We start from the raw sequence: 121,896 nt of genomic DNA, 5'->3' as shown, positions 1-121,896 counted from the left end.
TTCTCCAAGACAATAACTAGATTAAATGGAGAACAATCACTTCTGACAGCATCCTGCTTCTCAAACTCCATCTGAAAGGCTGAGCTGCTGTATAGTTTTATACTCTCACTACATGACAAACAATTGTCTCATTTGTGGCTAGTTTTAATGTTCCCTAATACATTTGAGGAAGTAGACACTTAACTGTCTTCAACAGTTAACACTTAACAGTTCAACAAGTCTCTCGAGTCTTGAAAAGGCAAACAAATTAAGAGATGAAATCATCTGGATTGTGCCAATAAGAATTATAGAGCATCAAGGGAGACCTTAGGAGAACACATCCATACACAAACAGAATAAATCAGCCAGGGATGTTCTCCATGTTGGAGCAGGTTTTTGTGCATCAAGCCGATCAGATGAACCCAGTGTGGGTTTTCCCCGGCTCAGCGTTGTGCTAGTCAAAGCCAGCTCTCCCTTATCTCTGCAGATTGGATGTTGTGAGCAATCACAGCTCGGACTCACTTCACAGAGTTCCATTACAGCTCCAGAATTGAATTACCAGCTGAAGTGACAGTGAGCGGAGGATGTTTCTGTGACAGGGCTTCTGAGAAAATGTTATTTTTCTTGCTCCAGTATCTCCAAGTCAGCCAGACGATTAACAGATTTATTGCAAGGAAATATGCTTCTGTTTTTCCACAGTTGCACGTACACTTGGCAGGTTTGGTTTGATTATAACAAACTCTGGTGTGATTGGTCTGTAAGTGTAGCTCATTTAAATAAGTGTGAACGCTGCTTCGAAACTGTAGTGTGCTCCAAAATAACAAAAAACAAAAAACAAAGACATCTCAGTCCACTTTCTTAACAAAACTGTGATACGAAGATCTGTAGCAACAGTGTGAAAGTGCATGGCACATAACATGCACAATACCAGTATAACACGGATATCTATTGGTATAATAGATTAATCATATAATCTATTGGTATATTCATTTTTTCAAAAGCCTCCATTTTCACAGTCCACACTACAACACGAAAACTGGGTTTCAAATGTATCCATTTTGGAGAGTGTTTTCAAAAAGCTCAGTTTTTCTTGACTAAAAACGCTATTTCAGTGTGGACGGAAGTCCAAAATGGAGAGAAAAAGATGCATTTTCAAACGAAAACGTATTAGTTTGGACAAGGCCTTAGACTGCGTGAGAAAATGGATGTGTGACATAAGAGCGTGAGAACATGATTCAATTGCGTGAGTTGGAAACATACAGCATTGCAAAATATTATAAAAACATTTAATGAACAGTTTTCCATTTCAATATTATGTAAAATCATTACTCTAGTTTTCAGTGTCACATTATCCTTGACAATTCACTCTAATATGCCGATTTCCTGCTTAAAAAATTACATGTAATTCTTTGATAAATATAAAGTTCAGAAAACTGTTCGGTAATTGAATAACAAAATTGTGCCTGCGTCCAAATATGTATGCACCTAACTGTGTATGGTCTTGGTGTGAATATGCCAATGCCCCCAACAATATATGCAAAATAGAGCATTAAGGTAAAAACAATGACAAATGACTCACACACTTATAGTGCACTCACATGGAGCAATAAAATAAATTATTGTCTTCAAATGTTCCATAACGATGTTTTGGTACAAGAACTTGGGAGGAAGTCCCCGTTTCCCTAATGAGGTTTAAATTGCAGGGTTGTGGTGTTTTCTTCAACAGTGTTGTTCAGTTTTACTGCCAGTGTATTTTACTGCTGTGAAATAATAACAGTAGATTTCGCAAACCAGAAGCAGGTTTTAATCTCTAAGGCACGTTTAACATGTGACAGCAGAGTCTAAACAACGCATATCACATGGATAACAGTGAAACAGGACAGCAAACGTACAAATGTGTCTCTTCAGAGAGAAACAAGACCAGACCATAGACAGATCAGCACAAAAATGTGTGTAGTTGTGTGTTTATCAGTCAAATAAAGATTTTCATGAAAATTCATTGAATGCATGATATGCTGATTAACGCTCAAAACATATTTAGGCCTGCAGTATGTATTTTGTGTGTTTGAATTGCATATAAAATTGCACACACACACACACACACACATACACACACACAAATTTGGATTACTTATATAAATTAACATTTCATGTTTGTAATTGTAAGAAAAAGGTAAGATTTCTGCATTCATGGTAAAGTATATTATTAACTATTTGATCTGATTTAAACAATCACATTTTCGCAGTAACTATTTCAACTATTTTTCACAATATACCAGCTACTTAGAATCATCATAAATGTTCATTGTGAAATCAATGAAAATTATTCAGCTAAAACCATTTGAACATGGTATGGATTTGCTTATGATAAATAACACATTAAAACACATTCAGTTTACTAGTAATATATAACAGTAAGTTTAGGTTTACAGTATGTTGAAAATTGGGTAATCATCCCACTAAATTAACAAATGAAATTGACAGCACTGTGATTATTTAATGTCTCCGCATTTGCTTCCTTTTATATTTAACTTCTAGAATAATGTTTAACCTTCTGATTTATTGCTGCCAACACTCATCAGATATTTTAATAATCAGATGCTATTTTAGATGTCATTTACAGCAGGTATACGAGGATGTCTGCGGTTATCATCATTTAACTATATCAGTCTCACCTTTGCATTTGATCGTTTATCGCCGGTTAACAGTTAACAGCACTGTGTTTTCGGGGCAATAAAAGACACTCCTGTGGCAACACAAAGCAACACGTATCAGAAAAACTGACTGTCAGCATGTTAAGAGCAATTTATGTCTTGTTTTGGCAGATAATATGGAAACCATTTAGCACATTCATGAAAAGTTATTACCCTATGCTGTTGGGCAGTAATGCACGTTCAGAAAAAAAAAAAAACGTTTTAGATTTTCATTTTCACTATGTTTTATGCTATATAAACCAGGCAAATGATAAACAAACAAACAAACCCCTCTGGAAAAAACCTTACGGAAAAATAAAACTGTAAAGTTTCGTTTTGCTTGGAATGCCTTGCCTTACTGTAAACGAGCGTACAAGCTGACAGAAAGCAGTGAGTGTGTATTAAAAAGGCTTAGATTTGTCGTGTGTAAAGTTTAACTTGCCAAGTATCCTTGGCACAAGATAATTCAAGCGGACTCTCTAAAGGACCACACTGTTTTCTCCATTTTTCACACCCTCAAAAATGCCTAATAGGAGGTCATGCAGTGCAGATTGTTTGGGAGCAGGCTCAGTCAGCGAAGAACTCTGGACATGGTCATGACACTGTAAGCTGCCCTAAGCCATCCTATCAAAAAAAAACACATCACATAAATTCCAGGAGGATGACATCGTTTGCTCAAGGATTAGGAAAGATTCTCCAGTACGCTCAGCTGGAGGTGTGATTACGCCCCTTTTCTATTCCCAACACAAGACTGTTCTCAAAGTCACATGCAGCAATAAACTGACAGAGACCCTCTGATTGAGCAATACAATCATTCCATCTTTCCTATGGTTTCTCTCTAAAGTTTTCTTCAATGCAATGCCAAGTTCAGAACAATATCGTTACAGTTAAACCTAAAATGCAACACTCTTATTTTCTATGCAATGGTATGCAATGCCACAACATCCATTCCAGTGATCAGAGACAGACCACTTGTAGATACAGTATGTAAAGAAAAACCACAATGCTCTTTATAGCGGGTGAACAGAGGTCAAGCCTTTCAAGTAAAAGTCAACTGTCTCATGCCATAGCTGCACGTGTGATATCTTTTTGCTGTGAAAGCTTTATTGATTTCCATGAAGTAAATTTCTAAACACAATTTTCACTCAGAAATTGCTGTTCGATTAAACAAATAATTACAAAGGATTGCCAAGAATCAAAATGAATTGAATGCATTTTTGACGTAGAAACATTTTCTTGTAAATCATACTTCAATAATCTTTTGTTTACAATTTGAAAAATCATTTTTGGCCACTAGGACGTCTGCTTTGCCTTATAGGGACTTTGCTGCAGTGGACCAAAGGAACAGGTTTCAGTTTGTATAAATATTAAAATACTTCGGCTCTTTTTAAAATGAAAATATTCAAAATATTTTATGTTCCAAAGAAGAAAGCATGGCATACAGGTTTGGAACGACATGGTAGTAAGTAAATGATGAGAGAAGTAGCATATTTTCTCTTTAATAAAAACAGACGAATGCTGTCATACAGTAAAAAGAGCTATAAAATGAATGATCATTTGTTCTAAAAAGAAATCTTTGAGTTCATATCCAGACTTCTGATTGAATGTCTTGGAAACCTTAAAACAGTTGCTGTTTCTGAGAAACGACTGAGATATTAAGAAATGATTTTTCATTCTTTAAAATCCAGGTATCCAGAAGTTGAGAGAGACTAAGAGGTAGAGGGAGATCCTGGTAGAGAGGAGGAAGGGGAAAGAAGGAGGGACAGAAAGAGAGAGAGTGACAGAGAGCAACTGTGTGTATCTTTCAAGAGAGAGGGTGGGTTGGGTTAAACTGGCACTTAAAAGAGCCGACTGTGTCTGCTCTGTGCCTGATTAACAGGGGAAAGGACACAGATCGGAAACGACCACAGGACAGGAGCATCCAGCGTTAAACGTGGCAAGACGCCTCCTCGAGGAACTTTAATTCCTGCACTCTTCCCGTTCCTCACATCGCAGCTGTGGTCCATTATGTACGGGGCAGTGGTGCTGCTGACTCTCATCAGCTGGAGCGCAGCTCTGAAACCCGAGTGGATCCCGGGGAATTATCCTTCGACAGAGGCCGGGGCTGAGGATTTCGTGAGAGACTACAACTCAACCGCAGAGGAGGTCTTTTACTTCAGCACAGAGGCCAGCTGGAACTACAACACCAACCTGACAGATCACAATTCGCAGCTGCAGGTACTATGAACAAACAGTTTTACAGACACCTAGTAACACTGCGTGTAGTCCAAAAAACTACCACTGCACAAAACTTAATCTAACACGAGCCACGATTGACTTGCATGTGGAACGGTTGAATTAAAGTGCTGTGGTTCTGCCATAAAGCCTTTTTTGCATAAAAGACCGATAATTCAGCCATATCAACGGCTCTTTGAACAGCCTGTAATAATTTGTCAGCGTATGACAAAACATCACAATTACATGTCTTCCACTTGGTTTTCTTGTGTGTATTAAGATTAACTGTAAATAGTTTGGCGACTGCTGTAAAGTTCCACTAAATTGAGTGAGCAAGAATAGTAAGATTATTGAGTAACACTTGAGTTAAAGGACATGACTAATCATTATAAGTCTATACTGCCGTGTGTCATCATGTCTTTCACAGCTTATGAGAAGTTGGGTAAAGTTAAGTAAAGGAGAGATAGAGAGAGAGAGAGAGAGAGAGAGAGAGAGAGAGAGAGAGAGAGAGAGAGAGAGAGAGAGATAGATATATGAAAATAAAAGAGGGTAATCCAAAATTTTCTAGTAATCCAAAAAGGTAAATGTAAATGCACACAGCTTTGTGTTTGTAATGAACAAACAGAGAGCTATTTATACACAGAATAAGTAGGAACTAAACGGGACATAAGTGACACACTAATCAGAAACCACAAAAACCACCAATTACAGACATACTGTAGAAACTAAGAAAACAAGAACCAAACCAGACCTGACGTAACACCAGTAATGAAGAAGTGGTCGGGAAAGATGATGATGATGATGATGCATGGAATCGTAAACCTGAAGCAGAGCTGCCAGTGGAGCCCAAGAAGACCAGGACCAGGGTGACGTCGGAGGACTGAGGTGAAGTGGGACAGAGGTCAATGGTGGAGCCAAGGGAATGGACGACCATGGTGACACCAAAGAGCAGCCTCACTAGCTGGACAGGCTTAGCTGAGGAGGAAGGTCTAGGGCCCCCTTCCTCAAATCCTGCCCTGGAGGTCCAATGCACTGCAGAGTTTAGCTCCAACCCTGATCAAAGGCACCTGCCTGTGATTTTCTAATGATCCCAAATACATTGATTGGCATTGATTAGCATGCTCAGGTGTGTTTGATTAGGGTTAGAGCTAAACTCTACAGGAAACTGGATCTCGAGGTCCAGATTTGAGGATCTCGGATCAAGGGTTTCGGACAGAACTGGGGAGTCTAACAAGCCAGACAAAACCGGTGGAAGAGGAAGGGCTTTAGAAGTGGGCATTTAGGTGGGACTTAAATTCATTACGGACAGGTCAATATCAATGCTGTCAAAAAGAAACCAGTGAGATGTTGAAATCCCATTTGGGACTTTCTTTCCTATGGGATGTGAAGTGTTGGGCATTTCATAGTGCAAAAGTCCCAATCAGACACAGGTTATGCAATCAGATTATATTTCCAATTTCCAATATTGATAAATACTGAATAAGATTAGTGTCACGCAATAATAATAAAAAAAAAAACCTCGCGATTAAAGTCATAAAATTTTGAGAAAGAAAAAAAACTTAACTTTTGAGAAAAAATTAGAAAATGTTTAGAATAAACTCAATAAGTCACTAGAAAAAAACTGTTAAATAAAAAAATACATTAAATTTTGAGAACAAATTAGAAATTATATGTTGTGAATTAGTTTAGTAATAAAATGTTGAGAAAAAACTTGTTAAATTACGAGAAAAAATTTGTTACATTTGTGAAAAAAGTTTAAATAAAATGTTAAGAATAAATTAGTTGAATTATGAGAAAAAAGTCATTAAATTTAAAGTAAAATCTCACTAAATTTTGAGAAAATAAGTTAAAATGCAGAGAATGAACACACTCAGGTTCATTTCATCTTACACAAAGTCTGTGGGCATCTGCAGTGGCGTAGGTGGGAGAGTGATGTGTTTGGGAGAAGCATATGATGCGATTGACAAGGGTTCAGGTCTGTCTTTTGCTGAACTTGCTTTTCATCCTTTCCTCATCACATATCACATCAGAAAAGTGGAAATCAACTGCCTTACAAATGTTCCAGAATAATGTATTAATTGGCTAGGTTTAGTGTTAATAAAATAAATTTATTGTAAATATTAATTTGTGGACTGGTTGAAAAGTATTTAAACTGGATTGTTGTTGCACAGTGTTTCTCGTGTTTTCTGCATCAGTGGTGTTGAGAATGGCAGCGCCGTTTCCTCTGCTTAGCCTAAATCATTGCTTAGTCTGTGGTTTGATTAGGGGTAGGGAGGCTATAGGGAGAGCTTTGTTGTCCCAATAAGGCATCTTCTAGGCTTATGAATCATTTTAATTAATAAAATCATTTACACTCTGTTATTATTGCATCCTGTTAATATACAGTACAACAATAATGAAGTGCAAATAGTATCGGTCACTATTTATAATTAAAATAGCATCTAATTAGCTACTATTTACACTTGAAAAGATCTACTACATTTACATAACGTACTGTAAATAGAATGGCTATATTCACTTATTGTAAAGCACCTATGGCAGGGCTGTCCAAAGTCTGGCTGTGGACCAAATATGGCCCACAACTTGTCTATTGAAATTTGCTCATATGCGCTGTCATTTCTATAGCGCACGAGAATTCATGAATGCACCACAAGCGGAAGAGTACTACTTACATGAAGTGCACTGCATGGTCAGTTATTCGCTCTGCATAAAGACCACGCAAAGAAAGCTATTTAATGGACAAGTTTATGGGTGGTAACCAATAAATGGTTTATTTGAAAACAAAAAAACAAAATGATTTCGGTTTTGTTCTCGTTTAACACTACAAGATTCTGCTTTAACCATATTTGTAATTCGTTTAGACAATCCAACAGAGGTCCTAAGAATTCTTTACCTTTATACTGCAAGGGAAAATACAGCTATATCATCTGCTTATAGGTGGAAGGACACTCCATATTTTTCAAACATAGCACCCATTGGTAAGCATAAATATACAAAATAAAATTGGGCCAAGAATTGAGCCCTGTGGCACCCCACAAGCAAGTAGGCATGAGGACGAACTCTGTTGGCCAGTGGAAACACTAAATCTTCTGTTTGTTAAAAAGACTGAAACCTTGGCCTGTAACTCAACACAGCTCTCCAACCTGGAAATCAAGGTATTGTGGTCAACCATATCAAATGCAGAGCTTAAGTCTAAAAGCATCAAAGCCACAGCATTCCCTTTATCTGTTTCTAGTAAAATATCATTTATAACTTTTAAAAGTGCAGTTTCAGTGCTGTGTTGAGATTTAAAACCCAACTGTAATTTTCAAAATATTATTTGACATCAAATGGGACTGCAATCTTAGAAAGAATAAAATGTCAAGTTTGATATAGGCCTACAGTTATCAAATTTCGATGAATCAAGATTAGACCTCTTTAATTATGGACTTACTATAATTATTTTTAGGCAGTCAGGGACAACCCCAGTAAATAAACTAGTATAAAAATAATTTTACTGGTAGAAAAAAAAGTTTTTAGCATTTCAGCATGATAAAACAAACTGCTTACTGGATCTGCTTCTCCATCCAATCTATGTTTAAATGATAAAGCACTTCAGTTCATTTCGACACAGAAAAACAGAAGTTGATATAGTTGATATAGAACTAAAAGTTTGATCGGATGCCAGTGTGATGAATGCACACACACACACACACACACACACACACACACGCATGCCTCTTTCAGACAGCTGTTTCAACACGGTTTCACAGCTGTCTCAACACTCACTTAGCTTTTCAAATGGGTGCTGGCACCGCTAACGGCTCAAATTCTCTGCTCAACATCTGAAGCAAACCTCAATACAAAAAGCTGTAAAAAGAGTTTATAGAGAGCTGGGCAGAACCTGAGCGATGCCTGGTGTGATGTCTATTATTTCAGACACATCAAACGAGGTGATCAAAGAGCATCTGGTTTTGGGCATCTCTATTGGAGGCGGTGGGCAAAAGGCCAGGTTGTTCCTGTGAGCGGGACACACTCTTACTGTGTATGAATATAAAGCAGCACTGTATCAAAGCAATACACCCGTCGCACTGATTCCACAGGGACCGCTGTCACAGGACGCCACTCATTGTTGCTGGAGTAGGTATTTTTGGTTTCATAGTCATCATGACCGTGGGCATCTTGGTGGTGTGCATTCAACAGATGGTTGACGGAGGTTATGCTAATGCAGCATATGCTGATTTGCCTTTCAGGCACTGTTGAGACTGCAACGATTTAGAATAACACAAGCGAGAAGCCGCTTATGTCTGCAAATCAAATTAGATGAGAAAGTAGAAAATTCCAACTTCCAAGCAGCTTGGAAAACTTGGATATTGTAATTAAAAACTTGTGTGGAAAGCCACGACTCCAAATGAACCGTGATGCGATGCATGATGCCATGTAAAGATGGTGCCACCCATGCACACAACGATTATGTTTTAAACAAATACAATGCATCAACGAGTCAAAATTACTGCATTACATTATTATGATAAAACAGTTTCGTAAATTTTTTAAATAAGCTTTTCTGTTGATCATTCACTAAATGTACAGCATAAACTGATATTGAGAATTGTTTATTACATTTATGTTACCTGAGGTGCACCTATAATCTTTCATGTATCAAAAATGGTCATCATTTAGATATAAATGGTGATATTCTAACCTAATTTCAGCGCTGCAAAAAAGAATTTTGTTTTTTGGATGAGATAAAAAAACAAACAAACAATCAGTAATTATTTTCAACATTTATTGTCATCATATAGTCAAAAAAAAAAAGGAATAATAAAAAACATAAAATATATATAAAAATTAAGAATATTGATATGGAATGGGCATTGATTGCAGTTCTTGAAGTTGTCTTCTCCATTCTCAGATATTTTGACTGAACAAAACATATCATTCATTAGTCACAAACTAATTTCTATACATAAAATTAGACAACAGATTTATAGAAAACTAACCGCTGGATTTCCAATTTAAGTCATATTTAGAGATTTTATTAAAGTAGCATAGTTATTTATTATTGTGATACTTACAAAGCCCCTGAATTATTATTTAAAGAGTGCAACAGTAGAACCACATTTGAAATTGGCCTAAATCAGATGCAAAAAATCTGCCAGATGTCTGTGAAAAAAATCTGAAATGTTTATGTAAATGAGTCCCTAGAGTCTGCATTATTCATGCAGTGAATTTCACAATCCGCTTTACTCTCATGCCACTCCCATACATTGGAAACACTTTTTCCCTCTCCACTCAGTTTCTGTGGCAGAGTGGCCATGTGTAGCCCATAATTTCATTTCTGCTTTGAGAGAGACAAAAGGAGGCTGGAATCAGTTAAGAGCTCTTTTAATTAGCCTCTAAAAATAAAGCTCTCAGAAAAGAGCCTTTTAAAAACAGTTTAGACACTCCAGAGACACAATGAGGTGGAAAACAAGTACAATCTGCTCGGAAAACTCACATTCCATACCCTTCATCAATATCTGCCGATTAGAGAGGGGGAAGTGTTTAGGGAGGATTGCAGGGATGTTTCATAGTCAAACTAAAGCACACTAGACTGAGCTCATCACCCTTTTTATGGTGTCAGTCACAAGCTGTTATGATGTTACTGTTTTATGTCAAGCCTTGAACCTTGCACCCTGTTCGGACTCATCATCACATTCTTGCATAAACATGACAGAACAAATGGGACCTTGGAAGAAGAGGTGAAAAAACAAGCTAGCCATCTTTATCTCGGAGGAAAACTGAGTGTGAACATGCAAGTGAAGGACGAGAGATAATAGAGATAAATGCACATGTCACCAGCTTGTTCATCAGTGATGGAAGCTCACCTCCACTCGGGTCAATAAAGTTGAACCCATCATGAACTGATGAGTGCAACCGCTGTGACAGGGTCATCATGCCCTGCGGTTATCATAACAGCAAAGGGATGCTGGGGTCAAACGTCCACAGCAGGAAGAGGTTAAACATCCAGAAAGAGTGACGCACCCAAGTCCAGGATAAACATTTAGGAAGAATGTACACTAGAAATGTAAGGAATTTAAATAGAAAAAGAATGTAAAAATGCTAGCTTAAACCCTGCTGTTGTTTTAACATATACAAAAAAAACAAAAACATGCATACATATAAATTTACTAATATAATTTTAAAAATAATTGTTTGTTTTATTTTGTCCTTAAAAATCTATTTTATATATGTATAAACCACCTTTAATTTACACCAAAAGAATGTAATATTTAAATAGTTATGCATAGTTAGTGAGCATTTTTGCACAGCATAGGAGGTTGCATTTTCTGTTGTTTAGTTTAAGTTTATTGCACTATTTTAGTGTGTAATTTTTATGTGTGTTCTGGAGAATCTTTTTTAAATTAGTAATTTTTTTAAAATATGAAATCTTCCTGAAGTAAACGTACATCTCTAAAAGTAATGACAACTCGCAGCTGGACAAATGAATCAGATCTTGATTCATTAAAGGAATAGTTCACCCAAAAGTGAAAATTCTGTCATTAATTTCCCTTATGTCGTTCCAAACCCCTAAGACATTTGGAACACAAATGAAGATATTTTTTGATAAAACCTGAGAGCTTTCTGACTTTCCATAGACAGCAAGGGTCCTACAACAGTCAAGGCATGAGATGTATTTTACATTTTTAGATGAACTATCTCTTTAACTACTCTGGCAGGTTCGTGACTTCATTCAGTGAAAGATTCATCAGATTCATTTAAACCTGTAACTTGTGATTCTTTTGAGTGGTTCATGAAAAGAATCAGTCGTACTGTACGTGAACTCACAAGAACAACTTGGCGGTTATACTGTACTGTATATGATTTATTTTTAACAATGAAGCGCCGTCTTTGAAAAGCCATGCATCCATGAGAGGTCTTGAATGGTCTAATCTCCACTCCAGAATATTTTCTTAAAGGGATGCTTCACCACAAAAAAAAGAAAAAAAAGAAAGTGATTTCTGTCAACATTTACTCACCCTCATGTCATTCTAAAACATTGTGAATTTCTCTATTTTGTGTAGCATAAAATAATAATAATAATAATAATAATAATAATAATAATAATAATACAGTATATTTTGAAGAATGCCTATTTTTTTGGCTATCCAATGGAGGTCAATGGTCGCCAAAACTGTTTAGTAACCAATCACTCCTCAAAATCTTCTTTGATGTTCTGCAGAGGGAAGAAACTGAACAACATTAGGGTGAGAGAGGAATGTGTAAATCTTTTGTAAAGCTTTGAAATATCCAGCGACAAATGACAAATATCCACTTCACCTCTATTTCCCCACATCCCTTACCCAACAAATATCCTAAGTATCTCACATAAACAGAGTGTGGGCGAAATCATTGTCCCTGACAATATAGCCACACTCTCAGCTCAATGATGTCTAACGGAGAGAAATTTAATGACTAAAAGATTCTCCACAGCAGGCACACCACTGTTTTATGGCATATGAGCGAGCAGGTGCTTTATACCTCAGTACGGATTGTTTCAGGTGCTATTCGTGTTCCCCAAAAGAAATGATTTCCTCTCAGGATCCAAAGAATAAACCGATGGATGGTGCGAACTCAGTCACCTCATTTCATCCCTTGTTGCTGCAAAAGCAATTCAAGGTCTTACTAATAACATAACAAGGATGAAAGAAACTCCACACTGTTCTAGGCTTGAGCAAGAGCCAGAAATTATTATTAACAGAGAATGAAAAATACACAATACACATGAGAATGAGTTCTTTTTTACACACATTACAAAAACGTACAATGCAATCAGTGCATTCATATTCACAAACAAATTAGGCTTATGAGTCAGTTATTTTAAGTGAATCAAAAACATACAATGCATGCTGTGAATTATGATTTACAAACAAATGCCTCTTTATGAGCTGGTTCTTTTTAGTAAAACCAAAATATGCAGCTTGTCTGATTCTTAAACATATGACTTAGGATGCGGTTCTTTTCAGTGAATTAAAAACATATTAATGACCAATTCAAGTTTGTGAGATTGAATCAGTTTACAATCCTTTACCGAACTCAACCAATTAGAGAAACACCAACATCTGCAAGTTAGTATTGTTTTCAGAAATAAGGTTTTGCATTAAAATAATACAAATTAATGAACTAATACAGTTTATATTCTATATAACAACAAATAAATATGATCAGTTTTCATTTAATTAAATTTAATTCAAACATGAAAGCTAATTTAATTGACTTCAAAAGAGAAGTGACAATTTCAATTACAATTGACAATTAATTTCAGATTATTATTATTTTTTTAAAGATGTAATGACAGTTTGTCTCAGTAATAATGATTTGGGCCATTTTGCATAGAATAATCAAACTCTCCTCATTGTTTCCTTCAGGTTTCTGCGTCTTTGGAGGAGCAGGCTTTCACAGAGGCATGGGGTCAAAAAGCAAAGGCTACCTTCAGTGATTCTCTCATGGAGAGCTTCACTAATCCAGACCTGAAGAAAATCATCAGTCAGATCAATGTTCTGGGACCCGCCAATCTCCCAACCGCAGAGAGAGAGCGGGTGAGTTGACCACTTGAGCTGTGGAAGAGGAGCTCTCGACGAACCATCAAGATGTGTTTTGATCGCTCTCTTTGTTTTCTTAGTACAATACCATTCTGAGCCAGATGGACAGCATCTACTCCAAGGCAAAGGTGTGTCCCTCTTCAGAGGAATGCTGGTCTTTGGAGCCTGGTGAGAAACGCTCCCAACACTTTAGTTGATGTTTGTCAGTAAAGGTCAAAATGAAGGTGAAAATACAGACGCATGCGCACAAGGAAGTACAAGGGCTTGCAATACAACAAAAGAACGAATTGTGTTTCACATGAACTTGAGGCTTTAAAATTTACATTTGTTATTCATCCAATATTCAGGACAACACCCTCATTGCAAGTATGATATTGCTTTTACACAACAGTTATCAATAAAAAAGCAGTTAATACTTTGTAACTAATTGGTCAGGAAACAAAATCTCTAAAATAAATACAGCAGTGGATGATTCAATGACTCCTTTTTTTTGCTCCTTTCGCTAAGGTCACATTTACCATTGTTCGGCCAATTGTTGCATGCAAAATGAGGGAATTACAATGAGAATCCAAGCAATCTGGAGTTTCACACAAGGATGAAAGATTTCCCAATGCAGATTTCGCGACAGGTTCAAACTGGTCAAATGAATTTGCAGCATTGATCAACACAAAAATTCTTGGTTTGAAAGTTGCAAACCGATAATTATCCTTTTTGTCTGCGGAATTAGCAAAAGTGTAGCTAATGAGACTGCATCTTCAATTACTTGAAGATCCACTAATAAGGACTTGTTGCACATATACAGGTGTAACTTTGGGTAACACTTTATTTTAAGCACAGATTATTTATATTAACTAAAGTAGCATGCATATTATTAGCCAGAGAGGAACTGTTAAAAGATAACAGACTGTCCCACCAGGAATCCTACTGATTTGGCTGTTTATTACTTATAAAGTGCATATCAATGCCTTGTTATGCATGCCCATATTTCAGATCCTTTAGTCTTAACATAGCCTACTTTACTATTAAGAAGAAATTGATTGAGACACAAGTCTGAAATAAAGTGGGATCTAAGTTTGTAACTTGCTGAAAGAATTCCTGTAAAATCCCCACCACTTGACCTCACTTGCCATACTCTCAACAATTAACTTTACTAAATGTTTGTTTACATCAGTACTGTTTGTTTTAGGGTTTTTGCCAAAAAGAACAGAACATTCCACTAGAAGTGTTTAGCTTATCATAAAAGGTTGCTTCTATCTGAAGAGTGCACCATTACATCCCTGTCACAACAGTTTCACATTTGCTAATAACATCATTGATCTCTATAACATTCAAAATCCAAAACTATCTGCTTATTTGGATGAAATCACATGTTTGTTCTAACAATGTTCCATACCTTTGTACTTGTTTGTATCTGCAGCAGACGTGTTTATTTGCATCTTTAAATACACATACACTATAAAAGTCACAAACAAGCAGCAGTAAATCTGACTCTGTATGAATACACAACACTAAACTATAGCTGATGTACATTAACTCTTTCCTACTTTTCCTGTCCTCCACTTCATGGATCCAGTCATATGATCCAGTGCTAAAATCAACATGTGTTACATGTGCTTCTATTCAAGGCTCTTCCTGAGAAACTGCACTGATTTAGCTTGTATCAACCACAAAAATCCGGAACACCGTTGTAAACAGATGCCTTTTCTTCATTTGGGGCTCATCTGCAAGACCTAAATCTCAAACTAGGAGTTGTTTTACTGCAGAGTTGGTGTTAAAAACAGTTCACTTGGAAATGAAAATGTACTCACCTTCAGGCCATCCAAGATTTTGAAGAAATGTAGCATTCCATCTCTTACACACCAATGGATTCTTTGCAGTGAATGGGTGCCGTCAGAATCAAACAGCTGACAAAAACATCACAATAATCCACACGTATCCAAATTAACATCTAATGAAGCGAAAGGCTGCATGTTTCTAATAAACAAATCCATCATTAAGACATTTTTATCTTCAAACCACTGCTTCTGGCTAAAAATGTAATACACATTCATAAAATTGCTCCAAATACAGTTCATGTTGGATGGCCTCAGGGTGAGTAAATTTGGGGTTAACCATATTTCTTTAATTATTATGCATTTATGTCATTCGTGTTATTTTTAGAGCTCACAGATATAATGGCTACCTCAAGAAGCTATAAGAGGCTTCTGTATGCCTGGGAAGGGTGGCACAACGCCTCAGGAGTCCCACTCAGATCCCTCTACCCTGAGTTTGTGGAGCTCAGCAACAAGGCATCTCGGATGGATGGTGAGTGTGTAATTCTCGTAGAGGAGAGAAAGATCAAGAAAGAGAGATTTGATGCCCGTTCTTCTTATCTGTTCTCCCCAGGCTTTGATGATACAGGCGCTTACTGGCTTTCCTGGTACGAATCTGACACCTTCAAGCAAGACCTAGAGAATCTGTTTAAACAGCTGGAACCTCTCTACCAAAACCTGCATGCCTTTGTTCGCCGAAAGCTCTACGACTACTATGGTCCTAAATACATCAACCTCAAGGGTCCCATCCCCGCTCACCTCTTGGGTAAGTCGTTCGACTGTGAAAAATATTACACAACTGCAAAGTCAGACTTTGACATAAAGCATAAAATCTGGTCTTCATTTCAATATATTCTGGACAAAAATCACCCACTTAGACAGGAAAATAGATTCAGACTGCTTACATCTACTGTACAAATGTACATTCAGCAGGCACTTTTGTCCGAAGAAACTTACAATAGAGAGGCATAAGTTATTTGTCACATTGGTAACACTTCCCTTGAAACCTTTATAAATAATGCATTATACAATGATTTTAATGCATTAATTGTGCCTTGTAATGCACCTAATAATGCATGTTATGTCTCATAAAAACTGTTATAAAACATCATAAAACTATCCTAAATTCAATGCTAAAATCTGTATCTATAAAATCTATATAATGCATTGAAACACAGTAAATAACCAATTTCAGATTTAAGGAGTATACAAGTGATATAATGCATTATAACTTTAGTGACAATTGTTTATGAAAAGATATAATGTATTAACTAATATTAAGTAATAAGACCTCATTGTAAAGTGTTATTATAAAGCGTTATTTTTACCAATAATGTTAAAAATTTTATTAATTTCCACCATGATATTAGACACAGAACATCATTTAAGATATAGTGGAATTTTTTCTTTACATCTCGTGACAATCCTGAATTATTAGTTTACCTCTTCCAATTTAGACTTCTTTTTTTTATTGCAAGCTATCAACAGGTAACTGTTTACATCACACAATTCTGACTTTGTAATATAATGCATTATGAATGCAATTTCATATATTAAACATTCAGGTTTTCAGGTTTTCGACATTGTAGTTCTTTATCATATGTTCTTATTGTGTTTGGTTTCTGTTTCAGGCAATATGTGGTCACAAACGTGGAACAACGTCTACAACATGATGATCCCTTTTCCTAATAAGCCCAATGTAGATGTGACAGACACCATGGTTGCTAAAGTAAGCGAACAGAACTGTATCTTTATAATGTAATAACATCCTCAGCACTCCAGAGACTGATAAAGTGACTGGTACCCATAGGGTTATAATGCTACTCACATGTTCCGGGTGGCTGAGGAGTTCTTCACCTCTCTGGGTTTGCTCGAAATGCCTCCTGAGTTTTGGGACAAGGCCATGCTAGAGAAACCCACTGATGGAAGGGATGTGGTCTGCCATGCCTCAGCCTGGGACTTCTACAACCGCAAAGACTTCAGGTACATTATCTCAGTACAGTAGTTCATATTACTGTACAGTGGCAAACTGTTTTGGGATATCTAATGCTTGCATATTCCCTGAGGTATTCTGTCATTCTAAATCAGTTTTTGCATGTGCGTAAAGTAACTGCACTTGGTTACCAAAAAGACAACAGTGTCATCAGAAAGCATGCTTGAGATTATAGTAATTGGGAGATGAGACATGGATTGTGTAAAGAAAAAAAAAGTACATAAATATCTATTATTTCCAATCATGCTTTAATCTAATTGTGCATTTAGGTTGCATTATATTCTAGTTACAAAATTAGCTGGAACATTTTGGAAGGTTTTGTTTGTTGATTTTAGTTAGCTATAGTTCACATAAAATAACAATGAACAATATTAACAATACAGAATTTAAAGCAACTGTATGTCTGTTTTGTACCTTGTAATGTGAGTTTTAAAAACCACGCTGATGGTTCACGGACATCTCATAAAGCGGACGGTTTCTGTATCTTTCCCCAGTGTCTGTTTTGGGAGTTTGTAAGTTTGTTGAGCGGAAACAAACTTCTACAAAAAGCAAAGATTGCTTTACGGCAGCAACAAATGCATGGCTGTTTAATTGCAAATTATGTAAATTTGTAATTTGAACACTTTTCCCCATGGTTTTTTTTCATAATTGTGAACTTGTATTTGATCATATAATCATGCAATTTTGAGATATACAGAATAAAAAAAAAATATATATGATTGTGCGATTAAAAGCCACAATAATCTTATTTATGTATTTTAAGAATTTTTTTTATTCTGTGGCGGAAATGATATTTCATACTGTCAGATTGGGAAGGGATTGGGATTGTAAAGGAATTGTAAAATGTAATATAAAAAAAATACACAAATCACCATCAAACATATTCTTAAGTAATATAGCAAAACGTGTGCTCCCTGGTAGAATCAAGCAGTGCACCACTGTGACTATGGAGCAGCTTTTCACCGTGCATCACGAGATGGGACATGTGGAGTATTACCTCCAGTACAAAGAGCAGCCGGTCAGCTTCAGGAGTGGAGCCAACCCTGGCTTCCATGAGGCCATAGGAGATGTGCTGTCTCTCTCTGTGTCCACACCCAAACATCTCCACACCATCGGCCTCCTGGACCAAGTGACCGATGATGCTGGTAGGTGAAAGACATTCAGAATGATACGTACAGTGTAAACCTGAGATCAGCTGATTAATTATTTGAAATTCCATAGAGAGTGACATCAACTACCTGCTGAAGATGGCTTTGGAAAAGATCGCCTTCCTTCCTTTTGGATACCTTATTGATCAGTGGCGCTGGGGTGTGTTTAGTGGACAAACACCACCTGAACGTTACAATGCAGATTGGTGGCACCTCAGGTACAGTAAAACACAAATCAAAACAGAGTCTCATAGTGGAACACTGAGGTCAGCAGTCAATCATCTGTGCCATTACGGCATCCCTGTCCTGTACTTTATAGTTTATTTTTATATAATTGAAATACACTACAAGCAGATAATTATGTGCACTTCCTTTTCACAACTGTTTAATATTAAACAGGTCATGATAGCTTTATTACCTTTTTATGATACATCAACCTTTTTAGTGTTTTTTTGTTATTGCTTTTTTGCTGCTTACTCCCACGTCCACAGTCTGGGGGCAGTAAAATGTTTATTTATGTATTTATTTTAAGAAATTAATACTTTTAATCAGCAAGGGGATATTACATTTACCAAAAGTGACAGTAAAGGCATTTATAGTGTTACAAAAGATATCCGTTTTAAATAAATGCTGTTCTATTGAACTCTATTATGTAATGATTCCTGAAAAAAAAAGTATTGTTATTTATAATATATATATATATATATATATATATATATATATATATATATATATATATATAAACAATATTAAACTGTGATGATAATAATGTTTTTTTTTGTTGTAAATTAGCATATTATGATTCCTTTCTGCATTTTTGATTTAAAATAGCCTTGCTTACAATGAGAAACTTTTAACACATGAATCAAATTAAAACCTTACCAACCCCAAACCTTTCAATAGGAGTGTAAATATTTATTTTTTAATGCTGTCAGTCAACTAAGACGAGGTATTTGTATTTAAATTTAAACCAACAGTACTTTCTTGAATTGAATGTGAATATTTTCCCCTTTGTTAGAACAAAATACCAAGGCATCTGTCCACCAACCAGACGCACAGAGGAGCATTTTGATGCTGGAGCGAAATATCACATTCCTGGAAACACACCGTACATCAGGTGGGCTGATCACCATGAGCTGATTAGCAATCAATAATCAATACACAGAGAAGATAACTACTTCCTCTCATTTCACCTCTCATAGATACTTTGTGAGCTTCATTCTGCAGTTCCAGTTCCATCAGAAATTATGTCAGGCTGCTGGACATACCGGACCTCTGCACAAATGTGATATCTACAGATCAAGAGAGGCTGGAGCTGTTTTAGAGTATGTATAGAGTGTAAAGTGGGTCTGAATGAAACCACTGTATCTTCTGTACTTTGAGATTAAGTGCTACTTTATTCTGTTCGGAAGGAAAGTCTTGAAGGCTGGTTCTTCAAAGCCTTGGACAGAGGTGCTACAAGAGGCTCTGGGCACTAACAAAATGGACGCCAGCGCCCTGATGAGCTATTTTGAGCCAGTTACTACCTGGCTGAAGGAACAGAATGCGAAAACAGGAGAGACGCTGGGCTGGCCTGATTTTAATTGGGTGCCACCAGTACCAGAAGGCTACCCTGAAGACATCGGTAAGAATGTGTGCAAACAATTTTTTTTATTAGTTTAGCTAATTAATTGAGTTAATTATAAATAACATTCTACAAATAACGTATTTAATCGTGTCCACTGACCTGCACGTAAATACACCCGGTGGAAATGTTGCGTCTCTTAGCTCCAGAGTTGCCAAATCCATGTTTTTCAGGCCTGTGAAAAACAAGTGTGCTTAATTGTACTGAATGTAGTGTACTTGAAACCTTAAAAGTATATTTTTAGAAACGTACTTATGATGTGAAATCCACTTAAGTGTACTTAAACAATATACACTTTCATGACTAAAGTGCACTGTAATAGTGTAAAATTTATAAAAGTATAATTTAAATGAAAGTACACTTTAAGTCATTATGTTTTAATAATATTATTATAATTATATAAACTATAATGCATTTTAAATTAATTGAAATGAAGATGCAATGAAGCGTCCAAAACCATCACATTAAGTCTGCGCTTAAGTATATTGTTTGACAGCACCGTTGCAAACATGCACTTCTGTAACCAAATACTAATTTCTTTGAAGGTGTTAAACCCATTACAGCAGAACATTTACTATTTACTAAAACCCAATAAAGTGGGTTAAGGGAATGTAGTTTGACAAAAACATAAATAAAAATCTTTCAAACTTTACCTTTAAGCGATCTTGCATTTAATAAGTACTATTAAGTACAACTTAAGTACTCTTTAAAAGTGTACGTCAACATACTTGCACATGTTTTTTTTTCATAGGGATGATTTTATTTTTCTCTCTTTCATGTGAAAGCTAGACATGATGATGTTGTTATCAGCCTTGATTTATTTTTTCAGATTCTGTTTTTGATATTTTAGCAGAACTCATCCTCATGTTGTTTGAATGCCTCAGGTAAAATAACAGATGAGATGCAGGCCAAGCAGTTCTTAGAGGAATACAACAGCACGGCGGAGGAGGTCTGGAACGCTTACACTGAGGCCTCCTGGACCTACAACACTGACATCACTGAAGCCAACAAGGAGATCATGGTGAGCCCCGGCCCCCGGCCTGCTCTCTCATCTACAACACCACTCATTCTCAGAGTCTCATGCTGCAATTTTTGGTTTTAGCTGCAAAAGAACTTGGAGATGGCCAACCACACTAAGATCTATGGACTAGAGGCCCGTAAGTTCGACACCAGCGACTTCCAGGACGAGTCGGTGAAGAGAATCCTGACCAAACTGAGTGACCTTGAGAGAGCTGCACTTTCTGAAAAAGATCTTATAGAGGTAAGACAGACAGATGATAGATAGATAGATAGATAGATAGATAGATAGATAGATAGATAGATAGATAGATAGATAGATAGATAGATAGATAGATAGGTTCTAAATGCAAGGCAAGGTTATAGTTGTTTTTGTTAGAATTTAACTTGGACTTTTTGAAAGACTACCTTTTGACTCCTAATATACTTTTCTTGTTCATAGTACAACAATTTGCTAGCATCCATGGAGACCCTGTACAGTGTAGCCACAGTCTGCAAAAATCAATCAACTTGTCTGCCTCTAGATCCAGGTGAGTTCACTTTTATTAATTTCGCTATACTGTTCAAGAATTTGGGTGAAGTTTTATTATTACTATTATTATTTAACAAGATGATCAAAAGGGACAATAAAGAACGTTACAAAATAAATATATTTTATTAACCAAAAAAAGGATAGCACTTTATTTTACAGTCATGTTCCTCATTTACATACTATGTACTTATTATAGTAATTTCAATAACTATGTAATAACTAGGGACTAACCCTGAACCTACCCCCAAACCTAACTCTACCCCATGTAGTTACCTTGTATTACCAGAACTTTCTTAGATAAATACACTACAATACACTGTAAGTACACTATAAGTACATGAAAATACACATACTGTACAATAAAGTGCAACCCAAAAAAGTATAATAATTTCCACATAATACATATTAAGCAGCACATCTGCTTTCAACATTGATAATAATTGATAAAAACTGGTGCCGTGACCCAGATAGGGTGAGGTTTAGGGGGTGAGGGTAACGGAGGCCAGCGAATAGATGCTGTGCAGGTAAAACGTCACTCCTCTAATCTCAAGACATACGCTATTGGTTGCAGTATTTAGCTTCCTTGTTAGTGCATCCTCCTCCCATGCCAGAGCCCAGTTTCGAGACCCACTCGGAGCAAGAATGGGGTGTGGTGGTGAGAACCCGGGAAAGAGGGGTTACACTAACACAGGGATAGGCAACGTCGGTCCTGGAGTGCTGCTGTCCTGCAGAGTTTAGCTCTAACCCTAATCAAACACAACTGAACAAGCTAATCAATGACTTCAGGATTACTAAGGCTAGAGACAAGTGAGTTTTTTTCTAGGTTGGAGCTAAACTCTGCAGGACATCGGCACTCCAGGACCGATGTAGCCTACTCCTGCACTAGCATTTCAGCTTAGCATAACAGGAATAAATTATACTTTAAAATATATTAAAATTGAAAACACTTCTTTTAAAGTGTAATAATATTTTTGATCAAATAATGCAGCCTTGGTGAACAAAAGAGGCTTTCAAAATTTAAAAAAAATATTTGAACACTTTTAGACAAGATTTTGAAGATTAATAAAATAAAAAAATGAATAAAAAAAGTTATGCACATGCATGCTGTGCAAAAACTCAGAAACGGTGTCCTTTTCTGTCTTTTGTTGGTTATGCTAACCAGTGAACAGTGACCAGTGAAAGTGCTTACAGAGTCTTGTTTTCATATCACAGCCTGCCAAATTGATTACTATAACCCCTTATGCTATTTGATGCATTTGTGTTTTGTTTTTCAGATCTGAATAAGATCATGGCCGAGTCCAGAGATTACGATGAGCTGCTGTTCGCCTGGCAGGGTTGGCGTAATGCCTCGGGCAGAGAGCTCCGCAGCAGCTACAAGAGATACGTGGAGCTTGCCAACTTAGCTGCAAAGAGCAATGGTAAGTGCCTGAAAATAAAGCACTTTTAGTAATGGGACAGCTGGAGAAAGATATTTAAAATCTTTCTGTGAATTACATTTTCAGGACACATTTTATAAACTTATTCACATTAAGAATAGTTCCTGAGAGTTTTGATTGTATTTGAAGCTCCAGTGTTGATTGTATATCTAATATCAGGTCACACGGATAATGGGGCATTCTGGCGCTCTCTGTATGAGACCCCCACCTTTGAGGAGGATCTGGAGGCCTTGTGGAAAGATCTAGAACCGCTCTACATCAACGTTCATGCCTATGTGCGCAGGGCACTGCACAAGAAATACGGAGCAGAACGAGTCAACCTTAAAGGACCAATTCCAGCTCATCTGCTCGGTGAGAGATGAAATATACATAGTGTATATACATAGACAAAGCAGCTGTTTATGATTTATGGAGAAAATAATACTTTTTTTTTTTACCATAATAGAGTAGCTGTGTATACATACACACCTCAGACACATAAAAAATACGTCAAAGTGAACTTTGCATAATAGGTGCCATATAAACTGAAAACAGCCTAATAAACCTCATCACTCACTGAGTTTGACTTAATAACTTCTGTAGCTTTAAAAAATATATTTAATACACACAATGAAGACAAGTATACAGCATTTTATTTTTACATTTGACTAATCAGCAATACTAGATATCATTTTAAATGTTTTTTATTTATTTGACATTTTTTGTTTCGGCTGCTCTGAGACATGATAGATGATCTGAGACATTCATCCATAAAGCAGATGATACCATTTCTCTCTCTCTCTCTCTCTCTCTCTCTCTCTCTCTATATATATATATATATATATATATATATATATATATATATATATATATTTTTTTTTTTTTTCTATCAGCATGACAGCAGCACCCTGACATTTTCATGCTTATTACTTCTAATAACTCATTTGTGCATCAAGCTTTTGATTTTCTAATTCATGCAAGTTTCTTTATCAGTCTAATGTAGAATACTTTGAGCAGTCCTGTGCTGGGCAGATATAATCTCATACTGTGATATAAATGATATATCAAACAATGACAGCCTCAAGCCTTTAACTTTCAACTCTAAAACGTTCCAATGAAAAATTATTTTTTCTTAAAATATTTTGATTTTGTTTGACCTCAAGGAGTTTTTATCAAAATGTATGTTTTTATCTAAATGAGAATGATGGAGTGGTGTGGTGTTAGAGGAAAAAAACCATCATAACGTTTTTGAACAACATGACTTTGTAAATGATGATAAAATGTTGTTTTTTTTGTCAGCCAAATCTGAATTCTGTATCCTATGCCACCTCAATGCAAAGATAGAAAATTACTTAATTTGAACATTTTCAAATCTTTTCCTAACCATTCATCTCTACATAATTATTTAAACTCAAATTTTATTTCACAGTAATGATTAAACATGAAAAACTACAAAAAAATCAACATAATTTATGCAAAAAAAATAAATCATTTTCATTCCTGAATTCACTGAAATGAGTCAAATTTATGAAAGATTAAAATCACTGAAAATGGCCAGGATATTTTTTTTGTCCGGCTAAAAAACAAACACTGTCCACATCTTTTTTTTTTTTCTTGAGGGTTTACATTGATATTCTGTAGTTGTTTGCGGCAACTCCAAAGCAATCGACAGGATTTAATGTGCTTTCAAAATCATCAAGCGTGACTGTGTGTGTGTGTGTGTGTACATATCAGTGACTACATTTGCACTGTGGTACTTGCGTTTGTGTGTATGCCATGGTTCCACATGGCTGGAGATTAAATGGCTTGGAATTCCAAGCCCAGCGGTTTCCTCCAGTGCCACTGGTCAGAGATACTACACCATCTCTCACATCCTGCCTTTCAGTTGGCTGATGTTTTTCTATGCTCGGTTTTCCTCAGGAAATATGTGGGCCCAAACGTGGTCTGGTATCATGGACCTTGTCATTCCGTACCCCGATGCCACACAAGTGGATGCCACGCCAGCCATGATAGCTCAAGTAAGATTACAACGAAAAACACATTCTTTAATCTATTTCTATTCCGACAGTCTGATATCTTGGAAAAAGCCATGTTTTCTGAAAGCAGTGGCTGTTTACATTAGGTGTCAAAGAAGGTAGATGCTGTATACACTGAGTGTAAATAGTGGTTGATATACTGTTTGCACCAAGCCTAAATAGCAACAAATAGCATCTTGTTTGCATGGAGTGCAAACAGGTATGATAGACACATTTTTTGCCTCTGTGTGCATTCAAAATCTCCTTGTATTATTGAAATACAAACATTGCAAACAAATGTATTATGTAAATGATATATTGTTTGGTGAAGACTTTGTGTAATGGTATATGAAGGACATACATGGCACTCATACCTGTAAATGTCTGTAAGGTGTCCTCTGATTGTGAGGTGCTCTTTGGTTCTTCAGGGTTGGGACCCCAAGCGGATGTTTGAGGAATCAGACCGGTTCTTCACTTCTATAGGTCTTCTGCCCATGCCTCCTGAGTTCTGGAGCAAGTCCATGCTTGAAAAGCCGACAGACGGACGTGAAGTGGTCTGCCATGCTTCTGCTTGGGACTTCTACAACCGCAAAGACTTCAGGTACAAGCCTCATATCACAGTAAGATGGTCCAAACTAAAGCAGAAGAGGTGTGATATAGTAGTTTAATAATGAAAGATGCGAAACCGTTTGGAATAAAAAATAGTTTGTCCAAAAATCTATCCGATGTAAGAGAATTGTGTAATATAATTATAATGGATATAAACATGGATATGAATGTGCATTTGTAGTGTACTTCAAATAATAAAAGTATATACGTTTTTAAAACCGTACTTGCAGATATTTATTTTTTTGTGCTTTAAAGTACACTTATTTGGATTAACATACATGTAAAGTACATGATAATACATTTAACTTTAGTGTGTTATTTGATATTAAAAGTTAGTAAACTGCAGCTTAATTACAAATGAGTAATTACAAATTAAATGGCATACAAATTTCACTAGAAGTGACATTTTAACCATATTTCAATGGGACAAAGGGAGTTATTTTGAAATTACATATAAATATGTTCTTAAGTGGGTCAATAATGAAGTTACATTTATATACATTTTTTTCTTTATGTAAAATGAATATCTAATACATTTTAATGTAATTGTGAATAACATGCGATTGCAATTTGAAAAAATGAAAATATATTTTTAATATATAAAGCTTATCTGGACAGTTGAATGTTTGGTTGTGTCTTAATTCAGTCACTATGTTTCCTAAAGTCAGTGCACAACAAGGCAGCTCACCAGTTTTGGACTGAGCCTATTTCTCATGAACTGTCTACAATGTCTGCCTGGCCAAACAAACCCTTATTTCAACCACTACTGTTGTTCATTTGATAAAGGGAGGATGCTAGAGCTGTAAAGACATCTGAAACAACAATTTATTTCCTTTTCCTTTTCATGCGTTATTCTGTGAACCTCATTGTTAGCTTTTCCCATTCTCTTATTATCCCAAGGATCAAGCAGTGCACAGTGGTGACCATGGACGACCTCATCACCGTGCACCATGAGATGGGCCACGTTCAGTACTTCCTGCAGTATAAGGATCAACCCATCTCTTTCCGCGACGGCGCCAACCCTGGATTCCACGAGGCCATCGGTGACGTTCTGGCCCTGTCTGTTTCCACACCTAAACATCTCCAGAGCATTGGCCTGCTGGATAAGGTGGAGGACAATAAAGGTACAGCTCATGCATCTTCAAAAAACGCTTGCATCAAAACACATGAAATGCTAGTTCAAACCCTAAGTGTCTTACTGGTCTGTAGAAAGCACCATCAACTTCCTGATGAGCATTGCCTTGGATAAGATTGCCTTCCTGCCTTTCGGTTATCTAATGGACCAGTGGAGGTGGAAGGTGTTTGATGGAAGGATCTCAAGCTCAGAGTACAATAAAGAGTGGTGGAACATGAGGTAATTGTTTTTCTATACATCCATAAGTTAACTAACATTAATTGGGTTCTTTGAATTGGGTTCTATGATTAGGTAGGCCTAATAAGTAAAAAGTGGATGGACAAAATTCAGATAAATAAATGAAAAGTAGGGCTGTATACTTGCAAATCGTGATATGGAACACTGTCTGTGAATATTAATGTGCAAAAGACCGCTATTTAAATATGAAGTTAGCCGCTGCAGGTTCTTCTAACTTTACTTTATGAATTACGCGTGGCGCTTGTTTTCTCAGCCTTAATATGAGGTGTTATTTGTGCCTTTTCTAAGGCTTAGCAGCAGAAGTATGAGGTGTTATTCACCAGATCACAAAATGAACCTGTTCATCTCCAGACCTTCTGTGAGAGTCACTTCACCTAGTTATTTGTTTTCGAACCAGTAAGATGCCAATGTTGCGTGATTTTCGTAAACGATGCTTCGTTACATCATAATGGTTTCAAAAGTTTCCGAATTTTATTGGCTTGCATTCTTCATATTTCATTTAACGGTAGTTAATGTTTTGATTATATGCATTTAAGATAGTATAATTTCAATAATACATTTGGTTTTGGGGGTCGTTAAAGCTGTCTTTGTTAAACAGTTTTGACCAACAGGTGTCGCCAGCGTGTGGCGTTTCAACCACTTCGAAACAAAAAGGTTCATTGCCTGCAAATCATATGGTCAACGGTCTTCACAACAACCCTTGAAAATAAAATTTCGGATTAGCTTGAAGAAATTATACCATGTATTAAAACTGTACAGTAAATTGTACCTCTCCAAATAATAATAACAAAAATAATAACACAGTTCATTAAAAAAGAATATTAGTCTAGGTTAATTTTCATCCACGTTTTCAAAAAATACATATATAGAACATAAATAGAGGATGCAATTTTAAAAATAAAGTTGTTTTAAAACTTCTCAAATATGTAATGACCGCTCAGAGGCAATGCAGATGTATCAAATTTGAGTGTTAAAATAAATGTGCATCTCAAAAAATACTGTATGTATGATTTCTTTTTGAAGTGTTGCATCTATACATCATATTGTTTGTCATCTAACTGATTCATTGGTCTATATTGAGGTATTGTTACACCCCTCGCTGTTACTGCTGTTAGCTAACCAGTTATATTAACATCAAAGCTGTGCAGTATGAAAAGTTGTACCAGAGCTGAATTTGTGTATATTATACTAACAGAATGAAGTACCAGGGATTGTGTCCACCTGTACCGCGCACTGAGGAAGACTTCGACCCTGGTGCAAAGTTTCACATCCCAGCTAATGTGCCCTACGTCAGGTACACAATGAAATACACCACTAATGTGGAAAGATCTTGCATCTATGTAATAAAATAAGACTTTGGATTGACCGTTTTTTTTTTTTTGGTTTGGCTCCAAAAGGTACTTTGTGAGTTTTGTAATCCAGTTCCAGCTCCACAAAGCCCTGTGTGAAGCCGCCGGTCAGCCAGCTCCGCTCCACAACTGTGACATCTACAAGTCCACAGAAGCAGGGAAACTCCTGGGGTCAGTAAATCACTGAGAACTGAGTTTACAGTTTTTATAAGCACCAGGAGCAATTAAGCAGTAAGATTTTATAGATTCTCATAATTTTTCTCCCGAGTAAAAGAGCTGTACTCCCTCCTCCTTAGTGATGTGATGAAGATGGGCTTCAGTAAACCCTGGCCCGAAGCCATGACTTTGATTACGGGCCAGCCCAAAATGTCAGTCCAGCCTCTGATGGAGTATTTCCAGCCGCTCATCGAGTGGCTTGAAGAGGAGAACAAAAAGAACGGTGAAGTCCTGGGATGGCCAGAGTACGATTGGACACCTTACCAAAGTAAGCTTAGAGTTTGTGAATCGAAACTCAAATGTTGGTTTACCACTCAATTTCCTGTGTTTTATTGAAAAATAAATGTGCTTCAGCTGGGAAACTTGGATGGATTTCAGTCAAATTAATTGGAGCAGAGTAAAATTTGAATGTTAGTAAGCCTATGACTTTCCAAGAAACTCCAAAACCACTGGATTTGGGTGATTATTCAAATTGGGAAAGTTTATTTTCTAAAAAATAAAAAACATCTTTACATATATATATATATATATATATATATATATATATATATATATATATATATATATATATATATATATATATATATATATATATATATATATATATATATATATATATATATATATTCAGGAATATGTGTAATTCTATCATTGCAATTTTATTTTTGTGCTGAAAAGTAAAATGTCAGAATTTCTATATTTCTGACTAATCCCCTTAACCATACTTTTAACTTCTCTTTTATAATTTTTTTTATAACATTTATATAATACATTTATAAAAAAGATGTTATAAGACTACAGAGATCAAATTTTCAATTAACATATACTGTATAAACATTGTATATGTTTTTGTTAAACTGTATTATTTATAACAGAATCTCTGCCCTCAATACTGTTGTCATTACCATCATCACACCAATAATTTGTATAACATAATATACATTTAAAAAATTCATAAAATACCTTTGTTAAAACGTGTCTAAGAATTTCATAAGGATTACAATTTCATTTAAACTTGATACTGTACAACTTTCTCCTTTATAACAACAGAATCTTTGTCCAACTTTTGCTGTCATTACCATCACACAAGACTTATATTTGTATAGTAATATAAAATACAATAAATGTAAAACAAAAGATTCATAACTTGATAAAGATAGTTTTCAACCAACTTATATGCACAATTTGGAATATTTGTAAAATAATCTGTCCCCAGTACTGATCACACCAAGAATTTGAGTATCATTCCATTCTATTCTGTTCTGTTATGGTATATATTATGTATCTGTTAAAATGCACAACAGTAAAACTATCATCAATAACAAATATCCGGACCATAGCACTAGTCAGATGCTCACACACTTCTCACCTGTTGGTTTCAGTCACTTCAGTGATGGAAGAGAAGCCGAAAGCAGTCAATTTCCTGGGTTTGAGTGTGGATGAGGCAGGCGCTGTGGCGGGACAGTGGATTCTCCTGGTTCTGAGCATCGTCTTCCTACTTGGCATTATCTATTTAGTCTACAGATACAGGAAGACTAAACGCTTACAAGACAAATCAATGTCTCAGATGGAGCTAAAGTAAAATCCTTTAAAAGGAAGACATTCTATTCTTACCATGCAGTCTTTACTTTTTGACTAAATCCACCTCTTTTTGAATGTAATGTATATTTATTATTTTTGGTCAGATTTGTTTGACTATGCAATGAAAGGTGACTTGTAATTTATTTGTTAAAAATAATGTTTGACTGCTGTTTTCAGTTATTTGTATAGTCTGTATTCTGATTGATTTTACTTGTAAAGCTTCAGAATATAAAGATTTATACAGACGTTCTGGCTTTGTGTTTTGTCTGAGTGCATGAACATTTTATAAAAATGAGCCTTTAGTTAAAACAAAAAACACTTTTTAATATCAGTATTAAAAAAAAATTACAGACCATCATGTGTTTTTTTTTTCTGTGTGGACATATATTTTCTCAGCTCTATAGGTCTGAGGTATATACACAGGCATTTGCTCAGAACGTAATGAACTCTAGTGGTTCAGTATCCAACTCCCCTCTAATAACTACACGAGTCAACCAATGTGGGCATCTTTCTGACAATCTACTCTAATCCACCATTTCATTATATTAAATTTCACTAAAATATAAAACTTCATCAAGCAATTAACAAAGTGAACATTATACCATGTGAATTTTTAGATTTCCCATCAATGAAAGTGTACTGATCGGAGTTGAACGGAACTGAAAATTGCAACGAACTGTCAGTACATGTACATGAAATCAACATTATTCACTTGTTTAATGAATCGCACCAAGACAGTTTCTAGTAACCGCTGTTCTGCAAAAAAGGGTCAATACAATACTATTTGAGTAGACAGTAAAACAAAAATAAAGACGTATTAAGGTGAAAATCTGAAATGGACAAGAACAGAGTGACTTACATCATATTACACCACAAAATCATACAAAAAAAATCAACAACGAGTCGTCAAATAATGAGTGAAGTTTGGGTCAGGACTATATATTGACTGCATCAGCTTTGATTTTTGCTCATACAAAATTAATGTTCTTTTTCGCATTGCATTAATGAGAATTTGCTGTAAAATTGCTTCACAATGTAAAAAAAAAACTGTTCTAAATTAAGCTTTTATTCAAAATGTTTATATATATAGAAAGAGAGAGGGAGAGAGATTTACTCAACTAATGCTGACAGTAACATGATGGTTTGGGCAAACATTTTACACACTTAAACACCTTTCTCCATGGGAGGAGGTAGCTGGAAAAAAAATGGAGCAGTTCTTATGCAGTATTACAAAATAGGCGTCCAAAGACAAAGCAACTTGAAAATCAAGTCTATTTACTCAGTGCTGTTTGATTTCAGATCAGTTATAGCATGATGGAAAAGATCTCCTTATCTCAATCTATTCTAGTGACATTAGAAAAATATTACAATGCAATGAAATTTAAAATGCAATGAAACACACTAATCAAGATTTAAAGAATTAAAACTAGGACAATAATTCAGCTGCTCGTTACTAAGTCAAGGATGTCCCAGAAAATCCTCTGGCTTCGTTGAAAGCGGTTTAATGGTCTACAAATCATGATATTGCACACAGACCAACAAACATTTGGAAACGTTCTCACTGCGTGATTGACGGCAGTGTCTGTTGAGTTGAGACGGGGTTAATAAAAGACATCCTCCAATCATCACGCTCCCCTGGCTCTGGACGTAGAGAGGTGAAGAGGTCAGTAGTAATATTCCTGCATTTCTGTCCAGTTGGTGACCCAGAGTTTCTTGCTCAGTTCTTGCTCAGGCTGAAAGGCCAAGTTATAGCGTTCCTCTTTGCGTACTTTCACACCGTGGTACTTTGGCATTATCCTGTAGTAAACAGTCCGTTTGAAGAAACCGCACTGTTTGAGACAGACAGAGAATCAAAGAGACGTTTCAGGTAAGAGTGACGGATATGCTTCGTAATGAAAATGTAAAAGTAAAAAAAGTAATAGGATTTTAAATGTTAGCATTTATTCACCCTCAAGACAACCTTGTATTTTTTCTTCTGAAGCTATTCGATCAATTTCACAGCTAGATTTTCTCATGTCACTGGCTTGTGATTGGTCACGTGGCGAATGAGAAAAGCTGTTTACTAGCAAATTTTATGATTCTTTTATGATGCTTTTTGTCATTTATGGAGCTTGGCAGTATCAATCTAAATCCACTTTTCTTAAAAAACAGAAGCAGGGAAATTGTGCATCTCATGTTGTGTTTGGCAGAAGAAAATAAATAATATGGCAATAGGGTAAGTAAATGATCACAGAATGTTAATTTATGGAAATTTTCAGAAATGAAAAATTGCTCAAAATGTACTCAGCCTCAGGCCATCCGAGATGCAGATGAGTTTGTTCCTTCATGAGAAGAGATCCGGAGATATTACAGGGAATGGGTGCAGTCAGAATGAAATAAATCATGTTTTAACATTAAACTGTTGTTTATAATCTATAATAATGCTTCCTCCAGCGAAAAAGTCCAGCCCCTGTTGTCCTCTCACATGAAAATTCACTAACATATTTGTTCTGGCTTTTAAACATCGCTTTATCTGTGCATATTTCTCCCCTGATTCAGAGACATGGCTTTTTCACTGGATAAAGCAATATTCTGGATAGAAGTAAAAATGTATGATGCATTTGTTTATTACAAACACGCAGATATTCACATCACTAAATGGTAATTGATGGACTCAGTTCACATGGATTATTGTGATGTATTTATCAGCTGTTTGGACTCTCATTCTGACGGCACCCATTTACTGCACAGGATCCACTGATGAGCAATTGATGGAATGCTACATTTCTCCAAATCATTTACATCTTGGATGCCCTGAGGGTGAGTAAACATCCGGCAAATTTTCATTTTGGTAAAAAAACAACTAAAAACTAAAATCTTCATGCTTCAGTTAGGATTAATTGAAATTAGTGTAAAAACATCTAAAACTATTTAATTAGTGAAGAAAGTGCATTGAGATCCCCATTTGAGCTCTACTTCTCTGGGAATATTAAGGGTTATTGAGCAAGAATGAGAAACGAACAGATTGTTATTTGACTCTGGCAGGGATGGAATTACGGAGGTAAGCCAGAAAAAAGATTTGCAAAGTGAAAAGTCAGAAAAAGCGTATGGTAACCAGGGTCTGCTTTACCGAAGGGCCCTAACAGTGCTGCCAAGCGGCCCGTGGGCCCCCGCAGGCTCAGAATTCCTCCGTCAGCCTCTCTGTCTCAGAGGGCTGGATCTTTATTTCTGCTTTCTGGGATTTGGCTTCATACATCTCCCTCCTGCTGGCCCGTCGGAAGAAACCGCACTGTGGAGGAGGGGCGGAGCCCAACGCGGGACATTTATTACTGATATAAATAACAAGAGGCAATGACATTTCACATCAAGGGTGCACTGGGTCACACTGGATTTCATGGACTGCTAGCATGTGGTTTAAATCTGTCCTTTCATTTGCTTTTATTAACCATCCCTGGTTAAGTTGTACTTTATAAATAAATGTTTTAGGAAAAGGGCCTAAAAGTGGGTGGTGACACCAAAATCCAATTTCACGCTATGGGTAATTTTATGTAATGGAACTTTTCAAAAGTTTGGGGTTAGAATTTTTTCTCAGCAAGGACACCTTCAAATCAAAAGTGACCAAAGATTTTCATAAAAAAAAAAGCTGTTCTTTTGAAAATTGTTCATCAAATAATCCTGGAATTATTTTTTGGAGCAACAAATCAGCATATTAGAATTATTTCTGAATGATCATTTGACACTGAAGACTGGAGTAATGATGCTGGAAATACAGCTTTGCAATAAACTTAACTTCATTTTTACATTTCGCTTCATTATTTTTCTCTTTTGTTAGGAAACTAATGGATGCAAACCACAGCATAAATGTTTTTATAACAAAAAAAATCTGGCTTCAGTGAAAACACAAAAACAAAGCTTAACCCAACATTATGCAATACTTGACTTAAAAACTAAATAAGACCGATATTGTAAAATGTTGAACATAAAAAGTCTGATGTATACACATGTGACCATTGGATTTGATGGTCAATTTTAATATAATAAATAATTGGGACATGTCCTGATCTATATCTGAAAATGTATTTTTTTTTTTGATCCTGATGGAATGTTGATCCAAATATAAAAGCCCAAATACCTTCCACAGAATGAGACTGATGATGCCTAATAACAGGATCCCTGCCACCGCTGCAACAATGATGATCCAGAGAGGAACTTCATACGGCGTCTCCTCTCCCAGCACCGGATCAATGTTTACTGAAAACTACACACAATTCAATTAGATGAGCTTTCAGCAATGCCATTAGCAGTTACACTGAGAATATTTCAAAAGATTTGTTCATCCAAACTTTAACATTCTGCAATGCTTTGTTCACCATAATGTAATTTAAAAACCAGTGGAACACAGACCAAATATTGATTAAGTCTTCATAGTGACTATAAGTGTTTATAGTGCATTCAGGGATAAAAAGTAGACCATATGACTTGTGCATGATATTACAAGTATTCTGAAGTCATTTAATCATTTTGTGTGAGGAACAGACCAGTTTATGTCTTTGTATACTAAAAATCGTCCTTTCATTGCTCTCATATCAAATCTCATATCATTGACTTCTTCATGTCAAAATCAGTAAGCAATGACGTATGTTTTGCACTGTATTTTACAGTTATCAAAATGGTTTCAGAAGTCAAGTGATTTGTATACACTTACACAGCTCTCAGTTATAAACAGGAAAATAACCATTAATATTAAACTGTAAAACAGCTCTGTCGAAGACAGCGGCCATTATCCAGTGTTGATTCAGTTCAGTAACATTGTTGATGTTAAATGCAACATTCATCAATAATCAAAAACTCTCCTGAACAGAGATGATTCGATAACTGGGACAATATTGCAAAGTTCATCAATTATGAAACAACTTCAAATTCAGCTGTGAAGCAGCTCAATAGAAGACAATAATAGCATTATCCAGCTCGGGTTTTGTTCTTTCAATAGTGTCAGTGCAGTCAAAACAAAGAGATTTCTGAATATGAATAGTCTTTTAAATCCCAAGTTCATATGACTTGTGCACTGATTTCCAAGATATGTCAGAAGACTTACAGTACTGCTTTTAAAGTTGCTTTTGAAAGTACAGTACAAAGACTACTTTCATTATGTTTTACATAGCATTTTTTGGAGTTTGAGTCTGTGGAGATAATGAACCATGAAGTAGATAAATCATTATTAGGTGAACTGTAATGTGAACAGCTCTGACTTCTATGGTTATGTTTTCCATCCTGATGGCCGGTTTATCGGTCAGCAGTCTCAGCGTGGCCTGGCCCTTCACTTCCACTCTCAGGGCGTTGGCATAATCCTGCCAGAAAAGAAGAAGAGATCAACGGAGTCATGCAGTGAGCACCATTTAGTGAGTACTTGACAAACAGCTACTAATGCAAACCTCCAGCAAGGTGCCGTTCCACACGCGGGACCTGACTCTGATCTCCGCCTGAGTCGACATGTTTTGTAGCGGGCAGGAGAAGGTCATGCAACGAGCCGTCAGCTTTGAACACTCCTGAACACGAACAAAAGCCACGCTTTTTGACATTTGTCATTGATATGATGAGAAAAACTGGTGGGACAGCATGGAAATCAGAGCAGACGCCTCCCTCACCAGCAAATAGGACATTTTACGAGTTGCCGTAATGGCGACAGAAGCTGCATGGGGATATCCTGACTCCAAATCTCTTTTGGACCGTTTGGTAGCTCGATCTGAGAGCTGCAAGAGATGATGTAGGACGACAATTAAATGGAGTGAATGAAATTGGAAATGAGTTACGGTGGGCCGCTGTGTTTCCTCAGACTCACTGTGAGGTTGAGAGGGTTGACAACCTTCCCCGGTGGGACACAACGCGACTCTGACGCTCCTTTGATCACGATCTCTGTGAGATACAGCAGCCATTTCCCATTGGTTACCTCAAATGGCCATGCAAAGTCAATCATCAGAGTTCCCAAATCTCCCAGAGGTGCTCCCAACACTTGCACCTGGAAAGTGGAAACCAAGAACTTTTTTTTTTTAAAAGCACAATATGTAAGATCCAGCTGATGAATGCTAAAATCTTTTGACAGCCAATCAGAATCCATCCTGCTGTAATGAGCTTTAATGAGAATTTAAAGAGGCAGACTCACGTGCGCTTAGAATAAACAGACGATATCGTTCTCTGGTGTGGACGCTAATATTGTTATCTTTATAGTTATTGTTCCTGGCATTAACACTTTGAACTGTTTAAAAGGAGCTTAAAGCAATAGTCCACCCAAAACTGAAGATTCTGACAACATTTATTCACCCTCATGTCATTCCAAACCTGTGTAACTTTTGTCTGTGGGACACAAAAAGATATTTTGAAGAATGTGGTTTCGTGACCACTGACTTCCAATGTCTGAATAAAAAACTATTTATGGAAATGAAAATATCTTCTTTTGTGTTGCTCAGAAAAAACAAACAAACAAACAAACAAAAAAAAGTCATACAGATTTGTCATAAGTAAATGTGAATAAAATATTAAATGTTAAATATTTAATTAAACTAGTATTATAGTAGAATAAAATAGTACATTATTTTATAATGATCAAATATTTTTGCCCTAATTTCTTAACTTTTAATGCAGCAATGATTTAACCCTTGAGCTTTTTTTTTATCATCAATAACTCTTTAAAGCTGCAGTCAGTAACTTTTGACGCTCTAGCGGTTAATAAACAGAACTGCTTGCGTCTTGCGGAAGAACATCGTAGCCGGAACTACTTCTCTCTGTTTATGTCTATGAAGAATCACAAAGGTACTGGGTTACTCCGCCGCGGTACCCCCGAAGCAATCTAAAATAGTCTGAATATAAACACTTATTATAGGTGCACCCTAGTGATTCAGGACAAGCCAAAAACACGGTTTGGAAAATGGATTCATGGTGTACTCGCTTATTATATACATGTTTCTACATTTTGAACACAAACAAAGTTACGGACCACAGCTCTGATTGGTTGATTTTTACCGGGAGCGGTCCGTAACTGCAAATGGCAATAGGACCACTGGGAGGAGCCAGAGGAGCTTGATTTTTTCACAGATTTTCTGTCTCATATTCTACTGTCAGGACATAATGACAGGTTTAACAAATATGTAAAAAATCTATTTTTTTTTTTTTTTTTACAAAAGTTACCTACTGCAGCTTTAAGTACTGGCCAAAAACATTTACAACTCCCCTACCATTCAAAATCGGGAGGCAGTAGAATAAAAAAAAAAATCAACTTTTTTTTTTAAAGAAATTAATATGTTTATTCAGCAAGGTTGGATTAAACCGTTCAAAAGCGTCAGTAAAGACATTTATCATTTATATTTTTATATTAGTGCTTTTGAACTTTTCATTCATCATTCATTAAAAAAAAAATCCTGGGAAAGTGTTTCAGTTTCCATCAAAATATTAAGCAGCACAACACTGATAATCACTGACACAAAGACTGGAGTAGTGACAGCGTTGACATTGTATCACAGAAATCAATTACATTTCACACACACACACACACACACACACACATTTCCATATATACATAACAACAGAAAACTTTTAACTTAATAAAAATAAAATAAAATACAATTAACTGTATTTTAGACAAAACAAATGCAGACTCGGTGTGCATAAGAGAAAACAAAAGTGGTTTGGATCAGATTTGTACAAATATTTTGCTACATTTTGCTACAACCAGCTAAACTGAGTTGGGCCAGATACCCCCCAACAAAATCTGTTTGGTGTCTGTCTGAAGAAAGACAAAGCCACACTCACACGAAACACAAGCTCCAGCGGACTCCCCACATCACTGGTGCTGTTCATGGCAGATTCCCCCGTCACACTGCCGCTGAACGACGTGTCAAGCTCTTGTTTGTCTCTGCACACGACACAAAGAGAATGAAGAGTGCTAACATCTAACCGTTTCTGCCTCAAATTTGCATTTGACAAACTCTTAATGGTCCTTTTTAACAGAGTATCAATAATATGATACAATGAAGTGAACATTTTCACAACAACATGCACAGATGAATCATTTTTTCTTGTAAATTTCCAAATGATTTCGTAATTTGAAAAACGTATCAAAGTACGTACAAGGAAAAGGAGGTAAGGACCGTGTTCTTCACGCTGAGGGTGACAGGAACAGGAAACAGATCCTTCTGTTCACTGATACTGAAGACAAACACAAACACATTCAGTCAGTCACAATAAATAAAAAAGGCCTGCAGAAATGACTTTAGTTCAGCATGTGCAAGGGGAAACTTCATAATCAAGAAAGCCTTTTAGTTAGTCCAGACTTACGTGGAGAGCTGAAGCTGAGATTCAATCAGCTCGGTGTAAAGTGTTATCCCAGAAGTCTCAAAGATGATTATGAATGAGGCCTGTGGAGACGGATATCATGGGTAAGAGCAAATTAGCAAAAGATATTAGCTGTACAGTCTGATTAGCTTTTGTTATCCGATGGCCTGTGGAAAATGAGCCATTATAGATGCTTGTTTTAATTACCAAACAAATCCTCAGAAAGGTCACACATTGGACACGTTCTCATTAAGAAACAGACTGCTACCTTCTGATTGCTTTTAAATGGGTTTCCCAGATCGCAAATCACAGTCTCGTTTGCGCTGCACACAATCGTATCGAAACCAGGCTGTAAAGACAAACCAAGAAAGTTCAAAACTGCATTAAGAACATGATCTAATTAAAGAGTTATTAGGAAGAGTCTCTAATTCAGTTTTTGGTAAGCTGCCAAGGTTTTATTTAACAACATAAATATAACATTATATAAAATAATACATTATTGACTATAAACAATCTTCATATTTCATTTTATTTTTATTCCAACTGCTTTCATTACTTAAGTTGCATTTATTTTGCGATAATGACTGACTATCTGTTCATTACACCTTATAATATAATATAATATAATATAATAATATAAATTAAAAATGTAATTAAATTAAATTAAAAATTTAATTTATGCATTTAGCAGATGCTTTTATCCAAAGCGACTTACAGAGCATTCAGGCTATCATTTTTTACCTATCTTAATATATAATATAATATTTGTTAAGTTCCCAATACATTTTGCAATAACAACTGACTAACCTGTACATTGCACCATAAATATAATTGTTTATAAATATAAAATAATATCAAATACCTACAAATAAACTATTTTACTTATGAAACTAATGCATTTAAAAGTATAGAGCAAAACTTAGTACAAAACGAACCCCATATCAAAGAAAAAAAATTGTACAGGAAATACAGGAGAATTTATCTTAAATGTTGCTCAACCAAGCACAATCGTTTATTTCTGATATTAATAAGAAGATCATCAGGTGCGTCCCAAATCACACACTTGTGCACTATTCTATGACATTTGTAGTATAAATAGTGAGAGTAGTGTGTTCACACTGAAAATTCAAAATGAAAAAGTACACTTTATGGGTACACCTGGATGATGCTCTTAAATAACCGAAAAAAAACGAAGTGTGGAATGTTGAAGACTTCATGCACTCAACTGTAGCAGCTTTAATTATGTAACGAAAGGGGAGGGGCTTCCAGACTCTGAATATGAATGACAAAGCAACCTTATATAATTCACAAGCTACATGGTTGCGTACATAGTGTATGAGTGTATAGTGTAAAGTGTGTCATTTGGGACGCAGCTTTTGTGATTTTTCATTTCTGTGGAGGTGAGTTGAAGAGTACAGTGCCTCCGTGTGGCCACACCTGAGGGCGCACTCCTGAGTATTGTAGTGAGGGGGGAATGCTGATGTTCAGCATGGCCTGATGGGCGTCCTCCGCCTGCCTGCCTCCATCCGGTGCGTTAGTAACTTCCACCGTCATCACCATCTTCTTAATGCTACTGTTGAACTCCATAGTCTGACTGTGAACAAACCAGCACATCCCATAATTCCCATGTGCATTTAAACATTCGTTTTTGAGAAAGATTTTAAATACATTTTATTTTTATTCCAGGTGCATGATGTTTGTGTTTCTGTAGTCTGTTTTTTTTTAATCATTTAATATCACAAAATAATTACAACTCAGTTTAAAACTACTTTTTTTTTTTCCAATAAAAACTTCCGGTACTTTATTTTGAATATAATATAATATAATATAATATAATTAGTGCTGTCAAATGATTAATCGCGATTAAATATAAATTACATTATATATTATATTATATTATATTTAGCGAAGTAAAAAATCTAAAATAAAAGTTTTTGTTTAGACAATATGTGTACTTTTTATATTTATTGTGTATCTATAAATATACACACATATAGTATATTTTTTGATAATATGTACATTTATTTACATGTATATATTTATATTGATATACGCTATATTATATAAATATATTTAATATATAAACAAAAACAATTTCTGAAATATATACATGGATGTGTGTATTTATATATACATAATAAATATACACAGTATACACACATATTATGTAAACAAAAACTTTTATTGTGAAAGCGATTGATTGTTTGACTACGCTAAATATAATATAATATAATATAATATAATATAATATAATATAATGTAAGCTGCTAGTAATATATTTATTAAACTGTGTAAAATAAGTGTAAAGTAATACATAATAACAATACAATATAAGTTGTAATCATTTTATATATTTTTATGACCTCTATAATATCTTTTTCAAGTTTTAGACTTTTAACCAAATAGTTATTAAGTGGCCACTATATAGTAAACACCATACTATTAACAATAATATTCCACTCTGATCGTTGTTTTACATGGCACACATTACATTATTCATTAGCTTTATGAATAAGCTTCTAAAATTAAATGATAATCACTGAATTTCCGCTAAAGACCTCTGAAATTAAATATGAATATTTGTGTGTACACATTTTCTTTTGTCCATATTCACTGCTTTTCATACTCACTTGGGGAAGGGATTGTGATCCTCATCAGCAAACATGGCCGTGAGCTGCAGGTTACTGCTGCATCTGTTGTCATCTCCACACTCCTTATGAAAGTTAATCTGAGGACAAACACACCAGAGCTGTGAGCAGACGTTCTGTTCAGCTGGGGTGGAAATGTGAACTGGTTTGTACCTCGGTTTTGTCGGTCAGGACCTGCTGGCCGCTCAGCACAGGGAAATCATCCAGACTCTGGAGTGTTTGCTGTGCTGTCGCCTTCTGCTCGTTCAGAGACACGTTCAGAGTGAACGCTATGGGCTGAAGTTTGTCCCTCACTGGTGTCTGCAGAGGAGAGAAAAAAACGGCTTCTTTTAATCCTGTTGCTTCTTTACGTTCACTAAACTCACATTACTGAATCAGAATGACATACTGGCTGTATCTTATCCTATGCAAATTCTATATGAATTATATATACATATATGTCACACTGGAGCACAAAAGCAGTCTTACTGTAAGTCGCTGGGGTATATTTGTAGCAATAGCCAAAAAAAAAAAAAAAAAAACACTGAATTGGGTCAAAATTATCAAATTTTCTTTTATGCCAAAAATCATTAGGATACTAAGTAAAGATCATGCTCCATTAATATGTTTTGTTTATTTCCTATCGTAAATATATCAAAAACAAATTTTTGATTAGCAATATGCATTGTTAAGAATTAATTTGGACAACTTATTTAGTATTTAGATTTTTTTTTGTACCCTTAAATTCTGAATATCAAAGATATTAGCAACTTTTACTCTATACTTCACTCCATTTATAATGAGTGTTGCAATTCCACATTACATTTTGCATGTAGAAGTTTATTTCTGCTTCAAAAAAGTTGTGATATCGCCAACTACAGGCCACTGAAGGAACTAGATCTTCTGTGTTTTGCCCATACTCGCCCAAACTTGTCAACAAGGCTACTTTACATGAATGCGAACTCATTACCAAGTTCTTGTGAATCCCAGGTGTATATATATATATATATATATATATATATATATATATATATATATATATATACATATATATATATATATATATATATATATAGATGAGGACTTTTAATTTTAATTAACTTTCTTTTTTTTTCTTCTTTTTTTTTAGGTGTTTAATTTTACTTTAGAAAATCAACATGATTGCTCTCTTCACAAATCAACACTTTCTTGTTTTTGTTACATGTATTCTGTGACTTGTCTTGGACTTTTATGTCACTTCCTGTCTCCCGTGGTGTTTGTAGTCAATCTGTAGTTTGTTTGTTCATTGGTTCCCTTGATCTTCCCACATGTGTCTTATTATCTTGTTATTCCCCTGAGCATATAAAGCCCTAGTGCTAGTTTAGTTCCTTGTGAGTTCTTGAATTTCTTTACTTTTTTGAGCCTATATATTATAAGAAGTTACTTAGGTACTGTTAAAATCAGATGCTTGAAGACTTTTACTTATGTTGTTTTTAAATTAATGACTTGTAATTATCACTTCAAGGTATCTGTACTTTACTCAAGAATGGTTTTCAGGTTCTCTTTACACCTCTGCGTCTATGGATCGAACCCATGAAACAAGGAAACCTGTGTGTGTGTGTGTGTGTGTGTGTGTGTTGTGGTGTGATCAGCTGGTCTCTCACATTAACAGTAAGTTCCAGCTCTTGACACGCCGGAGCGGAGAAAGACAGCAGGCTTGTAAATGTGCTTTGCTTGTTGTTAAGAAAACGGACTCGAGGGCCACGGCGATTCTGGTCAGCATCTACTGTGTACTTCACAGCTGAAGCAGAGAGAAACAAACACACACACACACACACACACACACGCTTAATTGAATAAAACACAGAGCACAAACTCCTGGAGCAGGCGTACACTTACTGATGGGCTTCTGGAAGGCTCTGTTTCCACTGCTGAGAGTGTAACTGAAACACACTGTCACCTTTATGCTAGAAAAATAAAACAGTACTTCAGGACAAGTATAATAAGTTAATGACTAATTCCTACTGGAAAATCAATCATGTGTCCTGAAACATATGTTAGAATAGAAATAGGTGTGCTCTGCCCCTTACCACCAGGAATCAACACACTGGCTTGGAATCACAATCTTTGGCTCCACTGTGAAGTTTTTGGAGAGGTGGATGACCGGACGAGCCCTGAAAACACACCAAATGTCACATTTTGAAGTTAGCATGCAGAACTGATTTGGTGAAAAATATACTAGTTTACATGTAAACAAATATAAACCATATAAAATGCAATATGCACATTAATTAATTATTAAATGTATTATTTATTTATGTGTTTGCAAATATAAATGTATAAATAAACAAACCATAACAAAAACAAAACCACCCGAACCAATACTACTACTTCTAAAAATACAATATATTCTATTATTGATTATTCTATTTATTATTTATTTTATTCAATACATTATTTATTTCTATTCTGCAAAAAGAAATAAATTATATATAAAAAATACAAATAAAAAATAAATTATGCACTTAGCAGACGCTTTTATCCAAAGCGACTTACAGTGCATTCAGGCTATACATTTTTACCTATCATAAATAAATATAAATAAATAAATATCATAAATATAAAAAAATTATGAATAGGCGAACAAAAACAAAACAATAATAATCCTTACATATGCACAATTTATTGTGAATAATATGAACACCTGTAATAATAATAATTATTATTATTCGACATTTATTTTTAAATGAATAAATAATTATACGTTATATACATTTATTATCATTACATTAATAAATGATATCAAATAAATGCAATAAATAAATAACTATTATAATAGTAATAGCAATGTAATGTTTATTTTTAATTTATATGGAATTATAAAGTTAATAAATAAAATCTTTAATTAAAATAATTTATTATTAATAATCATCATCAATTTGTAGAGAAATGTATAATTCCAACTACTGAAAAGGTTTTTAATACCATGAGAAACAAACATTCAGTCAAGTGTGTCCAAACTTTTGATTAGAAGTGTGTGTGTGTGTGTGTATGGCTTTTGTGTTTGGGAAAGAATAACTGACAATCCCTCTGAATAATATGAACATCTATAAATGGCAAACACTGCTGAAAGACCAAACCTCAGGAGAGCGATGCGGTCATCCATGGAGCCCACCAAAATGTCCGGATAATCATTTCCATCCATATCCATTCCTCCACTGAGAGAGTAGCCGAACGTCTGGAAGCCACTGGGACCTAATGATTTCCCCTCGATCACCTGAGAGAAAGTCACATTACAGGAAAACACTCTCTTCTTGTTCTCATGGAATCCAAAACAAGTCCAGATATGTCAGATGTGTTTGATCTATGACTTATCAGTGACAAGGAACGGAAAGTAATTGTAGAAACGTTACCCAACAATCTTAAATTAATCATTCTAAAAATGCTTTACTTTACCTGGCTGGGTTCTTTACTTATTCCACTTTTACTTCCCATCCATAAATAGACTTTCCCAGAGTCATGGAACGGAGCACCAACAGCGAAATCTGAGCAAAGAAACCAAGAAGAGAGCCCAGAACAACATCATGGCCTCCAGATGGCAGCATTATGACACGGATGACAGCGAATTCAACATTTCTGCATTTCCGCTACCACAGAAAGATGCTTCTGTTCATCAAGGCTGCATTTAGTGGATCAAAAATACAGTAAAAACAGTAATATTGTGAAATATTATAATCATTTAAAATAACTATTTCTTGCTTGAATATATTTTAAAACGTCATTTATTCCTGTGATGCAAAGCTGAATTTACAGCATCATTACTCCAGTCTTCAGCGACACATGATCTTCAGAAATCATTCTAATGTGCTGCCTAGGAAACATTTTGTTATTGTTTTTCATGTAAAAAAAAAAAAAAAAAACGTATTTAAAAATGTATTCTCAACACTTAATGACTCTAAACGTTTGAAAAGTAGTGCACATTCAGTATGTGTGTGTGTATTAATATATTTACATATGATTTATTATAGTATTTTTTGATAACAGTATTATAGTATCATTTATAATGATTTATTCTAGTATTTTCGGCGATACCTTGAAATCCATCCTGATTGACGTCCCCCACCGCAGCAACAGCGAATCCAAACCCGGAGCCTTTCTGACCCTTCAGAACCAAGCTGGCTTTTTCCTGGAAGAACCCGTTCTCGTTCATGAAGATGTAAACGGCTCCTCCCTCCTCCTTGTAGCGGTCGAAGTAGAACGGAGCTCCAACGATCAGGTCCTTCCAGCTATGACATGCAACCACACGAACGACATGTTATGTCTACATTACCACTCTTTATTTTCATAGGAGTCTCATAGCTTTGATAAAGGAGAAATCTGCCATACAGAAGCATTCAGCCGTGCATCTGTTAACTCGCTTAAGTATGAAGCTCAACAGGATCTTTGTAAAGGCTCATGGGGAAAGTTAAAGGTGCTTTGGTTTACTTGCTTTGAATTGACTTTCAAACTCAGTGAAGTGTGGTACAGATCAGTCTCTGTGATGATAATGGATTATTGGGTATGAAATCAGTGATACTGGCAAGTTGTGTAAGGTTTATTATGTTTTTTATGCAGTGATGCATTGGACCCCATCAACTTTTATTGTACAGACATACTTCTTTCGGTATATTTTGTGTTCCTTTGAATATATTTTATGAATATCAAATAATAAGAACATGTTTAACAGATTAGCCAGTTACAGCAGGGATATTGATTGAGTTACACAGTGACTTACTCGTCATTGTTGAGGTCCGTCACCGCCAAGCAGCTGCCGAAGTATGACCCTATTTGTTCCCCTGGGATTGTGGTCACTGGGTTGAGAACCAAATCTTGTTTTTTTGCAAGGATCACTGAACCTTTGAAATTGTCTCTGGGAGCCCCCGTCACCACAGTGTAGTCAGAGCGATCCAGTAACTTGATGTCCTCCAGCACAGAGTAACCTGAAGAAAGAGAAGAGGATACTTAAACGTCAGAGTGTGAGCAGCAGTGAAGCTACTTTACTTTAAAATCACAGTAGAAATGAACAGGAAATGTTAGCTATTCAACATTATTGTATTATTTATTTCTGATAGGACAAAAAGCAAGTGGGAAAGAGAGAGGGGAACAGGATTGGGAAAGGACCACAAGGTGGGATCCGAACTCGGGACAACCGAAGCGTAACGAGGTTATCGGCTTTGACTTTTTTCTTTTCTTTTATTATTCTTTTTTCCTTTCATTCTTTTCTATTCTTTTATGCTGAAAGTATTTATCTACAATAAAATCAATCAATCAATCAATCAAATAGATTGACAATAGTAAACACAATTTATTTAAAAACATATTTAAAAAAGCATAGCCTACATACAAAACTTATAAAAGCATATATATATAAAAGTAAATTAAAACATACTTAATATGTAACAATGATTAATCAAATTATTATAAAATGATCAGTAAATCACTTAAAAAAATACTGTACATATTAAAGGTACAATTTGTAAGATATTTGCAGTAAAATAACTAAAAACCACTAGGCTAGTGTTATATATTTTGTCCAGCTTATTACTAAAAATATCTCTAATGTTTTCAACTACTTGTAAATCATGAGAAAATCCCCATTCTAAACAGTGACAAGGGGCAGTGCAGTCGGCTGTCAATTAAGTTAGTTACCCTTTGTTACCACCTTTACTAACGTAGAAACCATATGACAACAGTGTCGTGGACAAATGCGGAAGTAGCTTCGCGACAAACTTCAACTAGAAAGAGATGCTGATCTCACTTGTGATTTACTCGACATGTGAGTTGTTTTTGTTCGTATCTTTACAGAAAACGTATGCTCAACGTGATTAAGGTGATTAGTAGCCTATTATGGGGCATACACGCCAAACGCGGGGCATCGCGTCTCTAGACCTGCGTGAGGATGCGTCTGATCCATAGTCTGATCACGTCTTTGCATTGACTTTGTATCTAATCTACTCGCGCAAATCGTTGAACTCGCGTTAAATCCATGGTTGGGTAGAAGACAACAAATCCCATCATTCCACGCTCCTTCTTAATGTCATCAAATCACGCGATTGTTATTGTTTTGGTAGTGCGCCCTTTAGTGGCAGGTCCTACAACCTGTACCCTTAACACTAATTGAACTAAAAACACTAACATTTATTTAAAAATTACTGATAAAATTATTGTTAGATTCCTGAAAAATGTAATAACATTAGATACTATAACACACACACACAAACACACACACACACACACACACACACACACACACACACACACACACACACACACACACACACACACACACACACACACACACACATATATATATATTCTATTATATAAAATGAAAAAAAAAAATATAATAATAATTACTGATAAAAGATGTTTAAGATTATCAGTTAATTAACACAAACACTCACAGTGAATTAAAAACACTATAATTATTGCATAAAAAATTATTTTGGGGTAAGATTATTGTATATTACTATTTGCTATAACAGAAGACATAAAATGGCATGACAAAAAATAGTATTTGAGATAATTATTATAAACAGATAAAACTATAAAATTAACACTTAATATACACATGCAAACAAACAAAACAAAACAAAAAAATGTTAAAATAATAATTTATAAAAAAAATGACTTGCTGTTAAAATAAAGAATATATATATGTGTGTGGTTGTGTAAATATATGTGCATGAAAGTCAGAAAACATGCATGTATTGTAAAGTAAAGTAAAGTAATGAATGTAAGTGTGTGAAAGCAGAAATATATATATGCATGTGAAAGGAAAATTCAAGAGTGTGAGAGCGCCAGAATGATTTATGGCTTTACAGTCCCTCATAAAAACCAAAATAAAGTACATACCTATATAGATGTTGAGTCTGTCCTCTCCTAGCTTTCCGAAGGTTATTTCATTTCTATCTCCAGGAAAATCTGAGTTGGGGTCTCTCTCTTTCATATGGACAGTTCCTAGATGAACAGAAGAACCCCTGTTATTAACTATATGCCCCTGAAGGATGATCGGCCCAGACCTGACACACCAGATTTGGTTGGTTTTCTCATACTCACCCTGCCACACAAAGCTGCCGGGCGTCCCAAAGTACACGTCATTCTCCGTCATGCCCCCTGAGATGCCCATGTTACACATGCCCTCCAGGTTCTGGTCATAGTTGAAGTCGCAGAGCTCGTAAGTGTCCGACTGCCAGTAATCAGACTGGTCGTAGGTCAGGTCATTGCCCCGCACGTAACATTTGCCCACCATACGCTGCTGCTCCTCAGCACCCAGCAGTTTCTTTACATAGCGATGACCACATGCCTGCCAACATGAAAGAAGAGATAAACAGGAGGTATTCTGATTATATTGAGTCTTTAAAAATCAGACTATACATAAAAAACAGGTCAAAAGTTTGTAATTATTACGATTTGTTATGTTTTTGAAAGAGGTCTCTGATCCTCAAGGCTGCGTTTATTTGATCAAGAATACAAGAAAAACAGCAGTATCGTGAAATATTATTATAATTTAGAATAAATGCCTTCTATTTGAATATATTATAAAATTGTATTTATTCCTGTGATGCAAAGCTGAATTTTCAGCATCATGGCTCCTTCTAAATTATCAGCAATTTTTTTAAATATTTTTAATTACTATTATCAATGTTGAAGACAGTTTTGGGTGATTAAATAACCCAAGGAAACCATGCATGAAACATTTTTTTATGTTTCTATAAACAGAATAATAATAAAAAGAATAATAATAATAATATTAATAATAATAATATTAATAATAAAAATAAGAATAATAATATTAATAATAATAATAATAATAAATCCTGCTTACCCCAAACTTTTGAATGGGAGTGTATCACAGTTTTCACAAAATTATCAAGCAGTAAAACTGTTTTCAACATTTATAATAATCAAATATTAAAATAATTTCTGAAGGATTATGTGAAAATTCACAGAAATAAATTACATTTGAAAATATATTTAAACAGAAAACTGTTATTTATATTATTATAATATTTCACAATAACTTTTATTGTAAGTTTCATTCAAATACATGCAGAATCGGTGGTTATAAGATCTTTCAAGATCTAATAAAAGATCTTAATTATAACAAACTTTTGACTCGTAGTGTAAAAGCACAGGACAAGCTATGAACATTGTCCCGGTCCACAGAACGAAAGGTGGCCTACCAAGGTAATGTACTCTACTCCTGAAAACAGCCTCGAGTTCAATATACATATATAAATGAACCAAAGATGCATCTGATCTCACCAGAACATGTCCTCCATTCCTCTGACTGGCCACAGTCACTCCCAGCCACATGCCCTCCACCATCTCTGTTGACTGCGCTGGAGGAGAAACACACTCCATCAGACAGCACTTTACACCTCAAGTCTGCCCAAAAGAGCACTTCTCTATCTCCAGATCTGATTGATGAGGTAGCAGCTTGAGAGAGATTCTCGAACACAAGTTATAACATAAGCATGCTTTTAAAAACAGTATTTATAATAGAAATAATATACTTCAAATGAAGGGAATATTTTCGGACAGTTAGCTGCATGTTATTTACAATGCAATAAAAATGTATTATGGTTTAAATTTGTATTAAATACAATTGGTTGAACATAAAAGTGCTTTTGACCCACTTACGTAGAATTAAAGTGCATCATGTAATTTCATCATTACTTCTGTTGTCTTTCAGATATGGTTATGCTGAATGTATTGACAAGCATTTATGGTAAAATAAAAAATACTTTGCACTATAATACTATAGTAGTCAGGATTTGATGTGGATCAGAAGCGTTCATCAAAGTTGTCCTAAGACAAGAACGCATTTTGGTTTTAGGACAACTTTGATGAAAGGCTTTGATCCACTTCAAATGTTGACTTCTGTATTTGAATTTAGCATGTCATATTTCAATATTTGCAATTATACATCTGAAAGGAAGTTTAGTGCATTTAATTTTAAATGTAATATCAAATAACACACTACAGTTCAAATTAATATGAAGTGCATTGTGGTTGATTATGTTAGTCAGCACACCAAAATAAATGCACTTCTTTCAAATGCAAAGTGTTTTTGGAAATACTGTCATGAAAGTGCATTATCTTTTAGCACACTTAATCGACCCTTTATTTCATTAATATTATATTTTTAAGTAGTGCAATACTATCAAACACTTCAACACTTACTGACTGACTAAGACTGCGACACTCGCAATGAAAATTGAAATGCTAGATGTCTACATTTCCCATGAATTCAAAAGATATCATATTCTGAGTGCTCTTGCTGAAACAAAAATGTGATGTGTTTGTGGATGCCAGAGTGTTGCTGTATGATTAATAAAGTATTTTAATAGGTTTTTTTTTGCATACTTATCCACCACACCACACAAGTAGTAAGGCTAAACAGCCATAGTTTTAAAGTGTTATTAACCTGCTGTAAACCAGAACAGACATGCTCTGCGTCTGCTCAAAGTAACTGTTATGTTCCACAGACTTCAGACTCTTCCTGTGCTGAACGTATCGTGTTAATTCTGAAGCAAATACCTGCCTGCAACATGAGCCAGTCAAGCCGACCTGACAGAGGAGGCTGGGAGTGTGAAGACGAAGGTCTCTTGAATCACATGGAGTGACACCGCACTCAGACTGGGGGATTTTATGGATGCTGTGTTGAGGCTTGTTTTAACTTACACTTATGTCTAAAACAGGAGCAGTTCATTTTGAGAAATAGATAGGACTGTCTGAGCGCTGATATGTGGATGTGAGACACAATCTAATCTGTGAACTGAAAGTCCTTTGATCTACGGCAACACTGTCAATGACACTCAGCTTCTGAAGCTAAAAGGACATCATACGTCAAATCTACATTCCAGTTCAAACTTCGAACTTCAAAAAGCATTAAATTAATACTTTAGAAATTATTACTTTTATTTAGCAAGGGCACATTTAATTAAATACATATAGAATGTCACAAAAGATGTCTAGGTTTCAGAGAATCTTCGTTTTTGGATCAAATGATTTTTCCTGCTTTAAGCAGATTTCTGATGAATACATACGTGGACTGATGAGGTCCATCCTCCCGCAGTCATGCTGGTCGATGGTGATGGGACAGTAATACACGGCTCCGGTTTCATTAATGTTGAGTTTGCTGAGTTGGGGCTGGGCTTTTTCTTGGGGCGCTCCGACTAAGAGCCTACAGAAGAACAGCAAACACTCAATAAAAGGCTCAAATCGATTTTTCTGAACAGATATTATTCATCTATTTTCTAAATGCATGTTATATTGTGAACAATTCACCAGTGCATGATTCATTTAAACAAAACTTGACCAGGACTCCTCCAGTTATTTACTCTGTTTACACCACACGCGTGTGTTAACCTGCTTCCACTCAACAACCGATAAGATCACATTTGTTCTTTTTTTCATTTCAAGAAAATATCTGTTGCTTGTTGCTTTCCTTTCAATGTGACTTTTAACCAAAATATGGGCCTTAACTCTAAATGATATGCATGCAAAAGTGGTCAGCATGTTCTCACAATTGCTAATCTATTTTTCTCATTTCATTCGGTTGCAGAATATACTAAATGTGTGCCAAATCGCAAGTGCAAAGAAAGTAGTCTGTAAAACCACTGATCTTAAAAGTCTTACATTTGAATAAACAAAGTGTTTCATTTTGTTCCTGATTTGGATCTCAATGAGGAAACTATTGATAATATCCAGCACTCAAAGCACCATGCAAAAAGAATTAACGCTGAGAGTAAATCTGTAAGGGTATGGTATTAGTATAGAAAAAGAATGAAGGAAAAGAGGGATTAGAGAAAGAAAACAAGCCCAAACCTGAAAGGAAAGGTGTAGTTTCTCCTTTTATTTTCTCTCCTCGCCTCAGGCACGTTTTATTATACATGAGAATAAGTAAGAGGGTAAAGCGACTCAATAAAGTGGCGGAGATGTCCTGTAACCAAGTACCTGCCGCCATGGCATTTGATTTAATAATACAATAGAACTGCACATCTTTCTGGACCCACACATGTATAGAAAAAAAGCAAATGACAAATTTATATGCAACTGAATGTAAGATTTATTAATGGTATTTAAGGTTTGGTCACATGACCCAGGGCTTCAGAGTCATGCGCTGCTTTGGCCTTCACAGGCACAGAAGGGAGATTTTTATAAGGTTGCTAGGTAGCAAGTAAGTGGAAAGCATACATACTAAACAGTGTGTTGAGCTAGAACAGAAAAAAAGAGGAACTTACTGAAAACGTTCATGAAACTGATCTCAGGATGCATTTTTTTTTAAATGAAAATTAGTCTAGCAACTGGGACACCTTTGAAAGTTTTTCAAAATTCAGTATTAAACTTTAATCATAAATAAATAATTCCATCATAAAAAATAAAAACTACCTTTAAATCTTTGTGTACAACTTTTAAATGTGGATTTCTAGGCCTATATCTAAAATAAATAGCAACTGAATTCAAAACTATAGACTTTTGCACCTACTGATAAATGAATTTACAGTATCAAAGAGTCAAACCAAGAGCTTGTGTATCAAAATGGTCAAAACCTATACCTAAATAAAAAGTTAACAGACAAGAAAAAAATGGAAAGAAACAAAGAAAACGTATGTGCTACTACATTTTACAACGATTATATACTAAATCCATTCACAGCAAAAAGGATAATTATTAAGAAGATTTAAACGATAACAATATATTCACGTTCACACTATTGGATGAAAGTGTTCTGTTTAATATAATTGCTATTTATGTGTCTGTCTTGTTTGTGTTCCTTAAAGTCTAAATTAAATTGCAAAAACCATTGTTCCTCAGTGTCTTTATTATTGTGGTGTGAACTTCCCCATGATAAATGTAAAATTATCATTTAGCCTTAAGTTTAAAAACCTATTTAAAAACTTTTATTGAAACATTCTTTTTTTCTCATTATGTGTAAAACTGAATTTTTAAACAGTAAATTTTCCCTCCTTTTTTCCCATATTAATCTTCTTCTCCAGTGCTGCTAACCACAGCGTATTGGCCCTTGGAGCTAAGATATTCAGCTTCTCCTCTGAGAGCGTGAATGATGTCATGAAAGACGGGAGCTATTTCTGAGCCCCGGGGACATGCTCCATCACCAGATGTCAGTGCGCTGTTCTAAGCAAGAGTAGTTTGGACTTGCAGAGTTGTTGAACTGGAGCCCATTCCTCACTGATAGCAGAGAACAAAGCTTTTCTTAGACTATCAGGGGTGTAACATCTGCTGTCAGATTGTTCTTTGCTAAAAAATGTTGTTAGAAGAGCAGTAGTAGTGTCGCGTGATCTTCTAGTGGAGATTAGTGGAAGACATTCCATTCTGAATATCACTCATAGTGAATACAGCCCCCATAATGGGCTGCGGGTCTTAAAGAAGTGTACTTTACTCATGTTCAGACAAGACCCCCACAGTAAAATGGCATTACAGGAATTTTTCACAGGTGAGAGTGCTGAACCAAACCTGCAATCAGTCATGACTGATATTTGTCAGTGGTTTTTGAAGGAATGACTCCCCGAACTTAGAGTACCTGTCTCATACTAGCACCGATTCCCTGCTTCTTACATTAGTGTTTACACTGAGCGAACCACAGAGGAGTGGGAGAAGCACTTACAGAAAGAACTAAAACAACGGCAGAAATGCTGGATACTACATTTCAGCAAAACTCCCAAAATTTACACAGTTCACTGCACTTACCAGTCGAAATTGACAATAGTGGTAGTAAAGCAACAAAAATGTTATTCATTTGAACATTGGGCAGATTATCGATCAATAAAGACTACATTTCAGACAATACTATATTATACCTGTTTTTTTTTTTTTTTTTTAATTTGCATCACATAACCAGCTCTATATTTTTGCCTTTTGTAACATAGTAAACTTGCTCAGTAACACACCTGGTACACTGAACTTGGGTTCGAGTCTGGAGAAACACAAGTCACAATGGTTTAGTTTAGTTTAGCTACTTTTTTTTTTAACGCAGTACAACATTAACTTTTTTAGTGCCACCCAGATATATAACAATCAACACAATAAACAATGCCATATAAAAATGTGCCTGCTTCCAATACATCTAATAAAAAGGCAACATAACAACATATTGCAGAAATGTTGCAACAGGCATGCTTCATATGCAGACAGTAACATTGTAAATAGTTAATAACTGTGCCTATACTAAAAGGCCAAAAACTGATTATGGTTGTAGTTCACAAAAATACAAATATACAAAAATATAGAAAACCTACACACTACTGTAGTAAGAAAATATGCACAATTAAGGTACAATATGCAGTAAGTGTGCATTTCAGTCACAGGTGACCTTTCTCATTCCTGATTTCAATGCTAAATCAACCATATTGGATGATATAAGTCACATGTTCACAGTCACATGGCAAATCAAGAAAGCATACTGAACCATGTAAGTCACCTGATAAAACCTAAAAACATGGTAACGTGTGGCGCTATGACACGTCACACATTCAGTTCAGACATTACAGAGTAGCCAAAACAAAGAGACAATGGACCAACTGATAAGCTCCTGTTACATTATTCTTTACATATCTTAAAGGGATAGGTCACCCAAAAAATTTCTAACTTACCTTCAAATCGACACAAACCTGTATGACTTAAGACTGTATGAACATGAAAGATAGGCCTATTATTTTATCCAAACTACATTGGACTACATTGGAAAACAATGAGACACTTTTGTGGTCCAAAGAAGAAAGTAGGCTCAACAAGTTTTGAATGACATGAAAGTGAGTAAATGTTGATAGAATCCTGATTTGTTTGGTGAAATATATATTTTTATATTATCTAATACTGAAAATGTGATATGTGAGTTAAGTTAAAAGAACAACAACAACAAAAAAAATCAAACTATCAGCATGAAATATTTCACTAACAGGCAATATCACTAATCAAAAAGTACCAAAAAGTTTTTTTTTTAATTATGGCATATATCTTTGAGGTATCTTGGACACACATCAGACCAAAACTGTACATTGGTACTGCAGTAACAGTAAGAAGCATAGTTTGGGTTTACAGGAGTAAGAGTCTGATTTAATGAAAGAGCGAGGCCTTGGCTCTGAGGAGGATCACTCACTACCAGCTTTATCTGAGATTCCACAGACACTCCCAGAGCAGGAGACAATCACAGATATGGGCATCACAGCTATGTGTGTGTGAGAGAAAAGTGAACAGTGAGATGACTGTTCCCATACAGACAAAAGCACAAATTATATATCTTTAAGATCTCAATCGTTTCTCTTGAACAGCAATAAGACACAAAAAGGTAAATTGGATAATTTCTGCGTCACTAGTGATATCAAACAAAACTGTAGTAATAATGACTGTTTTCTCACAGGTTTCCTCAACACTTCTACTCTACTGAAACACAGCTTAAAAATCCTCCTGTATTAACAAAAGTAGAGAAGCTGGGTGTAACCAAAGCATAAAATCCTTTATTATACACTTCATACCTGATTCTATTTTATATTTTGACCATGCTTAGCCACCACAAATGTTTTAGCACACATAATGTTGCTACATTATGAATATAATGGTGCAGGTAATGTTAACGTTGTTGCCAAAAGAAAAATGGATTCTGTATTTTAATCTTGACTATATTTTAGCTTTATTAAGATTTCCCCAAGAAATATGAAAGGATTAACCTGCTGTCTTCTTTCCGACAACAAAGCACTTGAACATGTCATTCCAAACCTGTATTTTATTTTCTGGGGTTTAAATAAACTGAGCCATATTGATTTTCATTTTATAGACAAAAGAAGATATTTTCTTTTGTGTTTTCAGCAGAACAAAGTACATTGTACAGGTTTAACACAATGGTTCATGTTGACAGACTGCTAATTTTGGGCGAACTGTCCCTATAAAGTAATTATGCAACATGTAACTTCAATGGAAACTCCTGTAACTTCGGCCATCAACCACAGCAGTCTGTGGAAAAATTAAACAAAGAACATGACCTCGGTTTGTCCCAGTAATGCTGTGAGGAATTAGGGCAGGTCTGAGAGCAGAGCTGTTTAGTGAACTGTGAGACTGACATTAAGAACTGGCAACACTTTGACAAGCTTCGGCTTCACAATATAGTGTGACTTACAGACCCGATGTTTGTAGGACAATGTTAGGTTTTTTTTCCAACTAGGTGAAATATCAGTAGGTTGGAGTATTGTTAAAAATACAGATTTTTGAATACATATTGACACATGTGCTGTTAGTTTAAAAATGCATTTGGGAATTTTGGGTAATGCTGTGACAAAGTAACAACTTTTAGGTTCTAAACTAATCAGAGCAGATCCTCAGACATTTTGTCTGAGACTGAACACCCAAACAACCCGCATGATTCAAAATCACTCATTGCACAACAGTGAAGCTTACTTTAACCTGTATAGAATGGAGGACAGACGACTGGGATCTTCACGCCCATATGGAGACATGATTGAGCATGTATAAATATAAAAGAGTCTAATCATTTTTTTCTTTTGTTAAATGCAATATTTTTCTTGCAACATTAATGTGGCTTGATTTTTTCCCCCTTTAATCATTCATGTATTTGCAGTATTTTATATTTTTGTCTATTTGCTTTTACATTTCACATATTTAAGAAAATTGATTCAAAAAACAGCTTCAAGACAAATTTACTGGCACGGGAAGAAGACTAAAAAGCACCGTCACGCCAGCGCTTCTTCTCTACTCCTCGCTGATGTCATTTCTTTTCTATAAATAGATTGTTCAATGGATTAGATTATTGGTGATTGGATTATTCAGTGAAGTTCCCTGCTGACCAGATAATCATTTCAGTTCAAATACCGTAAACAGGGTAATACAGCCGCTCAGAAGGCGTATTGAGTTTGACAACACAAGCCAGGAACAAAGTCTTTAATCCATTTAGCTTTTTGTAAATGGCAAAATTACTATTCTGACCAGAAGAGTCCCGACCTGATTATGAAGCATCTATCAACATTACTGCCATTCAACTGTTCATACATTCAGAAAAAAAGTGAATTAGTACCACAAAGCAAAGTACAGGTTTCCCCAGTCAGAGAAATAGAATTGGTGTTTTCCATGATTTTCATAACAGAAGATTATATTACCCCCCCCCCCCCCATCATCTCTAGCCAGAGAACAACATTTCTACAAGTAGCTAAACTCTTTTGTTAAACACAGTATAATCCTTCATCTTATTATGACGTAGTAGTTTTATCAGCTTTACAGTTTTTGCATATTCAGCTAAACTTTCCTCGAACCTTTCTTCAAACTTTAAAACAAGACACATTTCTATTGACGAGAGATCAATGAGATCATTACAGAATATCAACAGAAACCATAAAGAGATGAGCAGGGGCTAAAATATACACAGCTCCAACAGTGAATGTAACATCCTGAAGAAAACCTCCCAAAACAACCGCATCTGAACTCTAGGCATTAGAAATATCACTTTAAACACTGTATCAGCTGTTATAACATTATATTAATTGACTCACGATGGTTATAAACGGTCCCAAATGTCCATTTAGAATTCTGTAATAATTGCTATGTTTTGTAAATTGATTTATTAATAATTCTTGCATTAATCGAGGAAACCACAGATTCAACTCTTTGCCTTCTTTTATCGGTGTCATAATATTAGTTGCACAGACAAAGTCATTAATTCTTGTAGCCATTATATTTATTAATATGTGAAAAAACTATGCTATCTAAAAGCACAGTAGTTTTAGACGCCTCAATCCTTGACGCACAAAAAAATATGACAATCACACACAAATGCTAAATGATGAGCTCTCAATAATGAAGAAAATGCATGCTGGTAAGTCACAAACCCTTCACTTTTTGTCAATATTTCAGATAAAAGTTTGACTAGTTGGGACAATATTTGGCGAAATTCTGTTGGTTTAACGTGAGTTTCAAATAATTCACATTTCTTAGTATTTGCGACTCAAAAGATCCTGTAACCTGGAAAATATGCAGTTGTTTTTTTTGGGGGGGAATTGTTGACTGGTGGGAAAATACTGCAGATGCTAAGGCTTATAAGAAATGCAAAATGCTATTAAAATGCAATTATTTATGCAGCCCTAATAAAAGTCATTAGTTAGATCATTATTGTTATCAACTATTTCCGACTTCGTAAATAAATATATAAATGCATGCATGCAGAAAAATGGTCAGTCTCAGGTCATTTTTTGGCCAGAATAGGATTCAACGTGGACCAGACTCTATGCAGAAGTCTGGCTGTACGAGACTGTGACCGACCACAGTGACCTGATCACCAAGAAAACAGTTCTCTAATCCATACAGATCAGAAACTCATGCTGAGGGGCACAGAAAGCACATCCAGCACCTCTCGCTTCCTCTGTACGAGACTAAAATAGCTGCTGACCTGAAACTTGTTCAGCTAATTTGTTCTGGATGCATCATTACTCTCTTATTGGTAGAGATGGGAGTGTTATATGCTGAAAAAGCCAACTAAAGACCTCAGACCTATACGCACATTTAGAAAAAAATTGCGCGTCAAAGAAAGTGGAGTTTCAGAACACACCTACTGATTGCGTAACCACCACGGACCAATAGAAACTCAAAGGTGTTTAGGAGTCAAACGAACTCTCCCAGAGAATTCGCTTTGGTGAGCTGTTTCGAACTGCCTAAATGAACTCAAAACGAACTTCGTTTTGGCCTGATTTTGTTCGAAATGACGTCATATCAGTTCAGTATCAAGTATATCGGATCCTTTAAAACACTATCTTTCTTCTGCCATGCTGGTGAGCTCTCAACACAACAAACTGCAGATAACAATGTTGCCCTTGTGTTAAATTGCACATATGTAAATAAAAATATAGACGTTACAGTGCTTGGAGAGACTTCCTGTAGCAGACCAGTCATCATGTGAAACCAAAGTTTGTGCTTGACTTCACTGAGACCTCTGATCAAAATACAGCTAGATTTGCATGAAGGACATTTCTTGAAGAAAATTGCAGGGTTCACAAAGCAGCAAAGATTATACCAAGTCTAGTTATATTTCAAATGACTGTGAGAAGAAACACTACTCATGATTCATCAAGATTTTATTCTTTAGCTCAGCCATCACAGGATAGAGGCTTAAGTCGATGTGTGATTTGCAAACCTTATAACCAAAGACACTGGAGATTAGACGCATAATATACCGTATATACAAATTAATGTTTGAATTGAGTATGTAAAGTGAATCAATTTCAATTGAAACATTTTCAAACTTAATCTGAGGTCACATTTACCATTTTCTTTTAGTTAAATAGTCATTTCACGGGTTCATGCTTACATATAATTAGCTGAGGTATGATATGCATATTTGGCGTGCTGTCTGGGGAAAGGCCCGAACCTTGAGTACCCCCCTTCCCCGTCTATTTATAAAGTGAACTCAAAGTGAGGAGATGCGGTGGAGGAGGGATGCTGATAAACCGTCAATCATGGTATTGATTACTTGACTGTGGTCCACCTGTGTTGATTAGGGTAAGTATCTGATGCGCTTCTCCCGAATCTTGTTAATAAAACATAATTTCATTACGAATCCATTTGATTGTGAATTTAGTGCGAGGGTGAAAGACTTCCCCACTCAGATTTAGCATTTTCTTGTGGATTCGCCATGTTGACGAACAGAAAGCTGCTTTGTTTGAAAGTGAATTCTGTGCGAAATGTTCACTAAACGACTAACAATGGATCTTATTGGCCAACGTTCTGCCGGAATTTCAGAGGTTTAGAACAAATCCTAAGCAGAACTTTTGAAGTAAATCAACAGTATTGTTTAAAAAGCAAGCTCCTTTGTGGAAAGTACATGGCTGCTAACATCTTAATAAACCATTATAGTCCTTAAATCAATTCACTCTAATCAAATGTTGAAAAAAGTAGTCCCATGGTTGATGATGCATTTGTGTTTTGAGCAGTGTTTGCTCTCAGGGGGACTCTGAGGTCATTTAATTTGTATTCTCCTCTACGTGTTGAAAGGTGGGCCTTTTGTATTACATTTCCTGAGAGCACTGAGTAATGATGAGCGAGGAACCAGACGTATCCAGCTCCCTAGGTGACCATTATCACTTAGCGTGAGACACCTTCACTCCTTCTCATCTGATATAATCTGCTCAGGATGAGATATTAAAGCCAGTTCCCTGTGAGGACTTCATGATGTTCCCGACAGGGGTCTTTTGTTGGCCAGATATTTTACAGCTCAGCTTGAGATGATCTGCAAAACAGACTTCAGCCCCAAATGTTAGGAGCCACTAACACTGTTAGGATAATTACTAATACAAAACCAGCAACATCCTAACACAGTCCTGAGCACCCTAGCAACAATAAAGGAACAAGCTGACAAATGATTAATGGACAAACACAACTCCTGAATCAGAAAATTCATAATTCTAGTTTTGCTGTTCATAAGGCTTGTGATATTGCTCTTCTGTATCTTTATCAAACAATAAATGATTTCACTACTGAAATAAATAAATAAATAGTGCAATAAAATACATTTTACATGTTTTATTTCAGCTAATTTCCAAGGCAACATTTCATATTTTTATATGAATATTTAAGAATTTAATTAAAACACTTAATTAAAATGACATGTAACACGACAAATAAACACAAATAAATATATAAATAAATAACTTAAAATTTTAAATTGAAAGTGAAAAATATATTAAAATTATTTCAAAATATTAACAAATACTATAATATATATATAAATGATATTTAAATAATACTGGCAACTGATTTTGTCATGGTAACAATGTAAGACAAACTATTGTGCTTATAGTATTATAATTTCCCAAAATCCTTTGCAGTTTACAGTAAAATACTGTATACACATTTTACAGTATCCTACTGTACATATTACAGTAAAATACTGTTCAAATTACAAAAAATCCATTACAGTGCACGTTTAGTGTTTTTCAAGGAAGAAAAAAAAATATCCTACTGGTCTGGAATGAGGTGGGGAGAGCAAGTGATCATTTCTAGACAAACCTGCTTTAAAATTGGTCCCTGAAGGCATTTTCCATTTTTTAAAAATAGAATTGGCACAGAGTTACCACTCAAATTTAGAAGAAAACTATTAGATACTGCTGATGTCTCCAATGTCTAAATGATAAATGTTCACATTTTGACAGCGACCCAGGCTCATGAGTCAACAAGTCAGCACAGAATCCCACAGGGGATCTTCCCAGGACACAGCTGGAGCTTTCAAAGACCCACACCTGAATCAAACAGAGGAAAGACGAGAGGCTGGAGGGTTGCCAAATCTCACCAATTCATGCCATGCACTGAACAGCTCATTCTCTCTTTAATCATGCATAAACAAACGCATTTTTCTCCTTTAAATACAGTGACATGAAATGAATCTTGGAGTGTGAAAGCCCAAGCAAACATTTGCTCTAGAGATCATTCATTTTTTCGATCTCATTGTAAACGATCAGAAAGAGGGAGGCATGCCAGCGAGGATTGTGGGAGCGGAGACTGAAAAAGACTATTTGAATTATTTATGGAGCAAGAGTGGTGTTTTATAAGAGGGAGCTGAAATGTTCATGGAATGTTTAAGAGTTTAAACTCTCATTAATGGATTTGTTTTAAGAGAGAAGATCATGCCTGTCGAATGAAAAAACATGGCCTTGAGCTATAGATCGCAGACAGATACAGTATGGTCTGGCTCAGCAACACATTTTCTTTCATTTCATTAAATGTGTGACTCAGAGGAATCAGACCCATTGATCTGATCTTCCTCCCCATCCAAAAACAAAAGCACAGCATTTAATAAACTCAGAAAATGACCGTGCATGTCTGGTTCGCAGGCCTCTAATAGCGCTGTAATCCTCCTCTCTTTGAGAGGTTCCCAAACGCCTCTGCCTCTCTTTCGGTCCTGTCCCAACCTGCAGCCATGGCAGATCCACTTGAGCAAGGCAGGATGAGGAATTCTCCAGATTCCTCAGGGTCAGAGGACTGGAAGGACCAATCAAAGAGCTGAACACAGGAAGAGAAGATAAAGCAGCGCTGGGCACTCCATGCTGTTGAAAAAAGAGCTTGTAAGAGGTCTATATATTTGTTTTGTGCACTGAAAGGCTGCCATCTCTGCAAAGGGATCAAGTCGGGATATGAAGAGTTCACTCTGGCAGGCTTCAAATTGCCTTGATATTAAATTGGACCCTTTTTACCCCTTAAAGCATATCCTTGGTCTTATTATTGTGCATGATTCGTTGGTGCACTTTATTCCAAAGATAAAGTGTTTGTCTGAGACTTTTTGTAAGCTTTTTTCTCCAGCACCTGTTAGAAACGACTTCTCATCATCCAAATAGATATTCTTTTACACTTTAAGTTCTCGTTTGGTTATAGTTTGTCACAATTATGACATGAAGATAATTGTCTGTAACTCGAAAGGGTCAGAGAAGTGGGACTAGTGCTAATTTAGTATCATTTATGTGTTTTTATTACTTTAGTTTTTTATTTTTTAAATGCCTAATTATTATTTTTTTTACAAATTGTTTTACTTTTTTAATTAACATTTTCTTTCTTTCTAATTTTGTTTGAATGTTTTACATTCATGATGTTTTTTTAGTTTAATGATAATAAATTAATAATTATATGTTCTTGTCAATATTTAAATTAGATATTTTTATATTTTCACTTTATTTTTTATTTCAAGTTTGATTTTGTTGTGGTTTTGTAATTTTATTAGATTTGTTTTTTTTAAATGTCAATATAGTTTTAATTAATTTTATTTTTATTATTTTAGTATGTTAGGACTTCTTTGTCATGTGCAAGTAACATTTTTTTAAGGTTTTAGGTTTAGTCAATAGTAATAACTTAATAATGATATGTTTTTGTAATTTTATTTGATTTTAGTTTTTTTTTATATATATGTCTATATTGTTTTTATTACAATTTTTGTTTTACTTAAGTAAAACTAAAGAAAATTTAGTAATGTTTTTTTTATCAAGTAACATTTTTTTTATAGTGCTAGTTTTAGTTAATGAAACTGAATGTTATTCCCTAAAAAACTATAAAGGTTCATCCTTCACCTCTCTTGCCTCTGTCAAACTTAACACGTCTTCATTGTACGCACTAAAGCAATGTTAATGCATGTTGTAAATGGGCAATCGCTTGCACTTCTACATTATTGAAAAGTTCACACTCCTCATGCTCAACTAAACAAGATCTAATTCTTCTCTCTGAGGTGAGACAGTGGAGACAATTGGTTTTGGTGAACAAATGCAGAAAAGCAGTGAAAACATACAGTAGAAATGTATTTTCTCTAAACGCTTCAGTGTGAGCCAGCACATTCCATCTCGCAGGACATGCGGAGGGAAGAGAGAGGGGTCTGCGCAGTGTCCTGCTTAGACAAACATAGCCAGCAGTAAAGAGAGATTTAATTAGATCTCTCTCAGATGATGCATCAGTAAAATGCAGCCCAACTTCAGTTCAGCTCTAAAGCACCTCAGTTGGGCACAACTGAGAAGATTCAACCCCAAAGATGAAATACTGATGTCAGGAAAAGGTTTTAAACGTATGTCTCATCAAAATCTCATATTTAGATATATAATAGTCTTCATCAAAATTTTTTCATATAATTAAAGTATTTTATATAGTGAAACAAGAAGTCAGAATTTAGAAACTTAATTGTTAATTAGTTAATTTTAATAATTTTAAAGAAACTTTATAATAAAATAAAAATCAGCATAATATAAACAAATTTAACAAGTAATTAAAAACAAATACTACCAGTGTTTTTACAGTGCTGCGCATAATAACCAATCACACAGGATTCTGTTGAGTTTATGAATGCAATGGCCAATCAGAGGCACTCAGTTGAGTCATCGCTGAAAAGCCTGTGTTTTCTGTAGTGCGCGTGCATGCTTGATAACTGAATGCTGCTCTCCGGAGACTTCTCTCATCATAAACAAAGTGCAGTAGTGTGTACGATGTAAGTAAGATATTCATTTCACAGTATAAACAGTTTCAGTCATTATAATGGGAGTTGTTGAGATTGCTTGAACTCTGTCTAGACTGAAGTTTATATTCTTTGATAATGCAAATATTCTTTGCTCTCTTTATGTACAATGAAAGTGTTATAATAAATTTGAAATGTATTCAAAGTAAGCCCTTTTTAAAAGTATTATATGACATGACACCCATATTTAGTACAAGTTAAAAGATGGGTTTTATGCATAGGCTAGTTAATAGATTACACTAATATTAGGCTAATTTCCCCATAGCCCATTATAGATAAACTAACGTGATCTTTAAAGGCACAAAATGTATTTACTTATTTTTAAAGAGCCAGTAAAATGAAAATTCTAAGCTTCCTATCACTGTTTATAAGTCCTGTACATTAGGTTTAATTCCATCCAAGGTTAAAAAACATTGTCATTTTGTCAAAATATCATTTTAAAATTACCTCAATTCTCAGAGATCCCCAAACGGTTCGCACGAAGCTGTTCAAAAGATTAAGTTTCCTTAAACCCCACCTTTCGGTAGCATACTGTGTTCTGATTGGTCAACTGACATAGTCAGGTTTGATTGGTTGTTCCGCACACACCTCCGCGGTAAACTATGCGTTAGCATCTGTTTGGGGTGAATTATGTCTTATTCCTCTCATCGCGAAGCAAACAGTAAAATAAAAAACTTGAACAGTCTCGCTGCTTTTTCTTCTGTGTGTGCGTATTTAAGCCGCGCGCTTCAGTTTGAATCTGAATAGCGCGTTCAGCGCGGGGGCGTGGTCACATTAGATATAATGAAGGGAGACATGAAAAACAGACATCGCGTTGTTTTCATATGGATTACTTTATCACAGAATATCTGTTCGGCAGCACTTGTTTAGTTTTAAAAGAAGACATGTCAAGCTTTCTATAGATATCGATTTCGGAGATTATTATGCAAAGTGTCCTAGTGACGTACATAGAGATGGGCAAAAGATTTGAAATCTATAATCTTTCAGCGATTCAGAGTCGACTCCTTACTTTAGAAGCCAATAACTTTATAAATCGTGTACTTTTTGGTTTAATTACTTTGCACTTTGTTTACACTGATGGACAGCTACATCACACACTGTAATACAGGTAATTTTTGATTTCCCATCTGTGTGGATCTTTAAGAATATCATTTTATTATATAGTTAACAAGTATGGGAACATTTTGAATAAAAAAGGAAATAAATTTCAACCGAGGGGGAAATAATGCCTAGGGCACCGCTGTGTCATAATTCATCCCTGATACATATACATACATACTGTTTGTATTTAATATTATTATTATTTATTTTATTTTTTACAGGTCCACTACTCTGACTTTATTAGCTGGCCTTTCACAAGTTGGCATGTCCATTTATACAGCATATAAAGCATCTTCTTGGGTGTTTTTAAGTGGCTAAGATTGTTAAAGTGAAACTCTATCCATCCTAGAGAGACAGATCCTAAATGCAATATCTGTCCCAGTGTCCCCATCCGCCTATGAGCGAAGGACACACTCACCGTGACCACGTGGCACCCCTCATGTTTCAGTGCCTGGACAATATCACACTCCCCAGAGGGCACAGCATCTATCCAGTCCTTAACAATAACATTGCATTAAATGGCAAATTTATAACCGCCTGATGAAGCAGAGAGGTGAAGTGATTTAGGTGATTACTTTCAAAGTAGCGTCATCGACTAAAACATGCGCCAAGGAGATTCCTCAGTTCTCTGATGTGCCTTCAGGGCCTGTAGATGAAACTAGATGATAGGCTCTTGATTAGCAGGAAATCACAAATAAGGAAAGAGCAATTTGGGGGAACTCCCTACCTTCCCACAACAGAGGCATAGCTGACAGCTAAATAAATGAGCAACAATGATATACAGCATATTCAACCCATCTTCTCACTAAAGCGATGTGCTGACCCATATTTGTGCTGCTAATTCTGGTGCTACATGCTTTGATATATAGCAGCGCGCCATTGCTAAGAGTTTTCCTTTTGAAAGCAGCCACCGAGAGGGTAATAGGTTTATCAGTAGCATAAACAGTCTGCAGGCAAGGTTATACCAGCACAGGATATGAGGCCATGACAAAGCTGTCGTACAAAACGTGCATATCTTTGAAAATATATACTTATGAAATGCCATTTATAGTCCTGTTATAGTATAGCTAGAACAACTGTACTTAAATTAAAATTAAACTAGTGCTGTCAAACGATTAATCGCGATTAATCGCATCCAAAATATAAGTTTTTGTTTATATAATATGTCTGCATATATATATATATATGTATATATATATATATATATATATATATATATATATATATATATATATATATATATATAAAAGCACACACATACAGTATATATATGTATTTACATGCATTTATTTATATTCATATAATTTATATTATATAAAAATATATTTTATATATAAACATTACATATTTTTCTTAAATATATATGCATGTTTGTATATATATATATATATATATATATATATATATATATATATATTAGTGCTGTCAAAATTAGCGCGTTAACGCATTCGATTAATTTGAAATATTTAACGCGTTAAAAAAAATAACGCAATTAACGCGGTTGCAGTTTTTTTTTTATTTCCAGTTGTGGCCTATGTGTGTTCAACGTGCAAAGAAATATGGATAAGACCAAGGAAGGACTTTTAGACGGAAAGTTTCAGTATAAAACTCTGCCGGATTACTCTTCAGTCTGCCACAAGAAACATTACTCTTCATTTAGTCTGCCACAAGAAACAGCAACATTAAAATCATGAACTCAAATGTCATTGTTTAAAAAAAACAAAAAAACAATGACTGTAATAGTGCGTAAATCAGACCTTTCTGTAACGCTAACGTTAATAAACGCGAACTGTCAATCACTCCTGTACGCGTGCATCACTGTCCTCCTCGCAGCTGCAGCAACTTGCGCTCTCTCTCTTCATCAAGCTTTAAAACAAAAAGGGGACAAAAAGATCATATTGTCTTTGCGCATAGGCTATAGATTAATTAGATAAATGAATATCTAAATTTGTGCCTTGCCGTCTACGGTATTTTTTAGAACTTAGAAAAAAGATGCTGCAGCCAATGAGCAGCCAGCGGGGGCTGCAGGACGACTCAACCTCCACAGACAGTTTTTAATGTTTATCAGACAATAAATACTCAAGATTTTGCTTTAGTATAACTCACAACGAGTTTCACACACCTTCTCCGGCCACGTTGAGTTGTTGACACTTAACAGTGGGAAAAGCTACACATGCGCTATTCACTTGTATAACTTAAGGGTGAATGGGTAATGTAGTTACTGCTCTGGTTGGGATGAATTAGGAAGCTTGCATTGTGAAGGGCGCTCTGAAAATCGGCAGTGCAGGTAAAAGATTAAAACCTCTATTAAAACAGATGTCCAAATGAGCGTACCGGTACGCTACAAGCACGTTCTGGGCGCACGGAGAGGTGGCGGTAAGCTCAAGAGCTATATTTGGAAGTGGCGGTACTGAGTACCGGTGCGTACCGGCCCACTTAAAGCACTGGCAATGACTATACTTTGGAATTTTTTTGCAGTCCACTTAGAATGCAACATGGAAATCATTTTTGTTTTTTATTGGCATTGATTGTTTTGAAATTCAAATGGCACTTACATGCCTGTGTTTTTATTTCTGTAATAAATATGTCTTTCAAGCCAACAATTAATTTGGAGGATATTGATGGTTTATTGCAGTTATGTTGTTTACATGAGAAAATCTGTGTTACAAGTTAAACAAAAATTCCAATAAACAATCATATTTTGAATTTAAATAGTTTCTTTGTCTTGAGTTTACATTAATTATTTACATTTTACATTTACATATCCAAAAAGTTTCAGTCTTTTAATTGCGATTAATTAAAAAAAATTGTGCGATCAATTAGTTAATTTTTTTTTATCGATTGACAGCACTAATATATATATATATATATATATATATATATATATATATATATATATATATATATATATATATATATATATATACAGTACACACATATTATGTGAACAAAAACGTTTATTTTGGATGCGATTAATCGCGATTAATCGTTTGACGGCACTAAAGTAAACATAACAGATCAAAAATGTATTGTGATAGCTCAGTGACGGCATCAAATATCAGTATTGTGACATATGTACTGTAGCATAATACTGAATGAATATCATATTTATGAAAAACATGATGGTGCCCAAAATCTGTGATTTTACCAAGGCAGTATCAAGCTTTGTGGTAGGGAGCTACTTTGTTACTGTTTATAGCATATTTACTTCAAGAAAACTTAAATTAGGCTATATAAAGCAGATAAACTCGGATTGTAATAAAAATAAAAAACTTCAATGAACCGATACACTGAACATTCGATACTGATTCTTTTAAAGTTTGCAGTGCTGATATTAACAGCTAGTAGTTGGTTCGTTGCTGGTCCAAGATAGTCTACCAGCTTGCACTAGCTAATGACAAGCTAGAACCTAACAATCATGTTGATACCAATAGTTTCCAGTAGCCTATTATGAATGATAATATTTGTTGCCTAGTTAGAATATAGAAGATTGTAGAATACTGTTATGTTAGATTTACTCTTCAATCATTCTTAATAGCCTAATCTAGTGACTAGGCTACAAACGCTTCTCAAATCAGTTGAATCATTCAATAGAATCGGTTCAATAGCCTAAATGATTCGCGAATCGGACATCAGCGCTGCAGGTGCGAAAGAGAGGTTGTTTTATTAGTTTATTTGGATGCTCAAAACTAGATATTAATTCATGTTAATTAATCCATCCAAGGAGCATAAATATCTAAAGGTTTGTGATGTTAACTATGCGATCGTCATTCCTTTTTCTAGTCAGCAGACTAGCGCAGAAAGAAAGAAAAGATATAAATCAAGCAACTTTCGATATATGTAACATAATTCTGGTACTTACAAGTTCTTCTTTGTCTTTTCGGTCTGTTTGTGCAATGCAACAGAAAATCCAAATAAGCTGCCCTTGGTTTTTCCTTCTTTGATGACGGGGAACTGCACGTCAACGTTAAATCCAGTGTTGGTTTGAATCGCGCAAATCACGAATAAGCACAAGTAAAGAGACTTTCCAGCCATATTTAATATTCCCCTCTCTCTCTCCCTCTGTCTGCCACTTGCACAACCAAAGCCAATGAGATTGAATTGATCAATCGCACGCCATAGGAAAGCGTCTTCTTTCACTCTCTGGGCACTGAGCTGTAAGGTGTTTCTACTGTCGGTTCCCCGCCTCCACACACACGCAGCGAATTCCAACCTTCCACACTGCACCGGCGCTCAGCCCTGCTTCCCCAAATAGAGGACTATATGTCCTCCAAGTCTGATGAGAGAGAGATATAGAGATAGAGACAGCGAGACAGCCCTAAAGTGCAGTAGTGGTCTGTCTCTCTCTCTCTCTCTCTCTCTCTCTCTCTCACACACACACACACACACACACACAGTTACACACAAGCCTTCACTTGTTGCTGTGCTGCACATGAGATTTACATTTTTTAAGTTTGTTTTATTCAAATTTTCAAGTGCTGTGCATGAATGAATCGTGAAAAAACATGTCCAGTTCACAAAAAAAGTGAAATATGCTACAAACACTTCGCAATCAGATGAATCATTCAAAAGAATCAGGGCAAATTATTCACGATTCGGACATCACCACAGCACCTCAGGTGCAAAGCGGGGGAATTATAACAGTTTTTTTTTCTTTTTATCTTTTTCTTTTTTACTTTTTTCTAATGACTATGTATGATTTTTTTTACTGGTTTTTGTGATTTACTCATTTACTGACAGATTTAACAAAAATGTATCCATTCCCACTAAAACACATTTTGAAAACATTCTGAAAAGCTTTGTTTTGGAAATTCTATGCAAATTCTCCTGAACTCATTAAATATCAGTCTGAAAAAGTGTTTGTTCAGCTCCTCACAAGAGTCCAGACTCTTGACTCCCTCAGATGAGCTGACTGGAGCAGAACTGCCGTCACATAAGAGCAGCACTCAAAACAGATCCCAGGTCACCACAGCATGAATGGACTGAACTCAAACGAATCAGTGACCTCACATCAAGTCTTTCTAACTTTCAAATAACATTACACAGATTTATATAATTTTATTCTTTTTTTTGCCTGTTTGTGTATTCGGGTCAAAGCTTGATTCCATTTGTATCATGGAACCTTACGTCATCACCCTCCCGTTATGATCGGCCTTTTCATGTCTCAGAGTTCCTCCTCCCTTTTTCCAGGAGTGGTGGGGGATGGAAGTGTGGATGGTTTTAGGGGGTACATCCACTGAACCGAAATATTATGTTTGTAGATAGCAGATCACAGGAAAATGACAGACTGCCCCAGCTTCTGTAAGAGGAAGGAAGACGCCAACAGCAGATATGAGTCTCCAAGCAGATCTCAATCTATTAAAAAGGCTTGGAAATGTTATTGTTATTTTATTTATTTATTTATGCAAATAAATTCATAATATCTATAGATGTACTTTTGGGATGTTTGCCGGGGTTTTCCTTGAGCCTTGCACTATATGCCCATGGAAATCATTAGACCGTTTTAGAATGATCCATTTAGGGCAATGTAATGAAAACACTCAAATATTTTGGGCAAAAATGGAAATGACAGAGTACATTCGGTGCCTTGGAAATGACAAAGCCAGAGTCAATGAGATACTTTTCAGCTACAGGAAATATATTTAGAGTAAAGATTTCCATATCCGACAGCTTTCAGCTTTGTCTGTAAATTACTGGTGCTTCAGACAAAAACATAATTATTATTGCTCACCCATTTTTTTTTACAGACTTAAATGATACCTAAAAACTTGAACAGGTACCTTACTAAATATTAAAGGTGCACCAAGTGATTTATGAAAAAAGGGTTTGACCACAGAGTCTGACAGAATCACTTGTAGCCAATCAGCGGTAAGGAGGTGTGTCTTCTAATGATAGAGAGAAGAGAGCGCACAAATTGAGTGCACAGGATATAGGCGATATAGTAGCATATCGACTATTGATAGAGATAGCAGATAAAAAAAGAGGAAAATATCAGAGAAACAAATCATTAAAGAGCCACACAGATGGGAAATCAAAAATTACCTGTATCACAGTGTATGATGTAGCTGTCCATCAGTGTAAACAATGTGCAAATAATTAAACCAAAAAGTACACGATTTATAAAGTTATTGGCTTCTAAAGTAAGGAGTCGACTCTGAATCGCTGAAACGAGTCGTTATAGATTTCAAATCTTTTGCCCATCTCTATGTACGTCACTAGGACACTTTGCATAATAATCTCCGCCTACCGTCTTGGGAGAAACGGAACTCTGACCTGCCCCACCCCCCACACAGACGATCTGGTTGGTGTGATAGCATCATGTCGAGGAGACAGTGTGTTTTTAATTGTAAAGGCAAGTTTTTTTATTTTCACTGCCAACGAATGAAGATCAGAGGAACCAATGGCTAAAATTCATTTTTACAACAATACCAGAGCAGTACAACAAATCCCTTCTGTTGTGTTCATAACATTTCACTGATGACTGCTTTTCTAATCTCGGTGAGTACAGCGGGATTTTCAAAGCGTTTGGCCATAAAAGAGGGTTCATTACCAACTTTATTTAGAACAACGAGCATCTCCGAATCACAACGCGAAGTATGATTATGAAGTTATGTGTCTGTTTTCTCTCGAGCATCTTATCAGTATGTGTGCTGTCTGCAGCCTGTCTGCGCTGATCGTCATTTACAAACACGTCATTAAAATGAAGTGTAACTCCGTGAATACTCAACGAAGAGACATGAGAGAGATATCTATAGAAAGCTTGACATGTCTACTTTAAAACTAAACAAGTGCTGCCGAAAACAGATATTCTGTGATAAAGTAATCCATATGAAAACAACGCGATGTCCGTTTTTTATGTCTCTCTTCATTATATCTAATGTGACCATGCCCCCGCGCTGAACGCGCTATTCAGATTCAAACTGAAGCGCGCGGCTTGAATACACACACACAGAAGAAAAAGCAGCGAGACTGTTCAAGTTTTTTATTTTACTGTTTGCTTCGCGGTGAGAGGAATAAGACATAATTCACCCCAAACAGATGCTAACGCATAGTTTACCGTGGAGGTGTGTGCGAACAACCAATCCAATCTGCTTGCATGTCAGTTGACCAATCAGAACACAGTATCCTACCGAAAGGTGGGGTTTAAGGAAACTGAATCTTTTGAAAAGCTTCGTGCGAACCGTTTGGGGATCTCTGAGAATTGAGGTAATTTTAAAATGATATTTTGACAAAATGACAATGTTTTTTAACCTTGGATGGATTTAAACCTAATGTACAGGACTTATAAACAGTGATAGGAAGCTTAGAATTTTCATCTTACTGGCTCTTTAAAAATGAAGGGATATGATCAGGCAAGAGTAAATATCGTAGCAGTTTCCCAGCAGTGGAGAGAACTCAGTGAGCGGGAAGGCCTGGAATCGGACTGTTTCTTTTTAATAGGTGAGTAATGTTGATTTTGTTTAATTTCACACAACTTATCCATGTCAGCTTTTGTTGGAATATGCTTGTGTGCCATCTTCACTTGTTTCTGTGATCATCATTGCATTGGTGTACGTATGTGTGGAGTGGAGATTTCAAAATAAGAGAGAGGTCCTGTTGGACGTGTCTGTTTTTGGTGCTTTCAGATAACAACTTAGTTTGGCAAAAATTGCTTAGTGCACCTTTAATAATAATGACACAAGAGCCGCAATTCGTAGTTCACCAAACTATACTTTAGTAGACCAAATAGATTAGATTCATCAATTGAGCCACCTATTTGCCAAAATGTAAAAGAGTTATGAATTGCTGTAATTGATTTGTAAACATCCAATAGACTGCACATGAGCTATAACAAGAGATGGGAATATCCTAGAGTCTTGGAAGGCACCACCTAGCAACACCCTAGAAACCACCCTGTACACTCTCGCAATGCCTTGGCAGCCGCCTCATCATTGTGCTGGTAACTAACGTTTTCCACATTTAAATCTTGTTTAAATGACTGTTTTCCTCCTGGTGGGATTTCCCCCTATACTGGATCCCTCGGCTTTGCATTTCCAGTGTCTTTGTCAGTAAAGCATACAGTACACCCCCTCTAGCTCCTCAGCACACCTGAAGCAACCACACTTATATATCTGCGTCTATTCAGCCTGACAGATGATACCATGAGCTCTGTAAATCTAGTCAGGATCTGTTCTCTCTGTGGACACAGATATTACTCTGCTACATGACAAGAACATTTTTACATATGCATGAAGGGAATGCTGAGCTAGATCCGTGAGTGTGAATATTACACAGCAAATGAGACCTAGCGACACAAATGACTCATGGATTAATATCCTGGAGAGATAAAAAGTGGGATATTATAGTAATATGTCAATTATATAGATCGGTATCTCACCTTTTTTTCTGTGGTGGTGTAACAATAGATTTCAAAATCAGTTGTATGTGTTCCAGGCCGAGACCCTGGGTAAACCAACACCAGTCTGACTTCTCATGGAAAACAAAGCCCCCTAGTGCCCTGAGGATCACCACAGAAAACCTTCAGTCCAACCACAGTACATACTCACATGTAATGTGTGATACAGTATACCCCAAAGAGCCCATATTCCTTATTTAACTTATCTTTTAACTCAAAACTATGCAAATGCAATTGAACAGTGCTATTTGCCAACAAATAAACAAATCAGTGTCACCCCTAAAATAAAATATTGTCATTATACACCAGCAAAAGGAACACGAAAGTAAAGTCTTAAAATCATTTCATGCACCACAACAATTTAAAAGTGACAAAGCAACACGGGCATGTTCACTCCAAAATGAATGTTCAGTCGCAATTTTTTTTTTTTTTTTTTTTTACAAATTAATCTCTGTTAATGCGTCTATTCAGAATTTATTTTCCATCACACTACAAAAAATGTTGGTCACCCAATAAGATTTGCTCTTGTAGTCACGTGGCCAGAGAGCTGCTGCAGTTGCATAAAAGGACAACTTGATGCTCAAAAAACAGACTGTGTAACCAAGATACTTTGATTTCAATAAGCGCCGCCTAGTATCAGAGAGTAAAACTGCATTTTCATTCAGCCAACCTGCCATTTTTTGCTCTGAACAGATAAATTATGTTAAAAAAATCAGACCGATTTTCTAAACATTCATGTTTGTGTGTACAGACCTTAGACTTCTGAGATTATATGACTGTTGTGTTTGAGGACCTACTGGTGTTAAGTGCCATACAGCACTTCCAGCTAAATCATCAGATACAGTACAGTGTGCACATACTATTCTAGTGACAAAATTAGCATAACGTGCACTATATGATGATGCTTATGTATGCAAAGTCCACCCCAAATAAAGATTGATTTGCAATGCTTTACTCAATCAGATCACTTAAGATAAATGAACATGAGAGGGCAAAATCTGATCCTGGATCACTTGAAGGCTTGTTAAGTTGTTCTTAAACGGCACAGTCCTGTTAACTCTTGAACCCCACGGCCTCTGACTATTTCTTCAGGTCTTTAAGGGTTATCAGTTGTAGATCAGTTTCAGACTTTGTCAGTCGGCGTAAACAGGCTGGGCAAACATTGTCCAAACAAAAGAGAATGAATACTGACAAAAGCACTCGAGACTGAGCAATCATTCATCGCCACAGTAAATATTTGCGAGAACAATATATAATGTCTATTAAAAGAAAGACAGATTGCGGCTTCCTCAAACAGTAATAAAGCAAACATAGTCTGGATCGGCTGAAGTGCAAATAACCTGTTTTGAACCTGCGTGACTTTAGTCCAGATCTTTCAAGGGCAAATCAGTGACGTAGTGCTGGAGAGACATTAATCTATTACTGTGCAGATTCACTGAGCAGATCTGTAGTGCGTAACGCTTTCGTGATTTCGGTCAGCGGCTTCACTCCTCTCTGCACCTAGATGACAAGGCCTGCTGTTGTCATGGAGACCTTGGTTGCTATGTGCACAATGCTCTCCAAATGTGTGTCAGGGGAGGACGACACTGAGTCCTTTTAAAACCCTGCCAAGTTTCCCAGCTCCAGTGTGGCATTTACTGCTTCATTCTGCTGGATCACAGAAACAGTATGGCAACTTCTGGATAATATATCAGAATATATAACATGTTAATGGTAATATGATACACAGTATCATCTGTAAACAACAACTTCTGCATCGTGTTAAAAGAGAACCAAACAGTTGCGGTTTATTCTGAATTAAGAACTGAATTCTCACTTTTGATAGCGATGATTTAATTATTATTATTGGTTTCCTGAATATTCACTTGTTCTGCTACGGGTCGGCCAGTGAGACAGTCCTTTCCCAAACGCATGCCATTGATTGTCATTGATTGTGCAGTTGTTAGTACCATGCTTGACTGTGTGAGCAACTTTACAGGAACTGAGAATTTGCTACCTCACAGTTGATCCAAGTGCAAGACCATAATTTTATTATGAGCACACAAGGTTTTGTTGATGGTACAGCTCTTGTTCTGACATGTCTAATCCATGCCTTCCGTGTCTTAATTCATGCATTTATTGGTGAACAAAAAAGGCAGTGAAGGAAGACAAAACACAGACCACAAAAATGTCAGCAGTGTTTTCAGAGCTTAGAGGCTTTCAAGTTTCTGCATGGGGAAGATAATGCTCTATTTGGAAAATAGTTTGTGTTTTGGTTCAAACTGTCTTTATCAGACAGGTCTTAAGACAATCAAAGAGAAATGCTCCTGAGTTCCTCTTTGACCAGCTGTGTTTCGTACAAAAGGAAAAATACAAAGTACACAAATAGAATGTTTTAATATATATAACAATATCCTGATTTTGACAGCTGTGCTGCAGGATTCTTTGATGAATAAAAGTTTGCAAGAACATGATTTATTCAAAATAGAAATATTTTCCAACAATATAATTATTTACTATGACTCTTTATAATTTTAATACAACCTTCCTGAAAAAAATAACTAATTTATCACTGAATTTACTAACCCAGACTTTTAAACAGTAGTATATATTGTAAAAAAATCTATTTGACGTAAATGCTTAGTTAAAGAAAAATAATGTATTACAGAATGAACAAGACTGTACACAGCGGTTTCAAACACTGATAATACATCAGGAATTTAGAATGAGTTCTGCAGGATCACGTGACACTGACTACTGGAGTAATGGCTGATGAAAATTCAACTTTGCATCACAGAAAAATACATTTCTGTATTTTTTTCTGTAAAAAAAAATATATATATTTTGAAAGTATATTTAAATAGAAAACTATTATTTTAAATTGCAATCATATTTCTCAATACTATAGTTTTTTTTAATCAAATAAATACAGCCTTTATAAAAACAAGAAAAACATTGAGCCATTGATATGCATTTATGAATTGAGTCTGTGCATCTCTATTATTAGTGAAACTGTAAGTTTAACTGCTTCAAGAACAGCAACATTGCCATATTCATACTGAGAAAAAACATTTAGATTTACAGTTGTGAACTATATATATAACCAAAAGAGTCAATCACAGGGCAGCACTGACAAGAGGTTTCTTTGTTTGTGTGTGTCTGCACTATATGTGTGTGCGCAGAGAGAGCGGGAGAAAGAACGTGCTCTTTGCATAGAAAATAAATGGTAATTTAGTTAGTAAAAAAACAGGAATTGTCTTTTTTTATCCTATTGTTGGTCATATATGTTTGCTTGAAATAAACATTAGAAATAACTGAAATAAATGTATTTGTAACTAACAGAACTGCTTCAAAGCTGTAATAAAAAATAAATCTAAAACATCTGCCAACCAATCAGAATCAGGCATTTAACAGCCTCATACTATAAATATATATGTATATATAAAATCATAAATCAGTTACTACTCTCTCCCTCTCTCTCTCTTTCCCCCTGCCGCTTGAGACCTGAGCAGATTTTACAGGACCACACAATCATCCTGAGGGAAGCCTGAAATGCAGCCACTCTCAGGGAGGATATTGCCTGCAGTGTGGGCCTGACCCATGATGCAATGCAGAGGCCTTAAAGAAACACCATTTTTCTCACTGTCAAGAAGCATTTTAATTCGGAGTCTGTGCTCTACTTCTTCTTTTTTTTTTTTTTACATGACTGTCATCACAGCTCGATACTAAAACCTAGCAAACTGCCCACCTACACAGCATTTTAAGGCACTTGAAGGCTACTGTAAAAAGTTAGGCACATATTTTGTCAAAAAGATTATTTTTAGCAACTATAATAAATTAAATGTATGTAAGTGAAATATTTTGAATTATATGAAAACTTGTAGTCACACTACAATAGAAACATCTTTCTGCTTCTCCGTGATTAAAATCACTTCTTAAAAATTCCCTTATATTTTGGGGTTTTCAGTAAGCGTGGGAAGCCAAGCAAAATGATGCTGTCTACATAGATTTTGGACAAATTCTAAGAAAGCATTTTGTGTAAGATAATCCCAGAATGCTTTGCAAATGGATTGCTTTGCAGATGGACAATACATATTCTAACTGTATTCATTCAATACATATTTTGAATAAAATTAGATTTAAATTTTTCCACTTTTCATTTTAATTTTTATTAAATTTAAATAATAATTAATAAATTAACTTGATAAATTAAAAGCTTTTAGTAATGAACTTAATACATTTCTAAAGTTTTAGTAATTTTGCTATGTGTGCTTGTAATTTTTATTAGTTTTTTTTCCAGATTAGTTTTTTATTCAGATTGATTTATGTTTAAGTCATTTTAGTCCTTAAATGGATAATGAAAAGTATAAATGAAATAAAACAAGTGTAAATTTTCATGTAATATTAATATTTTATTTCATCTTATCTTTTTTCAATGAATCATTTTTCGTTTTAGTCATTTAATAAAAAAAAATTTAATTATAAGTTTAAGATTTTCATCTATTTTATTTCATTTGTTTAATTTTTGTTCTAAGTTTTATTATCATTTAATATTTACATTTTGTTTTACCTCACCTTCATTTAATTTTACAACTTTTTAAAAATCGTTTTACTTTTAGCAGGCTAATTACTTCAGCTAATACTCATTTTATTTCATTTTTACTTTTCGTTCTAAGTTTTTTTTTTTATATAGTTTTAGTTCACGAGAACAACACAGATATTTTTACATTTTAACTATTAACCACTATTTGTTTAAGTAACATCAGGTCAGTTTATAATGATCTGAAACGGTTTGTATATATGTATAAAACATTTCAAAACGTAAGCACAACACTTAATCTAGTGCAATAAAAAAAATTTAATCATTGAGCGAAATCAAGCATTAAATAAACAACAAAAACACATTTAAAAGTTTTCATAATCATACAGTCACATGTACGTAGTGTTTTTGGTGGTAACTTGGACTAGTTTCCCACCGGCTCTCAGCTCTGGGTGTGTGCTACATGTGTTTAACATATCAGATATTGGACAATAGGGGCTTGTTATGTGATACATGTTGTAAGAACTGTGTGAGAAAATCACATCACCGTTTCAATCCCCTTTCCTTACATTTCCGACTCAACCCCCCTCTCTGTGTAATCGGTGCATTGGTCTATGAAAGACATGATCTCATACATAATTTGATGTAATCTGCTAAAGCCTCAAAGACCCAAGTTCTTTTCAGAATTATTGTTTTAGTACGTTAATAATGAATTATAGTCATTATTATTCAATACGGAGTGAATGAGAGGGAGGATTGACTCATTCTCTTTATTTTAGTCTCGTACAAAATATTTTAACTGCATTTCAAATTAGCCATCATTATGTATTAAATATGATCTGAATTAACTGGTTATATTAAAGTTTACAATATTATTTAACAGCACTGAATCAACATAAATATATTCTATTATACCAAAAAAGCACTTTATAATAACAATCACTTGTTACCAATTTTTACAGTGTCAGTACTGGGTTAAAATAATAAAATCTTGATCTGCGTTATCTCATGTTGTGCACTTTCCTTGTGTTGATAACAAAGGTGACTTTGTCTGACCTTCATATTTAAAAACAAAGAGATTAAGTGCAAAACTGAAGTGTTGGTGTCTTTGTCTTTTTTGAGACTCTAGTTACTAGCTCAGTTTGTTTTGACTTTTTTTTTTTTTTTTTTTTTTTTAATTTTTAAAGTAAAAGGTACTGGAAATTTTCTGCCAGAAAAATATCCGTTAAGTTTTAAGACATTAACTTTAACTGCCAAACACAACATCTGTTCAAATCAGTACTGAAATTCTCTTTTGGTTGGAGGGGTAGGGGTAAGGGGAAGGGCCAGATAGCCCTTCAAACGAAGATTTTTCAGGACCACACTTCAAACTAAGGGGTATGATTATCTCTGAAACATGGCTGCTACAGCGAACAAAAAGACACATAAATGTAAGCTTTTTTGGCATAAATAAAAGATTTTAACGAAAATTAATCATTTGTTTTATGTTACATTCAATTGTGAGTTCATATTAATGGTCATGATACTCAAAGAAATATTTGCAAAAACTTGCTAATATTTGCTAACGTCATGTCATTACAGACTGTATGATAGTTCCACAGCATATGTCTGATCAGGGTGATAACTGCCGAAGACATTGATGGGAATAATTAGAAATCGCTAAACCATTTTCTCAAATATTGCCCATTCGAGAGAGTGACAGAGAGATGGAGGTTGTGTGTATTGGCATCTGTGCGTTTATCTTTTTAGAGTGAGTTTACTTAAAAGCAGCGATTGTTTCCTCTCATTGCTGGAAAATATAATGTATCGATTCTGTATTTAAACTGTATTTAATAAAAGTCGTGGGGCAGTTTTGACAAGTTTATTTTCTCCTGGATGTGTGAGCTGCGTGATTTCTGATATGTGTGTGTGTCAGTATGCAGCGCATTAATACAGAATGATAATTAAAGGCTATAATGCACACCAGTATATGTGTGTATTTTAGGAGCTATATGACGAATGATGGCGTGTGACGTCATGGTAGTGGTGTCCCAATCTTTAGGGGAATATTTTCTCCCCTACCCCTTGACACTCTGTTTCAAGGGATAAGGGGAAGGGGTAGGGGAAGGGGTATAAAATAGAATTGGGATTGGGACTTAGTATAATGTGAAAGCTGTGTCCTAAAGAAAAATGAGTTAAGAATCACGGATGTAGATCACAGATCCTTAATAGTGTGTCTTTCCAATCTGTGTGCCTGTCCTGTAATAAATCAAACTGTAGTTTCTCACTGGAGTGATCGAGTCCCACCACAGCTTGACATCACAGCATTCTTCACTTCATAGAAGAGCTGGAAACAGGTTCTTTGACTGCTGGGACAGTAAGAATGATATTCTTGTGACTGTATAATGGCAAAAGTGATTTAGGAACGACTCATGGAATAAAAGCAGAAACCTGTTTTTGAGAGTAAGCCCAATTCCCACGAAAACAGTTCAAAACTGCTTGCTTCTGATTCTGCCAGCTCTCCTGCATTATCACAGCTGTCTTTATGTTTCAGGGGATTCTTTCTGTGTGTGTTGTCTCCAGGTATCTCTTGCACTGCTAACCTCTTCTCAAGCAGAATGGTTAACGTTCTGGAGCAGAGTTCTTGGCCAGGTGAACCGGCTGCTGTCATAGCTGGGAGTTTATAGAATGTCTGTGGGATGTAAAAGCTGGTATTTGACTCTGTTTTGAAGTGGGGCAACTCCATGTTCTTTGATGTAATGCTTGAGCTGGAATTTCAGCAAAAGTAGATTTAAGGTCTGAGAAATCCCAAGGACTTTGAAGTGCTTTTAACAGAGAAGGAAGGAAAGAGTTAAGTATTAGAATGGGTCTTGGTTCTCTTTGAAGAGAAAGAACAGTGCTCCACAAACCTGCACGTTTCACACTCAGTTGAATCTCTCATTCAGATCATTATGTCCATTCATTAGCGCGGGAGAACAGGCCATAGCCTGGAAAAAAGCAAACCCAACAGAGCAGTCTGGGAGGCCAGACGTTACACTATAATTACAATTATAGGACGTTACAAATAATACCGTTTATTATCTTAAGCAGGAAACGGACATTATTTAGACTGTATATAATACTTACCCAGCTGAATCTATTACAGGGCAAATTATATGTCAATAAATATCTAAATGTGCTCAAAAATAAATAATAATAATAATAATTATGATCTGTAGCATTTCAGTTTAGGTACCTATTCTCACTATTAACTAGCATGCACATTACTATCATATTGGCTATTATTATTATTATTATCATTATTATTATAATTAACATTAATATTACGCATTACAAAATATTTTGTTTTTTATCATAATTTCATTAACAAAATCAACAACTAAATAAACACATTATTATTATTATTATTATTATTAACCTTCAAAAATTATTATTTATATAATTTTTACTAGCACTTTTTATTCATTTATTTAGTTTTATTTATTCATCTTTTTGGCATTGTAGCTCCTGTTCAGGTATCAAAACATATTTCTCACATCATTCATATTCTAGACTAGGTTTTGTCAATTCAGTATAGCGGTTGCTGCACAGAATGCCACCATGGTAGCTGCTGAGAGCTTGAGAGGCGCTGAAGAATGAGAAGAGATTGAATGCAATGATGGAGTTCATTAAGAGAAGAGGGACCCCCTTCACTCCCACCACAGCTGTTCTGTCCAGCAGTTAAGAATAAGTCTGTCCTGTGAAATTAAGACATTCCTGTGAAGCCCGCTCCCGTCACCCAGAGAAACCAGCTGCTTCTGTGCTGCTCATTCCAGACACCAGCTGGACAACCAGAGCATAGAACACACATACATAAGAGCTTCAGAGAAAACAACAGATCCTATTCTTACTGAAGAGGGCATTGTGATATTCTTTAATAAATAGACTCTCAGATTAGATGCATATCAAATATCTTTAAATAAAATCTTTGCAACAATGTGAATTGTGGCTTTTTTAGATCTGTAGTTATTAAAGCCAGCTTAGTTTTTAAAGAAAAAAAAAAGAAAAGAAAAGAAAAATAACTTCACATATATGACCTCCTTAACATCTCATTTGTTTATCCTGGTCAGTAAGCAAATGAAGAGGTCTTCGGTTTCTTAGATTTTATTTTTCTAGCTAATAGTGCATGTACTGTAATCTCAAAACAATCTCTCAAACTCTGCTCAGATTCTTATTCAATACTCTTGAGATCTTAATATGAACAAACTATTACATTTTCTATTATCTGAGCTATAATATCTAGCAAAATGTAAACAAGTTATGTATATATATATCGTGACCCATGTCTGAAACATACTTTGAAAAACACCAACGCGTTGGCTGGCGACAGCTACCGGTGCGACAATAAATAAGCACCCATAGAGCATGTCATCTTCTTCATCTTCATTGATTGTTTTGTTTGAAGCGTGCATCTGAAAAACGACCCCGGTAAGAGCAATCTTTGTTTGTTTATCATGGCATCCACTAGCAAGGCGTTTAAACCGTGTTTACATCTGTGTCAGTATTATTTGACACCTGATAAATCACACAGTCTTTGAGTCTCTTGTTTGGGCGAAGAGCATGCGCGCAATGTCCTTGAGGGGGCGATTATTTATCTGACCATAGCCCTCCAGCCCAGGTGAGCCTCCCAATCTTGCCTGATTTACATGCAGAAGTCAAAAAAGAATGGAAGAGGCCATTTTCTTCTCACATATATCGGTTTCAGCATACGAGTTATGCTGACATCGAGGGCATGTGCGAAAATGGCTATGAGAAGATGCCCCCTGTAGAAGGGAGCTGGCTAGCTATCTCTCTGTGGGGGAAACATCCTCTCTTAAATCTCCCTCTTTGCCATCTATGCCCCTCCAGGATACATCCCACTTAAATGGCAGAGCATACACAGCAGCAGGTCAGACTGTGGCTTCATTTCACATGATGGCAGTCAGGCCAATCAGGCTGATCTGCCGAAGGACCGGGATAAAGGCGAGGGCCTTTCAGCTGACCAGGTAGCCGAGCTGTGCTGCACCACAGACCTCTCTCTCTGTGCTACCAAACAGGCCGCCTCTGCCATGGGTAGATCTATGGTCTATAGGTCTATGGTAGTAACGGAGAGACATCTGTGGGTTAACCTTGCAGACATCGGGAAGAAAGAAAGGGGCCATCTTCTCAAATGCTCCGATCTCGCCCTCTAAGCTTTTCGGTACCTCCGTCGAGACGGTGGTCGAGAAGTTCAGGGAGACAAGGGCACACTCAGCTGCCTTTAAATCCTTCATTCCATGAAGGTCCAGAAGACAGTTTGCGCTTCTCCCCAAGCTGTGGGAGGGGCAAGAGGAATCATGGGTCATGAGGAGGTAAGCAGGACCTGAGGGATGGGATTAAGACGAGGCAGCGTTCTTGTCAGAATCGGATCGATACCTAGGTAGCTACTCATTCCCTTTGAATGTTTTTAACTTCTGCTCTTATCCTTGCTTGCCTTATTCCCCTGTAACCACCAGCTCTCCACCTGATTGAGGTTAGGTGGAAAAATTTCTCACATAACAGTCTCCTATGCTGGACCTATGATGTTTTTGGTTGGTTCTATATTCATAGTAACCACCTTACTGATGGTCTGGACTATAAGGTGGCGCCCCATGAGCGGGCCTCCAGTACAGGAGGATGAGTGAGTATGTAACCCTTTCTGTATATACTTATTGGTTAAATTGCTGGTGGTTATGTGTCTACTAACACTCTGTGAGTCTCTTTTACAGTGCTCAGTCATGGCATTTATTAACACCCGTCAGCACCGACCTTCCGGCATCGTGCTCCCGTATTAGGCAGCTGAGATCACAGGCTTTGGGGAAGTCGTGGCCTAATGGTTAGAGAGTTGGACTCGCAATCGAAGGGTTGTGAGTTCAAGTCCTGGACCGGCAGGAATTGTAGGTGGGGGGAGTGCATGTACAGTGCTCTCTCCACCTTCAATACCATGACTGAGGTGCCCTTGAGCAAGGCACCGAACCCCCAACTGCTCCCCGGACGCCGCAGCATAGATGGCTGCCCACTGCTCCGGGTGTGTGTTCACAGTGTGTGTGTTCACTGCTCTGTGTGTGTGCACTTTGAATGGGTTAAATGCAGAGCACAGATTCTGAGTATGGGTCACCATACTTGGCTGAATGTCACTTCACTTCACTTCACTTCACTTCTGCGGGAGCCTCGCTGATCATCAGAACTGGAACACAGCACTGCAGGGGATTTCATGAATGTCCGGTCAGGTCACCCTGAGGGGCCTCTTGGCAGCTTATATGCGCTGTCACATCCAGTGGGCAGGTGGAGGTGGTAGTTACAGAATTCTTCCTGTATATACTTGGAGCTTGCCTCTCCTGTGCATTTCAGCGCCTCTGCATTGCTTAGGAACCTCTAAGTACACACGCTATGCTCTGTGTACTTCCTAAAGGTAAGTGTGCACGCAAGACTCTGCACACTTTTCTGAAATCCTGTACAGTAAGGGTTACATACTCAGCTTCGTTCCCTTTTCGAGATGGTTAGACCTTGGTTCCTTTGGCTCCATTCAGCCGGAGTGTATTCATTTATACACTTCAAGCATTGCTTCCCTCAACATGAAGGGATATCTGGGCGATTCTCGCAGTAGTTTAACAGTGGTCCCCTTTCCAGGAAGGGTCACGTATGAGTACGCTACTCTGAATTCTGAGTTCTCCTCTCATATGAGACTGCGTTCTCTGTTTTTCCCCCAGAGTGCTCCACCATTAGTTCCACAGATCGAGTTGATATTCTCAAAACATATTTTTGATTTACATCATTCCATCTGTGAGCTGCTTGATCAGAGTGCCAAGAGAGCCCCTCCTTAGAACAGTATTTCGAAAATCCATATTGTGATAAGTGTGCACGTGAAGTCTTTGCACACTTTCTGAAATCCACACTGTTGTAAGTTCGCACGCTAGTGCTCTGCGTTCTTTCTAAAAATCCTTTATGGTAAGGGCTCCCTGCGGTTGCTTCGTGCCCTTTCTTGAGTTGGTGAAAAGCCCAGTTCATCTTGGGAGCTGGAGTTGGTACTTAGTGTTTGCCATGATTCTGGCCTAAACTCCCCTCAGCATGGCGGCGTGGGTATACTGTTCCCCAAAGCGACCCCTAGAGGATGCAGTTCGAAGCCCACTCAAAAGGGAACTGTCTCAAGTTATGAATGTAACCTTAGTTCCCTGAGTAGGGAACAAGACACTGCGTCCTCTAGCTCCCTGCCATGCTTCTGAAGCAAGCTTCAGACGAAAAATTAAATGACGTGCTCTCTGCTTATTTAGAGTCGCACCAGTAGTGACGTCAGAGGCTGTCGCCCGCCAACGTGTTGGTGTTTTTTAAAGTATGCTTCAGACACGGGTCACGACGAGGTGTTCCCCAAAGCGACCACGAGAGGACGCAGTGTCTTATTCCCTACTTAGGGTACTATGGTTACATTCCTAACCTGAAACAGTTTTTCACTTTGCAAGATGTTGGATTTCTTGTGGATTATTATGATGTTTTTATCAGCTGTTTGGACTCTCATTCTGATGGCACTCATTCACTGCAGAGATTGCTGAACAAGTGATGTAATGTAACCTTTCTCCAAATCTGTTCTGATGAAGAAAAAAAATCCTCTTCATCTTGGATGGCTTGAGTGTGAGTTAATTTGCAGCAAATCTTCATTTTTGGGGTGTGAAATATTGCTTTAAATGACACAAACTAATTTCTCGGGACGGAGCAACCAAAGAAACACTTTCTAATGAGTAATGGAAATTATGTTTTACAGCACAAACAATTTTATTTAAAAAAGAAAAATCCAGTTTCTGATCTTAAAGAAGTGAATTTATAGTCTAGCAGAGTTATTTACTGTTGCAGAAGCACAAGCAGCAGTATAGAGCTGCACCTGCTGTGAACTGAGATCCTTTGGTGGAGAGGATCTAAGGCTAAAGGTCAGAGGTCAGCTATACTTATGAAGGGATTAAAGATTAACGCACGAGATGGAAAATATCCCCAGAAATTATTAGATTACTCGTCATTTTTCTACATTTGTGCTTGTGGATAAAAAAGCAAAAGGGTGAATCAATTTTTGTGGCATCAAGCAAAGGCTTCATTCACAACATCTAGCCACAGCTGGCAGTCATTTGCTAACTGACTCCTTTGACAGCTGTGGTCCTCTGGGAGTGAATTACTGGGGGCTTTTCCTTTAACACCCATGCACTGAGCTCATAACCCCAGCGCTGCCACTCACAGCATCCGTACAACACTCTACCTTACAGCATGAATGAAACAAAGATGTCAATAAAAGAAAAAAGAACACCAACAGATATTATTTGGAAACAGCTGAGATGTCTATGTGAAACACTTAAAGATTCTGCTTTCACATCAAGTTTGGCCATTTCATAAAGATATAGTAAGTATAGTATAAAGTTCTCATTTTTCTTTTTTTTATTTGTTGATGTTTCTAATGCAAGGGTGAAAAAGTTCATTAGCATGAAAATATTATATAAAATACTGAAGCATGCATGTTATATTTTATATTTGAATGCTCATTCCGATATATTGTAAATATGAAACACACACACACACACACACACACACACGTTTGTTTTTGTGAAAAGTGGGGACATCTCATAGGCGTTATGGTTTTTATACTGTAGAAACTATATATTATATCACCCTTCACCAACCCTAAACCTAACCCTAACCCTCACAGGAAACTTTGTGCATTTTTAGTTTCTCAAAAGAGTCACTCTCTCCTTTTAATACCTGTGCCATGTCATTATACAAAGTTGTGTCCTGATATGTCACAAAAACAAGAGCACACACACACACATACATACATACAGGTCCTTCTAAAAAAATAGCATATTGTGATAAAAGTTCATTATTTTCCATAATGTAATGAGAAACATTAAACTTTCATATATTTTAGATTCATTGCACACCAACTGAAATATTTCAGGTCTTTTATTGTTTTAATATTGATGATTTTGGCATACAGCTCATGACAACCCAAAATTCCTATCTCAAAAAATTAGCATATCATGAAAAGGTTCTCTAAACAAGCTATTAACCTAATCATCTGAATCAATTAATTAACTCTAAACACCTGCAAAAGATTCCTGAGGCTTTTAAAAACTCCCAGCCTGGCTCATTACTCAAAACCGCAATCATGGGTAAGACTGCCGACCTGACTGCTGTCCAGAAGGCCATCATTGACACCCACAAGCGAGAGGGTAAGACACAGAAAGAAATTTCTGAACGAATAGGCTGTTCCCAGAGTGCTGTATCAAGGCACCTCAGTGGGAAGTCTGTGGGAAGGAAAAAGTGTGGCAAATAACGCTGCACAACGAGAAGAGGTGACCGGACCCTGAGGAAGATTGTGGAGAAGGACCGATTCCAGACCTTGGGGGACCTGCGGAAGCAGTGGACTGAGTCTGGAGTAGAAACATCCAAAGCCACCGTGCACAGGCGTGTGCAGGAAATGGGCTACAGAGAAGCAGCACTGGACTGTTGCTCAGTGGTCCAAAGTACTTTTTTCGGATGAAAGCTAATTTTGCATGTCATTCGGAAATCAAGGAGTCTGGAGGAAGACTGGGGAGAAGGAAATGCCAAAATGCCTGAAGTCCAGTGTCAAGTACCCACAGTCAGTGATGGTCTGGGGTGCCATGTCAGCTGCTGGTGTTGGTCCACTGTGTTTTATCAAGGGCAGGGTCAATGCAGCTAGTTATCAGGAGATTTTGGAGCACTTCATGCTTCCATCTGCTGAAAAGCTTTATGGAGATGAAGATTTCGTTTTTCAGCACGACCTGGCACCTGCTCACAGTGCCAAAACCACTGGTAAATGGTTTACTGACCATGGTATTACTGTGCTCAATTAGCCTACCAACTCTCCTGACCTGAACCCCATAGAGAATCTGTGGGATATTGTGAAGAGAAAGTTGAAAGACGCAAGACCCAACACTATGGATGAGCTTAAGGCCGCTATCGAAGCATCCTGGGCCTCCATAACACCTCAGCAGTGCCACAAGCTGATTGCCTCCATGCCACGCCGAATTGAAGCAGTCATTTCTGCAAAAGGATTCCCGACCAAGTATTGAGTGCATAACTGAACATAATTATTTGAAGGTTGACTTTTTTTGTATTAAAAACACTTTTCTTTTATTGGTCGGATGAAATATGCAAATTTTTTGAGATAGGAATTTTGGGTTTTCATGAACTGTATGCCAAAATCATCAGTATTAAAACAATAAAAGACTGAAATATTTCAGTTGGTGTGCAATGAATCTAAAATATTTGAAAGTTTAATTTTTATCATTACATTATGGAAAATAATGAACTTTTATCACAATATGCTATTTTTTTGAGAAGGACCTGTATGAAGTGTAGATAACTTTGTTTTTAACAATGTTCAAATATATATTTTTTTATCCTGCATTCCAATTAATCACAATCAAATTGCAGTTGGATTGTTTTGATTTTGATACAGCTAACTAACACAATAAAACGTCTCTAGGTTACGTATGTAACCCTAGTTCCTCGAGGGAACGAGACACTGCGTCAAACGTGCTTTGGGGAACGCGCTTAGGGTTATAGGAAGCTATAAAAGCACGTGCCACGCAGCTGGTGTCAGCTTCGAGTACCAGCAAGCGCCGGCAGGGGTGCCGGGGGTATGGCTCCGAGACGCAGCGTCTCATTCCCTCAAGGAACTAGGGTTACATAGGGAACCTAGAGACGTTCCTCTTCAGGAACTCGAGCTGCATCAAACACGCTTTGGGGAACGAGTACCAACGCCGCCAGACTACCAAACCCCTGCCTAGTGTGTATGCGAAGAGCACAGCTTAGGACAAGAGGACAGAAGCCCCTGGAGTGACAGCATGTCTAGGCCATAGAATTTAACAAACGTAGAGGGCGTGGACTACTCCGCAGCATTGCAGATTCCAGCATGGATACACCTGCTAGGAAGGCCTTGGAGGCCGCCATACCCCGAGTAGAGTGAGCCTTGGCTCCCGACAGCGGGGGATGACCAGAGGACTCATAGGTGGAGTTGATAGCCTCGACTATCCAACGACTAATAGTCTGCTTAGAAGCAGGAGAACCCCTCTTGGGGGGACCGTAGCATACAAGCAATTGGTCAGTTTTTCTCCACAGGGCAGCTCTGTGGACGTACAATTTAGCTTCACTTGGTCGGGCTTCTGGAAGGGAGGAGGACAAAAGGCCTACAGCACTACAGGTTGTGGTGTAACAGAGGGAACCTTGGGAACATATCCTGCTCGAGAGTATATGAACGTTTTGGTCATGCCAGGTGCAAACTCAAGATAAGTGGGGGCCACAGAGAGGGCCTGAAGATCTCCTACTCTCCGCAGAGAGGTGATAGCCAACAGAAAGGAGGTTTTAAGTGTAAGATGTCTGTCTGAAATATCTTGAATGGGTTCAAACAGGGGTTTGCACATTGCCTCTAACACCACAACCAAGTCCCACGGGGGAATACGGGACCGTACTGGAGGTCTCAGCCTCAGTGTAACTAGGGGGTGTCTTCCCAGAGACTGGCCATCGTGAAGGGCGTGGTAGGCCGCAATGGGCGCCACGTAAACCTTCAGCGTGGAGTGGGTCAACCCTGCTGAGAGCCTGGCCTGTAGAAACTCCAGAACTGTACCAACTGGGCAGTTTGCTGGGTCTAGCTGGCGGTCTTTGCACCATGAGGTGAAATGCTTCCACCTTAGGGCGTACAGTTTCCTCGTTGAGGGAGCTCTGGATTGGAGGAGGGTCTCAACAACCTCGGTTGAGAGACCAGCTGCTAACAGTTGTGCCCCCTCAGGGGCCACACCCACAGCTTCCACAACTCCGGGCGAGGGTGAATTATCGTGAACTGTGCCTGTGAGAGTTGGTCTGTTCTGATCGGTATCTCCCATGGAGAGCTGTCGAGGAGCGAGACCAGGTCTGTGAACCATACTCGGCCCGGCCAGAACGGGTCTACTAATAACAAACGGACCCCATCCCGGCATGGTCTCGCCAGAACTCCCGGGAACCGAGCAATAGGGGGAAAGGTGTACAGACGAAGCCTTGGCCAGGTCTGTACCATAACGTCCAGTCCCAGAGGAGCTGGATGAACTAGAGAGAACCAAAGGGAATATTGTGATGTCTCTTGAGTCGCAAAAAGGTCTACTTGAGCCCTGCCAAATACTCTCCATATCTGCTTCACCACCTCTGGGTGAAGCCACCATTCCACGGGCGTCGGCCCCTGTCTTGACAGTATGTCTGCTCCCATATTTAGTTTCCCAGGAATGTATACTGCTTTTAATGAGAGGAGTTTGTTTTGGGACCACACCAGGATCTGGTGCACCAGCTTGTACAAAGGGCGTGAACGCAGACCTCCCTGGTGGTTGATGTAAGAGACCACCGATGTGTTGTCGGTGCGCACCAACACATGGTAACCCCTTAGGTCTGGGAGGAAGTGCTTCAGTGCACTATAAACTACTAGCATTTCTAGACAATTGATATGCTTAGATGGCGACCGCTCCACAGACCAGGGGCAGGGTGGCCACTCATGACTGCACCCCAGCCGGTGAGAGATGCGTCCGTCGCTAGTATTACACGGCGACAAGGAGCTCCCAGTACCGAGCCCTGATTCAAGAACCAAGGTTTCTTCCACATGGATCGACTCGATACGAGCAGGGGACAATCGTGCCTGCATTGCGGTTGAATCCCATACTACGCCTAGATAGGTGGTTCTCTGAACCTGAGAAAGTACACTCTTCTTGCTGTTCAGTCTCAAACCCAGCTCCCCCATATGTGCCAGAATGACATCTCGATGCCGAGCCGCAACCTGCTAGGATTGAGCTAAAATCAACCAATCGTCGATGTAGTTGAGAATGCAGATGCCCTGCATGCACAGGGGAACCAGAGCCGCATCTACGCATTTTGTGAACGTGCGGGGTGAGAGTACAAGGCTGGTGTAACCGAAATTTGGACCTCTGTCTTGAGGGCATTGGCTACGTGCTTAAAAGTACAGAACAGTCTGTTTCTGAAGGCCTCAGTTGAACTTTAGACCTTAGAAGACGTCTGCAGAAATAGAAGCTGAGTATGTGCATCATGTATTTAAATTTGAGGTTAATTTACAGTCTTCTGAGCAATGCTCAAAGTCCAACAAGCAACAACTATCTGCCGACTGTTCTGAAATAGGGAACTGAAACCAGACTGCAGAGCTCATCTGATATTTTTGGATTAATGATTTAACACCTCTTGATATTTGCTGCAGAGACGATTTTTAGTTTTAATCATGAGTTCCTTTGTTTGGCGGAGCTATAAGAGGAGGCAATTCATCTCTCCTTGTTAAGCTCAGGTTGAGTTCAGACTGGACCCTTCTAGCTGGACTTAGTCTTTGCTCACCTTCTTCTTTATCTTTGATTCCGGGCTCACTTGAATACTTCAACTTCTCTCAGGTTTTATTAATCTCAGATATGATTATTATTATATTATTTGTTATTATATGAATATTAGTATAACTTTTGACTTTTGATATACAGGTATTGTTGTATACTTTGTATTATTATTTTTAACATCTTGATTACTTTTGAATATTATAATGCATTTTGTATTACTCTTAATTGGTAATACAATCTTAATTACTCTTAAACACCCATCATATATGGATTGCTTTTAAAACTATATTAATATTGGGATTTGTATTTTCTATATTTGAAGCTGATTTTAGTATTTACTAATCTGTTTGTGAGTTATGAGTTGTATTCTCATTTCTTATATTCTTTGAATAAATTTGCATACTAAATTACCACCCCCACCGTCTGACATGGATCGAGAGTAAATTTTTTGCATCAAAGGCCAAAGGGAATTACTCGATATTGGTAATCTTCGCCCCCGAAAGTGTACCTCAGAAACTTCCTGTGTTGTGGAAAGATGGATATGTGGAAGTATGCATCTTTGAGATTTGTTGTGACAAACAAGTCCTCGGACCTGATCTGAGCTACAACATGCTTGATTGTGAGCATTTTGAACTTCAATCTCATAACTGAACGATTTAAGACCCTCAAGTCTTTAACTGGACGCTACCCCCCATCCTTCTTTGGAACTATGAAATACCGGCTGTAAAATCCGGACTCCCGGTCATGAGGAGGGACCACCTCGATGGCCCCCTTCTCTAATAGGGTTTTCACTTCCTTTTCCATAACCAGACCCTGCCTGGGGCCGACTATCGTCGGGATGACCCTATTGAATGTTGGCGGCACAGAGCCGAACTGAATACGGTAGCCTTTTTATACTGTGTGCAGGACCCATTGAGATACATTTGGCAGTAGTTTCCACGCTGCTAAATAATGTACTAAAGGAATCAGTCTCTCGAGACTGACTTCTGGTGTAAGAGGCCCCCGCAGGGGCGGCGAGCGTCTCAGCCCCGCTACGCGCACGGGCGGAAGATACTGAGACCGATGCTCGCTGGGGACCGCTGCGCCCTGAAACACTGGCAGGGTTGGCAGACCGGCCCCCAGAGGGCGCTGAGGTTAGACGGGCACCGTGTAAAGCGGTGTGTACCACTTTCTACCCCAGCAGAGACTGCCCTCTGAAACCCTGGGCTTTTGGCGTCAGGGTTTCTTGGCCGAGGACTTCTTAGCTTCTATGACTGCCCTAAGATCTTGTTTGGGCCTAGAAGACCTCAGCAGAGAGCACAAGAGGCGACGCTCTGATTCTGGGCCTCGGCAGAAGTGGGACCAGCACTGCGGGGAACGCTGGCGAAGGCACCCTCCTCGAAGAGGGCCCTCTGGGAACGAAGCAGCCGCACCGACATTTGCTCACAGTGCGGACAGTCGGCCCCCTCGAGAGCCGACTCAGCGTGCTTCGCTCCCAGGCAAATAATGCATAAGCCGTGTGTATCCCCACCCGTTATATATCGCGGGCAGGGAGGAACCCACAACCTATAATTTGATTTGGAATCGCTTTCGCTATGCTTAGATTTCGCCTTGCTCTTCGGCATGTCTATGAGCTCTAACTGGACAGACAACAGTAAATAAGACTCACAAGACAAACAGGTGACATTCACACACAGAGCGCTTGCTGAAAGACGCGAAGCTGACGCCAGCTGCGCGGCGCGTGCTTTTATGCTTCCTGGTCGCTTACATCACCCCGCCTGTGACGTCAAGCTCTTCCATTGGACTGATTACACAGGAGTCATTCAGAGTCGCTCACGCTAAGTGCATTTCCCAAAGCGTGTTTGACGCAGCTCGAGTTCCTGAAGAGGAACAATAAAAACATGCTTTTTGAAAGTTTATGCAAACAAATGAACTGAATATATATATATATATATATATATATATATATATATATATATTGTCACGGGAGGAGCACAAGACAGACACAGTGGGTGTGGCGTCAGGCCTCGGAGAGGCTTTTATTAACAGAAATCATAAAATAACAGGGAATAAAAGTGGCCAAAGGGGGAAAGTGTCCAAAATAACAGGGAATCTGGTGTCCTCGTCGTGCTGCGGGGTTTGTGTAGGTCGGGCAGTGTTCATCGAGGAAGGGTCCAGGCAAGGGGCGGAGTCCGTCTTTCTCATTGGCCGCGGCGCTGGTAGGGGATGGACGGCCCGGCATCCTGGCCCGTCGGCCGTGTATACGGGTGCGGTTCCCATCCGGATCGCGGGTCCGGCAGCTCACGTCTTGGTGGCGCGGGAGTCCCTCAACGCACCTTTCCTGGACCCACGAGGACACCAGTGTGCATGCACGGGGAAGAGACCGGTCTCCCGAGGAGAGGCGCGTTGGGCTTTTAAACAGCGGCGGGGATGAGGCTCCATTCACATCAGGTGTGCCCCATCACACGCCGCCAGCCCTGACTCGTCCAACGCCCCTCCTCTCACACACCCACTCCAGTCGGGAGCCTGGTGAAGGGCGGCGATTTAAGACGGGGTGCCGGTGACAATCAGGGAGAAGGCAGCTGACTCGTCACAATATATATATATATATATATATATATATATATATATATATATATATATATATATATATATATATATATATATATATGTTGTTTTCTAGTTGGGTTAATTCATTTAAAAGATATAACATATTTTATGTTGTATACATTTCTCAAATATCTTCATAGCTGAGTTGATGCTAGCTCAGAGACTGAGGGATGCTCAGGAGAGACGTGCAGAGCTCCTGTTGTTCAGTCTGTGTAGAGAACCTTGAACTTCATTATCCCCAGAGAGCTCTCTGATGATTTACTCAAAGAAAAAAGAGAGGGAAAAGCACAAGTGGGAGGGCTATTGTTGCCTGCCTTTGCTACCAAACTTCCTCTCATCCTCCCTTCATTAGTTACATAAGGAAGAACAACTCACTTCTACTTTATACACACTTTTTAACGCATTATTATAGGGAAATTTCGAAAATCCATACATATACATATAAATACAGACATATGCAACATTTACAATAGCCTAACTAAAACTTATTGTCATTGTAATCACATGTATTATGTAGCCTACTTTGGAGAAAGTTTTATATTTCTAAAACATCCAGAGAGACTGTTTTCATCTGAACATCACTGCTTAATAATTCATCAACCATTTAACACCCATTACCTGCCAAAGGCCGCAGCTGCGCGCATTTTCCGGCGGATTTGCGAGCGCTTAATGGAAATTACGCACTTTAAGCAAAGCCAGAACCATTTGTAATCGTCTCAACAAAAGACTGCGCTCAACCTGGCTGACCAGTGCAACTGTACACTCATCCTGTAATTGCAGGCTTTTCCGAAGAACTTCAATGCTTGGGCCAGGCCACAAATGAGAGGTTTACACACTTCCGACATCAAACAAAGAAGATCTACGAGAGCTCTCAGGAGTTTCAAAAGAGTCTGTGTCGTTTTTTTAACATGCTGAAGCCTCTGACTGTCATGGCTCGTGATTTATCAGAGAAATCCCCAGCGCTGATTTCCTGAGAAAGGGAAAGTGTGAACAATGCATCTTTAATCATCTGCCAGTCTCATTCCAGGCGCGCGCGCACGTGTGTGTGTGTGTGTGCCTGTGTGTGTTATTTACTGTATACTCAGATAACAGCCACACCGATGTAAAGAAGGGAAAGGATTTTTTTTGACTCATGTTCTTACATGCAATGGAAAAAATAAATCTACAACAGAAACAACCACTATGCATTAATATCATACATTTCCTTATAATGATAAAGCATAATTCATAATTCCTGAATTAAAACGCTTACAATAAAACGGTGCTGGTGAGATTACAGAGAAACTGTGTTACTGGCGCCACCTGCTGATTAGAGTATTACATCACACATTTTTTACAATCTACATCAGGGGTCACCAAACTCCACCAAAAGTCCTGGAGGGCTGGTGTCCTGCAGAGTTTAGATTCAGCTTTCCTCAACACACCTGTCGGGAAGTTTCAAGTATACCTACAGTGAGACCTTGATTAGCTGATTCAGGTGTGTTTAATTAGGGTTGAAACTCCAGGGCTGAATCTGTTGACCCCTGATCTACATATAGAAAAACTATTTAAAAAACTTGAGACCCAGCTTAAATAATATAGAACTAAAAATAATAGTAAATAAATAAATAATATTATATTTTATTATATTCTTGTGTGTGTGTGTTGTGTGTGTGTATGTGTGTGTAACAATGTACACTGAAAATAATTTGGTGTAGGATTTAATTTAAACAATTGTAACTCAAAAATTGTTAGTAAATTTCACAGATAATTACAAAGAAATTACAGCCTATATTATATTTTAAACATTACATTTTTATGTACAAATAAATGAATGAATGAAAGAATGAATGAATGAATGAATGAATGAATGAATGAATGAATGAATGAACGAACGAATGAACGAATAAATAAATAAATAAATAAATAAATAGTGTTTTCCAATAATGAACTGCAATCATGTTTTTAAGCGCTGTTTAAATAAATGTTTCTGCCAGTGTTATGTTTGCATAATTGAGAAGATTTTGAATTCGTTTTTATGCTGTTTTATAACAAAGTTCGGGAGGAGCAGTCGCAGTTCATTAACCTGATTAACACAAGTGGAGACCAATCGGTAATCAACTCATGACAAGGTATAAATAACAGCAGAACCTACCTCTGTTCATTGACAGTTTTCAGCATCCCTCCTCCACCCCATTTCTCCTCTCTTATAGATCCATCTACTCTTACCACAACCGGGGGGAGTACTCTGGGTTCGGGCCACATCCCGAGCTCAGAGCCCTCCACCCGGACAGCACGCCAAATACGCATACATTTACGGTATTAATATACATAGATGTGAACTCGTTAAATTGTTGTATTATTCATTTTCATTTAAGTTAGCTGTAGTAATTTTGTTGTGCGTTTTTGTCATTTTAATTTCTTAACGTTAACTTTGTGTATATAATAAAATTTTTTTACAATAATACAATTTTTTTTAAACTGACCAATAAAGAGGACATCATCAACAATTAACAAAAATCATTCTTAATAAAGAATAATACATATAAATTAAATGTAATAAATTAAAATATGAAGGTAGTTAAAAGACGATGCTTATTGATTTTAAAATCAGGGCTTTCCTGCAAATAAAGGCCTTCATCAGAAATGCGATGTTTCATACAATAATTCAGTCTCCTGTATTTACGGAGGAATATAATTCTAACTCATTTCAATCTGGAACAGTAATGAATTATTGCACTACAGCCATAAGGAGGCAGTGTAACACCAAAAACGACCAGAGACTGTAACATTACTTCACCCGCAGGACTTTAAATTGAAAACACAGCTGCTAAAAAACAATATTAATGTCACATTATGTATCCAATAAATCTAGATTTTACTGTTAAATGAGAATGTATGAAGACGCTACCCATTTAAAATGAATACAGTAAGTAATGATGGTGATTTGAAAGTGTTTGATGCATTAGCTCTGCAAAGCCGTTGACTGACACGATCAGAAATCAGACGATTCTTTTATTTTATTTCATATTTTAATAAAACTACCAGAACAGAAACTCACGTTGGACAGAATGTTCCAGAGCTCAAGAATGGTTTGCATGTCTCTCATAAGACTTTATGGAATTTGACTACAAGCTACGACTGTGCACATCAGGTATGTGACAAACCGATATCTTGCGGCTGAAGTTCACACAGGGAGGAGCACGTTTACCGTCGAGCAGCACCTTCAGCTGCACACCATTTGCATATGCTACTGACAATTAATAACGAGCAGCAATAAACAGGTCGTCTCATCCTCTATTCCTCGTTTACATTTACAGGCCAGTGGCTGATAAATGTTATTTGGGTGCTAGAGGTTAAGACTCATGCAGCTACCACGCCCTGTCCTAATAAAGAGGGCACACCAGTGAGAGCCTCGGGGGTGATCAGTGGACCCGATAAACTCCTCCAGCCTCTTTCACCAAAGCCACTCTGAATCAGAAAAGAGCAAACTGATGAGATCAGAATGTGTACCGCAATACAGTGGTTTTCACTACATTTACAAATCAGTTATTGTTTATGCCCTTAAGATTTAAAACAGCCACGTCTGGCCTTCCACATACACGGATATATTACAATATTACTGAATGGTTCTTTGCACCAGTTTTGGTTCACCAAAGAACCATTTTCTGGACAAGAACTAATTTAAATTAGCTAGATGGTTCAAAAGTTCCATTACGTTACATTACTGCTACTTCAGATTTGGTTTCTTGTTCTTTAAACCACAGGTAAACTGGTTTGTTTCATACAACTCGTTTGGAAAATTAAAACAGTTATTTTATAAAATTTTTCTAATTTGAACCTTTATTTTTTAAGGGTGTATGATACACTTAGTGGATTCAGTCATATTAAATAACAGGATGTACTTGAAACTAGAATTAAAACGATGGAGGTTTGCCTATTTAAAATGCAGGCTATATATAGTTATATGTTTGCTATTTTAATGTTGTTTTTCTAATGCAACTAGAAAAAATATGCGTAATTATCTTCTTCTAACTTACACATAAACTCAACCTACTCCACTGCAGCTCTAATAAAATGTCTGCAACATTTCATATCTTCATTATCACTATACAAGCCCAAATCCCCAAATGCTGAAAGTTTGGAGACGTTAAGGCGCGAGGCGGAGAACAGTCTTTGCTTCGCCCTCAGGGCTGGAGAGAGAGAAAAAAAGAAACAGAGAAGCGAGGAGCCAATAGGAGCCGAGTGTCCACCCATGTGCCCTATAATTCAGAGTTTCTCATACTAGATCCCTGCCATTTACTTTCAGTGCTTCTGCCGAGGGAGTTCGAGAAACAGCGCGTCTAGGATTTTGTGTAACAGGCTGCGTCCTGAACTAAACGTCTGCATGTTTTGTTCAAGTCTGCCCTGGAAATAAAGTGGAAGATCGTTGTTGCTTTTGTGATCCCCCACTCTAAAGGATGAGTGGACCGACATATGACAGGAAGATACCCGGTTTTTCAACCGATCTTTCAGGCTCTATGAGTTGCCATCCGACTTCCAAGGACTCTCCGACTCTTCCAGAGTCTTCGGCTACAGACATGGGTTATTACAGCAGCCATCACGAGTACTACCAGAGTCCTCCATACCCTCAACACATGAATTCATATCATCAGTTTAATCTGTCTGGGATGGGGGCATCAGCCGGACCTTACCCCACCAAGACAGAGTACCCTTACAATACTTACAGACAGTATGGACATTACAACAGAGACCTGCAGACGCCACCTCAAAGCGCAGGTGAGATTTTGAAGCATTTTTTTTTTAATATTATTTTTAAATATGCCAGAGGTAGGTTATATGCAGTTAAAAAAATAAATAATAATCGGCATTTTCTTCTTAATATCGGTAAAAATAGGCATCTTCTAAAGATGATAAAATTGTGTTTTGAAGGCTCCATTAGCCAACTGAGAAGCGTAAGTTCGCGATTCTCTTAAAAATATTATTATTATTATTATTATTATTATTATTATTTTGAACATTTAATTGTATTATTATAGCACTTAAGTCGTTTATTTAAAGGGTTGTTACACATGAAATCTATTAAAGCAGGGTAGAAAGTTGCCTCTATCACAAGACATTCGCGGTCGCTGTAAAACAATTAAGACATTTTTATTGCATCTGTAACGCGATTCATCATTATTACTCAGTGCTGAGTCTAGGCTAGATGTCACGTTATATTTTATTGTTGAAGTAGACCTATAAATCACTAGATATGCTTACAGCCATTCCTACAAACTTGAAGATGATTTAACTATAGCATATTTAGCTATTTGTAAAACTAGAATTTCTTTTTCTGATACAGCTACTGCCTACCACGGCTGACATACATTTTATTTTACTCATATGATGTCGCTTGTTTAATTCTCAAAGAGGAAGATTTGTTTAATTTATGAATTTCAGTGACTTTTTAATTTGCGTCACGATGCCAAAATGAAACCAGTCGGTTTTCGGCTTTCTTTTAGGTCCTGTAACCAACCCACTTTGCCTTAACGTGGTCTATACTTTTATTCTTTCCAGTCAAAGAGGAACTAGAGACTGAAGTTCGGATGGTAAACGGAAAACCCAAGAAAATCCGCAAGCCGCGCACCATTTACTCGAGTTACCAGCTCGCCGCGCTGCAGCGCCGCTTCCAGAAGGCGCAGTATCTGGCGCTGCCGGAGAGAGCCGAGCTCGCCGCTCAGCTGGGGCTCACGCAGACACAGGTAACACTGCAGCGAAAATTCATTTACAACACTCTTAACATAATTACTGGGCTGCCACCTGAACTTGCGTTTACAGCTTAAAGCACATCTATCGCTGACACTGAGCACACTGAGATAAGGATAAATAGCAAGCTTATCAGGTCATAAAGCATTTCTCATGTCAGATGTGTTGAAATGTTATTGCTCATATTTTTACCACTGTAAGTAATACATTAATAATAGTTATTTATTTGCAGTTTCTGCAACGAAAATATTTGTAAATCACTTTATTTCGTTAATTTTTCGTGCAAAGTGTTATAGCCTACAGGACATTACAAATCGACGTCTTATTTTTGTCTGATAAAATATGTGCAATATGTGCACTGTCAAAAATATTGCCATCATTATTGTCTAATGACATCTTTGCTTCTATTAATTTAAGAAATTTTCATCTCAGTTTTCTTCATAAATGATTTAATGATTTGATTAAAAATATCAGCGTTTATACGTTACACAATGAGTTTTTGAAATAATTTGGGCTTTGTTGAGGATTTTAAAGTTGTATTAGTTTTATAAATGAAGCCTGAAGGTATTTTCATGGCGCTGTCTGTCAAAGCAAACGTCACATATCTAAAAGACTTTTAAATACTAAAGTGTTTGTCGCATATTAATGATCTGTATAAGTATAATTATGTTACATGCAAAATAAAAGGTAAAAAATGATCAGAAGTTACCCCTAGTTTTCTAGTTATCAAAAGGTGAACGTGCTTTGAAATGTAACTTGTAATCTATATTTCTGAAATACTGAAATGATCAAACCGTTTTGTTTTGTATATGTAAAAAAGTACATAAACAATGTAGCTACCAATATATCCCAACGTTTTGTTATATCCCCTCAAACCTGTCGTAACCAGTTCAGAGTAGAAACTGTAGCACTACTTTAGTTTTCCAAATCGTTAGGTAGCAATTCGATTTGATCAAAGAGACATTTGAGTTAATATTGTTTACTATGTCCAAAAGCAAACTGACGTGACTCGAATTGAATCGAATTAACTAATTTATTTATTTTCATTTTTTTTTTTTTTTTTTTGAACAGGTCAAAATCTGGTTCCAGAATCGGAGATCCAAGTTCAAGAAACTTTACAAGAACGGCGAGGTTCCGCTGGAGCACAGCCCGAACGCCAGCGACTCCATGGCCTGCAACTCGCCTCCATCCCCGGCTGTCTGGGACAATAACGCGCACTCTAGCCAGGTCAACCGGGGGCAGATCCCCCAGCCACCCCTCAGTTCAACACCCCCCTACATGGAAGATTATAGCAATCACTGGTACCAGCAGGGATCACATTTACAGCATCCAGTGCACCACCCAGGACCACCTCAGAGCGTGGGGGCCGTGTATTAATAGACACTGATGGAAGAGTTTAATATAAGAGGGAAAAGACTTTTGAAAAACTCAATATAAATAAGCTGAGAGATGCTCCGCGAATATCTGGAGTGGGACAGCACACATTTGTTGGCGTTCTGTGTACTGTTTAAACGCGTATATGTCGATATATGAATGCTTTGTGTTGAAATAACAGTAGTGTAATATTAATAATAACAATGTTTCAATGTGTCCCGGCTACTCATATGCACATAGGTGTAGGTGAAACAATGTAAAGGAAGTTTAGAGTGGTTTTAAATTATTATGTTTTGTGACTTTCTTTATTTTCATGTTTTGTTCATTGAATAGGCTAATATTAAAAATGTTTTAAAGAACTATTGAACCCCAAATTGTGTCGTTATCAGCCTCACCACCCACAGTGTGGGCTGGTGGCGCGCTCGTCAGAGACTCAGGACATAAGTTATATAGACTTGTACAAAATGTTGAAAGCTGTACATATGTGTTTAAATAAAGCAGAACCACTAAATTCGTGTTACGACAAAGACTGCACGCGGGTGCTCGAACCATTTTTTATTTTATTTTATTATTATTATTCCTGTAAGTAGTTCTATTGTTATGCTGTCAAACTGAATAAATGCGAATTGAAAGTATTTTAATATTTCCTTTTTGTCTTTCCTTCACATCTTATCTATCTCAACGAATTAGCAAAATTCATTTTCAGATGATTTACAAATTGAAGGTTTGCAATGATATCGCACTGTTTGGACTCTTAGGAAAGGGTTAAGTCAGACAGATGCTATTTTGTGATGTGTTTGCATGCATAAGCCTGGTAGGGCTGCGTGCAAAGAGGCTGTAGGAGCCGACCGGCGAGCAGACATGTTGGAGTCACTGGATTTTATTAGTATTCTGTTGGCAGATAACAAGATAGACAACAGCGAAGGAGGGGGTGACTACTGAAATAAAGCCTTCAGCTTTAGGCATAGTCGGTCACAACAAGAATCGACAGAGCAAACAAAGACATCAGACGTAGGCCAAGAAAAACCCCAAGAGGTTCCTACAGGTATATGCAAATTACAGAGCGACGATATTTCAAAGCGGCATTTAACATGTTCCCTCCCAGATTCCACCTTCCCGCGGTTTTGGTTTCTTTTTCGTACCAAATACATAGGCCTATTATCGGTCTTTAAGACCGTTTAATGACTTTATGTAATATTGCATGTAAAACATCCACATAAATAGCCTTTAGGCTAACACATTAAAAGTTAATGTGCATTCGAATTTAAAGTATTTTAACTCAACTTTCACGTGACAGACGAAACAATAGAATGTTTATTTACTCTTTGGTCTCTTAGACCACAAATTCAATTAGCACGTGGAAAGGTTTTCATGGTCTCAGGTAGCCTATGTCTGCTGGGACGCTGTGTTTCTGGTGGTCTCGAGTTTACCAGCATCAGATGTTTTCTGGAAGAATTTATTTCCTGTAAGTCCTACTGAAAACACGTGTTGTTGATGTTTATTCTAGGAAGTTGGCTGGAAATCGTTCAGCCATTGCCAAAGCATCACGCAGAAATTAGGTGTGAAAAATTATATTATCCGTCATGAGGATTGAAAGGCTTTTTAGGTTGCCATAAATCAGATGGAATAAATAGCCTACAATGAAAAAGTGAAAATAGACAATGTGCTCTACGTACCTACATAGTGGTCGGTTACTCATAACTGATTATTAAAGTTTTGGGTAACAATTTATAGTAGGCTAACTACTATAACAAACTACTATATAAATACAAACGTTACATAAGGCAACCATGTAGGCCACGTTCATTTATGAAACTGGAAATCGGTTTTATGACCTTTGTAATTATTTAAGTGTACATTAATGATCTGTTAATAATCGTATAATGGAAAAATGTATTGTTAATGTTTAAAATATATTATTTTGTAAAGTGTTACCATGACTAAAAAATACCATGGCGAAATGATAAAGATGCATTACTGAAGCATCATGCCTGTATAATTAAACGTAAGTAGGCCTATAGCACGTAGTGTTCCGTAAACATCATTCTTTCATCTTGTGTTGTGCGTTTAATGTCTCAGACAGCTTGTTTACTGTCGGCTTTTTGTGTTTTTTTGATTACAACTGACAAAAAAAGTACAGACGGGCTACGCATATCAGACATTTTTAAATGTTTAATTGTAGGCTAGGTGTTGTCTGAACACCTTGTGCTTTATGTAGTTTCATTAATTAACCAATCTGCCACTTCACAGAAAAAGGGTCGGTATGATGAAAGGCCTTAAAAATCTAGGCTTCTTTGTATCATGACTTTGAAAAACGGAAAACAGACTCAATTCAAGTTTGTTGGTCGTGCAACATGCCCTTTGGTTTTACGCGGAATGGGCGAAAAACCATAATTTGAACCACAGAAACCATAAATAATCTGGTTTCATGCAGAAATCATATGACTAACCGCTAATGCGGTTCATCATTCATTCCCCTTACGAGGACTGTGACTAAAACGTTATCCAACATGGAAAAAAGTTGCATTTTCATGACTGGAATCATAAATAGAGCGGTTCATAATAAAATATAAGCATATCGCGTATATTATATTATATGTATTTATCAGTGATCTATTTTAGAACAGACTTTTTTCATAGGTCTTAAGATTGTTTTGACGTGTTTATGGCTGGTTATTAATTAACGTATTTTCAATGTCTCCTATAAAGTAGGCAATGCTATTGGGATATAAATGTATTCACCGTTCTCTTGGGAATATGAATATGGAGTTGAGTAATTTTTGGGCACTAACATGGACCTCATTGCAATCACAGCAGTGCTTCTTTAGGACAACACGTTGGTAAAAGTCAAATATTCTCTTAACAATAAAGTGTCTTTTATTGACATGGGCAGTTCAATGTAGAACCTTTGTGGAAACTTTCCATTCCACAGAAAGTTCTTTATAATGGAAAAGCTTATTTAGATTTTTAAGATGGTCTTCACAGTAGGAACAATGGTTCTTTGAAGAACCTTTCACTGAAAGGTTCTTCAAGGAACCAGAAAAAAACATGGTTCATTAAAGAACTTTTTAATGAAAGGTTCCTCAACGAACCAAAAATGATTTGAAAACCCCCATTTGGAATTTTATGTAAATAAAGTAGCTTGAATAGTTAAAAAAATTAAGAGGTGTTTCACATGGAAATCGTCATTCTGTTTAACAGCAACCATTGTGGCTTTAGTAACAAGAAGCATAAACAGTCCATCTGCGTGACCAGCACTGTAAATCTTGCATCCAAAAATACCACTGTGATATCCAAAGCATAGGTGGATGCTGATGCTGACAGGGATGAAAAGAAAAAACGTGAGATGCCACTATAGTTAGATTAATAGCATAACAGATCGAGATGGTTAAGATGGTTGGTTGGTTGGTTAACTGCGAGTCATTTTCTGGGCATTTCATAGCTGTGGAATTAGTCATGAAGATCTTATAATACCTGCCTTGCTGTTGCATGCGATTGAGTTACTCTCCTACCTCCAATAGAGAAGAAAGAGTCATATTCACACCTAAAACCTGTCAGGCCACTTAGTTCTCCTTAAAATATGATAATCCCGTCATCTGTGTACAATGGCCAAAGTTCAAACCCTAAGACATTTTATCCCCTCTAATGTGTTTACCACTTTCGTGTGAGGAAGCTATGTCATAGGGTCCATAAAGAAACGGCTGCTATCTGTTTGATACAATATTTGCAGTTGTAGTTGGGCCATGTGTAACGTATCTGTTTTCCGCTGGGCTTGTTCGTGGTGTGTGGCCTTCAATTACGGGTTATGATCTAGGTGGCGTCGTCTTGGGACGCATCGCTCACTCAGAGAAACTGGTAGCCAAGCTGGGTGTGTGGGCTGACATGGTCACCTCGGCCCGTGTGCTCCGTCCGTGCATGAACTGTTGAACTTGAACATGATACTATGATTCAGTGCACCACAACACCTAAATAAAGATAGGCAGGGCCAATCTTTACGTGTTTGACGAGAAACCGTATCCAAAAAATGGCACTGGAGGCCTCTGGGGTGGTTGAACAGGAGGTCAACTGCGGTTGGGACATGCATGTGTTGCCATGCAGAGACAGAGGGCAGCTGCCCGACACCCGCTCAAAGCCCAGCTCCGCAGGCTTCACTCAGCAGCATCATTCTGCTCCAAATGTAAATAAGATCAAATGAGAGAGGTTTTCTTGACAGCTGTGAACCACTGAACTCTCTTTCACCCCACAAACCAGGGAAGATTTCGGGAACCGGTTTCGTCCTTGTCCCTCAAACCTTCTCTAGGCCTCGAAATCTATCCGCGAATATTTTTTCCTTAAATGCTGATTCACTGCAATTAAATCTTGCCAGGCACCTCGAAGTGCTGGAAATCTCTTTAAACTGCTATCAGTCCATCCCATTGCCCTTTAGTGCTCTCCCAAATCAGCTTCCCACGTAATTGCCCTGTTTGAAAGCCCATTTCTCTGCTTGTCCGACTTGAGCACCCATTATTCTAATCTTGAGATGTAAAATTGCCCATAATTTCCCTTGTGAGGGCTCGCTACTTCATTTAAAAACACTTGTCTTCTCTTCCCATGACTGTCATCTAAACGGAGCAACATAAACTCCACAAATCAAACTCTGGGATGGGAGTATATAAAGAGGTGCATGTTAAAATCAGTTTAAGTGCAGAGAGATGTTTTCCATTTACAGAAGCGTGGTGGATTTTTAAGCGTGGCTTGTCACCCATCGAGGGTACAGAACAGGTAAGTGACTCTGCGCTACTGATTCTGACTAGGACTGTGGAAGGAAACAAGAAAACACTGATGGTGGGACTGTAGAGTCATCGCAGTAAATCTCCCACAGATGTTGCGGAGGCTCATAAATGCGTGTTATTGTACAAGATATTAAGAGTTTCATGCAGTTGAAGGTTTTGGAAGAATTTTGTCATTATTGTTCTGTGCATGAGAGTTGCATGTGGCAGGCATTATTTTATCTTATAATAGGGCTTATAATAAAATCTACCCAGCAATTTAATTTATATTATTTTTTAAACATAGTTTGTGATTGAATAAAACAGATTTATTCCAAGCTGCAAAAAAGCCGCACACTGTTCTGAATTGTGTTGGATCCGAAGAGCTTGAAATGACAGAGATGCTTTGTAATATGGCTGTTTAAACAAGGCTGTTTAGACAAGACCCTGTTGAGTGAGCCGGGTCAAAGTCAGGTCAAGTGGACCCCGCATTCCTCCAGGTGGCATCGTTACAGTGGAACAGAGCAAATCTGCACCCTTTATTTTGTGATGGTTCATGAGCTTTATTGATACGTTTTTGCTTTGCAAAGGCCAAAAACCTGTATTTAGACTTATCATTATATATAGCCTACAAAATTGGTTATTTTTTTAATAACTTTTGACTGAACGGTTCTTTGAGGAACCAAAAATGGGACCCTAATATCAAAAAGTGGCGTCGCGTTTTTCGCAAAATGAATGGATACGAAACCTATCTCCTGCTAAATAACCACTACAGGAATAAGCACACCATAAATCATGGTGGAATCATATTAAATAAGCATCAGCGTAATTTGGGATGCGAAACAAACATCTTGTTTGCGGTATTTAGATAGTTAAGCAATAAGCACTGAATGTACGTTTAGCCTAATTATGTTTTCTCTTTTGTATTTGATTGAATGTTGTGGTGATTTATCATGGTGGCATTACGACATCACCTCAATCAGTACTTTGAATTAGTTTTACTTTAGAAAGAGAGGAAAACAAGCTGTGGAAAAGCAGATGTTTTCTGATTTGTTACTAGCGTCTTGGAATTCAACAACTAGCCGCGTATGATTGAACTGATCAAATTGTATTTCTATGATTCTGACTAAATAAGATATTAAGGAAATTTTAATAGAAACACGTTCTTCAGAACTCATATTTTCTGCTGCAGAAACATTGTTAATGGTTAATGGTGCATAATTCATCTGTTAGCTCATTTATCCAGCTGTTCGCGCTATTTCTTTCTGCAAGAAAGCAGAACAATTACATTGGCAATATTTCCGAATATTCCAAAATAAATTTATTTAAATCGGACCTTCTTGACTCGAGAGATTTTTCTGTATGTACTTTCGCGTATGGATACAGCGAATTTACTGACATTTTTGCTATTTTGTAGCATAACTCGACAAATTACGTGCTTCAGGTGATACGATATTTAATTCATATATATATATATATATATATATATATATATATATATATATATAATCATAGTCAGAGTCGAATAAAAACTGATCGTCTTAAAATTAATGTGCCTTCATCATAAATAATTGATAGCTAAACCTCAACCTCTAGTTTTCTCACACCTGCACATAGGGAAAAAAGAAAATCTGTAACACACGGACGCTGCCTGAACATCTGTGAATTTATAAGTGATGTATTGATATAATTTATATTTTGGCAGCTTCGTTTAATCTCAAAAATCTCATTAGTTCTGTGCTATTTTGCTATTTATTCCAGAAGCCTAATTTATAGGCCTTCATAGATCTATTTCACTAGCGTTTATTATTAACAATATTATTAAAACTGCTGTTCAAACATGATTGGCGTTATTAGACGTCGCCGTTCATATTGTTTTGAATATATGTGACGTCACCAGGCCTTTTTTAAAAACGAAAACAAACGTTTATCATTTAAATATCAACATTTCTAGAAATCATTCATAACAGTCATAAATCCTTTATTTCAAGCACATTGTAAAAGATCTGAAAAGGTCGAAAAGCTACTGAAGTGTAATAGGGGAGTCAGGGGAGTAAAACAGTCCTTTCCAAACACACCAAGCAATAAAACACATATGAACACAGTAAAGGAAAAACCGTTCACAGGTTAGGCAGGTGTCAACACGGAATGGAGTCTCTCTGGCTCTGTGTTTCCAATTTCAATCACATCATCTGGGGTCTGGGCACAGGATCCTGGTGGTGTGGGGGATACCAGTGCCCGTAATTGTTCATGTAACTGCTGGGATGCATGGGTGGCACTTTGTTGGCCATAGAGACCTCCCAGAGCTGAGAGAGACTTGGAGAGCATGGAGAGGATGAGGAGGTGGTGTGAAGAAGCTCCCCTTCAGGTCCACTGGAGCCATGCTTCATGATCTTCTTATACTTGGAGCGCTTGTTCTGAAACCATATTTTCACCTTCAGCAAACAGAAGAGAGAGAGAAAAAAAGTGAACATTACAATACTCGCAACGAGAATGCAGGCCACATGTTTTACAATCAATCAAACAGCTTTCGAGACAACAGAGGTCTGCCTTTATGACACCCCCTTTTTTAGGATGATATTGAAACTCTGAAATTTGCCAGACAGCTTGAGCGGTCTTTGTTGAGATGGACTCAGTGACATTTCTGCGTTTCATTACACACGTACTCAGCAATTGTTCCACCCTGCCACTTTTATGAAGGCTGTGAAGCGTGTGTCTGACAACAACTATCACAGCGTAAAAAAATGCTTAGATTTAGTTGAACTGAAATGACTTCCAGAGAATTTGCTTGGCAGATTTTGATAAATGAATCAGGAATACATTAAGTATGGAGTTGGTACATATTGATGCTAAAGCCACCCACCAATCGTTTAAGAAATAGTTTAACTGAAAATTCTCACATAATTTATTCACCCTCAAACCTGCATGAGTTGTTTCTTCTATTAAACACAAGAGAAGATAACCAAACAGTTGACGGTAGCAATTGACTATGGAAAATACAATGGTCAAAATGTCAAGCGTCAACTGTTTGGTTACGGATATTTTTAAAGAAACTCATACAGGTTTGTAACAACTTGAGAAGGAGTAAACAATGACAGTCATCATTTACTCACTTCAGCAGCACTTAAACACACCAAATGTTCCTATCTACATTCTGAAGGTTTCTACAGAGGTTTGTTCATTTGCTGGATTTACACAACATGTTATTCCTAAAAACGGCAACAGGTTTCTTGCTGTTAACAGTATTTTCTGATATAAGGAGGGATAAAAATCAATACCCAAATCCCCTCAGTTAAAATGTCAACAAAATGAAATTCTGGATTTCTCTTCTGGAAGTGAATGCAGATTTAATGAAATAATGCATGCTTTGCATATTTAAACATAACATTTATTTCAATGTGCTTTTTCATTTCATTGAACCCCTTTCACTTCAGGTTGTAATTAATCAATAATAACAATTATATATATATATATATTGTACGACCAGATGGTTATAGTGGTGAAGGTTTTCGGGAATTATAATATAACATTTAACTTTAAATCTATTTATTTCACTGCAAATACACTCACACACAATGTTTGAGAAGTGTCCTTAATGATGTGGGATTTTATGGTTCCTTTGCCAGAATATGGACTTAATTTAGAAACACCTTGAAGAGCGAGACCCGAAATTGTGCCTTCGGAAGAATTCAACTGAACGTGTGCGTGAAAAACACCAGCCACGCTGAAAGGCTGAGTCAGAGAGCCCACCAAACGGAGTTTCCATAAGCTCAGACAATCAAAATCTATTCACTGGGCTTTTACACAATGTTATTAGTTTGGCTGTCAACAGATTTAATAAACACATGTAAAAAGGATTTTCTTTTTTATTTCCAAAGATAGGTTTGCCAAACAGCTTTTATGGTGAGGTGATAGATTCCAGACCTATGTTATATGCGCAGGGAGGGACTTATGATGTGTGGCACTTGTTTATGTGCTTTCAGTCACATTTATGGATCAAATGGAAACTGGCAGCGATGCTCTGGACTTCAAATCGCTGCCACTGATATTGCATAAACGTTCTGTATCACTGTAGTAGGTTTGAATTCCAAACAGTGAATATGCAACCATTTGCAAGAAGCGTTCCTCAACCAGTGACTTTGATGAAAACCGAGGGGTCACTGGCCAAAAATGAGGTGCAACCTGTCACACGAAGGGCAGCAAGTGTTTAACATAGATATAGAGGGAGGGACAGAAATGAAGAAGGAAAAACCGTACAAGAATAATGGCAAGGCTCATGGGTAACATAGCTGCACCCAGGCTTATGTTTGGTTTCCATATTTCTCCACACACATGCACATTTCAGATGCATGCTTTAATATTTTACTTCTCATTCCTGCATGTGTGTGTGTGTCAACAGAAGGGATTTTTATAAAAATAAATCAATGTCCTTAACACCACCCAACTGGAACCCATTAAAGGGTGTGACATCAACATAACAAGCATAGGCATATGACTTATAAATCAATTAGCTTTCACTAAGAGAAAGCATACAAAAGGTTCTGACTGAGCAAATGGCCCTAAAACTCATCAGCGCTCATTCATCTCATCCGCTGGCCCAGAAATGACCGTATTTTGTGAAATCAATCACATGAGTGTGTGGTTAGATATCTATTATTTAGCATAAGGCTTAAGCAATCAAGAGTAAATCATTCTAGGGATAAAATATTATCTCGTACTGTAAAGACTAAGAACACAAAAGCTAGTGTACTAACTGCAAACTGAATGTAAAGGTCGGATTAAACGAAATCCTCACTTAGCTTTAACAATATATTGAAACAAATCGGCCTACTTGCGTATACATGACACAAAGCACATAAATGCTCAGAAACCAGTATTGAATGACTCATCATAGTCTCATTTGAATGCTCATCCAGTATAATACTGACTTAAAGCCTCACCTCAGCATAATTACTTTCAGACAGATTTGTAGGTATTTGAGCACTTGAGCCTGGCTTAAAAAAACTTTTGGACATTATTGTATTATATAGAAAATATCAAACCAATTGGCATTTGCAGTTGCATTGTGCTAGACCTTTATCTCAGAAGTAACTTTCAATATGACTGGTGATTTATTGTGGATGTATGAGGTCAGTTCCTCTCAAGATCACATCAGAGTATTCACATAAATTATTAACTATGAACATATTCCAATACCAAGTGTACTTTTCAAAAACTGAATAATTTCCAAATAATCTCAAAGGTGCTTTATTTCTTTATAAATGCCACTTGGTTTGATATTTTAAACCAATATTTATTTTATTATTATAATAACAATAACAATAACAATAACAACAATAATAATAATAATAATAATAATAATAATAATAATAATAATAATAATAATAATAATAATAATAATATGCATGATCAAGTGTCTAAATGTTTTGGACACAACCCTAAAACAACATATAACACAGAAAATGTTCGAATACAGATTTATTTTTTCCTGTTTTCCCGTGGTCCATAAACGGCGCCCATGCACCCAGCATACTTTCTACTTTCTAAAATATTATTTATGAATATTCAAAACGTCCAATTCTTAAAATGTTCTAAAAAACTGCTTTTTGTAAACATTAGGCTATTTAAACATTAAATTGTATCATTTTGCAAGCATTATGGGAACGTTACGTTTGAATGCTCTATGAACATTCTGAAACTTAAAAACTAAAGCGTTTCAGAATATATATATATATATATATATATATATATATATATATATATATATATATATATATATATATATATATATATATATATATATATATATATATATATCCAGTGATGTACAGATAATGTTTTTGTGCTTGAAAATTATTTTAAAGACAATCATTGAACGTACGTTCTATTTATGTTACGTTAGCTGGGCAAATGACAAATGCCACAATGCCGACGTCACCCTAATGAGGTTCTTCAACAGATCTTACTGTACATAACTTAATTTAATGTAACCCGTGATCTTGTTCCACATCTGCTCTCCTCAACAGAGCATTCGTCCTGTCGTGTTAACAAGGCCTCGTGGCGAGCAGGAGGAACACGCAGTCGTATGGTCCCCAGCAGAAGTGGAGATGCTGGACATTTACCTGTGTTTGCGTCAGTCCCAGTTTGGCGGCGAGGTCTGCGCGCTCGGGCAGCGCGAGGTACTGGGTCTGCTGGAAGCGCTGGTGCAGAGCCTGCAGCTGAACACTGGAGTAAATGGTTCGCGGTTTGCGGATCTTCTTCCCCTTGCCATTAAGGCGAATTTCACCATTCTCAATGACCGCTGGCTTTTCGTGGTCTTCGGGCATGCAGACGAAATAAAACGACAGCATTATGACACAGTAAACGCTAAGGAGAAATGTCTGCAAACGAGCGAGTTACTGTGTGAGAAAAATCGTAAATAATGACGCACCAGAGCTGTAACTGTCTTTTTGATTTACAGCAGCCAAATAGGAGATTTATCAGATGTTAAAGGGGGAACATTGATATTATGGCTCATCATTTTCAACATCAGTAGCCTAAAGCATAATTAATGTCGCTTTAAAGTCATTAATGTTTACGAGCCTAAACTTGAACCTAAGAGCAAACAATGGCATTCTGCAAGAGCAATAATAATAATAATAATAATAATAATAATAATAATAATAATAATAATAATACTACTACTACTACTACTACTAATAATAATAATAATAACAACGACGTCATTTTTTTAGATTTAATAATATTACTGAAAAAGTATTTGAAAGGCTTATTCGCTACATGTGCACAATATTATATGCAGCTATAATCTAGTAGTCTAGCTTTACATATTTACGTGCGTAATTAGGCCTACATAACGTATATATTTTTTATATAATGGATGTACCCTTGCCTACATATATTATGTGTGTAGCTCTAATGTTGATGAACTTCAACAATGTGAACAATGTGCAATCTCGATATAAATGACTTTACTGACGACTGCTTTGATGGCAGCCTTATGTTGCCTTTAAGAAATAAACGTTTTAATGTTGCTATCAAGTTCGAGGCCTACCAGGAATAACGAGGTTAATTACGCTTAAAAATACAAATCCCCCATAAGCTTAAGAATATATATATATATATATATATATATATATATATATATATATATATATATATATATATATATGTGTGTGTGTGTGTGTGTGTGTGTGTGTGTGTGTGTGTGTGTGTGTGTATATATATATATATATATATATATATATATATATATACACACACACACACACACACACACACACATTTTTATGAAAGTTGTTAAAATAAAAGGGCAGGCCCTTGCAATACACAGACTTTTGTGTTTGCCATTTGCAATCGATTTACTCCGAGTACACTGAAAGCCTTGGTCTTTAAAATTAATTAGACCATGTGTGCTTTTTTCTTTAACTTAATCTGTTATTTATTTAAAATGCAGTGTGCATTAAATTAGCTACTGATATAAATGCAATAAATAAATGCAATACATAAATGTATTAGCCATGACATATATGAATCAAATAATGAAACATGCATGCATAACGTTTTTTTTACCCAGTTGCATTCTGTAGATAGGCTATTGAAAAGTGCATTAGCGAACTTGATTACCAATGCCAAAACAGATGCATACAGTATCTTGTCTCAAAACCTCACACTTTTTCCATTTGTTTAATGAGGATACTCACTCGTCTCCTCCGCCCTCGTGTGCGCCAGAGTACTGCTGTGGTTGTTTGGCTGGTAAGGCATGTAAGCACCCGGTGCAGGAGCGCTCACCGACCCGGGGTAGGCGTATCCCAACGGCCGGCTGTAATGGGACGCGGTGGAAGGGTATGGAGCATCGTGCTGGAGGTGTCCGCCTGAGTGCAATCCATGTACTGGGTAAATATTGTGTGCGAATCCGGATAAATGCTGCTGGCCGAACTCTAAAAATGCTGATTTGGAAGGATCTGAACTATTCAGCGCATCAGACATGAAACCCATAGACATCATTAACAGTCAAGTCCATAAAGCCGGAGGATGGTCTGAGTGCTGCATTGAACGTTCACTGTGCACGAAAAACACCTTCAACCAGATCCATCCCAAAATAATCCGGGATAAAACGAACGACCACGAATTTCTAAACAAAAAACGTGTTTCCCAAAGTCACTGCAGCAAATTTCATAGGTGAATATGAGTTTATCTCTCTTAAATCATGACCGAACCGCGCAATATCTAAGTCACCTCGGGATCGCGGTCCTGCGTGCTTCAGACTGACTCGCGCTCCGCGAGAGCGCGCGCTGATTGGTGTGTCACGCGACACTGGGGAGAGCTAAATGAAGTTGATGAGCATTTGCTATCGAATTATGCTGAGCCTTCATATCGATCATGTCACATGATAATGATCTTCAAATTAAACACTACCTTTACATAAATTATTTGAAACAAACCACATGCAAAAAGAGAGCTGCGAAATATTTACAGCAATAATTGGCTCAATGCAATGCAACTTTACAGTCATTCTCTTGCATAGGCCTATAGTGGAAGGTTGGCTAGGTATTACTCTCTTTAATACAAATATTTGTAATTAAAAAAGATATTGGATAAATTTTACGATTATTAGTATTTAGAATGATTAGAAAATGAGTAAAAACTATTTGTGAAAACACGAAAGAATGGTGGCGACAGCAGAGCAAGATGTCACATTGTATGGGTTAATTCATAAATATAATAAAATATTATATTATATTAATAATATAAATAAATTATTATTTTTAATTAGGCTACACTCAATCTGCAACGACCATAAAACACAAAAATTACATAAAACATATGAATGCATGTTAATATATTAACACATGCTTCTATTAAAGCATGTCTTGTTGAATATGTGATTATGTGATTGTTTTCCGTGTTTATTGAAATCAGTTTGGTACACCTGACTGTTGTTGCTTATAGGAAAACTTTGAACAAATCGAGTGGATTGCGTCCGTTGCGACATTTGGCCGGAATGGAGTTCCACCTTCCATTCAGAAAACTAAAATCATTAGAAGTTTGTTTGTTATTCCATTCCATTCCTCCAGTCCAGTTTTTGTTTGTTCCAGCACACACATTCCTGCTACTTTTAGCAAGTGGTCCCGCTAAAAAAGGAGAAACTCCGAAGTGTGGTTTAAAATATTTATACAGGTAGGGAATAAAAGTATTGGGTACGGCGGTTAGTTTCATTAAAATACAAATTATACAGGTCTACATAATATCGAATGAGCTGGAAGTGTGTGTGCTTTTAGTCTATAGGCTACGTAAGAATTTAGAGTTTAGTTTTTGTTTTAAATACATTGAAATTTAAAGGTCTGGGAAATAAGTCAAACAGAAGGAACAAAATAAATAAAAATCAGGCAAATTTCACCTTTCAAACAAATAGACACAACGAACTATTTTAATTGTATAATAATCAATAAATTAAAACTAGACCTGCTGGTTTATCTATTTTTAAAATCACCCAAGAGGGCATACAAAGTTCCCTTACGGTCCTACAGCAGCTGTTTTTCGCTTATTTGACCGTGAAATCACAAAATGCAACCAAACGCTGATAAATTAACTGGAACACTGCTGTAAATATTACAAGTTTATTAAAAGTTTATTAGAAAAAGAAACATTTAACTAAGTAAGAAGTGAACCGGTGACCTCTCGCACTCATCCCTCTAAAGCGAAACTCCTAAATTAACCCGTTTTTACTGGCTTCATGAGTGTATTTAAGAGCTATTAAAACTTGTCATAGGGCCTAGATAGATGCGACAACCTGCCCCGATCTGCCTTGTGCTGTCAAACACGTCGGCAATTGTTATTTTAATCTACAGGAAGGCAAAATTAGCTAAATTGTTGATTAAATTGAAGGTAGGCCTATAATATAAATGCTATAGTTCAATTCAGGTTCAGTTGAATTAAAATAGCCAATGCCATAATAAGCATATTTTGAATTAGATAAAACCTGTTTTTAAAATACGAACGAATAATGAAATAGTTTTAAGGAGTCCCCTCATTGGTTTTTCTCAGGTAAAAGTGGAGCTGGTGTTTTCTGCGGAGGATGAAAGCGCTTTGTAATCCAGTCAGAGTTTGACAAGCCTTTGAGCGCGTGACAGCACACACACACACACACACACACCAATAACAATGAAGAATTCATACGCACAATCTGAAACTATTATTTTAAGCTCTTTGTAAGAGATATTTTAGATCTTATTATGGTATTAGTGGTATTATTATTTTTTTTACAGTTATTTTTGTTTGAATTCAGGCCTATTAATTTAGCGGAACATGGAGACTGTAGACGGGTTGGATACTAAGATCAGCTGAACCAGTTTAAATGAACCATGGGGGTGAAATAATTACCATAAATGGCAACATGAGGTGTCAGTATGTTTTAGGTGCCTGTGTAAAAATGTGTACGTTTAAAAATAGTGTACTAAAATCTCATGCACGGATTTGTGACCATGTTATTAGGTGTTACATTATATATATATATATATATATATATATATACATATATATATATATATATATATATATACATATATATATATATATATATATATATATATATATATATATACATATATATATATATATATATATATATATACATATATATAATATATATATATATAATATACATATATATATATATATATATATATATATATATATATATATATATATATATATATATATATATATATATATATATATATATATATATATATATATATATATATATATATATATATAGCCAAACATCCACACAACAAAAAACAGAAATATCAAATGCTACTGGACCAAAAGAAAACCACAGACTAGTAGGTTGCACATTTCCTTTCCTCTACTAAATTAAATAATTTCCTGTGCCACAAAAAAAATAATAAAATAATAAATAAATAAATAAATAAATAAATAAATAAATAAACCTGGGTTTTTGGTTGTGAGAGATTATATAATTATTTGAACAAGAATCTTTGATTACCAAAAGGCACAAAACATACACAATTTAGCGATAATCAGTACATTTAATTGAATATTTACCATCCAAATAAGGGGAATTACATATCAAAAAGGATATATTTGAGAGATATATTTCTAAGAGTTGCTTGTGTGGTGAATTGTGCATTTCTAACTACACTGCAAAACAATCTCCATGAAAACTGAAAATGAAAAGATATAAATTAACCAGATTTATGCAGGTAAAACGATTTAATATGAAGTGGGGAAAATATGACCCATCATCAGTGTTCTGGCTGAGGGAAGGAGGTTCTCATCCAAGGTTTTAAAGTACATGGCTCCGTCCATTTGCCTCTCAATGTGATGAAGTCGTCCTGTACCTTTAGCAGATGAACTGCTCCAAAGCATAACGTTTCTACCTCCGTGCTTGACTGTAAGGATGGTGTTCTTGGGGTCATAGTCAGCATTTCTTTCCCTCCAAACACAAGCCTTCTCTGAATCATTTAGATGTCCTTTGGCAAACTTTAAATGGGCCTAAACATCAAGACCATCTTGAGCAGAGGGACCCTGCGGGCGCTGCATGATTTCAGTCCATTGCGGTGTAGTGTGTTACCAATGTTTTGCTTGGTGACTATGGTCCCAACTGCCTTAAGATCATTAACCAGCTCCTCCCGTGTAGTTCGGTGCTGAGACCAGACCAAGGCTGACTGATGGTTGCTTTGTATTTCTTTCATTTCTGAATAATCACACCAACAGTTGTCTCCTTCTCACCAAGCTTCTTGCTGATGGTCTTAGGGTTAGGGCTAAAAATCTCATCTCTGACATCCTTTGACAGCTCTTTGCTCTTGCCCATGGTGGTGGGAGAGGTTGGAATGGAAGATATAGACTGTGTGGACAGGTGTGTTATACACCTAATGATCTGACATTATGAGTAACTTCTTAAAGTCTCAGGACTAATCTGTGTTCCACATGGGCACATAACCAATCTGTGGGAGCCAGATTTCTTGCTGCTTGGTAGGGGATCAAATACCTATTTCACTCACTAAAAAGCAAATTAATTTCTAACCTTAACATAATGTGTTTTATCTGTATTTTTTGGTTGATATTCTGTTTCTATCCGTTAAAATTAACCTACCATAAAAATTACAGACCCTTAATTTCTTTGAAAGAGGGCAAACTTACAAAATCAGCAGGTGATCAGCTAAATATTTCCCCCACTGTAGCGGAATCAACCTAAATACATGAATTATACAACCAAAGCTAAATTTTATGTGTTAAATCTGGTTGAAATAACTGTAATAACCATAAATGTTTACAATGTAGATATTAAAGAATTGCCTGAAAAACAAGCACCATCCAAAATCAGTCACATGCATGCAGAAACAGAGTAAGTAAAAAAGAGATTCAATGAGCAAAATCATTCTGTAATCTTTCCGCTTTGCTGTTGCTCGGTAAACCATCCAGAATTGACATACTTACTTTATTTCTCACTTTTCTATAAAAACCTGCAGTACATGTGATTTTTAATCACACCCTGGAAATCCCAGGCATCACAAGCAAGAGACGGCAGCGATACCTCCCTCTTCATCTGTCTCAGAGTATGATCATTAAAGCGAAGCAACTTCCATATGTTGCAGAAGTGCTGGTGTGCCACTTGCTCATTTTGGTTGTGTTTCTCATCCCAGCTGAGTTTTCCGGGGCTGAAGGGGACCACAGTGGGCTGAGACCCAAGCCATGGCAGCTCGTGGTCTCCAGGGCCAATGGACCAAAACACAGCCACAAATTATTGTCATGGCTAAACCACATTCTCTCAAGTTACAGTGAGGATGCAACATGACAATTTCATCGAGAGGAGAGTTTTATCAGTTCTGTTGCAAGTAAAACGTTTACAAACTACCAGTCAAATTTTTGGAATAATTACTATTTTTTAATTACAACCAAGGTTGTGTGTGTGTTGTGTGTGTGTGTGTGTGTGTGTGTGTGTGTTTGTGTGTGAAAGTCAAATTTTGGAATAATTACTATTTATTAATTACAACCAAGGCTGTGTGTGTGTGTTTGTGTATATATATATATATATATATATATATATACTAACATTATTACAATTTAAAATAACAGTTTTTTTATATAATTTAAAATGTAATATTTTTCTCTGATGCAAAGCTGAAATGTCAGCATCATTACTGCAGTTTTTAATTTCACATGATCCTTCCGAAATCATTATAATATGCTTATTTGTTGCTCAAAAATATTTATTATTAATGTTTAAAATGCAAAACAAACAAACAAACAAAAAAAACTAACAACAACAACAACAACAACAACAATAAACAACAATACACTACCAATTAAAAGTTTGGGGTACATCTCTCTCTCTCTCTCTCTCTCTCTATATATATATACTTTTATTTAGCAAAGATGCATTCAATTGACTGCTGAAAAAAGCTGCTGACAATTTAGCTTTGCCATCACAGGAATAAAATATAATTAACGTGCATATTTCACAACAGAAAACAGCTGTTTTAAACTGTATTCAAATTTAACAATATTACTGTTTTTACTGTATTTTTGACCAAATAAATGCAGCCTTAATTATTTCAAACTTTCAAATAGTAGTGTATATGTATCATGGTATGCACTGACAATAAAATATCAACAAAATGATGACCTTTTCTTCACATCCAAGTAATCTTAATTTTCAAAAGTACGTTTACAACCTGAAAATAAATGCAATTTGGCTTGAGATGTATTTATTTAATGCAATGAGATTCATAAATTGAGTTTATTTCTTCAATGTCCAAACACTTTTCCCAGGCACTGTACATGCAATATTCTAAGTTAAGCATGAGCGGTTTTGGTAAACTCACTGTACTTCACAAATCACATGCATGAGTACAATGCAGTGAACTTGAGAGCAAAGCTGTAGCCAGAGCAGATCCCCGTGAATACCTGTTGTTACGGTCTGGGGTGTGGGATAGAGAGAGGGTGAGAAGGAAAGGTAGACGCTCTTTAAGGCTGTAATTATGCCTGTGTTACGGAGAAGAACAAAGCGGAGCCCTGGAGTCATAGTGCAGGGATGTGTCCTCACAGTGCCTTAATACACACGAGACTGAACGTTAATAACAATACACCAGAACGTGGCCCAGACTGGCTGGCGTCTGCTGCCCTGCACACGTACGTCTTTGTGAATGTGCGTGTGTGAGACCAGAAAATATGGAAAACCTTCCTAGGTATGCGTGGAAGTGTGCATGTGAATCTTGGACCGTGCTAAAGTCCTGTTAAGTCCATCATTGTCCAGTGATGTGGAGTGACGGCATTCCTTTTCATTCGAATCAGTTGTGCTTTATCCCTCCGGCTCCATCTTCATGCCACGTCAACATCAACTGTTTTTTTTTTTTTTTTTTACACTTTCAATAGACTGCTCTGGGAATGTACAAAATGTTTACAGAATTATTTATAAATATTTGGAACTATTACTTAGCATTTTTACTACATTTTTTAATTTTGTCAAATTTTAATTTTGAAATTAATTATTATTATTATTATTATTTTAAGCAGTCTCTTGTGCTCACTTGATTTATTTGTTCAAAAATACAGTTAAACAGTTTTAATGGTGATTATATTAAAATATATTTTGAAATGTAATTTATTATTATGATGCAAAACTGAATTTTTCCAGTCTTCAGTGTCACACGATTCTTCAGAAATCATACTAATATGCTGATTTGCTGCTCAAGAAACTTTCATGTTTTTTATCGATTTTGTTGCTTAATATTTTATCAATGATCAGATCTTGCTGCTTAATATTTCTGTGTAAACCGTGATACACTACCATTCAAAACACCTAAAACAGTTTATTTATTTATTGTATATAAAACAATGCCTACTTTTATTTAGCAAGGATGCATTAAATTGATCAAGTGACACTGAAAATTGTATAGTATTACAAAAATCGACTATTCCATACAAATGCCGTTCTTTATACTTTCTGTTACTCCAAATCCCGGAAAAAAAAGGATTTCAACAAAAATAGCTTTTTTGAGCAGCAAATCAGCATTTTAGAAAGATTTCTGAATGATCAAGTGACACTGGAGAATAGAATAAACAAAAATAGCTTTACCATCACAGGAATAAATTACATTTCAAAATATATTAAAATAGACAACAGTATTTTCACAATATTTACTGTATTTTTTTATTTTAAAAATGCAAGCTTGGCATAAGATTCTTCTTTCAAAATCATTAAGCAATCGTAATTATTGCAAACGTTTGACAGGTAGTGTACGTGCTTGGGTCTTGCAAACAGCAATGTTTACAACAGGATTTGTCTTTTTCCACTCATGTTTTGGCCAGGGGGGATTCTGGGTCAGAGGAAGAGGTAGGTGTGCTTTGTTGGATAAAGACTGTTAATCTGTGCTCCAGGCTACTGGAAGACCCGGGACTGTTTTCTGTGGTCCACCCTCATTCCTCTTGTGTAGACAGTCCTTGGTCATTGATGGTGCGTGCTTGCGTTCAGATGACATGCATATATGACAATTCACATGAAGATCTTGAAGATTACTGATTTAAAAATCATGTTTCAGTGTTGTGAAAAACATGCTGTTTTAGCTGCCAGTACTCCTTGAGATAATAAGATGGAATGATCAAAGAACTGTCTGCTGCCACTCCTCGTCCAATCAGTGACTAAAACGGATTAAAGGGTTAAAAATTACAGTGAGATGGTGAGAGAGAAGAATCTGAAGTGTATTTATGAAACATGTCTAACACCTCTGTGAAATAAGGAGAAGCTAATAGAGATGTGCACAAGGCAGAAAATAATAGCTCATTTGAATTGTTTTGTTGACAAGGTGAAGTCTGTCTAATCCAAACAGTATGCTCATTACTGAATTACCGTACATTTTAGTTTTGTTGTGATTTTGCTCTTTCAGACCTACATATCAGAATCAAGATTTAACTATGATCAGTCAAATATTAATATACATAAAAAATAAAAATAAAAACTTG

The 121,896-nt window shown here is 36.7% G+C and overlaps 4 protein-coding genes across 4 annotated transcripts; 2 read left to right on the top strand and 2 right to left on the bottom strand.

Annotated features, from left to right (window-relative positions):
- The first annotated feature begins 4,511 nt into the window (after nt 1-4,511).
- Nucleotides 4,512-30,378, top strand: ace (angiotensin I converting enzyme (peptidyl-dipeptidase A) 1). The gene is made up of 25 exons (XM_052570987.1): nt 4,512-4,889; nt 13,277-13,447; nt 13,531-13,618; nt 15,611-15,754; nt 15,836-16,027; nt 16,893-16,990; nt 17,072-17,244; nt 18,176-18,399; nt 18,476-18,620; nt 19,421-19,519; nt 19,605-19,727; nt 19,815-20,026; nt 20,911-21,047; nt 21,129-21,287; nt 21,486-21,573; nt 22,850-22,993; nt 23,171-23,362; nt 24,911-25,008; nt 25,434-25,606; nt 26,515-26,738; nt 26,824-26,968; nt 28,182-28,280; nt 28,384-28,506; nt 28,632-28,819; nt 29,934-30,378. Exons 1-25 carry the CDS (start codon nt 4,680-4,682, stop codon nt 30,131-30,133), a joined length of 3,849 nt encoding a protein of 1,282 aa, XP_052426947.1. The 5' UTR covers nt 4,512-4,679; the 3' UTR covers nt 30,134-30,378.
- A 452-nt stretch (nt 30,379-30,830) lies between these two features.
- Nucleotides 30,831-69,581, bottom strand: itga3b (integrin, alpha 3b). Its single transcript, XM_052570988.1, has 26 exons — nt 69,050-69,581; nt 51,137-51,273; nt 49,350-49,426; nt 48,141-48,387; nt 47,937-48,041; nt 45,817-46,021; nt 45,135-45,328; nt 44,499-44,587; nt 44,183-44,319; nt 43,133-43,216; nt 42,942-43,009; nt 42,707-42,843; nt 41,238-41,384; nt 41,067-41,164; nt 39,874-40,030; nt 38,705-38,785; nt 38,440-38,519; nt 38,233-38,310; nt 37,915-38,017; nt 35,951-36,127; nt 35,757-35,861; nt 35,544-35,657; nt 35,361-35,459; nt 34,244-34,369; nt 33,242-33,400; nt 30,831-31,961 (listed from the first exon to the last, which is right to left on the bottom strand). Exons 1-25 carry the CDS (start codon nt 69,220-69,222, stop codon nt 33,290-33,292), a joined length of 3,129 nt encoding a protein of 1,042 aa, XP_052426948.1. The 5' UTR covers nt 69,223-69,581; the 3' UTR covers nt 30,831-31,961; nt 33,242-33,289.
- A 28,749-nt stretch (nt 69,582-98,330) lies between these two features.
- On the top strand, nt 98,331-101,793 carry LOC127968873 (homeobox protein Dlx3b). The gene is made up of 3 exons (XM_052570258.1): nt 98,331-98,815; nt 99,596-99,780; nt 100,856-101,793. The coding sequence occupies exons 1-3, from the start codon at nt 98,497-98,499 to the stop codon at nt 101,159-101,161; spliced, it is 810 nt and encodes a 269-aa protein (XP_052426218.1). The 5' UTR covers nt 98,331-98,496; the 3' UTR covers nt 101,162-101,793.
- A 6,077-nt stretch (nt 101,794-107,870) lies between these two features.
- LOC127969422 (homeobox protein Dlx4b) lies at nt 107,871-114,183 on the bottom strand. The gene is made up of 3 exons (XM_052571349.1): nt 113,610-114,183; nt 112,029-112,222; nt 107,871-108,341 (listed from the first exon to the last, which is right to left on the bottom strand). Exons 1-3 carry the CDS (start codon nt 113,911-113,913, stop codon nt 108,090-108,092), a joined length of 750 nt encoding a protein of 249 aa, XP_052427309.1. The 5' UTR covers nt 113,914-114,183; the 3' UTR covers nt 107,871-108,089.
- Nucleotides 114,184-121,896: the final 7,713 nt, after the last annotated feature.

The sequence above is a fragment of the Carassius gibelio genome, chromosome B12 (genome assembly GCF_023724105.1).
Source record: "Carassius gibelio isolate Cgi1373 ecotype wild population from Czech Republic chromosome B12, carGib1.2-hapl.c, whole genome shotgun sequence".
Classification (NCBI taxonomy): domain Eukaryota; kingdom Metazoa; phylum Chordata; class Actinopteri; order Cypriniformes; family Cyprinidae; genus Carassius; species Carassius gibelio.
The sequence above is the reverse complement of the archived record's forward strand: the minus strand, read 5'-3'. Positions and strand labels throughout refer to the sequence as shown.

Coding starts and splice junctions, on each gene's coding strand:
- ace (XM_052570987.1), top strand. CDS start 4,680: ATGTACGGGGCAGTGGTGCTGCTGACTCTCATCAGCTGGAGCGCAGCT. Junction 13,448..13,530: donor CAACCGCAGAGAGAGAGCGG/GTGAGTTGACCA, acceptor TTGTTTTCTTAG/TACAATACCATTCTGAGCCA. Junction 23,363..24,910: donor AATTCCAGCTCATCTGCTCG/GTGAGAGATGAA, acceptor GGTTTTCCTCAG/GAAATATGTGGGCCCAAACG.
- itga3b (XM_052570988.1), bottom strand. CDS start 69,222: ATGGCTGGAAAGTCTCTTTACTTGTGCTTATTCGTGATTTGCGCGATT. Junction 41,385..42,706: donor AGCTGGAACTTACTGTTAAT/GTGAGAGACCAG, acceptor TCTCCTCTGCAG/ACACCAGTGAGGGACAAACT. Junction 38,786..39,873: donor ACTCAGGAGTGCGCCCTCAG/GTGTGGCCACAC, acceptor TTGTCTTTACAG/CCTGGTTTCGATACGATTGT.
- LOC127968873 (XM_052570258.1), top strand. CDS start 98,497: ATGAGTGGACCGACATATGACAGGAAGATACCCGGTTTTTCAACCGAT. Junction 98,816..99,595: donor GACGCCACCTCAAAGCGCAG/GTGAGATTTTGA, acceptor TATTCTTTCCAG/TCAAAGAGGAACTAGAGACT. Junction 99,781..100,855: donor TGGGGCTCACGCAGACACAG/GTAACACTGCAG, acceptor TTTTTTGAACAG/GTCAAAATCTGGTTCCAGAA.
- LOC127969422 (XM_052571349.1), bottom strand. CDS start 113,913: ATGATGTCTATGGGTTTCATGTCTGATGCGCTGAATAGTTCAGATCCT. Junction 112,223..113,609: donor CACGAGGGCGGAGGAGACGA/GTGAGTATCCTC, acceptor GCATGCCCGAAG/ACCACGAAAAGCCAGCGGTC. Junction 108,342..112,028: donor TGGGACTGACGCAAACACAG/GTAAATGTCCAG, acceptor TGTTTGCTGAAG/GTGAAAATATGGTTTCAGAA.